Here is a 115,579-nt window from a genome sequence, read left to right on the forward strand (position 1 = left end):
CTGGGTGAAGGACCCTGAGGGTGACAGTGTCCCTGGGTGATGGACCCTGAGAGTGACACAGTTTTCATGGGGGACCCTGAGCTGAGACATTGTCCCTGGGTGATGGACCCTGAGGGTGACAGTGTTCATGGGGGACCCTGAGCTGAGACATTGTCCCCGGGTGATGGACCCTGAGCTGAGACATTGTCCCTGCGTGATGGACCCTGAGGGTGACACAGTTTTCATGGGGGATGGACCCTGAGGGTGACAGTGTCCCTCGGAGCCCCGAGGTGACGCATTATCCCTGGCTTGGCTCTGAAATAACAGTGTCCCTGGGTGCGCCTTGAGGGTGACAGTGTCCCTGGGTGCGTCCTGAGGGTGACACAGTGTCCTTGGGTGCGCCTTGAGGGTGACAGTGTCCCTGGGTGCGCCTTGAGGGTGACAGTGTCCCTGGGTGCGTCCTGAAGTGACACACTGTCCCTGGGTGCACCTTGAGGATGACACAGTGTCCCTGGGTGCGCCTTGAGGGTGACACACTGTCCCTGGGTGCGTCCTGAAGTGACACAGTGTCCCTGGGTGCGTCCTGAAGTGACACAGTGTCCCTGGGTGCGTCCTGAGGGTGACACAGTGTCCCTGGGTGCGTCCTGAGGGTGACACAGTGTCCCTGGGTGCGTCCTGAGGGTGACACAGTGTCCCTGGGTTGGCCCTGAAGTGACACACTGTCCCTGGGTGCGCCTTGAGAGTGACACAGTGTCCCTGGGTGTGCCCTGAGGGTGACACAGTGTCCCTGGATTGGCCCAGAGGTGGCACTGTTCCTGGGGTGGCCCTGAGGGTGACAAAGTGTCCCTGGGTACGACATGAGGGTGACACACTGTCCCTAGGTGCGACCTGAGGGTGGCACAGTGTTCCCGAGACCCAGAGGGGACACAATACCCCTGGGTTGGCTCTGAGGTGGCACACCGACTTTGGGGTATAGCTGTACGGTTTGCCACCTTTTCCACAAACCAAACACAGCCCGGTTTTTTTTTCTTTCTTTCAAAACAGTGCAAGTATCTTGCAATGAAGGTCAACACGGTTACGCCAATCCCCAGGCTGTCCGGACCAAACCCCGGGCAGGTCAAACAGGTCAAACCCGGGAAGGTCAAACAGGTCAAAACCCGGACAGGTGGCAGCCCTAGTTGGCCCTGAGATGGCATCGGGTCCCAAGGGGCCCTATGATGTGGCACATTGTCCCTCTGGGATGGCAGAGTGTTTGTGGTGGTGGGGGGGGGAAAAACTTCACAAGGGCCCCCTCCCCCCCCCAAGCTACCCCCACCCCCCGTGTAACTTTAGCTTCCTTTTTCATAGTTTGTTGATTTTTGACGTCGAAGCTGATTTTGAACAACGGTACTGTGTATAAATAACAATAATAACCAAGGTGTTTCCTCACGTTTTGAGTGACGTTCAAATAAAACTGTTGGTTGTTACGAGCGCTGCTGTTTTGTGGTGTTCATTACGGTCCGACGGAGCCATTGGCACCTCCGATCAGCACGGTTGGCTACGTACGGTGCTAATAAAGTCTTATATACAGTACAGCCCTGCTCTGCCAGTAGTGGAATATCCACGTCCCTATGGCCGGGGAGAGTCCATCCATAGGGCAACCACTTTTGACTTCTACACAAAATGCGTATAATTGACACTGGTAAATATGTCATCACCCTTATGTCGGGCGGGATTATTTAACCATAGAAATTCACTGGTGAATGCGGATTGAAAAAGTGAGGGAACATAGAAGCACAGAACAACAATGGTTGTTACAGTACTGCCCCTGCCTCTGCTGCTCACCACGTGATGTGAAGTGGACCAGTTAATAATTTAATCTTTAACATCTTTACCCGTGATTCCTCTGCAGACGTGAAAAATCACGACAATATCCCATATTCACTTTCACACATACTTGATGAGATTTGCGAGTAAAGCAATGGTGGCTTTACGTCGAGGTTATGTAATTGATATATAAAGTGAGTATCGGACTTCAAACCAATTCTCTACGGTGAGTTAAAAATAAAAAAGAATACAATAAACATCCTTCCAATATCTGTCACCTCCACATGAATTGTTTTTTTTAAATATTTATTTACCCATCCCGCCCTTCACGTGGCTTTCTGGGGGAACATACTTTCAGCAAGATTGGGATTCAACACAAGCAATCTCTGGACAGGTTTCAACCATCCACTGTCTCATCAGCATAGTCAGTCTTGCTTGAACCATTGGCTCAACACAAGCAAACTGGACAGGTTTCGACATTTAGTGTCTCATCAGCAGAGTCATGCGTATCTGTGTCTTAGGTTTAACACAAGCAAACTCTAGACCAGTTTCAACCATTCAGCGTCTCATCAGCAGCGTCAGGCTTGCTTGAGTCATTGGTTCAACACAAGCAAACTCTGAACAGGTTTCGACGTTCAGTGTCTCATCAGCAGCGTCAGGCTTGCTTGGATTAGTTAGTCGTTGCGTGCAGTGGTGAATTTTAAATCCCGGGTCACGTCCGCGTCCACCATGAAACGACGCCTTGGTTTGCAAGGCCGGGCTGAATCATTGGGGGAACAGGAGGCTGGTATACTAGGGGACCCTAGTATACTAGGGGACACTAGTATACCAGTCAACCCCTTATCAGTGGCCCCTGTACCATATTACAGACCAATTCAGACCCTATTGGTCACCCCCGTTCCCCTTACAAATCTCAACGTTCATCTTACGTCAGTTTCAGTTTTCAGTTTCTTTATTTTGGTATAGCCCTGTGAGCCATTCGGCTCTTGAATCGGGTGCAACCGCAACTTATCAAAAAAACAAAAACACGAACAAGAAAAACATCTTAAAGTGACTATGTGTTGACTGTGCATAGTCACTTTGCATAGTCACAAAGAGAGCTCGAGAAGGGTAAAAGGAGAGAGCACGAGGGGAGGTGACGAGCTTCAAGAGCCAAGAACGAAGCCCGGACCAACCCGGTGCTGTGGTTGTCTTGATACAAGAGGCCCCCCTCGTAGACAGCCGTCCATACAGGGCGCTTAAAAACACATTCTCCTGCGGAGGGAGCTGGTAGGAACGTTGGGTTGCTCGGTCAATGGCCAGGGTCAACGGCGGCACCACGTGGTGTATTCCGCACAATATGCCCGACTGTGAGGGCGGGCACAAGCCGGCGTGAGAAGGTTAAACGTTGAGTTTTATAAGGGCACCACGGGGTGACCAGCCCCTCCCCACCCAGCCCCACCCCTCCCACCCCACACCCAGCCCCTCCCCACCCTCCCCACCCAGCCCCCACCCAGCCCCCATCCAGCCCCACCCTCCCCACCCAGCCCCTCTCCACCCAGCCCCTCCCTACCCTCCCCTCTCCACCCAGCCCCACCCCTCCCACGTGGACAGACATCCACAGACATACACAATTCATCCCCTGCCTCCTGTTAATTAATCCCGGTTGGGCTTCCAGTCCACTACGTTTCCTACCAGTAAAATGTTAACACTTAAATGGGAGAAAGGGGCCGTCCATAAATGACGTCATGCACCTAGAGGTGGGGGGGGGGGGGTCAGACATTTGTGACGTTGTGTGACGAGGTTTGAGAAATGTGACGTCACCTCAAAATGCGCAACTTGAAATAAATATAGGCAACACGTTCTACTTGATTAAATAGACTTTTTGATAAATGTTTTCTCCTACAACATCAGAGTGCAGCGCCACTTTAAATACGCACTACAATGACAATAGTTTAAAGCGATTTGAAGCATGTTTTATATTTTTTTGGGGGGGGGGGCAGAGCTTTGTGACGTCATATTTGAGGGGGGGGTCTGACTTTTTGTGACGCCATGTGACGAATGGTGGGGGGGGGGGGGTAAAAAATCGTCCAAAATCGCGTGACGTCATTTATGGACGGCCCCAAACACAAACAAATAGACAATTTATTTGTTGCACGCATTGAAACGGCTGTACGCCGTACGGAGCACCGGGTATAAAGCGCACGGGTTGACCCGGTGTACCTAAGAGAGAGAGAGAGACCCCCTCACTGGAGACCCCTCAGCAAGACCCCCTCGGCGTGGCCGTAGCCATGGCAACAGTGAGCGCGTGGAGCCTGGTGGGGGAGGGGCGGGGCTGGGAGGGGGGGTGGTGCCCTCCCGCGCGGTGACGTAACCGTCACAGTAGCCCCGCCCCCTCAAACTGTTATCCCTCCGCGGTGGTGGAGCCCCGGAGGCCGAGTTACCGCCCCGCAGCGAACGCCGCCTCCGCCGCTCACTGTTGTGCGCCTGCTCGCCCTTCTTGTTCGCCCCCCCCTCGGTCCGCGGCTGCTGCGAGAAGGTCGGTGGACGAGGTGGACGAGGTTGTGGTGGTTGGTGGACGACGACGACGACGTCGACGACGACGACGAGGAGGAGGAGAAGCACGGTCGGGGCGCGGGTGAGTGGAGTTGCGAGGATAGCGGAGGAGCCGAGGCGAGCCTCTGCGCCCTTTTCACGAGTCGTCGTCGTCCCTCACTGCCACACACTTTTTTTGTAACCCGAGGGACCTCGGTCGCTCACTCAGCCACTCGTAACATTCTCCCAGCTACCGCCAAGACAATAAATAATACGGCTAACTCATCGCGCCTCCTCAACGCCACCAATCGCCGAACGCATCGCGCTATCAATGCTGCTCACCGCTACGATGCGACTTTAGCCGCTCAACGATTTGAGGGGAATAATTTAATTGCGATTTTTTTTGTTGGCAGATGCGACTTGATTTGCGATTAAATGTTTTTATTAGTCACGCTTCAGTTCGATATTCACTGTGTAATAACATTTTAAACATGCGATGGAGCAGTAACATCGTCAAAATATGAACTGCTCTATATATTCTAATGCAAGGATGAGAACTTAAAATATATGAATTGCTTCCAACATGCATTTATAAAAATGTTTTAATTGCAATAGAACATTCAAGCATAGAACAAGTGTTAAGTAAAATAAATCGAGTTGCAATAATGAAATAAAAAAAACAATTCCGACAAGAAAGTAACAGGACTTTTCAAATCGCGAAGAAATCTCAGCCTTTGCGATTTGCTAATCGCATTGTTTAGAATTGCGATTAATCGATTTGAAATCGATTAATCGTTCAGCCCCACTCGCCACCACGCCACTCGTTTGCACCGCAACAACAGTGGCCGTCTGGAACGCTCTTTCCTTCCGATATTATGAAGCCGCTGGCGGCTACGACGCACTTTTTAAATAATCATCATCATTCTAGATCGACAAACAACGGTTCTTGAGAACTGTTGTTTTGTGTTTTAGTTTCGATGGTCCTCGAACGCGCACCACCGATTAGCGCGGTTGGTTACTACGTACGGTGCGGAAGAAGTTCAACGCGCACGCGGTTCGCTCGAATACTCAACATCACAACACCGCTCTCCATTCGAATACTCAACATCACAACACCGCTCTCCACTCGAATACTCAACATCACAACACCGCTCTCCACTCCGCACGCATTCGTGAGCTCGCTAATTGCACTCCCATTAACACCGTCTGTTACGACGACACACTGGCAACCCCATGCGACTCGCGAAATCACGAGCACGTACCGACGCTTAACTCTTGGCACGCGCTCCCCTGTATCTACAGTATGTTGAACTTCTTTCGCACCGTACCTGGCCAACCGTGCACACTCACCGGTGCTCATCATTGGTAGGGCTCACCACGCCGGCTACTTAGCGGTAACCCTCAACGCTACGCACGCCCCAGTCTACCACAGCACTTGCTCTTACGACTAGAACACGGCTAGCTCATACCGTGTCAACCCACACGGTTTACCCCGTATTCTTGTACAGGGAAATTGAGTGTTCAGGTCCATACGGCGTACAGCCGTTTCAATACGGGCAACAACAAATTGTTTTGACTATTTGTTCGTGTTTCTGCCTTGTGATGGGGTCTATGTAGGATGAACGTTGAGATTTATAAGGGGCACGGGGTGACCAATAAGGTCTGAATTTGTCTGCAATAAGTTAGGCGCTGATAAGGAGTTGACAGATATGCAAGTTTTGTCACGCGCATTGTTACGCTTACCATTCATTCTACAAGTGTCAAGTTCGCTTTGTTTAACCAGGAAGGTACAGGAAGTCAAGAAACCAGGATCGGGTCTCATTTACAACAGTGGCAGCTACTAACACGACTGTATTAGGCTCCCTGGCACACTGACTATACCACGCACACACGCCACTCGCTAGCACACTGCGACACTTGCTACGAGTAACATTCACTGACTGCACGACTTGTCACCCATACTTACACGGCACTCCCACCATCGTTACACCACGTACTCCCATGGCTACACTTTCACACTACAATTCACACTCGGCATCCTCATCAGCAATCCGCTCCCTACGTCACAGCAGTCCAGTTTAATCATCATCAGTAGCTTTACAACCACCACTGCTATCATCATCATCGGCAGCAGCTTCACAACCACCACTATCAGCAGCATCTTGACAACAACCACTGCCCTTATCATCAGCGACAGCAGCAGCTTCAGAACCACCACTGTCATCAGCAGCATCTTGCCAACAACCACTGTCCTCATCAGCAGCAGCAGCAGCTTCACAACCACCACTACCATCATCAGCAGCGTCACAACCACCACTACCATCATCAGCAGCGTCACAACCACCACTGCTATCATCAACAGTAGCTTTAGAACCATCACGACTATCATCATCAGCAGCATCGCAACCACCACTGCTATCATCATCAACAGTAGCTTTAGAACCATCACGACTATCATCATCAGCAGCGTCACAACCGCCACTGCTATCATCAACAGTAGCTTTAGAACCATCACGACTATCATCATCAGCAGCGTCACAACCACCACTGCTATCATCATCAACAGTAGCTTCAGAACCATCACTACTATCATCATCAGCAGCGTCACAACCACCACTGCTATCATCATCATCAACAGTAGCTTTAGAACCATCACTACTATCATCATCAGCAGCGTCACGACCACCACTGCTATCATCATCAACAGTAGCTTCAGAACCATCACTACTATGATCATCAGCAGCGTCACAACCACCACTGCTATCATCATCAACAGTAGCTTTAGAACCATCACTACTATCATCAGCAGCGTCACAACCACCACTGCTATCATCAAAAGTAGCTTTACAACCATCACTGCTATCATCAGCAGCATCACAACCACCACTGCTATCATCATCAACAGTAGCTTTAGAACCATCACTGCTATCAATCATCGGCAGCAGCGTCATGACCACCGCTGCTTTCATCCTCATCAAGCGGGAATGATGAAGATGATGTGCTGCTCTATTTCAACGAGACCACAGATGTTCAGTCGTGATCTTACATCAACACCCGGTCCCCAGAAGAACGTGGAGTAATCTTCAATCATCTTCACCTCATCATCAACACCCATCATCATCACCATCGCCTCACCCACACCTCACATCCCCCCCCTCTCCGCCAATCTCTTCACTCTCACCGTAATCCATCATGTCCTCACCCACTCCTCCCTTTGACCTCATCCCTTCATCTACATGCCATCTTCTCCCCTCATCCCTTCCCCATCTCCTCCGTCTCCCCTCCTCCCCTCGCGCGACCCCCGCTGGGCCCTGGCTGGGCCCTGGTTGCCGAGAGATCGTGACTACTGCTGCTTGAAGATTTCGAGGCCCTGGCGCCGGAGGGAGGAGGGTGCCCAGAGAGAAACCCCCCCCACCCCCCAGCCAGACATCACCACTGGAAAGACCCCACGATGAGCCATGTGGGGTAGGATGCCAAGCAGCAGGGGCTCACTGGGATACCAGGCTTGCTTGGTTAATGTGTAACCTGGTAATTGGTTTAGCAGCGCGTGTAAAAGCTCCCAGGTTGAGTTGTATTCACGACAGGTCTTATCTTTTATGGCAATAACAGTAATAATAGTATTATTACTGCTACGCTTGTTTACTCACAAATGCCTCACTGAGCCTCAAGACTTCTCTCAGGAGGTTTCTGGTAACTTTCTGTTGTTGGGGGCGACGATTTCTACGTGGTTCGAGAGTCATCCCGAACGTAACTTGCGAGTCCTTTTAAAAGTTTGGCAAAATGACAGTGTGACAACCAGCATGGTGAGGCAGTATTTTATGGTTAATGCACCCGCATGAGCTGTTTCTGAGGTTGCGTCAATTGCACGCGAGGTCTTTATCTAACAGGGTTTTTGTTTTGCATTCTTGTTCGTTTTCTGCAGCCGCTGGGCTGACATTGCCGTCGTCTGAAACCTTCCACGGCGTCGCGCCGCCGGAGAGATAAACTGCCCACCCCCCGCGAAAGCCAGCGCCACGCACAACCGCTTCCTGTCACGACGACGAGCGGCGGGTGTGCGATCGCGTTCCCGCTGACGGGAGGCCCGAGCGCGGCGGTTGACGCACCGCTCTCACCGCAATGGTCTCGGCCGCCACCACCTCTGCCGCCGCCGTGTGCCACAACCCCCCGGGGCCGTGACGCACCGTGGGGAAAAAGCCGCCCTCTGCAGCCAGCGCCACCGTCGTCCCCACTCGCGCCCCCCGACTCCGCCACCTGGCTCTGATTTCCTGGAATGTAAACTTCGAGTTCAGGAGGAAGTTACTGGCTGGCTGACTTTCAGCACGATAGACATCCCGGTGCTGGGCACGTGTTACGGGTGGGTTCTGGTGGTGGTGGTGGGGGGTGGGGGGGAGAGGTGGTGGCGGTGCGGATAATCACGGGAGGTGACCGCGGCGCGTTTGTCGTAGCCGCGCCGCAGCCGGCCGAAACTTCCAACGCTGAAACCTAGGTCGCCGCCACCGCGTTCGCTTGGAGCGGCCATGCCGATCCGAAGGTCGTTCGCTCCGGGCGCTGCCCAGCCGAACAAGCGGCACTCGCGCTTGGACCTCACCCCGGACATGATCAGCGGGCCCATGGGTGACTTCCGGCACACGATGCACGTGGGCCGCGGCGGGGACGCGTTCGGCGACACGTCCTTCCTCAAATCCGACTCGAAGGCACCGGACGCGGCCCCCGCACCCCCGCCCGACGCCGTTCCTCCGCTCCCTCCGGGGGGCACGCGTACCTGGGCGGCGGTGCCCGAGGGGGACGAGCGCGAGCAGCAACCGGCACTGCCGCCTCAGCCACCGCCACCCAAGAAGGAGAGCTTCCTGGCGCGGACGCTGCGGGCGAGCAAGCGGTCGCTGTCGGCCAGCCGGCGGAGCAGCCGCGCGTGCTCGCCGGCGCCGTCGCGCCCCCTCTCCCAGAGCGGATCGCTCCCCCAGCTGCAGCAGCAGGACACGGGCGAGGGGGGCGGCGGCGGCGGCGGCGGCGGCGGCGGCGTCGAAGACCGCGGCGCCGGAGGCCCGGGCGTCCGCGCGAGCCTCACGCGCAGCGAGTCGGCCGAGGGGCCCCCGTCCCAGCCCATGTTCCCCGTGAAGCAGAGGCCACCCCTCGTGGGCCAGCGGCTGCGCCCGTCGCACACCGACGGCGGAGGCGGCGCGGGCGGTTCGGGCCCCGTCAGGGCCGACCACCGCATCTTCGGCGAGGGCGGCGGCGGCAGGGCGAACGGCGTTGCACGGGGCGGCTCGGTTCCCGACAGCCCCCCGCCGGTGCTGAAGCACGCCGAGTCGGTGCTGTCCTTCCACGTGGACCTGGGCCCCTCCATGCTGGGGGACGTCCTCGGCGTCATGGAGAACGAGAAGTTCTTCCACGGCGGCGGCGGTAGCTGCTGCGATGACGACGAGCCGCCTCTTCAAATCGACGAGAACCTGGAGTTTCTCGGCACGGAAGACGACGCGGTCGTGGGGCTCGTGTCCGAGCCTTTGGCCCCACGCTGGGAGGGCAGGTTCGGGGGCGGCGGCCACGCGATCTCGGGGGCGGAAGCCGGCGCAGGGCCCAAAGAGGACGATGAGGAGGACGATGACGACAGCTCCTCAGGGGCCTCCGTCGACTCGGTGCTTCTGTCGCCCACCACTGTCCGCACCCAGGTGTTCGGCGACACGGATGATGAAATCCCCGTGTAGGAAGGCATAAGCGGCCTCCCGCGTTCCAGCTGTAAAGGTTTACTCGGCCGAGGAAGAGGGAGAGGGAGGGAGAGCACACACTACTTGACTGTTTTCTACCAAATGCGCATATTGTCGAGGAGAGAGAGGACCGTTGATTTTTAACGAGAGGGCTTTTTTTTTTTACACACTCCCTTTAATATTTGTTTTTATTCTCCACTGATTCTTTGTGATGCTGTGCACCAAGGGATCCGAGTCGTTGGTGTAAAAAAAAAAAAACCCAACAAAGCGACTGAAAGGGGCAGCGCCATTGCTGCACAGGACGTTGGGTGGCGGTTAGCGGCGAGCATTGTTCTAAACTTGACGTTATAAGGTTTTTGATTCGGGCCGTTAAACCAAATGAAACGAGGCGCCGGTGGCAGCCAATCGGTCACCAGCGCGCCCCGCCCCCAGCACTCCACCCCATCCCGTCCGTCTTTCTCGTGTGCGCGCCGTCCCCAGCGCTGCACGCTGTCCGATCTCGTCACGCCGGGAGAGACGGGGCGGAAGACATCGCACTGATGGCGTGTGTGTGGAGCGTCGTCGTCCTAGCAGTGGAAGCGCGCCCCGCGATTTTCCGTGACGCGCCGCTCCATAAATCACGCAGAGCGGAGCGGTCGGAGGCGCCCGAGCGCGTCATGACGGTGCGGGCAGGGGGGGGCGATTTACTGCAGGTGCGCGTGAGATTCAAAAACCGCAGTTTGTCACTTTGCTTTTATCGGTAAGTCAACGGACGACATGTGGCAGATAAATTGCTTTCACTCACTTAGCGGGGGACGTTTGATTTAAATGTTTCTCTTTTATTCTTTTTGTCCCCTCAAGGGGCGTGAGCTGTCCCGTTGGGCACGATGACGGCCCGCCCTCGCCCCTTGCCTCGTGTCAATTGGCGACCCGGTGGGGGGGATACTTTTCAGGCATTCCTGCGAAATCAAAACGTAAACCGTGTGACCAGGGTACAGCTTCTCTAACGAAGTTGCGTTCCACTTAGGGCTAATTCTTTTTTTTTTAAATACTCAGCGTGAGGAAGCTCGCTCCTTGGTAGCTGCCCGACTGGGGGTTAGGCGGGGGGGGGTTAAGCGTTTTGTTATAAGTGCCCCCTTAAAGTGGCGCCGCGTGAATGAGCGGTGCTGGAACGGTCCACTCTAGACGGCACAGTGCACGTCGTCCACTCTAGACGGCACAGTGCACGCCGTCCACTCTAGACGGCAAAGTGCGCGCCGTGTTTATGTGCCAACCGTGGGAACGCGATTCTGGCTTGGCGGCAGCTGGCGCTGCTCGACGGCAATAACAACCTGGTGGTGTTTTGTGAGTTTTATTTTATTTTATTCTTCCCGTGTTGTGTTCATATTAGGGTGCAATCCGCTCGTGCAATCGCCACGACAAGCCCGAGTCGGGAGATGTTCATCCTGGACCTAAGACGGAACTTTAGGTGCGGTGGCTGATGCTCCAGTAGCACAGCCACGCAGAGACGGCTGTGCGTTGGTACATGCGGTTCAGCGAGCGCGCCTGTACGTGCAGTGCTTCCTCGGTAGCCTAGAACAGAGGTCGGGATCGACAAGCCTGTCGACCAGTACTATGTCCCGGTGAGCGATCAAGTAGGCGTTGGTTAGTGTAGCGCTGCGCATTGTGAACTCTTAACTACCTAGTGTTTAAAGTGCTGACCCGTGTGTGCAAGAGATCGGAGAGAGGGTGGAGGGGGACACCAGGGTATGGCTGGTGTTAAACTTTGCGTGAATATCTTGTGAAGAATTGTGATGTGGTTATGATGTTCTTAAGAAGTGTTGAAGCTGCTCACTCGAGTTGTTTGGCGGACCAGAACGGGACCCCCCTCCCCGCCACACCCTGCCCCTGCCGCATCTCCCCTTTTGCACTCGAATATTTTCAACGTATATGTGCAGCGCGTTGTGAAAATCCTGGATCGTTCCAAAACTCTGCATTTCCACGAACACTGGAGAGGGAGGCTCACCTGGGTGCGTGAACTGTACTCTCAGGCTCGGCCTGAATTCCCACAGTGGCACCCCCCCCCCCCCCCTAATAGGCCGAACCGACCCCCACTTGGCCTAAGGCTAGGGCTGGTTTGGCCTTCTAAGGCCGCTGTGGAAACTCGAGCCGAGCCTAACGGGTCCCAGGAGTGGAAAGCTACCGGCCTGGAACCAGCACATCGCGGGCTCGCCACGCAGGCTCACAAGCGAGCGGAACCCCTCCGACCGAGAGCCGCACGCACTCACCGACGTCACCGCGGTAAATGCAGAAGCGGGGAGGGGAGGGGCGGATAACTGGCGTCCCCCTCTCGCTCAGTTCGGCCTCAGGGCAGCTTATCGATGTCATTGAAACACACGGTGAAAATTACAGGACGAATAGGTACTCGCTTTGGAGAGCCTAACATCCCGAGCCCTCTTTTAAATATTAAAAACTTTTATGAAGTCACGTCGGTGCTGTGGGGGGTGGGGGGGTGGGGTGAGCGTGAAGGGTTGTCCCCATGAAACCTCGTTACCCGTCGTTTCTGGGGACACGGATCGCCTTCGTGCCGTCGATGCCGCAATGCTCAACGAGCCATTCCTTGGCGTGGCCAAGTGGAGTGGTCATGGAAATGCAGCTCTGCGTATTCACGCGAGTCTCTTTGAGATTTGCCAAATGGCCGTCGTGGGCAGCCAAATCCCATCGCCGCGATGCTGCCAGGGTCACAGCAGCAGCGTTGCTCGTCGGAAATTTTCTCGACCACCCAGTCGTCGTGCCCCCCCCCGCCCCGCCCCCACCTCTGTGCCTTTTGCGTGTCTTACCAAGCGCGCTTCAGTCGCAGTTTAAGCGGGATTGGTAAGCAGGAAAACACCTTGTACAGTACTGGCGGTGGCGAGGACTGGAGCTTGAGAAGTCTTCATCTCCCTGCGAACTTGGCTCCACACCACGGTGGCACGGCGCCAGCCTGATGATCGTCGCCCCTCGGTGATCGTTGCGATTGGCTGCTGGTTGCTAAGGCCTCTGTGGCCACTACGGCGGTGTGGTGGGATGCGTGAGCGAGTGGGTTTGGACGCGTTGTGTACGAGTCGCGTTTACACGCATGGCATGACAAGTCCCCGTGGAGGTTGGCGGGAGGCAGCTGTGCCTGCACTTGTTGGGCACCGACCGGTTTTGTGAAATCACTACACGGGGAACTTCCTCATGCGGTGGGGGGGGGGGGCGCATTTTGTAATTGTGCGGGCGTTGGGAGCGATGATAATTCTGCCCCCGAGTGACCAACGAAACAGAACCTGGCTGGGAAAGAAATGGTGAAAAGCGGTCAGCCGGGATTTAATAACCATCACGCAGACAAACTCGTGCGGGAATTGAACTGCGTGCAACGTTTGGGTGTGATCTAACTGGACATGTTTTTAAAGTCTCGTTCCATAACAATAAACCCAACAACACCCCCCCCCTCCCCAAACAACTCGTACATTCCCACGAAGCGTTCAATCCCCTTGCGGGGCCGCGTTCTGTGGAGTCGTGTTTCTGTCACCGCGGCTCGGGCTCTTCCCAGGGTTACCGTGGCCACTTGGGCGAACGGACCTCGTGTTTGTGTGGCTGGCCATGAGCCACCCACCCCACTGTGCCTGCTTTGAACGCCTTCGTGTATGACGATTCCCTCTTTTGAAGTGCTGTACGTTTTAAAAGTACATTCCGCAAGATTAGTCTCGAGTTGTTTTTCGGTGGGGTTTTTTTTTGTTTTGTTTTAAAGAGTAACCTAGTATTTGACCATTGCAAAAAAAGCTGAACAGGTACGACCACCGGATGCTGTTATCGCGAGAACGAGACGGTGAGATAGGATGGCGCTGCTTGTGATTCAATGATGTTGACAGGCGAGGGAGGTGGGGGGGGCCTGTGAGGTCGAGCCGACGTCTCAACATTTCGAGTGCTGACGCGTAGACGGTCAGGCTTTGTTTGGAAGACGTGCGCGATCTCACACTGGTTGGTGATGCAGCACGCCTGTATTGTGACAGCCCGTCGACTTTAGGCCAGCATTCGGAAAGGCGCGTCGTGCCGAACGCTTGGCCGGGTAAATTGTCGCGTGATAGCACGTGCGTGCATATCGACGATCCGAAGTTAAACGTCCCACTTTCCTCGTCCTGGTGATAGGTTAACATTGGCGGCAGCAGCAGCAGTAGAGAGGGCAATTTCGGCAAATGACAATTGTTGCACTGTACCTGATATGCTGCCACTTTCTACGCCTCCCCCGCCCGCCTTCGCCAACTCGCACTGCGTGGCGAAGTCGAATGACTCTCGCGAAACCACCCCGAGTGAGGAGGAGGAGGCCTTCATCCAGCAGTGGATTGGCAATGGGTTCTTTACATGTGCGTAGATTAAAGCACGGGGGGTGGGTAGACGTGCACATGCGCCACTGTTTCTCGACTTCAGTCCTCGCCACCACGCCACAGCTGCGCGTGTGTGTGCTTTTCCAAGCAGAAAGCATACGCAGCGCTCCACGGCGCCATGTGTGTGTGTGAATAAAAGCGATCGGAGGGGTTGGTCGGTGTGGGGGGAGAGGTTGGTGGGGTCGTGATGGATGGACTGGAGTTGAGAAGCCGCTGCACTCAAGAGTTTGAAGAGGTGGAGGAGGGGGGGGGGGCTTTTTAGAGCGTGTTAATACAACAACAAAAATAATAATAAAAACCGGCCACTCAAGAAGATGTTTCGCTCAGCCGGCGAGAGGTGGTCTCAGGACTCTCCTTCGACTGCCTTGCGACGCGGGGGAGCAGTGGCGGTGGGTGCGAGAGCTCCCCGCGTGTGCCTCTGTGTTTTCACCAGAGTTGCTGTTTTAAATTTGCCCTATGCGGGACGAGCTCGCGGGAGACGCGCACAGCGGAGAGGCTGTTCTTCAATGCAAGCGATACCGTTTTAACTACAATTATAGTGTGGGAGTTGGGGTGGGGGGCTGTTTATTAATTAATTGTAAAGTTGGGGGACCCCCCCCCCCTATTCCTCCACCCCCCCAACCCCCCTGGGCTGTTGCTGTCACTGAAGCGAAGGCACGTGGTACGACTCTTGTGAATACCCGTGTCGCGATGTCACGTAATAAAGTGTTAGATACTAAAACCGGCTTCCTTCCCGTGTGTGCCGCGCGAGTGTTTCTGTTGCGCGCACGCCGTCTCGTGGCCGCAAGCTCGAGGCGGCCTGTGCGGCGGCGGCTCCTCGAGCGGCGATCTTTGCGATCTCCCGACTACGAATTGACGCCGCCGGCCTCTGCAGCCAAGAAGCGTCAGCGCCACGAGTGTCCCAGCCGCTCGTCCGTTGTTGAGCGGCGTGCGTGATGCGCGTCGCCAGAAGTTTCTTCCCCGGGTGTGGTGGTTGTAACGCCACTGCCACGTTTCTTTCAGAACTTGCTTATTTTTTGTTATTATCCATGGAGGTGTTTTGGGTTACATCGCGTAAATGTAAACGCGTTGTTAAACCCGCCACCACTCGACACAGCCAATTAGTCTGGTATGGCACGTAAACAAAACATGCCAATGTGTAACTAGTACAGCACACTGGTGTGTTGCAGAGTAAACCCACAACATTTAAAACCTTTCTATTTGGCTGTTATGGCCATACATACAGTAGCAACATTTTTTTACAGCCGTTTGTGCCGATCCACTACTGGTTGAAGGCCCTCCCTTTGCCGTCGTGGTAATGAAGATCGCTTTAACCATAATTCGTCACGCCGGGTGAGTTTGTGCGGGTTGGTGATGGTTGGGTGGGGTCAAGGACTTGGTTCAGATATCCCTGAACTAGCTGTGACGAGTAATTGAACTCGGGTCACGGGGTGTATAGTGCAGTGCCCTAACCACTTTGACACCACTACTGCTTCCTGCCCCATTACAAACTGCAGTCCCTTAAATCGTTTTTTTTATGTTAAATTCACTGCTTCGTCGAACCTTTACGATGAATAATAGGCTTGAGAATAGGTTTTCCCCTTTTTTCCGGCTACAAACAGGTGTTAAGATGTTTAAAACACCAAAGTGAAACCTTTTACACGGAATCACGGTCTGCATTAACCACAATATTTGTGGTCAGAATGCAAACAAAAACATACTCCGAGAGTATGTTGCGTTGTCTTTGAAACTGATTGGTCCACACCAGAGACAGCTTTAAATAAAATAATAAGCTTCCTATAAACAATTAAGGAGCATTTTGTTTTTAAATTGTCACCGAGGTGAAAATAAGCACTTGACCTTTCGGCCAACTGGCCTCCAGGACAAGAGAAGGAGGCAGCTCACTGGTTGGTCAGTGGTAGTTGTGTAAACTACCTCGAGTGAGGAATTCAGTGTATGTCACTTGGAAGCGGCACGGTTTACGGGCAGCAGTACTCGACGTGTGATTTCTCCGCGCAACGCGCCACAGATCTCGCACCTTCCTGCTGGATTCAAAGAATGAAAGTGACCGTGCTGGCAGTCGTGAAACAAATCCAGTGTATAAAAAAATATATACGAAAATACACCAAATTAATCGTAAACAATCACGTACGTCACAGCTTTACGTGTGGGCAATGTGCCGCATTCAGGGTGTCGAGAGAGATGTCTTTAAAGTTACACTTTACTCTGTGGGGCCCTGAGAAAAATGTTGAGTCGGGTTATTTCCGTGGTCACACGGATGATGATCCCGTTTAGCCAGCTTCCCGGCTATTTTACACGGGAGATCCGTGGTGCTGTGTGAGCACAGCAGCGCCAGCAGCAACAGCGAAGACAACAACGTCGATATTGCCACGAACGGGCCCAGTCAAGAGAGATTGCGCAACTAGAGCAAGCGAGGTATGTGACGGTCGTGAACGTTTTGGGCGATGGCCCTTGATCAGGCGGTGGCGAGATGTTGACTACCTCGCCTGGTATACAGGAGGTCGTGGGTTCGACCCGACCCTGACGCCTGTATGTTTGGAGTTTGCGTGTCTCTCTCATCATCACGGTGGCTAGGAGATGTTCACTACCTCGCCTGGTATGCAGGAGGTCGTGGGTTCGATCCTGATCCTAACGCCTGCTGTATATTTGTAGTTTGCGTGTCTCTCTGTCTCTCATCATCATCACGGTGGCTAGGGGATGGTAATTACCTCGCCTGGTGTACAGGAGGTCGCGGGTTCGATCCCGACCCTGACGCCTGTCTATTTGGAGTTTGCGTGTCTCTCTGTCTCTCATCATCATCACGGTGGCTAGGGGATGTTAACTACCTCGCCTGGTGTATAGGAGGTCGTGGGTCCGAACCTGATCCTGACGCTTGCTGTATATTTGGAGTTTGCAAGTTCTTACCCTTGGCTGTGTGTAGATTTTTCTCCGGGTCCTCCGATTTTTCCCTCCACATTTAGAATCGACATCACGCGTTTGTAGAGTAGTTGGCTGCTATCAATTTCCATACGATGATAAGCCAACTTCGTTGAGCTGTCATTTGTGATAGCCAAGTCGCTTCTGACAGCTATAACAGCCTTGCCTAGTAAAATAATTAAATATTCGTTTATCAGTGCGCTGTGTCTGGGGGGATGGCAAATTGACGAATGAAGTTTCGTATTAGAATCTGAACCAAAAATCTAAACTCTTCCATTGGTGGACATTGACCCCCCCCCCCCCCCACTTGCCAGTCCGTTGCCATGGTAGCTGCGGTCCCCGAGTTGCCCATCATCCACAAGTGCCGGGTGTGTCTCGGGATCCTTTTTTTCTCTTTGTGTTTTTTTCAGTGGGGGGCCCCCCAACCCACCTCCCACCCCACCTCCCATCCCATCCCTCGACCCTCCACCCCATCCCTCCACCCCACCCCCGACACCCCACACCCCTTCGTCCCTTGGGTGCCAATCCCCGGCTGCCTTATTCATTCGCAGCTTTTGTTCCTTGGCAGCCCCGCACCGCGCCCCCTCACACAATGCGGGCGGGGGAAGGGGGCGCCCCCCAGGGTGATCCCGGCCGTTGAGAAGGAGGAGAGGGAGGGAGGGAGTGGGGAGCGGGGGCCCAACAGATTGTGTGTGTGGGTTTGAATAGGCGGGGAGTCCCCTATACACTCGGGCTGAACGATTTGGGGAAAATATCTAATTGCGATTTTTCTGACATTGCGATTTGATTTTCGATTAAAAAATTTAAAGGCAAGCTTCAGTTCAATATTCACTGTGGAATAGATTTAAAACACGTGATGGAGCATTACCACATGATACCATCAAAATATGAACTGCTCTATATATTCTAATGCAAGGATGAGAATTTAAAAGATATTAATTGCTTCCAACATGTATTTATTGAACTGTTTTACTTGAAATATAACAATCACACATAGAACAATTGTTAAGTTGAATACATAAAGTTACAATAATAAATGATAAAACAATTCCAGATGATAATAGGGTTTTCCCCTTTCTGGCAATAAAACAGATGTTAAAACGCCAAACTGAAACTTTTGCAAGGAATCATGTCTGCATTCACCACACAGACTTGTGGTGGATATGCAAACAAAAAAAAACATGCTCTGACAGTATGTGCATTGTATTTGAAACTGATTGGTCCACACCAGCGACAGCTTTCTTTAACAATTCCAATAAGAAAGTAACGGAACTTTTCAAATCGCAAAAAAATCGCAGCCTTTGCGATTTACTAATCGCATTGTTTCAAATTGCGATTTCGATTTAAAATCGATCAATCGTTCAGCCCTACTATACACCCCGTGACCGCGTTGAATCGGTGCGAGCGAGGGGGTGTAGGGATTTCACGCCCAGCTTGTATATCACGTGACCAATAAATAAGCAGACGGCAGGGGAAGCTCATTCACAGGTCTCTTGGCCCTGTATATTCAACTCGCCCTAATCGTCCTTGGGGGAGTGCGTAATTCCAGCATAATTTGAGTGAACGATCCTGGCGATGCGTGTTTGTATATTTGGAGTCCACGTGTTTTTCTCTCTCTCTCTCTCACTCTCTTCCTCGTGGTGGTCGAGTGGATTATTCTCCGGATTGCTCCTCCGGGCTTGCCCTCCAACTACCCGCAACGTTTTATAATTATCGAACGCGCGCTTAGGTACATGTTGGCTGCAACTATAAATTCGCACGGTGTGGTGATGATATCAGCCGCTTCGATGAGCTATCACGCGTGGCCAGGTCGCCTTTGGACAACGAGCTAATCGCTCAGTTTGGCTTTATCTGGTAAATAAGAATTCGTTTTGTTTAGCAGCGTCAGGATTCTTCGAGCCGTTCGTGACAGAACACGTGGGCTCTCACCGCTATCTTATCCCCCTCCCTCGTGGGTAGATAACGATTCATTACACGCACGATAGGTGCAACCGAGCCAAGGTTGTTAAACGAATGTCGATATGTCAGACTTGACGGTCTATTCCGAAAGCCGTGGGATTGCTCTTCGCATCTGGCGCGGGATTAATGACGATGCGCCGATTGGCACGCGCGAACGTCCGAAATGGATCCGTCATCGGCAGCCATGCCCAAGAAAGCAGCGCGCTACGATGAAGGGCATTGCCCGAAACGTTGCCTGCAATGCATTTTTGGTTTCCTTTAAAGACCCAGGCTGTTATTGATCCATGTGCTGAGATTTTTCGAAGACGTTTCATTTGCATCGTCTGTCTCGTGTGTTTCCCGTCTCGTAGGCCCTTTGTTCCGTCTCGTTTGCAGTGTCTGCGTTCCGTGTTGCGTCTCGTGTGTCCGTACCGTGTGTCCGTATCGTGTACCCTGCGTTGAACTTCGTTCGCGCCGTACGGAGCAAACCGCGGGTGTTATCCGTCTCCAGCGCCGCGTCTCGTTTGCATCGTCCGTGTTCGTTTCGTGTTCTGAAACGCAACATTTGCTTGGGATTTGCTAATAATTTCCCTGAATTTAAAACGATCTATTCTTACGCACACAATTCCCGGCGAGGCATCAATGAATCAAGGAATCGATCAGCTGCTGTTGAACCCCGAGGAGTAACTTGGCTGTGGATGCTGTTTGTAATGGTTAGCAGCACTCGATGTTTAGATTATTTAGATAATTTTGCTGCTATTTCCACATGATAGGCCACTTCGTAGAGTTATCACTTGTTTAACACGCAGGCTTTCGCGACCAATATTATTCATGATAAAGCTTTTTGTGTTAGATCGCGGAAGTATAAATGCGTCGTAACCCTCCGCTACCCGACACACAATCAGTAATGGATTTGTTACGTAAACAAAACGCCAATTGGTTACTACTTCAGCCCACCGGTGTGTTGGAGAGTAAATCCACAAAATTAACATTTGTAATAGCCAGGTCTTTGAAAAAGAAGCTAATAGCTCAGTGGGCTCCATCATCTGGGAAGATTATTCTAATATTTCGTTTTATTTGTATATGTTTGCGAGTGATTTGTTTACCTTTCATGTTGTGTATTTTTGTACTGTTTGTTGTTATAACGTTTGGACCCGTCCCGACTGTGGGCATCTGCGAAAAAGAGCTTTATAGCTCATCGGATTCATCCAGAAAAAAATATTATGATTCTGACATTTGCGAACCGGTCGTGGTAAGTTCGTCCTCCCGGAGCGGCAGTTGAACCAACGGGTAGGTTTCCTTAAAACCCTCAGCAGTACGAGAGTGTACACGTGTGTGTACATACATCCACAATTTATCGATCAGCAGAGGTCACGTGCGGTGGGCTAAAGCGTGTGTAACTCCCACCGCTATATTATTACGTGTTTGCCAGCATGGAAGATTAGTCCAAGGGACTTTTTTTTTTAAATCCCCCCAGAAAAGAGGCGTCACTGCAGTGCTGTAATGGGACACGTGGACTGTAACTCTGAAGCATTATCTCGAGGATAATTCGAGCTCAAGGCGGTGTCGAGAGCCAGGAGGCACGCAGAGCCTCGCCGTTCGTGTTGGTCGACGCTAACCACGAGGGGAGATGGAATCCGCGATGATCTTAGACCCTGGGGGATATAGGAGGGTCATATAGATCATAGGGGTCATCCATGAGGATCCATCGATCCTCGTTGATTCCAGGAGCTAGATGGATCGCTAACATCGCCCGACCATGAGAGAGACTGTAACCGCATGGGGAGAGGCCTTCATCCAGCAGTGGATAGATGATGCCTGTTGATGGTAATTAGTATACTGTAATGTTGACAGTGGAGCATGGTGGGGGAGCGGGGGGGTGAGCCCGGGGGCTGGTGATGTCAGGGTGGTGTCGTATTGTAGGATCGGTGTCGCTGTGTTGATTGTTTAAAATACAACACCATTCGTATCATTTCGTAAGGCCTTTGAAAACAGCAGCAGCAGGGTACAACTGTAGAGAATTGTGAATGTTGTAGGACATTCCACGGCAGCGGCTCGGGTCAGTAGCCAAGTGGAGTCGCCCGCTTGTTCCACCGGAATACAGCCGTGGTTGTGTTGGGGTAGCTGAGTGGAGTGGTTGTGTTGGGGTAGCTGAGTGGAGTGGTTGTGTCGGGGTAGCTGAGTGGAGTGGTTGTGTCGGGGTAGTTGAGTGGAGTGGTTGTGTTGGGGTAGCTGAGTGGAGTGGTTGTGTCGGGGTAGCTGAGTGGAGTGGTTGTGTCGGGGTAGTTGAGTGGAGTGGTTGTGTTGGGGTAGCTGAGTGGAGTGTTGTGTTGAGGTAGCTGAGTGGAGTGGTTGTGTTGGGGCTGCTGAGTGGAGTGGTTGTGTTGGGGTTGCTGAGTGGAGTGGTTGTGTTGGGGTAGCTGAGTGGAGTAGTCCGCTTGTTCCATAGGAATACAACCGTGGTTTGTTCTAAAGGGGCACCCATCGGTGATACGCGCCAGATGGATTGTACCTCGCCGCAATTCGCAGTTCGGTAGTGGAGTACCTCGCCTGGTCGTTCCATTCACGGAATAATATCGGCACATTCCGTTCTCCCCCCCCCACCCTGCTGGGAGGGTGGCAGAGAGAAACGAGAGGTGTCCCTTCGTCGGGTATTCAATTCAATGCTGTGCACTGTCCTGTCACCCAATACCCCCCCCCCCCGCAACTCATTTGTCTGTAGGCAGATTGCTCGGAATGCGCATGCCAGATCTCGTCTGGGCTGGCGCAGAGAGAGAGGAGCCAGGGAAGTGCTTGAACTTGGACGGGGCTGAGACGAAATGTGAAGGCGAGCACGATTCAGAACGCCACCCATGGGGTGGCTACCCCCTCCCCTACCTACCTACGCTTCTGCTGCTGCGGATTCGCAGTTGAGCAGCAGAGGGCAGTGCAGAATAAAAAATATATTGTACCGTACTGTACTTCTATGCCCCCCACGTCTACCCTACTCGCCCCCGAGGTCCCAATAATTGGTACATCTATTTATAAAGTTTTTTGCTGATCGCTTTTTCCCGAGCTCTGTGGTCCTATAATTGGGATGATGTTTGGCCAAGTCTGTGAATTAATATTGACTGAAAGCGTGAATGAGTATAAGAATAGGTTTTAACCTTTCTGGCAATTAAACAGTTGTGTTAAGATGTTCAAACACCAAACACAAACCGTTTGCAAGCAATCACGTCTGCGTTAAACCACACACATACTTGTGGTGAACAATGCGAATAAAAACATGCCCTGGTAATGTGTGCGTTGTGTTTGAAACTGATTGGTCTACACCAGACACAGCCTTCAAAGACAATGCATACATTTCGATTTAAAGCTTTCGTGACTGCAATGATTCATCTTCTTTGGTCCTTTCGGTAAAGTCACGTAGAATGAGAATAAAATTATAAATTATTATTAGATTATTATTTTATTCTCATTCTACGTGACTTTACCGAAAGAACCAAAGAAGATGAATGCATACATTACCAGAGCGTGTTGATGTTTGCATGTCACCACAAGTATGTGTGGTTAATGCCGATACGATTCCTTCAGTTTGGCGTTTGAGCATCTTAACACCTATTCTATGGTTCTTTCGGTAAAGTCACGTAGATAGTAGAATAGTAATAAAATAAAGTGATTAAAATATGACGTTTCGATATCAACGTCGTGATATTTCTAATACTTTTATTGTTATTATTATTCTATCTACGTAACTTTACCCAAAATAACCATAGAATATGAATTCCTGCAGTCACAAAAGTTTTAAGTCAAAATCCATCTTAACACCTGTCTCATGGCCAGAAAGGGTTAAACCTATTCTTATCATTTGATACCGGGAAGAAAAGTCTCATGTTGTAGCTGTCAACCCCGAGCTATAAATTCCCTGATAGTGCATTGTCCTTGTGCTGTCCGCCTCTGGTCTAACACTGGTTGAGACTTGGCCCTAATGAAGGCTGTCCCTGGTGTAGACCAATAAGTTTCAAAGACATTACCATATACTACCAGACCATGGTTTTGTTGGCATGTTCACTAAGTACCGTGTGTGGTTAATGCAGACGTGATTCCTGGCAAGCGGTTTCTGTTTGGTGTTTGAACATCTTAACACAACTGTGTTATTGCCAGAGAGGGTAAAGCTTATTCTTATACTTTCAATACTGGCAAGAAATGTCCCATGTCCGTGAATTAGTGTTTATGTTTGCGGGAAGAAATCGGAGTGCTCGGATAAACCAACCCTTTTCCTCCTGGACATGTGAAAAAAAGCTTCGGGGCCGTCCATAAATGACATCACGCACCTATGGGTGGGGGGGGGGTCAGATATTTGTGACGATGTGTGACGATGGGGGGGGGAGTTTGAGAAAGGTGACCTCACATCATAAATGCGCAACTTTAAATAAATATAGACAACACGTTCTACTTATTTAAATATACTTTTTGAGAAATGTTTTCTCCTACAACATCAGAGTGCAGCACCACATTAAATACGCACTACAATGACAATAGTTTAAAGCGATTTAAAGCATGTTTTCTTTTCAAAATGGAAATATTTTTTTTGGGGGGGGGGCAGAGCTTTGTGACGTCATATTTGAGGGGGGTCTGACTTTTTGTGACGCCGTGTGACGAGGAGGAGGGGTCAAAATCGTCCAAAATCGCGTGACGTCATTTATGGACGGTCCCTTCGTACTTAATCGAATCTATCCAGGGTAATAAAGATCCTGACATTGAATGGAAACGGTTGCGAGATTAAATCAACTTTCTGTTCTGCCACCTCCTGGCGAGCCAGGGGTTTGCCTTCGCGACGCCCACGGGAACGGAGTTGGAACAGATGGAAATTAGTCCACACCTTGATGTTACTGCCTTGAACCTGCCAAGCCATATACGGCTCCTCGACGCCCATGGGGAAGGGAACTTCACGGCATCTGCGTGTGATCCACCAACCCCTTGCTGCTGCCTCCACAGGTACTCGAGGATTACAGGCCACGTGGCTTCTATGGCGTCATCACGCCACACGGCCGTTCAGATGACGGCATAACGCAGTGCGTCATTGACCGCGGCACGTGAGCAAGACTACTTTGTGACGTAACGTGTGCGTAATGACGACATTATACGCCTTGACGCCTTGCGACGCTGCGATTTGATTACGTGGTGACGTTGCGTCCGCGCGGTGACGCAGCTCCCCTGCTAGTATGTCACGACGCGCGGTTACGTCACTGATGTCACGTCGCACGAGTCGCGATGATGTGGTAAACGCGCTGACGTCACGACCGCGCGGTGACGCCCCCACTCTCACCTTGACGTCACGACGCCCGAAGCGCGGTGACGTCTGTGGTCAACGCGCCTGCGTCACGACCGCGCGGTGACGTCGGTGCCAGCGTGGCCGACAGGCGGAAGGCGGAAGCGTTGCCGAGTAAACACGCGACATGGACGAGGCCTCGCCACGCCAGGTGAGAGGGGCAGCGGCGAGGGCAACGCGGGGGCAGCGGCGATCGAAGCGGCGAGGGCAAAGCGGGGGCAGCGCGGGGTAACGAGGGCGGCACGCACGGGGGTAGGAGTAGGAGGGCAACACCGGGAGTAGGAAGGGCAGCACGGGGTAGGAGGAGGGCAAGCCGGGGGGAATAGGAAGGGCAGCACGGGTATAGCAGTCGGAGGGCAGCACGGGGGCAGGAAGGCAGCGCGGGGATAGGAGGGCAGCACAGGGGTAGGAGGGCAGCACAGGGGTAGGAGGGCAGCACAGGGGCAGGAAGGCAGCACAGGGGCAGGAAGGCAGCACAGAGGCAGGAGTACGAATGCAGCACGGGTGAAGGCGGAGGGCAACCCTGGGCTTTGCACCGAGGTGGGAGCGCATCACGGCGGTGCCAGGCAATTAGCAGGGCAGGGATGAGAGCAAAGTGGAGGGCAGCAGAGGGGCAGGGAAGGCATGAGGGAGGGCAGCTCGGAGGCTGGAGGCGGGCAGGAGGGAAGGCCATTTGTGGGGGGGGGGGAGGTGGCAGCATGCGTAGCGACGTGGCAAGGAGGGAGAGCATCCAAGAGGGCAGGGAGGCGAGGTCTGGCTGGAGAGGTAGGCCGGAGAGGGCGTCGGCGGGGAGGTTCGAGGGCAGCAAGGTGAGCAGCGACGAGGGGTGGCCGCGAACGGGTCCGAGGTGACGGCGCGGAGGGCGGCAGACGGGAACGGAGTTCGGCGGCAGGGCTGGGAGGCCGAGTGGGCGGAGGGAGGCCGGGGGAGAGATGAGGCCGCGAGTCCACGGGTTCGACGCCCGCGTGCCGACCGAGGGTACCCGCGAGGCCCGTCCCATGTACCCCCCCCCCCCCCGACTCCAGGGGTTGACGGAGCGGACACGAGACCCCAGCTTTGCCTGCGCCATCCGGGCCCGGGTTGGGCTTTTATTTATTTGTTTCTACCGAGTCCGCGGTGCGTGGCCCCGAAGTCACCTTGGCTGAATGGATGAACCCCCCCCCCCCCCCCACACACACATTTCCCCATTCTGCCCCAGTGGGTAACAACTTTGGGCAGAGTGCGCGGGCAGTGGAGGAGGAGGAGGGGGGGGGGGTACCCCGTGGCTCTCAGAAGGACCCCCGTGGGGAGCCACGCGCACGGACCCGGGCTGCCCTCGTTACGAGCCAGGCAGGCTGCGCTCTGTGACCCCCCCCTTCCCCCAGGGCTGCAGGGATGGCCAAGAGATGGCAGTGCAGTGTTATAGATTGTTGAATCAATCTGTGCGGAGCTTTGAACGTTACTTAAAAGCCCCCACACGCCCAGCGATGCGTGGGTGAGTTTTTGTCGCTTTCTTCCCACGCTAAGCCAAGAGTCTGGTTAATGGAGTTGGTTCTTTAATCCCAGCGTGGCATCAACCTCCTGTAAATGAGTCTTGAGCAGCGGATTTAAACCCGTGGGTTGCCCCCACCACCACCACCACCCTTCCCGACAGTGGGACGCCGGCTGTGGCATGGCTACCGTGCAGGATGCATTTCACATGTGCACGGAGAACATCAGCGCCACGATGGGGCGACACGCACCACACAACCACACACCACACCACACCACACACCACCACACACCACCACACACAACACACACACCACACGCACTACAACACACACCATACACCCCACACACACCACACCACACACACCACACACACACCACGCACACCCACTACACCCACACACACCACACACTTAGCATAGAACATGAAACCTGCCTTGCTTGCTAACACGCCGTCAATTCGAGGCGTTGACACGCGATCTCTCTCTCTCTGTGTACATGTGTGTGTACGTGTGTGTGCAATGTGACCTCGGTAACTTGGATAAATATGATGACGTTTATTAATTATTTTATACAATGACCCAATTTCGCCTCGCTCACAAGATCAGTGCGCGGCTTTATTCGAGTGAGACAATGCTCACTCGACTGGAAATATATCCGGCTCGGCTCCACGTGTGAGGAGAGGAGTGAATCGCCATCAGCCCCCATCCATCCATCCACGGAACAGAGATGAATCACGCGGGCCAGCTGCAGCAGAACGGTTCCCACGATTTTCGGGCGTACGTCAGGATCTTATCGCGGGGACGGCGTTTTTGCTGGAGCGTGCTTTGTTGTTAAGCCAATTAGGACTGTAATTCAGAGACAGAAATACAATCTGGGCCACTTGTCGGGATAAGGGGGGGGTGGGGGGGAAAATCGCTCGTAAAATTCCACTGTGGTGTCACGAATGTCCTCCGATTAGCTGAATTTATTCACCCGCCCCGGGGATGGCGATGGCACATTCGGTTTCATTTTCCGTATATGTCAAACCATCTATAATAAGTGAGTGATATTTTTTAAAAAAAATTGCAGATACTGGAATTTTCAAATTGATGCCCCCCATGGTATGAGCAGACAAAACATTGTCACTGACACTGCGACGTTCAAAGGAAAAATATATAATAGGTGACGTTTCGGGCAATGACCCTTCATGGCACATAAATGGTATGAGGATGATGCAGACATTTTGACCGCAGCTCACATGGGGCTATGTACTGTGCAAAAGAAGTTCAACATACATACAAGTACTCAATTGGGATTATATACACAAAGCAATCATTGCCCCATACTGGCAGACTGAATCAGAATCAGATTCTTTATTTAAACTGGAGGCATTCTATGAGCTATGATGCTCTTTTTCACAGATGTCCAGTAAGGGCGGGTCAGCAAGTTACAACAATTCCCCCAGGTCACTCTTGCAAACGGAACTCATCCTGGTCTCTTGAGTTCTCACGCAGTACCATTCGCCATCGTGGCAACAAGACAATCGATCTTCGCGTCTCCAGGGAATGCCGCGTCACGTCACTTCCACTGCAGTCGTCACGCTTTTTCTTACGTGGCTGCGTGAGATAGCCCCAGGTGAAAATCTCGCTTGGCTTCTCTCCCAAACCAGCGTGGTTTGTGGGATACGTTCCCTCTGGCCCCTGCGCCTGCCCTGTGCCCAGCCCCACAGCGATCCGGTTAATCCCCGTGCAACCGACGATCACGGGAGCCTCGATGGAGGAGGGAGGGGCATTCAGTAGGTGGCGAGATGTTAACAATCTCGCCTGGTATACAGGAGGTCGTCATGGGTTCGATCCCCTACCCTGACGACTGTATATTTGGAGTTTGCGCGTGCATTTTTCTCCGGGTCCTCCGTTTTTTTTCCTCCATTTAGATTCGACATGGCTGGAATAAATTTCCGCGTGATGATAAGCCACTTCGTTGGGCTATCATTTGTGGCGAGGTCGCTTCTGAGAAAAAATTAAATGGCTCAGCGGACGTTTCCTGGGAATATACAAAAACAAGTGTTCATAGTTTTATCAGTCACGTCGACTTCCTGCTCCAAGTCAAGACCTTCTCTTCCCCCCTCCCCTGTCACTGAATGTGACTGGGAAAAGAGGAAGAGGGAGGAAACGAATCGGCCGGTGGGGATAGTGTGAGCATTTTGACGGGGAGATGGGCAAGGTTCTGTCACGTACATCAGTTTTCGCTCGTGAGGATCATGCCAGATGGATACGACCGGCTGCCTCTCTTGATACAATAAATGCATTCATTCGCTTTTTCATTTTCTTTTTTTTTTCATTTTTTTTTCATTCACTTCGTGTTTTACATTTTACTCCAGGCTGGGTTCAGGACCCCCCCCCCCTCCCCTCCTACAGCTGCTGCTGCACTCCTCCAGACCCGGGAGCTCAGTTGTTGCATCCCCCGGCACGTTCAGCGTGTTCGCCAAACCTCGCTTTATCCACATTTATTTTGACGTAAGAACACAATTTGGATTTACAGGGCAGTCCAAATGCGACAGCATCTCCAGGTGCTTTACAAAAAACTGTTAGATACAAAGACAAAGGTCCCCCCGTATAGCCTAAGCTGTTAGTGAGCACATAAGTAGGCCAGAACAGCACGCGAGGGGGTAGGTGGCCAGCACCACGCCTGACCGCCATTATATCCCGGGTGGCGATGTTAACACACCGCACCAGGTACTCATTTGAGGCTGAGTCGACCAAGGGGAGGCCCAGGACCGATGTTGGCCGTGAGCGGGAATAGAACTCGGGTCGTCGGTTTTCGTAGCGCGGGGTTGAGAAACCTGGCAATACGACAGAAAGAGGCCGGCAGTCGCATGCAGGTGTCGAGGCTGAACTTGGAACAAGGGAGCAGAGTTGACGGCGTGGATTGCCTGGGGAAGCGAGTGGAGGTGCTCGACGGGAGTAAACGTCCTCCCACTCGGCGAAAGTTGCACGGGAGCTTTGATAGAAATCATGGAGTGGAGAGTGCATGGAAGCGTAGTCGAGTGAGATGATGGGAGGGGAGAGGTCGGAGAGTACGTGGGGGGCAGTAGAGTGAGATGAGAGGGGAGAGGCAGGCAAGGGCGGGTCCAGGAGAGCTTGAAGACGGTGATTGAGATCGTCAAAGCGATCAGGGATTTTATTTGGGAGTCTTGGAAGCTTAGCATAGTTGAGCCTGGTTCTTGGATGGATGACCACCACCAGAACTTGCTCTGTGTTGTAGGCATGGTGAGGCCATGTTGTGTCACCACCTCCTATGGACACTTTGTGTTGAGTTGTGTGTAGTTTTGTTAAGCCACGTGTAGTTGCGGTGAGTCACGTGTCGAGCTGTATGTAGTTGCGTGTGGTTGCGCTGAGTGGCGTTCTGCTGCGAACCGGCCCCCCCCCCCCCCGTGTGTGCCCCGCAGGCTTCTGTGGACCCGGCGCTCGCAGCGATGGGCCGCAGCCTCAACGAGGCGATCCGCGTGCTCGGGGACAGGCAAGGGTGTGCACCACGCACGCCACCCACACTACACGCACGCACGCTGTGCACACACACACACTGTGCACGCAAGTATGCACGCACGTGTTTACGCACGCACGCACGCCACCCGCTCTGCATGCTGCAACAACAACAACAACCGCCATTCACCACTAAGTGGCGGTGACGTCACCACGGCGCTTGTGCCAGGCTATGTGCACACGCACGCTTAGACACGCTTATCTGCGCAAGCGCGCACACGCTCGCTTCACCGCGGTCACCTGCGAGGAGGTGTACGTTAACAGCCGCACGTGTCCCCGTGTGCCAGGTCGGGAGATGAGACTGACGGAGTCAATCGGAGGTACATCCCCGGGCCGCTGCAGAGCAGGTACCGAGCCCTCTCAGCACCGTTGACCTTTTCCTCTCTGACCCCCTCCTGAGTCCCTTTGCCCTCTGACCACCGCCCCCCCCACCAACCCTAGTTCTGTTTGCCCTCTGACCTCGCCCCCGCCCCCCGACGCTGTCCTGCGTGGCTCCAGCGGGCAGACGGTGAGCGGCATCCTGGAGCTGGTGCAGACGCTCATCCATGGGGACGACGCGGAGGATGGGGAGGAGGGCGACTCCTCTCCGGCAGGGTGAGCCGGCGCGCCGGAACGACGTCACCGGTCGAGGGCGGGGTGACCACCTGTGAAGTGGTGACGGGGGGGGCGTGCTTGGAAAGCAGTCGAAAAGTAACGATTAATCGAATTAAGATTAAAAAAAAATTATAATAATTACGTTCATGATATGTGCATATCGTCACGCGTGCAAGGATCTATTATTTGTGTATGATTAAAATAATCGGCGCATTGTAAGGTACATTTTTCGCGAGAACGAGCGAGAATCGTTACAGACGAAGCGGGCGCACGTCGTGGCGATTCATCGTGCCGCGCGGGAAGGTGGTGGAGGGGGGGGGACGTGCCCGCGAATTGTCGCGTCTCTGGTCGGCAGTAATCACAGCAAAATACTACAAGTGTTGTGGTGGGTGCGGTTAATGCCGTTGCTGCGCCCTCGGTATTTAAACAAGCTACGTGTAGCCTCGAGCAATGTCCGGGGTCGAGTTGGTTTGGGGTTTCTTTTTTTAAAGAGCCTCCTAATTTCCCGCGTCTGTTCCGGTTAAACCTGATCGCCCCGCCGCCGCCGCTCGGAGAGGTTGGGTCTCTTCGGCTTGGAGCGTAGTGGGTGGGTGGGGGGGGTGGATGGATTGTGGGGGGGGGGGGGGGGGGGGGCAGCCCAGTCACGTGACCTTTCGGAAAGCGTGAGTGGGGAGGGGGGGGTGGCCGGGGAGGAACAGCGCCGGCAGCGGCTGCGCCAATTAGCGCAATTAGCGGATGGAGGCTTACAGAGGGGACGTGCTGTGCGCGCGGTCCTGTCCGGCAGAATGCTGAACGGTCGCGTTTCGTTTGCATTCGTCGTCCGCTCACTTGTCACCGTTGTGCGAGCGGCACTTGAACGTTGGCAGCCTCGGCGGGGGGTGGGGGGGGTGCTGTTGTGGCTGCGACGACTTCTGGCCACCGCCGTGCGTTGGAGCAATCGAGATGACGCGGACAAACGGTCGGCGACGACGTGAAGGAGGAGAGGCCTTAAACTCGAAATGGAGAAGAGGCCTCAAGATCAGACTGAATGGACGGAGTCTCGGCGAGAGGCTCTGCGTGTTTTGTCTGTGTCTCCGTGTCGCGTCTCTCTCCGTGCTGTGTTGGTCTCCGTGTCGTGCCTGTCTCCGTGTCCTGTCGATCTCTGTGTCGCGTCTGCACCTCCGAGTCGCGTCTGTGTCTCGCGAGCCGCGTGCGCGCGCGAGTGCTGGCGCCGCGTCCCCGTGCCGCGTTGCGACCGTCAACCTGCCGCCGTGGCGCAGGCTGGTGAGCGGCGGGGGAGACGGCGCCCACGTGGCCCTGCTGGGCCACAGCCTCGCCGCCTACATGTCGGTGCTGCCCCGTGAGCGCCTGCGCCGCCTCACCACTCGCATCCTCTCCGACACCATGCTGTGGTTCTGCCGCCTCTTCCGGTGAGACTCCCCTCCCTCCCTTTCAGGCAAATCCTCATGCACCGCAACAACAACAGCAGACGGGTTGGCCGGCAAGAGTGATCGGTTGTTCTGTTGTTGCTACTATCCGAGGGACTTTGTTTGTCTCTTGAATCTGCCCCGACTAACCCCGCCCCCTACCCCGACTAACCCTGACCCCGCCCCCTACCCCGACTGACCCCGCCCCCTACCCTGACTGACCCCACCCCCCACGACACAAATCAGCCCAAGCCCGTACGTCCAGTTTGAATGATGATTAATTTATTTAACAACTCCCAGGATCATCCAGCCTTTCTGGACCACCTTGGGGGTGCACGCATGAAGGAAAGGAGGCAGACTTCAAAAATAACTCGAGATCCGTTCTTAGACAAACCCCCGCACTTGCCCAGGGTCCAGTGCCCCCTGGGAAGCCCACCTTGTCAATCGATTGGGATCCCCCTCAACCAACATGCTCAGCTCTCCTCTCTCCTCTCATATGTTAAGAGGTATATGATGTGGAAAATGTACAGCAGCCAAATGCTCTTAGACGCATGATGTTGATTCTAAATGTGGAGGGAAGGACCGGAGGACCCGGAGAATGAATTCCACGCGACCACGGGGAGCGAGAACTTGCAAACTCCAGGCATGCAGGTGTCAGGGTCGGGATCGAAACCACGATCTCCTGCATACTAGGCGAGGTAGTGAACATCTCGCCCCCGTGGCAGTGATTTTGCAAAAAACCGGAGGAATGTCTAGAGTTTTTTAAAACACGACGTGTCGTTGTTTAACAAGAGCTCGGCTCTCGTGTGCCATAGCTCTAACAAAACAAAACAAAAAAATAATAATGACAAGACGCTGATGCGTTACGGGGAGGACGCGGAGCCGAGCTGAACTTCTTTCGCACCGAACGCGAGCCAACTGCGCTAATGAAAGGCGCGGATTCGCGCTCGCTCACTCGCTCGCTCGCTCGGTTCGCGTGCGTGCGCGTGCGTGCGCAGCTTCGAGAACGGCTCGGCCTACTACCACGGCGACGAGCACGACGGGCTGCTGCGAGTGTGCCGCCTGGTGCTGCACTCGCGTTACGACGACTACGCCGCGGACGGCTTCCAGGCGCTCACGCGCCAGCCGCCCGTCGTCTACGTTAGCGCCGCCGCCAGCCCGGGCACCGCCCAGCACCTGTGCCGTCAGGTGAGTCTGAGCGCTCGCGGTGGGCGGTGGGGCGGTGGGGGGGGGGGGGGTCTTTCATGGTGGGGGAGGGTGGCAAGACCCCCGCCATGAAACCGATCTCGAGAGGCCATGACCCCTGAGGAAGCCGTGACCCCTGGGGATGTAGCGATGCGTCGATTGGTGATGTGTGCGAATATACATGCGTGCGTGTGTGTGTGGCGCGTTTGCGTGTGCAGCTGGGACTGCCACTGTCCTGCCTGTGCACCGTGCCGTGCAACACCGTCTTCGGCTCCCAGCACCAGATGGTGCGTACGGCACCAGCAGGGCCGCCCTGCCCTGCCCGCACACCGTGGCCACACCACACAACCTACCCGCACCACACAACCTACCCGCACCACACAACCTACCCGCACCACACAACCTACCCGCACCACACACCGTGACCGCACCACACAACCTACCCGCACCACACACCCTGCCCGTACCACGCGCCCTGTCCGCACCGCGCACCCGCCCACACCACACACCCAATTCATGCAGCGCACCTAATTTTGCGTGTGTGGGTGCAGCGTTTCCTTGCGCGACTGTGTCTCGTGTTAAAGTGCGTGTGTGTGTTCATGCTTGGCGGTGTGTGTGTGTGCACGTGCGTTAACGTACGTACGTGCGCGTGTTCGCACGCGAGCAGGACGTGGCCTCGCTGGAGCGTCTGGTGAAGGACGACATCTCCTCGGGGAAGCTGCCCCTGCTGCTCGTGGCCAACGCAGGTGCCGCCCCCCCCACTCTCCCCCCCCCCCCGTCCCCCCTCGCTCCCTTCTTGCTTCCCCCCCATCCGCCTTCAGCATTTGAGCTCGCTTCTAGAATTGCCCGCATGAGTCGGGGGAATCTAACCGGGCGGCTCCGAGCGACGGAGCCCCGGTGGCGGAGTGCTCGGCGGGCTCGACGTAGTGAATGGGGGCGCGAACGTTGAACCCTCCCCCACCCCACCACCTTTCTCTCCCCGCCCCTGCCCCCCCCCCCCCCCCCGTGTCGCAGGCACGCCGGTGGCGGGGCACACGGACAAGCTGGGGCGTCTCCGTGAGCTGTGCGACCAGCACGGCCTGTGGCTGCACGCACAGGGGTAGCGGCCGCACCGCCGCGCTACCGCACAACACCGTAGCCCCGCAGTCGCAGCGTGGGCTGTCTGGCGAGGGTGCGTGGCTCTCGCTCACTGTGCGTGCGTGTGTTTCGCAGGGTGAATCTCGCCACGCTGGTGCTGGGGTACGTCTCGTCATCCGTGCTGGTGAGTGCCCCCCTCCCCAGCCCCCCCCCCCCTCCACCTAAACCCTCAGCGACCCCCTCTGTGTGTGTGCTCATGAGCATGTGTGTGCGCGTGGGTGTGTGTGGGGAGCGGTAGTGTAGCGGTTAGCACGCTGCGCTATGAACCCGGCGACCTCAGTTTGATTCCCGCTCACGGTCAACACTGGTGATGATTATTTGAACCGGTCCTGGGCCTCCCCTAGGTCTCCTCAATTGAGTGCCTGGTGATGTGTGTATGCATCCCCGCTGGGGAGACAAAGGCGGCCAGGCGTGGTACTGGCCACCCACCCCCTTGTGTGCCGTGCCGACCTTCATAGGTGCTCGCTAACAGCACTTGCCCTAAGAGTCTGTTATAAAGGCTATACAGGGGGTCTTTGTGTTCACGTGCGTGCGTGTGTGCGCGAACGACCAGGCCGCTGTCAAGTGTGACAGCCTCACGCTGACCCCGGGGCCCTGGCTGGGCCTTCCGGCGTGCCCAGCCGTCACGCTGTATCGCCATGACGACCCCGCGCTGGTGAGTGCCTCACCTGCATACCTCACCATGCCCGGCACACTCATCCCAGCTCTCCCATGCCTCTGCACAATACATCAGCACTCTGTATGTGTGTCTTCATGTGCCACGTGTCCGTGTGCCATGCGCGCCTTGTGTATTTGTGTGTGTGTCCGTGTGCATTTTTCCCCGTGCGTGATGTATGTTCCGCTTGTGCGTGTCCCAATTGTGTGTGACATATGTCCTGCATGTGTGTGTCTGTACCGTGTGTTTGTGTGTCCATGTGTGTGTCACGTGTGTGTGACATATCATCCGTTTGTAAGCCGTGTGTGTTGTGTGACATATGTTCCACCTATGTGCCGTGTGTGTGTGTGTGCATGTCAGTCGCTGGCGGCGGGTCTCGCGTCATGCCAGCCGGTGGAGAAGCTGCGGGCGCTGCCACTGTGGCTGTCTCTGCAGCGGCTGGGCCACGACGGCGTGGTGCAGCGCGTGCGGCACGCCTCCTCGCTCGTACGGCCCACACCCCACCACCGATACACACACCACCACAGCGCACCGCACCACTGTACTGCACCACCGTGTCACCGCACCTTTCCACTGCACCCTGCCACTACACCACAATATACCAGACATCACACCGCGCACCGTACCACACCACCGCAGCACACTACCACACCACGACAATATACCACCCCACCGCAATATACCACACAACACCGCCACACCGACACACTTGCGCAACACCACACAACCCAGCGGCACAGATTTCAGAGTCTCTTTTCTCGATGCACGGAAATCCACGCAAATCCCGTAGTGGTGGGCGGGGATTGCCCGCGGCCCACCAGCCCTCGATTTTGGCGAACGCTGGCGCGAGGAATCGCCAACTGTAGCGAGCGCAACTCGGCGCCCCATGTCCCTGAGCGAACGCCGTCGATCGACCGTTGCGAGAAGCCAAGCGGCGGTGTGGCAGAGCCGCGGGTTTCGTGTTGACGCGGTTTCTGTGCTGCCGCCGCCGCCGCTGCTGCTGCTGCTGCTGCTGCGTGCGTCAGAGTCAGCGGCTCATCGAGAAGCTGAAGCTCGTCCCCGGGGTGCGCACGCTGGTGGAGGACGAGCTGAGCTCTCCCGTCGTCCTCTTCAAGTACGCGGGCGACTCGTGGCAGCCAGGTGACGAGCGCGGTCGCCCCGCGGGGCCCCGCCAGTGGACCGCTGGCAGGGCCCCGCCCGCATGCACTTCACTGCGAGATTTTTTCCTAATTAATTGAATATCGTGACGTGATGCCTCTAGCACGACGGGGATATAATTGTGCGAGCTATGTGATGTCGGTCGGAAAGCCGTCTCGTGTCGCTAACTCCTGCCCGCGGCACCCCTGTGCCATCCCGTGCCACCCCGTGTCACCCCGTGCCACCCCGTGCCACCCCGTGCCACCCCGTGCCACCCCGTGCCACCGTGCGCAGCATCGGAGCGGGACCCGGCTGAGGACGTGAACCAGGACGTGATGGACGCCTTCAATCGATGGGTGAGCAGCAGCAGCGACACCTATCGGGAAGGGGTCAGGGGTAGGGGATGGGGTGCTACAAGGATGAGGGATCCAGGATAACCTCAGCTGCTCGGAAATCCATGGTGCAGCGTCTTAACGTCGTGACGTACACGCGCGTGTGTGTTTGTGCGTCGCCTCCTGACCCCGGGCCAGCTGGGCGAGGAGCTGGCGCGGGCGGTGCCAGTGTGCGCCGTGGACGCGGTGGAGCTGGGAGACGTCGGAGTCTGCCTGCGCTTCAGCCCCCTCTCCTGCGCTGCCGGCAAGCACGGCAATAACCACCGCCACTACCACACGCTAAACAATTACAACAACCACAGCCACGCAGCTGCAACCGCCACGCAACAACCACGACCGCACGGCAACAACCACAATGCAGCAGTCAACACCACGCGGCAATCGCAACCACCACCACGTAGCAACAACAATCGCCACCACGTGGCAACAACCACCACCACGGCTACATGGCAACCATCTCCACATGTAGCTCCTGCTGTGTCGCCAACAGCTCTTGCCCCTGCCATCGATCAGGCCGACGGGGATTGTTGGTCACTTCCTGTGCCCGAATATGATTTTGTGTACGTCTGTGTACTCTTGTGGCGGTGGTGGCGGTGGCGAGCAGGCCTCGGCACGGCGGTGGAGCACGTGGACGCGCTGATAGAGGCTCTCGGGGGTGCCGTGCCCGTCATGGCCGCCACACTGCGGCTGCGGCACTTCTTCCGCAGGGAGGCCCTCGCGCAGCCCGACCTCTCCTACCTGGAGGAGCCGGGCTGGGCCGGCCTGGGCGCCGTGCGGTGAGCAACGGCACGCGGGCATCTGCACGCGTCGGGGGTCGCACACGCACAGTGATGTGTGCCGTGTGTCAATGTGCGTGTGCGTGTGTGTGCTAGAGGGGAACCCACGTGAGCGGTGTGCCGTGCGCGTGTATGTAGGAAAGCGATGTGATCAGTGTATTGTGCGTGCGTGCGTATGTAGGGAAGCGATGTGAGTGGCGTGCGTGGTCCGCGGGTGTGCCACAGGTTCGAGCTGACGATGAGCGACGTGGACCCGGCGCGCAGGGGCGCCGACACGGAGCGCGTTAATGCCGAGGCGCTGCGCAAGCTCGTGGAGCTGGGCTCCGACGTCCCGTTCCGTGGCGGTGAGTCGCCACGGTGGCGAGACGTTAACTCCTTCGCCCGATATGCAGGAGGTCGTCGGTTCCATCCTCACCGTGAAGCCTGTGCATGGTCGCGTGGGTTTATCTCTGGATCCTCCCGTTTTTCTCTCCACAATCGACGTGCGTTCAGGGTATTTGGCTGCTATAAATTTCCACCCGACGATAAGCCACTTAAATTTTGATTTAAAGCTTTCGTGACTGCAGTAATTCATATTCTTAGTTTTTTCGGTAAAGTCACATAATAAAATATATATTTTATTATTTTGTTGTTTCCCTTCAACGTGACTTTACCGAAAGAACTAAGAATATGGATAAGCCACTTCATGGAGCTATCATTTGTGTTGGCCAGGTCGCTTTTGCAAAAGAGCTATACAGCTCAGTGGGCCTTACCTGGTAAAATAAAAATAGTTTTGCTCATAATAACATGAAACCCGTTGCCTTATCGTCGTCGTCATCGTTGTCTTCGCCGCCGTGCTCGCAGGGGGCCAGGCGGGCGTGTACGTGGGCATGGTGGCGGATGACGTGGACGTGCGTGCGCTGGTGGAGACGATCGCCGACACGGCCCGCGAGGTCGAGGAGAGCACCAAGGTCAGGAAATCTCGCGAGGCCCACGTAACAACAGCCGCCCGCGGCAAACGCCGGCCACCCGCGAGCCTTCACGTGACGTTTGCCTCTGCGTTAAACGGCGCGCGTCGAATGCGTCATTGTAATCCCCCGCGCCCCCCCTCCGTGTTCAGCTTCAACGGGTGTTTGTAGCGCCCTCCAAGCATGGTTGAAAACCTTTTTAGGCATTAGCTTTGTGCGTCCGTTCCCGCGTGCCTGCTAAGGGTTTGTTTGTTGTTGCAACTTTGTGACACGCCCCCGCTCGACGTCTTTGAAAAAAGAGCATGGCAGCTCATAGGATTTCTCCAAGATAAAATAAAATAATTCCGTGATCCTCTTTGGGAAAACGCTCACGAAGGTTCGAGGAGTGTGATTCTGTCCCGCCGAAAGTCGTCGGCGTCCCGGCCCGTGCGTTCAGCGTCCCGTCGTGTCGCCCCCGCAGCTGCTGGAGAACATGGCGGACATGGTGCAGAAGGGAATCCACGAGGCGGAGGAGCAGCTGCGCAAGGCGAGCCAGGATAAGCTCATGCAGGAGGTGCGCTTGTAGGGAGCCCCGCAGGTGCCGTCGCTGTCGCCCAGCCCGCCCGCCCGATCCCACCGTAGGGGCGGCGGGCCTTGAGCCACCGGGGCCCCGTTGCAGGGCAGCGTGTTAGGCACTCGCGCCCACCGCTGATTGTTACCGCGCGTGGCCACGTGTGACTGTGGGGGACAGTGTGGGACCGTGTGTGACCGTATGTTCCCATGTGTGACCGTATGTTCCCGCGTGTGACCATGCGTGTAACCGTGCGTCTGACAGTGCGTGTTCCCGTGTGTGACCATGCTTGTTCCCGTGTGTGACCATGCTTGTTCCCGTGTTTGACCATGCTTGTTCCCGTGTGTGACTGTGCGTTGCCGCCTGTTCCCGCGTGTGACTGCGCGTGTTCCCGCGTGTGACTGTGCATTGCCGCCTGTTCCCGTGTGTGTTCCCGTGTGTGACCGCGCAGGGCGTGCTGAGGCAGCTGCCCGTCGTGGGCTCCATGCTGAACTGGCTTTCGCCCTTGCACGCCTCCATGCGTGGCCAGGCCTTCAACCTGATGGCCGGTATGAACGAGAACACACGCACGATCATGTGTACACGCGAATGATCATGTACACGCGAACGATCATGTGTCCGCACGCATGGGTGTGTCCGCACGCCCGCTGTCCCCGCAAGGGCCCATACATTCACTGTGTGCTCCCATCCAGCGGCACTCCAGTCCACCTTTTGAACTCCCCTCGATAACTTCACTCGTCTTCTGCGCTGGAGTACTGCTGCTGCTACTGCTGCTGCTGCCTGCGGTACTTGTGCTGCTGCTATCACGGGTTTGGCCGACGGTGCCGCTGAGGCTGCCGCTGGCGTTGGTCGTGTTGGTGCTGGCCGCGGTGCCGGTGGTGCTGACTCTGCTGGTGCTCTCACTGGGGTAGGGGCTCTGGAGTCGACGGAGAGCACGTACAGTTCCAAGATGCAGACTCAGCACGCAACCCCCCCGGTGACCCCCACATCAGAAAGACACTCCCACCTCTCCGGTGAGACCGCCAACCCCTGGACACCCCTCACCCCGCACCCCCCACACCCCCTGATGACGCTGCAGCGATTTCGCCACGACGCTTGTCTGAGCCGCTGTGTTTCGTGCCATTGTGGGTAGCGGCGATCGGAGGGACCGGTAAAATGATTTAACCCTTGCCCCGCCCGCAGCTCAGAAACTCTTCAGGCACTCGTCGCACACGTCGGAGGCCGGGCAGCAGAACGAGAGCAACTCCGGTGTGGTGGAGGAGGCCCCGTCCCAAACGGTACAACGAGCACGCACGCGTCCTCGCGACACCGCCGCGATGTCACGCTGACCGCACCACGAACCGTAACCACGATGCTCGGGCACTGCACCACTGCGTCCACCTGGTGGTTGGTAATAAGCGGAAAGCGAGACTCGGTGAGACTAGTTCCCGCAGCAGCCTGCTCCCGGCTGAGTTTAGCCCGGAGCTGCCAGGCTGCCACTTCCCCCCCCCCCTCCACCGGTCTGACGTGTTTCTAGCTGGGGGCCGCCCCCCCCCCCCCACCCTGGAACCCGCCACGACGTCGTGGGGTCAATGTGCAATCGAACCGCGCTCCGTGACGTCAACACCGCGGTTCACGGCCGCGTGTAAGACGTTAAATATACACGCGTGCACTTCTGTAGCTTTCCGTAAGTCATTATGGACTGCCCAACGTGACACGGTTTTCAGGCCAGCGTTTACCCAACTCCACTCCTCGCGACGCTCCCCCCCTCGCCCCCCCACGGTGCATTTTTTCCGTGATGAGCAACCATCAGGTGCGTGCGGTGCGCGTTGCTTAATTTGCATGTGGGTATGGCTGAGTTCAGTGTCGTTGCTGTAAACTGATGCTTGACTGCGTTAAGCTTGGTAATAAATAACCTGTTGAGATCACTTCCCCTGGCTGCGAACGCGGAGGGTAGGGGAGTGATGGGGGGGAGGTGGGAGCAGCCCTAGAGATCCTCGTGGTTCATGGTGCAATGTCGACTGACGGCACACCCTGATGCTGAACTGTGCCAGCGCAGAGAGTTTGGCTCTGCTCGCAGGAACAAGGCATCGTAATGAATCGGTGTGTGTAACGATCCATCCGCTCGCCGGTTATAAATGACGCAGTTGACGTGCAAGTGTTACATGCGAATGCTACACGGACGCCAAGGGGGGCAATCCAGTGTGCAAGTGGGCAGAGACAGAAGTCGAAGAATAATTGGTTCCTTGCATCCAAATGGCGAGCCCACCACGACACGGCAACGCTCCCACCGGTGAGTAGCGACGCGCGGGAGCCGCCGCCCGCTGCCTGTAGCCACGTGACGCCGAATCCCCACTCCTCCCGCCGCGCTCCCCTCACTCCAGGAACGCCCTCCCGGCTCGCCCGGCTCGCCCGCCGAGGCCGGCGCCGTCACCCAGCGCGACGAAGGAGGGGACGACGCCGAGGACCCGGGCGGCTCGCCCGTCACGGGGAGCCCCGCCGGGACGACGCCCTCCGAGCTGAGCGGCACGGGTGGCAGCGGCACGGGTGGCAGCGGCACGGGGGGCAGCGTCGGGGCCACGAGCAGCGGCGGGGCCACGAGCAGCGGGGCGAGCGGGCCGAGCGCGGGCAGCGAGTCGAGCAGCGTGGTGGGGGTGACGGAGTCCGAGTCGGGCCCGTCGCGCTCGCTCTCTCAGGACCCCGCGACCGGGCTGTCCTCGGAGCTGGAATCTGAAGGGGAAAAGGGGCAGTAAAAAGAAATTAAAAGTTGCACAAGTAATACAAATTATATACATTTATATAAATAGTTGGATTAACATTTATAAGGAGTAAATTTTTACATGAAAGGTGTAAATTTCAATATGCCGCCACCCACCGGGCCACGGGGTAAGTCACGTGGGTTTTTAATGTGAAGCATTTCTTTGACGGAGAAGAGATGGGAGGGGTGGGGGTGGCTTGGTAGGTAGGCTCCCGGTGTCGCCGCTGTCACGTGCCCTTGGATGTAGCCCACTCACCCTTGCTGCCTGCGAGCACTCAAACCTTGGTTGTACTCGGAGCGTAGGTGCAGGTTTCCCTCGCTCTGTGCGGGTTCGGTTCGTGCGATTTTGCGCACTGTATACGCGGCTAACCTATTTCTAAAAATTCGCTGGATTCGTGCGGTGTGGATTCGCTCGGCATGCGGCTATGAGGTCGAACGTGGGACAGCACTGCTTTTGTGCAGCGTGTGTACTGTACGGTGCGAAAGAAGTTCAACACACGTACGTAGCCGTCTCCCAGTGCGGTTTCGTTTCGTGTGCTCCCTTTTCTCGGAACGCATCTGCGAGAGCGAAGGGAACTTGTCTGTGTGTGTGTGTGTGGGCAGCGGGTATGGAGGCAGTAATAACGAGACGACTTCGCAGCTGAAGAAGGCAGAAACATTCAGGAGGCAAGGGAGGTTTGAGGAGCCAATGCCTCTTGGTCAAGCCCCCCCCCCCCCTCCGTCGACGCGCCCTGTGGGTGTCCACCCAAGGTTTTGGGAGCTCGCGAACGAAGGGGGCGAGCGGGCTGCAGCAACAAACGCGTCACATGGACGCGTTTGATCGGTGAGTTTGGGTGCGTTTGCCCGGTGTATCGTTCACTCCACGGCGCCCGCTTCCGCGTCCTTTTCCAATCGCGCGGCGAGAGAGAGAGAGAGACGGGCGTGCATCGGTCACACGTGCGGTTGTGGCGAAGAGGTTTGGGGGTTATCTTTGGAAGCAAGGATGTACATATAATGTGTAATTGCAGGATTCTTTTCTTGGCAAACTGAGGCTGTTCGGAATATTACAGGGACACTTTAAAGTAATTTAAAACTTGGATCAAAATACCATATGAAGTTGTTTGGATTTTCGGCCCGGCCAGATCCTGCTGGGTTTGACAGCCCCCCCCATACCCCTCCCCTGCCCCCCCTGCTCGGATGATGGGTTCATCATACCCGTGTAGCGGTATTCGTCGACGTGTGTGGGTTTTTCCTGGGGATTTTACGAAAGGCTCATCAAAAACAAACTTGAGCTATGTTATTATTTCGTGTCACGGAATTGTTTTTGCACTTAATAGGATGTGTGTCAGCGGTGTGTGATCACTGGGGACCCATTCCTTGTGATGCTGCAAGGCTCTTTCCTACACGTGGGTCTAATACTCGGTTTTGGGTGTCTGGGCTGATTCCGTCCTCATTGTTGATGCTGGGGATTTTTGGAAAATAAAGAATCGTTGAACAATTACTTGACGCGGGTTGTGCGGAGACTTTTGTGAAATTGCCAACACACGTTTCAATGCTGGACGCGTCGTATTTTAACGACGTTAATAGAGTGTGGTTCACGACTGCGAGAGGGGAAAGCGGCAGCGCGGTTAGCCGAGTTCGATTCCCGGCCACGGAGTGGACGATGGGCGGGCGGGCGATAACTGAACCATCCCTGGTGCCGTCCGCGCTAACCAGCGTGGTGAAGTGCGGAGAAAACAAAACCATCCACGTCGTGGGGGAGGACTTCATCCAGCAGTGGTGAATTAACTGATGGTGGGGCGCACATGTGGCTCAAAGAAACGTGACTCGCGTGTGACGGTGGCCACGTGGTTACGACTGCCGGCGTTGTGCACGCATCATTTGCTGACAGTGCAGCCACACGGAAAGTTTTTTTTGTCAACCGTTTTAATGTAATGTCCGTATATGCGGTGCTTAATTTCAGCCAGAACAGGCGTTCAATTCGTGAATTATTCTGGCATTCCACCGCCATCACGCCCTATTTTGTTCCGTCTAAAAATGTTTTATGCCTGTTCATAGGAATATAAAAAAAGCAATCATTTCGACTCGTGACGTGCCCGCTGTAAAGTATTCGCTCACTCGACTCTTCGAGGGATGAGGAGGAACCATGGACGGTGAGCCGGTGCCAACCGTTGCCCAAGATCTGTCGTCCTCTATGAAGGCATTAGGAGTCTATTTAATGAATGGCGATACTTGCGGGAGGAAACCGGAGCACATGGAGAAAGCCCACGCAAGTGAGGGGAGCCCGATGGAGTCCACCGCCTTCTGGCAAGCCAGGGTTTTGTTTGCGCCTCTGATTCACCAACCCTCGCTGCCTCCACAGTGATGGATTAAGAGGCCACGTGCGTCACCACCACCAACCGCCCAGCTTACAGTGAGGGAAAAAAGTATTTGATCCCCTGCTGATTTTGTACGTTTGCCCACTGACAGAAATGATCAGTCTATAATTTTAATGGTAGGTATATTTGAACAGTGAGAGACAGAATAACAACAAAAAATCCAGACAAACGCATGTCAAAAATGTTATAAATTGATTTGCATTTTAATGAGGGAAATAAGTATTTGACCCCTCTCAATCAGAAAGATTTCTGGCTCCCAGGTGTCTTTTATACAGGTAACGAGCTGAGATTAGGAGCACACTCTTAAAGGGAGTGCTCCTAATCTCAGTTTGTTACCTGTATAAAAGACACCTGTCCACAGAAGCAATCAGATTCCAAACTCTCCACCATGGCCAAGACCAAAGAGCTCTCCAAGGATGTCAGGGACAAGATTGTCGACCTACACAAGGCTGGAATAGGCTACAAGACCATTGCCAAGCAGCTTGGTGAGAAGATGACAACAGTTGGTGCGATTATTTGCAAATGGAATAAACACAAAATAACTGTCAATCTCCCTCGGCCTGGGGCTCCATGCAAGATCTCACCTCGTGGAGTTGCAATGATCATGAGAACGCTGAGGAATCAGCCCAGAACTACACGGGAGGATATTGTCAATGATCTCAAGGCAGCTGGGACCATAGTCACCAAGAAAACAATTGGTAATACACTACACCGTGAAGGACTGAAATCCTGCAGCGCCCGCAAGGTCCCCCTGCTCAAGAAAGCACATATACATGCCCGTCTGAAGTTTGCCAATGAACATCTGAATGATTCAGAGGACAACTGGGTGAAAGTGTTGTGGTCAGATGAGACCACAATGGAGCTCTTTGGCATCAACTCAACTCGCCGTGTTTGGAGGAGGAGGAATGCTGCCTATGACCCCAAGAACACCATTCCCACCGTCAAACATGGAGGTGGAAACATTATGCTTTGGGGGTGTTTTTTTGCTAAGGGGACAGGACAACTTCACCGCATCAAAGGGACGATGGACGGGGCCATGTACCGTCAAATCTTGGGTGAGAACCTCCTTCCCTCAGCCAGGGCATTGAAAATGGGTCGTGGATGGGTATTCCAGCATGACAATGACCCAAAACACACGGCCAAGGCAACAAAGGAGTGGCTCAAGAAGAAGCACATTAAGGTCCTGGAGTGGCCTAGCCAGTCTCCAGACCTTAATCCCATAGAAAATCTGTGGAGGGAGCTGAAGGTTCGAGTTGCCAAACGTCAGCCTCGAAACCTTAATGACTTGGAGAAGATCTGCAAAGAGGAGTGGGACAAAATCTCTCCTGAGATGTGTGCAAACTTGGTGGCCAACTACAAGAAACGTCTGACCTCCGTGATTGCCAATTTGGGTTTTGCCACCAAGTACTAAGTCATGTTTTGCAGAGGGGTCAAATACTTATTTCCCTCATTAAAATGCAAATCAATTTATAACATTTTTGACATGCGTTTTTATGGATTTTTTTTGTTATTCTCTCTCACTGTTCAAATAAACCTACCATTAAAATGATAGACTGATCATTTCTTATGTCAGTGGGCAAACGTACAAAATCAGCAGGGGATCATTTTTTTTTTTCCATCGCTATAAGTATATCCGTGCAATAATAATATCGGATCATTGTGGATGGGTTTTAGGGTCCATTTGTGAATATTAATCTCGTCCAATCCAGCACAGAGAAGTGTGTTTGGTGTGCACTTTTTGAATGACACCTCGACCAATTCCGCCGCACAGGGAGGCTTGTTTTGGGTGCACTTTGTGAACACGCACCTTATCCAATTCCGCACAGAGAGACGTGTTTGGGGTGCACTTTGTTAATAGACACCTAATGCAATCCTGCAGAGGAAGGCGTATTTGGGGTGCACTTTGAGAATAGACGCCTCGACCAATCCCGTCGCACCCAGAGACGTATTTGGGGTGCACTTTGTGAATGACACCTCGACCAATCCCGCCGCACAGGGAGGCTTGTTTTGGGTGCACTTTGTGAACACGCACCTTATCCAATTCCGCACAGAGAGACGTGTTTGGGGTGCACTTTGTTAATAGACACCTAATGCAATCCTGCAGAGGAAGGCGTATTTGGGGTGCACTTTGAGAATAGACGCCTCAACCGATCCCGTCGCATCCAGAGACGTATTTGGGGTGCACTTTGCGAATAGGGGCCGTCCATAAATGACGTCATGCACCTGGGTGGGGGAGGGGGTCAGACTTGTGACGATGTGTGACGAGGGGGGGGGGGGTTGAAAATGTGACGTCACATCAAAATGTGCAACTTTAAATAAATATGCAATTGTTATAACAACACTAATTGTTATAACAACACTCCTACAACAGAGTGCAGCGCCATATTAAATACGCACTACAATGACAATAGTTTCAAAATGGAAAAATGGTTTTGGGGGGGCGGGTAGGCAGAGCTTCGTGACGTCATATTTGAGCGGCGGGGGGTGGTGGGCAAAAATCGTCCAAAATCGCGTGACGTCATTTATGGACGGCCCCATAGACGCCTCGACCGATCCCGCCGCGTGGGTGGGTGGGTGGGGGCGTGGCTTTTGGGCTGCACTTTGAGAAAGTGCCCCCTAGTGGTCGACGTCACCGCCAGGGCCGCCGTGCATTGTGGGTTGAGCCGCCCAGGTTTGTCCACGGGGCTCCCGGGGTGGCAGCACGCACGGAGCTCGGTCCCCCCGATCCTTGGGGTAACCCCCCCCCCACCCCCTCGCTGGGTCCGCGTTGGGGTCCCCGTGTCGAGGACCCCCCCCCCCCCCCTTGCGTCCCCCTCTGCTCATCCCCTCGCACGGCCCCGCGATGCGGTGAGTTGGCGCTGGTTGATGGCGATGATGGCCGGCGCCTCCGTAATCATTAAAAATCACCAACTCCCATCAACACCATCGGTATTGTCTGCAGCAGCAGCAGCAACATCATCATCGCCGGCAATCATTATCGGCATCATCGTCGTTGAGTAGCGTAAACGCGTCGCCACGGACACATCGTTTTAGGTGTGCACAGCGTACACTTTTCTCTTCGCGCGCACGCGATGATTTGCCAGTGCCGTCGTTGTTATTGTGTTGTCACGTACAGTGCGAGTGTGCGCACAATGAAAATAATTGGGAATGCATCGTCGCTGTAGAGGCGTCATCTGACAGATGCTTTGTGATCACGTAAAGAGGAACGTTTTGTGTAGCTGTACGCATCGGCGTAATTATGAATAACACGAGACGATGATGGGTGACCATCTGAGGGATGCATCATCACCACCACCACCAATCGCCAAGCACAAAAGCCGACATTGTGCGTATTCCACGTGCACTGTTTATGTATCATCCTCACCGCCAGCACCGTCATCACGTACACCCACCTCATCATCGCATCGTCAATCGGGCGATGCACAACCATCGTCTTTGACGGCACACAGCACCGTGAGCGTGTTTCACATTCGCCGTGCGGTATCCACCACCACCCCCCCCAGCTCCGTGACTGCACCATCATGAGTGTAGTGTGTGTACGTCGGGATTGTGTTGATTGCAGGGCAACAACAACACCACGCATTTAGTAACAAAGACACACAAAGATAAAGATTGCTGTTTGCGAGCACCTATGAAGGCCGGCACGGCACGCTAAGGGGTGGGGGGGGGAGGTCGTGGCCAATACCCGCGCCCGGCCGCCTTTGTCTCCCCTCGCGGCGATGTTTACACCCTGCAGCGAGGTTGTCATTTGAGGCCGAGTTGACCTAGGGGAAGGCCGTGGGCGGGAATCGAACTTCGCGGCGCAGCGCGCTAACCGCTGCGCCACCGCTCACCCGCACAGACACACGCGGAGGGTGGAGACGTTCACACCCGGACTACGCGCGTGTCTCTCTTATGGTTCGTGTTAAGCCCGCTGTTGTCTTGTGTGTGTGTTGTTGTTGTTGTGCGCAATCATCGTTATGAATAACCTTAATTCCCTCACAATCATGATTACGTATTCATCATTATCATCATTACGAATAAAGGCATCAGTGTTGTGTTATGGTTGCCGGTGAACGGCCCTTCCCCGGTAACCGTAACCTCCTCGCCTTAGGTTGTGTCCGCTGTTGTGTGTTCTTTATGAAGGGCGTCTTTCATTGTGGAACTCGTTACACCGAACAGAATCGTGTCATCACCATCACCTTGTGGTTGTGGTGTTGTGTTGAGCGGTGTCGTGCCGTAATCTCTTGATGGTGGTGGTGGTGGATCTATGTCCGAGTTGTTACGTCTCTCTGCCGTCTGGTGTCCGTCGTGTTGCGTCTGTGTCTCTGCCCTGTGGTGTAGGTGGCATTGTGTGCGCTTCTGTGCTGTGTCTCTGGAAATGTCTGGGTCCCCCTTTATGTATCCGGGCATTGTGCGCGTTTCGTGTTGTTGTTTGGTGTTGTGTCGGCGGCGTTGGTTACGTTCCGCGTTTGTGTGTGTGTGTAGTGTTATGTATGTGGGGGAGCGTGTTGTGTCCACGACATTGTTTGTGTCTGGCGCTGTCTGTTCCGTGTTGCCTCGTGCGGTGTGTGCGTGTCATTGTTTGTGTTATTTAGTGGCGTGACTAGTATTGTGTCTGTGCTGTGTATTTTGTGCTTGTGCGGTTCGCTGGTGGTGTTCCGCTGTTGTGTCTGCGGTGTTGTTGTGTCTGTGACGTGTGTCTGATGTCTGTTGTGTTGTCTTTGTGTGTTCTGTTGTGCATGTGTTGCGCCTGGGCTGTTTTCTGTCACGTTTGTGACATTGTATATACTGTGTGGTCTTGTGTCCGTGGTGGTGTTATTTAGAGTCCAATGATTTAAGTAGATCACCAATAAGCGGATCGTTTAATTAACTAATCCCACATACCCATTGTGTGCCGCTGGACGGGAGGTGAAGGGCGGGGACCGATGGCGTCATTTGCATAATCAGCTGCTTCACATTGGGCGTGACCTGTAGGGGCTTTCCCACCTTCGGTAGGGAAGCTGCCATGGTGTCCACCAGCTTGAATCGACTAATCGCCCCAGCTCGAGCGTTATGTCATTGCTGTATCTGTGATCTCTTGTAACCATTGTGTTGTGTTGTCTGTGGTGTCGAGATGTATGTCTGTAATGTGTCTGAGGTTTTGGTGGTTTTGTGTCGGTGTGTTACACCGGCGCTATTGAACGTCGTGTTATCCACGGTGTTTATTTTATGTCTGTGTTGTGGTGATGTTGCCTGCGGTCTTGTGTGTTATGTTGTTATTCCTGCATCATTGCATACCTTTAAAATATTCCTTAAAGTGAGCCGTTGTTGATTAAACTATAGAAATGTACCTTTAAAATGAGGCCCAATATGTATTACTCGATTATATTTAAAAAAACTCAACACATTTGTCAACACTGATGAGACCTTAAAAGGAAAAAAATATATAATATATTCGACGTTTTGCTCAATGGACCTTCTTCATAGCACCTAAATGCTAACTCTAACTCCATGTGCGCCATGTCCTTTCTCAAAGACATTGGAAATCCTTGCCTTTTCTTCCACGTAGCTCTCGCCATGATATTGGCTCAAGAACTCTCCATCGGATACTCTCAGTTGCATCCAGTTGTTCAATTTGCTCACGCAACGTCATTCTCATTCTTCCCCGACTTCTTGCTGTCCCTCTACAATGTACCCAGTCACAAACCCACATTTATATTCTCTTGTTTTTGCATTGCAAGACATTTATAACTTTGCCTTTATATTCTTGGTTCTTTCGGTAAAGTCACGTAGAAGGGAAACAATAAAATAATAAAAATATAAAACAATTGTTGTTTCCCTTCTACGTGACTTTACCGAAAGAACCAAGAATATGAATCCCAGCAGTCACGAAAGCTTTAAATCAAAATGTAACTTGTGCCTTTGTCGCATTATGCTTGTAAAAGTTATTGATTGTGCACCTTGCTGCTGTCCGCCAACAGAATGATGTTACTCGTTTAGTCTCTGTCCGTTGAATTTTTAGCATCCTTCTGGAAAAAAATAACGTGTTTTTTGTTGCTTCCAGTTTGCTCTGCAAGTGTCTTTGTAATTGTCCAGGATCATTTAAAAGGACAACTGTGAGGTCGCCTCCTCCTCTGTGGAACTGCCCGAGCGTGACCTGTTCACCTGCAGGCTGCGCTAAGTGGTTGTGTCACGCGCGGCTGCCCTACGCGCCCTGTCTGGCCAAACGCGTCAATCATTCCCATCGCCAAGGAGTCTCGTTCATTATTAATTAACGCCACTGTGCCCATCGCCATAGGCAGCCGGCACTGTCCCATTTGTTAATTGGATGTTTGTCTCCTCGAACAATTTGACGATGAACACACAGAGGCGGCAACTGCTGCCAACAACCGCTAGCCGTGCCAGAGGCTGACGAGGTAAGGGTCAACCTTGTGACCTTGTGTCTCATGTTCCCACGTGTGTTGTTATTGTTGTTACTACTTGTTTCCCCGTGTGTTGTGGTTGCCACTCCCCCCCCCCCCCGTGTGTTGTGGTTGCCAATTGTTCCCCCTGTGTGTTGATTGGACCATATCCCCTCGTATGTTGTGATTGCCACATATCCCTACCCCCTCCCCCCCCCCGCCCTGTTCTGGTTGCCACAGTTCTCACATGTGCCACGGTGGCCCCAGGGTGGCACACTGAGGCGTGGCGGGGGAGATGGCCGCGCGGCTGGAGCCCTGGTGGGTGACGTGGCTCCACGGGTTTCCCCACCTCGACTTCAGTCTCCGGCCCGTGGACTCCACTTTCGCCCCCGACGACCCCGCCTACCAGCAGGTAGCCGCCTGCCCTTCCACGAGCATTCGACGAGCCACCCTAACTGCAGATGCTCGTCCTTGCTTTGCAGGTGCCGACGTCCCTATTGCGAGCCAAAGAAATGTAACAAGAGTGATTTCTTGCTCAGATGACCATTGGGGCTGTGCTCATCACCTGTTTGCAGCTCATACATATAGCCAGTGGAGGCAAATTCCACATTGGTATGGCGGGGGTGATGCTGTTCATAGAACAGCCACTTTTAACTCCCCCACAAAACGATACTTATTTTATTAACCCCTGGAAGGATAATGGGCCGAGTCGACCCCAACAACCAAAATGTTAACTCTCTACCTTCCGATTGCCAGCCACTATGCTCTCCCGCTGAGCCACCTGGCCAGGATCACCAGTGTTTTGACGCAGCGTGACAGGCGGGCGTGACGGCCCGCCTGTCGTCCAGGGCATTGGAGACGAGGGTTGGTGAATCGCGCAGACATTCGTGAAGCCCCTAAACGCGCGCCGGGCTGTGTGGGTTCGCGGACCCATGTACTTGTGCGCGCACGCGCGGAGCTTTTGGGCGTCATCCGCTCGTGTAACCTGATGGGTATTCTCCGCGTTCTCCTGTTTGCCCCAAAACGCGAAGGGATCGGTCGCACATCCCAATGTTGATATTCCAGGTAGTATTATTGTTACCTCCCGTCCAGTCAATGAAAAACAGTCTTTGTCCCAGCTTAGCCACCTGCCTGTTTTCTGTCGCAAGCTCGCGTATTGGTGAGCGTTAGCTGCCAACCCGCACGCCAGCCCTCTGTGCCTACCAGATCATGCCAGCCCACAGGTGGGAGTTGCGTGGGATAACAACAATAATCACTTATTATTGTTTCTTTAAAAACACAAGACATTAAGCTTCTTTACCCAGCAAAGCCTCACCGAGTCTCAATAATTTTTCAGAGGGTGTCCTGCCAAGTTTTTCGCAGTCGGTGGTGGAGTACAGTGTTGTTGCTGCTGCTGTGTTTACCCAATTGAGTAATTTGGAGGTAAAAATGCCAGTCCTGCAATGCCAGTTGCATTGTAGGTTATGGGGGTGTGTATTTTGTTTTGCTGTGGGAGGAAGCCGGAAAACCCAGAGGAAACCCATGCATAATAGCGGGAGAACTTACAAACCTGATAGACTATCACTCCCAAGCCCGAGATCCGCCTTATAGCCTTAACGGACTTTGGGTGCAAGTGCTGTTAGCAAGTACTTATGAAGGCCAGCAGGAGATGCGAGAGGGTGGGTGGCCCGCACAATACCCGGCCACCTTTGTCACCCAAGTGGCAATGTTTACACATTGCACCAGGTACTAATTAGAGTCTGAGTCGACTTAAAGGAGGCCCAGAACCAGTTCAGATAATCGTCACTGGTGTTGGTGGCCGTGAGCGGGAATCAAACTTGGGTCGCTGGGTGCATAGCAAAGTGCGCTAACCACTGCGCCACTGCTCTCCATACCGTCATTCGCTCGCACACTAACACTCACACTTGCAGAACAGAGGGAGAATGTGCAAACTCCACACAGAAAGGTTCCCGGAGTTAGGAGTTGAACCCAGGCCCCTTCTTGCTGTTAGGACACAAGCGTTACTTCCATGCCACCCTGCCTCTCAAAAGCAAAAACGACAGTGGTATCTTAAAAAAAAAAGCTATTTGAAAAGTTGCTTTCATGTCGCAGATAAAATATTGATAACAATGACTTCGCTCGATCTCCAGTCGTTGCACTGACTGTGCGTTTACTATCCCGAGGGAAGGTGTGCAGCAGTCTTGTCTCCTTTTTTTTCTTTAAGCCGCTTTGTCGTTTAAAAAAAATATCCTGCTCAAGAATAAAATTGCCCGTCAGTCAGCATTCCGATGACAGTGCTTTATGTCCGCGAGTTAAGAATGTAAATTTGTAATCGGTAGGAGACACAATGGGTGTCAAATTCGAGCCGATTGGGTCCCAGCGACATGACGGGCTGCTGTCCTAATTTGTGCCAAGAGTCGTACGCGTCCTTGTACAGATGGAAGCCTGTGGTCTATTACACCGAGCGCAGCGGAGGGATGTGGGAATGATGGTGGGCAATCGGCGGCGGTTTGGCCAAACCACAGCCGCGAATTTCTACTTCCTCCCGGATCGCTCGGCCGAAATGGGGGCACGGCGTGTTTTGTGGGTATTTTTTTTCTTTGAGCCCAACTGAATCGCATCGTCGGGCTCTGAGCCAGGAGCCCGCCGGCGTTCGCACAAGAGAATCGTCAAGGCGGTGTCCATTAAGAAAGCGCTCCATCGCGCTTAATTTGGCCGCGGACGAGCTCACGGCAGTCACAGTTTTGTGTCCGCCGTTTCCACGGAGCTTCTGCAAAGAGATTATTTCCCCCCCACCCCCTCTCTCCTTCTCTCTGCGGAGAAGGCATCCGTCCACGCATTGATTAAAAAAAAAACGCAGCCACCCGTGTGGGAATTGCTGGCGTTCCTGTTCGGCCTGCGAAAAACACTCTCCGTTGGAGTGAGTGCAGCCGTCTTGAGAGCGTCACCACCGCCGCCACCAATCGTAAATTCTCCGCAAAGATTACAGGCCCCTGCGCCATGGTCGGTCGATGCGTGATTATCCGACCTGCGAGCTCAAGAGTTTACGCGGTTTAAGTGCCCCGGGGGGGAGGAGGAGAAGGAGAAGATGGAGGAGCCGCCACCCCCCCATACCACAGAGGCTGCCGTGGCGGCACGCACGCCTGTGGACGCTCGTTACAGAGTCGAGGTCGTTTCTGGGGGGTGAACCACTGTCGGCTCACATCCACCATCGCCCCCGGGGAGGCTGAAGTCCTGGTGCTCAGTTCCACAATTGAAGCGATCTTTCTAATGCATAATGAGGTGCGGGGAGGGGTCACTGTGAAGGTATTTATTGTCTCTGAACACACGCGGCTTAGTTTGACTCATCCACCCGTCACCGTCCAAGTGCTGACGAAAAACGTCGGTTGGTCCGAGTACATCGGACGCAACGGCATTTGTAAATGATTTCTGTACGAATTACCATCGTGGAGGGGTTAGCATACACGGGCAAAAACAAGTCACTTCATATTCATACCAATATTTTGCGTGCACTCTGGGGACGGCCGGGCGCTTGGCAGCGGGGGAGGTCTCCGTGCTGCTCTGCCGCCCACACTCCCACGGAACGTTCGTCACTGTCGTGCCCTAAAGCTGTTTAGCGGCGGTGGCGGCGGCGATTGCGCCGGTTTTACTCTCGCCAAATTACCTCGTTCACTGCCTCTCGCTACCGGCAAGTCATTGTGCGTGCGGGCCGCGTGCGTGTTTCCACGTGAACCCGCGCGCGCACCGTCATTCCCGCTTGTCCATTGCAATTACGTAATTGCTCCAAAAAAATGTTTGCCGAAAGCATTGCGGCCTCATCGGAGAATAATGAGATTGGCTACAATGCGTCCCGTTGTACAGTTTTTTTTCTTTTAACTTTAAAAAAAAATGTTAATCCCCGAGTACCACCGTCGCTGCTGTCGTCTCCTCTGACCACTGGTCCTGCAGCCGTGGCTTTCCCCGCTCGTCTAATGGGGGTCGATTGATTTCAAGTATGGATCCGCTCGCCGCCACACGGGGAAGAGGAAGGAAGCCTTTCCTTTTAGAGAGACTTTCGTTTTAGGGAACAACGGTGGCGTTCGGTTGCACCTGTGGGAGCCACGTCCAAAACTCACGAACAGCCCGATCGCCCTCGGCTCTCGCGGCGGTGGCTCTGCGTGTGCGATATTTTTTTCCACGCCCCCACCACCAACCCCAAACCCCCCTCCCCCCCCCGTTTGACTTGTTTAAATTTGTTGCCAGAGTCGTAATTTTCGTTGAACGTGCGACGTCCTCCCCGCGCCTTCGCGTTGACGTGCTCTCGTTAAATAATTACCTTGCAGTGAATCAATAGCGTAGTCACTAGAATCGTGGGTATTAACGAGGGTGGCAAGCGGGTGCGCGCGGGGCTGGTTAATCGACCGTGAAATCGGCGGCCCGTGTCCTCGCCAAATTGCACCGGTGGGGGGAGGGCGAGGTGGGAGATGAGCTCGTGCTCTTTGCTGACTCGAGGGCCCCTGAGTGGGTGGCTAGGAGATGTTAACTACCTCGCCTTGTATGCAGGAGGTCGTGCGTTCCATCGCGACCCTGTCGCCCGCTGCATATTTGGAGTTTGTGTGTCTCGCTGTCTCTCTCTCCCCGTGCTCGCGTGGATTTGTTTTTATCTCCGGGGCCTTTGGTTTTTCCCGCCACATTTTGAATCGACGTGCGTGAAGAGTGTTTGGCTGCTGTGCGTTTCCACATGATAAGCCGTTTTGTTGAGCTGTAATTAGTGGCCAGGTCGCTTCTGAAAAATAACTGATAGCTCGGTAGGCTTTACCTGATAAAATAAAAATGGTAAAATTAAAGTCTCTATTTTGTGATTTTCTTACTTTCCCTATAATTTGCACTCCTATCGTTTTTGTTGTATTGTTTGTTGTAACTTTATGACTCGCCCCTACTGGGCTTCAGTGAAAAACAGCTTAAAAGCTCATCGGATTTCTCCAGGGTGAATAAAGATTCTAATTCTGGGCTGAAATATCAAGCGACCTTCGCCGATTCACATTTTTCCCGCCGATCGCCGTGGCACGTCGCATCAGCCGCCGCCTCTCGAGCTTCTTCATTGCTCCGAGCGTGCACGGTGAACCCACCGCTGCCTCCACCCTGCCTGCCTGTGCCCCCGCCTGCCCCCACCCCACCCCCTCCTCCCATAGTCCTTGGCATTCCTGGCTGGAATCGTGGGCGCCTGCCTGACCTTTAACCTCCTGGTGGTGGCCATCTACTTCCTGTGCCGCTGCTGCCGACGGTCGCTGCACCGCGATGGCGCGGAGCTCAAGCGCGGGCGCTCGCGCTGCGCCGTGTGGGTCGTCGTGTGCGCGGCGCTCATGTGCAGGTGCGGTGGGGAGGGGGAGAGGGGGGCGACGAGGTTGAAGCTAACGAGGTGGGGGGGGGGGGAACAAGGTGGGGGACAGCGACAAGGGGGAGGATAACGAGGTGGGGGACAGTGACGAAGGGGAGGATAACGAGGTGGGGGACAGCGACGAAGGGGAGGATAAACGAGGTGGGGGCGGAGTGGTCCCCGCTGCTGGCGTGACTCCTCGCCGTGGCTTGTTGCAGCGCGGCGATCGGCGTTGGTTTCTACGGCAACAGCGAGACGGACGACGGCGTGGAGCGTTGCCTCGAGGGCCTGCAGAGCACGCGCGAAACCATCGACACCGCCACCACGCTGGTGCACCGCCAGCACCAACACCACTCCGCCGGCACCACCACCACCACTCCGCCGGCACCACCGCTCCACCGGCACCACCATAAACACCACCGCCTAGCTCACCACGAGCACATGTCTCTGATGATGCCATCGGCCCGCCATCACCACCATCAGCGCCATTGTCCCATCATCATCACATCATCATCACCACCATCGGCATGATCAGCACCATCACCCAATCCGGCCACCCAAACTGAAAGGACACAGCTCCACTCATCCTATTCCGGAACCTCTCCTGTGTCCCCAACTGTAAGGGTTCACGGGATTCCCCCGCTAGCCCCAGCAACTCGTGCACCTTGACCCTTATCCCCCTTTGCACCCTGACCACCACCCGCCCCCCTCGTTCCCTAGGTGGGCAACACCCTCACCTCCCTGCGAGACGAGGTCACCCCTGACCTGCTGTCCCTGGAGAAGGCGTACGCCAAGCGTGCAGAGTTCCTGCGCCTCGTCAGACAGGCGCGCGTCCACCTGGGCACCCTGACGAGCCGGCTGGACGCCCTGCTGCCCCTGTGGAGGGACCCCTCGGGCCAGGGGGGCAGCACCTTGCAATGGCTGCAGGAGCAGCTGACCATCGTCGAGTTCTACCGGTCAGTGGCCGCGGCGCCCCGGGTAAACCCAGAACACGCGGCTCTTTCCTGGGCCGTGCGTCCCCTGAGGGCTCTTTGACCGTTCGCAAGAGAGAGAGAGAGAGAATAAATAAATGAAATATTCTAAAGTTTGCACCCTTAAGGTCGCTGCATCAGTGACATCCACGTTGACCTTCCTGCATCAGGATCGGTGCAGGAAGCGGATGTAGCGCCTGACTTTCGCTTTAAATTTTTGTCGTTTTGTTTTTTTCTTCACCTCACCAAGGAACGCTAAAGCTCGCGTCAGATAGCCTCGGCGCACACGGCCGGCGCGCGCAGCCGCAAGATGATGGCGACTTTTAATCGAGACCTCGAAGACGAGGTGGTCGCCGGTGACGTGGTGCACAGCGGCACCGCGTTGGCCGCTCGTAGCCGAGGCTCGCGGTTCCAATCCGGAGGCCGCCCTGGTTATTGCTGCACGCATAAAATAACCGTAATAATAACACTACCCACGCCCCATCTGTGTCGCTCGCAATGGACGTTTAGAGATCCTCCCGACGTCTATCGCAAGGGTAGGCGATCGCGTCGGGTTCCCAATTTTATAATTTCCCCCGGCAAATGACTCAGTTTGGGATTACACACCCAGAGCAAACACCATCGCCCCCCTCCTGGCGGACTCGTGCCCCAGGTCACTCGAAAGGTTCGGCGCAATTAACTTGAAACTTGAGAAGCCGCACGAGTCCTGACTCGGCCATCGCTCTCGCTGCAGGTGGCTGGCCTACGTGCTGCTGCTGTCGGTCGACCTCTTCACCTGCCTCCTGGTTCTGCTGGGGCTGGCCAAGCAGTCGCGCTGCCTCATCAACCTGTGAGTGTGCCGTTTGTTGGTTGCCGCTCGCTTTGGACTCCTGAACGGTTCTTCAAATCAACAAACCACAGTGGCGGCGGTGGCAACACAACACCTTTGCTAATGCCGCTCGGGTGAGCCGTGCTAAGCCTCGCCGTATTTTTCCAACGCAACTTTGTTAAGTCCCTCGTGATCCTATTACGCACCCGGCGTTTAGGAGCCGCAGATGTGCCCGGGGGGTAATAGCGGTGCGCAAAGCGGCTAGTGCCTCGAGGTCAGACGGTGTCACGACTCCTGGCGGCGGGGTTCGCGATGCCGGCGGTGGCACTGATGCCGGCCGTTTGTTGCCGTTTGTTGCCGCCGCAGGGCCGTGCTCATGGGACTGCTCATGCTCCTCGCCCACTGGTCCACGCTCGCCCTGCAGCTCGCCGGATCCGTCGTAAGTCTCGCACCCGTGGCGAGCCGCCACTTTCAACCCCCCCCCCCCCCCCCCACCTCGCCCTGCGAGGGCTCGGCAGTCATCGTCACCGCGTGGATCTCCACCGCGGCAGTGGGTTCGCTCGCCCGCATCATTGTCGTTTGCAGCCTTCGTGGCTCCGGGCAGGAAATCGTGCGGCTTATTGAGCCGGTTTACCTGGCCACATCACCGGCCCAGTGGATGGGTACTCACAACTGGCGAGGTCAAAGGTTACCACCACCACCACCACCATCATCGTCAATTCCCTGAACTAAGAAACAGGGATGTGGAAGGTGGTTCCAGTGACACAGCAAAAGAAAAAGCTTACTCGGAAACCCACACTTATTGGCCGGTGGGCAGGGGTTGGGTGGGGGGTAAGTCAGGACGCGGTGAAGCACACCGATGTGACGAGTCTGGGATCCGCTCTGCCTTGGAGATGCGTCACGCCGCACGGGGCCGATTGTTGCCGTGGCGGCTCTGCTGGAGCCGAGCCCAGGCTCCTGGTTGCCCGGGTTTTACGCGTGAGCGCTGCGCGGGGGCGGGTAATTGCCACACGACCAGGACGAGCCATTCCTGCGTGAGGCTGACGCCGCCGCCGCCGCCGCCTTCTTATCACCGTGGCGACGTCGAGAGCTCCCTGGCGAAGGCGGGGATTATAAAGCGAGGACAGCGATGGTGCCGCCGGGGGTTCTATAACGGTCCACACACAACGTTGACTCGGCTTAGTGATGCACGAGAGGGCCGTGCCACGGAGAGCTGCCCGCACTCCGCTGCCTCCGCTGTCACCGCTACGCCAACTGCACTCCTACTGCCCAGCGTCCGGGCACGATGACCGGGTCTTAAGTCCTCACGCCGATTTCATTTCCGCGTTTCTGCCCACGACGAGCGGCGGCGCCCTGTGTCTCCGCTCACGGAGCCTTCGCGTCCCGAACTCCCCGTCCCAGACTCAAACCCGTGGAGGTGCCGGCCCCCGCGGTCGCGTGCAGCGCTCCAGCAACCGCTGCGGGGCGGCAGATTTTACAAATCGCCGCGAGGAGTCGCTCGTCACAGCCGGCAGGGCGGGGCGACGCGCTAGCCCGCGACGCCGCCCGGCAGATGCCCGGCGGCACCGACGCGGTCGCCGAGCGGAAGGGCTTCTCCACGCCAGCTCAAGTTAATTACAAAAGGGGGGTGGGGGCGGGAGTCCCGTCAGCTGCCGTCTCCTCATCCTCGTTGCTGGGCCCGGAGGCAGGGGGGCGGGGGTGAATTCGCCTGCCGTTCAACGCCTCCTCGCACAGCGGCCGTGCGAGGAAGCTGGCGAGGGGAGAGAGGGAGGTGCACGAGGGAGGAGCAGCAGCAGGAGAAGGATGAGGAGGAGGGGTTAATCCGAGCGAGCCACCGCCACAGCTCGCGGCTTGCGCGGACGCTGCCACAATGTCGTGACGGATTAGGTCAGGCGGCGGGGGCAGGCGGTCGGGTGCACGATCTTAGCCTTTCTGCAAAAGGCAAACTCCCCTTGCCCCTCTCCCCCACCACTCACCACTCGCTTCTTCCCACTCCCCAACTCCCCCACCCCCGCGACCACGCTCACCACTCTTAGTTCCTAGCTCCCCACTGGTTTCTGGCTCCTCAAGCAAACCACACCAATCCCCACTCACTCACCACTCACTCTCCACTCACTACACCCCACTTACCACTCTCTACTCAACACTGCCTTGTCCTCACTCACTCATTCACCACTCCCCATTCACTCCCCAGTCCCTGCTCGTGAGCGTTTTGCCGTGCGTTGTTGATGACATCTTTGTGATCGTCGTTGTCGTTGTTGCAGTGGCCGCCGGTGCTCACACGCATGCCCCCCCGTGTCACCGCCCCCCCCCCCCCACCACCCCCAGGGCGCGAGCGACTTCTGCTTCGCACCGCGACAGTTCCTCGCCAACGTGACGCAGGCGCTCGGCACGGTGGAGCGAGGTGCGGCGACCGGGAGCCGCTCGCTCCGCACCGACGCGCAGTGACACGATCGCACAACACGGCCTGGGCGCCAGCGTGGCAGCGCTGCGGCAACACCTGTGGCCTCGCAGCAAGAAGGGCCCGGGTTCAATCCCCTAGTCGGGCGCCTTTCTTTCTTTCTTTGTATGTTATATATCACGCCTGCTGTTCTGCAGTGTGCGAGGTGAGCGAGTCTTGAGAGTGAGTTTGAGTGGCGGTTGTGGGAGTGTGCGAGTGGGGTTGGTATGTTCCGGACGTCGCTGGGTCGCTACCCCCGCCACGTTCGCCGCGTTCACCTCGCCGCGTGACCACGGTTTTTGACGCCGCTCGTTGCCGCGTCCGTTGCAGACACGCTGAGCTACTACCTCGAGTGCCACCCGTCCTCCGTCAGCCCGTTCCAGACGGTGAGTCTCACTGGGGGTGGGGGGGTGGGCGGTGGGCCGCACGGGCAGGGTGGACCACGGTTCAGAATAAGAATCTGTATTTATGCTGAAGAAATCCGATGAGCCGTGAAGCTCTTTTTCACGTGGAGGCAGTGTTCGTATCCCGTTAACAGCCCTCGGCCAGTATATTCCACATGCCTATGGTGGTGGCGAGTCTGTCCATATCAAGGCCCACCCGTGCAGCCTGAATCTTTGGGAGTTGAGCGTGGACTCGGAACTTGGAACAGGGGAGGGTGGGGAGCCGACAGCACGGACGACCGAAGGCGGCAGCAGAGGGCGGCGGGGGGGGGTTGATTTACGAGCGGTGTGGCCGTGGCGTGCAGGGCCTGACGGGCAGCGTGCGCGCCGTCTCCGATCTCCAGTCGCTCGCGCTGGAGCTGCTGCTCTTCGGGGCGGTGGAGGTGCCAAGGACGCGGGTACGTGCGCATGTGTGTGTGCCCGCGTGTGTGTGTGCCCGCATGTGTGTGTGCCCGCACGTGTGTGTGCCCGCACGTGTGTGTGCGCGCGTGTCCCTACGTGCGCAGGTGTGCACCTTTGCGTGTGTGTGCGCGTGTACGTGCCAGTACATGCCTGTGTTTGCGTGTATATGCCTGTGCGTGTCTGTACACGTGTGTGTCTGCACATGCCTGTGTGTGACTGTACGTTCCTGTGCGCGCCTATTTTTGTCTTTACATTGTCTGTGCGCGTCTTTTTGTCTGTGTCCGTTGTCTGTGCATGTCTGTGCGTACGTGCAGAAGGAGCTGGGCAAGGTGCAGGCGGAACTGAACGTGACGGAGACGGCCGTGCACCAGCTCACGGCGCTGCTCGACTGCCGGGCCCTCAACAAGGTCCGTCCCGAGCAGCTGCCTGGCGCGCCGGTCATCCTGTGATCTGTTTGACTTCTCAACTGCTTAAACAAAACAAACTTGAAAGTTATTTCTCGTCAAATGAAGAAAAAATACCACCAAACATTTTTGTTAACGCCAGGGTGTCTCTGACCTTGTCCTTCCGCCGCACCTCCGATTGGCACGGTTGGCTGCGTACGTTATGAAAGACGTTCGACATACACACGAAACGACAAAGTGCCAGATGACGTGACGGCGGTGGTCTAAATGTCAATTGGTGGTAGGTTGATGATGGTACGACGATCGTACGATGGTGATGGATGTGGCTGCCCCGACCCCCCATGCCCCCTGCCCCCGCCCCCCCCCGTGCCCCCCCCCACCGCCGTGCAGGATGTGCTGGCCGGGCTGACTGGCATGTGTTGGGACGGCCTCAAGGGGCAGCTCCTGCTGTCGCTGTTCTCGCTCACGGGGGCCATCGCCATGAGCTGCATCGTCTGCGCCATCCCCACTGCCTGCGCGCGCTTCCGCAAGAGGTGCCGCCCCCTCACGGGCACCAACTCCCAGTCCCGCACGCCTACGGGAGCGCGGATCGTGCGTGCGTGCGGATCGTGCGTGCGTGCGGATCGTGCGTGCGTGCGTGTGCATTTAAAGTGCTCCTGGCCTGGCACAGACGCCGGGGTGATGTCACCGTCACTCGGTGGCGAATGGCGGGTATTGGTGTGTGCATGTGGGTGTTCGCGTGTGTGGAGCGGCAGTGTAATGTGTGGAGCGGTGGGTGCAGCGGTTAGCGCACTGAGTTACGAACCCGGCAACCAGATTTCGATTGCCGCCCACGGCCAACGTACGTGATGGTTATCGAAACAATTCCTGGGCGTCTCCCCTAGGTTTACTCGGCGTAAGACGAGCACCCGGTGCGGTGTGTAAACATCGAGCAGCGAGTGACGTCCCCCGGTTGTGACCTCCGGTTGTCCCGCGCGCGTCCACCGCAGGGAGCGTTGCCGCGAGGACAACGAGGACCCGTTTGGGCCGCGCGCCAGCGGCGCCGCGTACCGCCACGCGGGCCGGATGGCCTTCTCCAGCCTCTACAGCTACGGCAGCAGCTTCGGCAGCGAGGGCAGCCTCCCCGCTCTGGCGCACTGCCCGCCCTCGCACGGACTCGGGGCCACCGTGCCCTCCACCTCGGCCTCCTCCAACGCCGCCGCCGCCGCCAACCTCGCCAACGCGGGGGGGGGCGGTAGTTACACGTGAGCGCGCCCGGGGCGAAGTGCCACGGGGGGGGGGGGGGCGGCCGGTTGCTCATTCCCTGATTTTTATTCATAAAGTCAGACGCAAGTCGGATCACAAGCGGTTTCTTTCTTTTAACAACCCTCTCCTCAATACGTTTTGAACAAAAGAAGAATTTGGGGCGCCGCGGTGGCGAGATGTTAACTACCTCACCCGCTACACAGGAAGTCGTGGGTGTGATCTCGACCCTGACGCCTGTGTTTTTGGAGTTTACATGTGCGTTTAGTATTTCTGTCTGCTATAAATTTCCACGTGATAAGCCACTTCGTTGAGCTATCATTTGTGGCCAGGTCCCTTCTGAAAAAGAGCTATACAGCTCTGTGGGCATTATCTGGTAAAATAAAAAAAAAATGTTTCAGTTGAGTTTATTATTATAACAATGATAATCATTTAGAGATCTGCGTTAGTCCACTGCTGTGCAGACCTCCCGAGTGCCATCTTCAATATCGTCCGGGTCGCTTTTAGACTGGCGTAGGCAATGTATACTGGATGCGGTGTGCCGAGCAAGGAAATTAAAACCCGCATATATATACAACCCTCTCTGCCCGTTTCAGTGAAGAGGTGGGTCCCTTCAACAACAACCCCATCTACGAGGAGGCCACCTTCTCGCGACGCCAGTCCCCGCCGCCCTCCGTGAGTAACCGCGGCGGCCAGCAGTTGCAGGGGTCACGCGGGGGGGTCGTGCGTTGCCATGGCTCGGGATCTGTTTGGGGGGGATGGGGGGAGGTGCGGCCTGACCGCGCACGGTGCCGCGGCCGCCCCGTCGCGTCCCAGGGAGCGGTGAGGCCCGTGTGAGCCGGTGCTCGCCGAGGGCGCCAGCCGCAGGCGACCCCTGGTTGCACCCGATCGGGGGACCTTCCGCTCAGGGCGGCCGACGCGGAAGCGTAATTCTGGCGCGGGGCCCTGCCGCGTGGGTCTCGCCCGGCCCTCGACGCCGCAGTCAAAGCGCTTCACGGCCAATGCGACGTTTTCTCCATAACGCTTTCATATTCATCTGAATAGTCACGTCCATCCATATCCGACTCATTCTCTCTCTCCTGCTCTCCTCCTCCCCCCCCCCCTCTGCGTGACTAACACTGCGCACCCCTTGTCTCTCTCTCTGTCTCTCTCTGTCTCCTGCCCACCTCTCGCTGTCTCTGTCTCTCCGTACCGCCCGCCCGCCCGCCCGTGGTGGTGCTAGCTGTTTTTGGCTGCTAGCAACGGGGCCAATGGCCTCCTGTGGCAACCAAACACGCGGGACGGCACAAGGTAAAGGGACAGGCCCACCCCACCACTTCCCCCCCCCCCCCACTCCTCCCACTTGTCCCCCTCGCCCGTTTGACCTGAACCCGTGACCCTCGAATCCTGGCCCGTCTCAGCGGCCGCGGTGGTGGAAGTGAGAGTGAGACGGAGGCGCAGTACCGGTGTAAACGGATATTTGTTCCACCCCCCCCCCCCCCCCCCACTGACTATTGTTCCCACCTGCGAACATTTATTTCTCCTCGACTAATTAGGCTATGGTCGTGTATTTTGGGTAAGGCGCTACGTATAAACTTTTTTTTTAATGAATACATTTGGAAAAGTGCTCTTTAAGATTAGGGGGTATGTTGAAAATGCATGAATATAGATGTACAAGCATAGAACGATTTCTCCGTGACATAAAATCAGGGGATATAAGAATTTGGAAGGAGAGCCAATCATCTCGAATATTGGTTCCAAAGGGGAATAAATATATTTTTATAAGTTGTACGTACAGGAAGTTATACCTGGGATGGAGTCATGTGTGTTTTCTGGCGCTGGGAATGAAGGCGTGGGGGGGGCGCATTGGCAAAAGCCTCGGCCTAAACCCTGCCGCAGGTCGTGTGTCCCCTCTCACTCTCAGCCAGCCGTGGCAGCAGCCTCGGGGACAGGGCCTGCTGTCCTCGTGCTGCCCCCTGCTGTCGCTGCTCCCTCCTCACCGCCGCGTGGCGTATTTCCAGGACTCGTCAAAAATTTCGCGTGGAAAATGCACTCCCAATTTACAGCTGTGCCCCAGAGCGTCATTGCCAAGCCGCTGCCGATTCCCAATGTCGTCCACTACGTGGTCCTATCGGCAGTTGCAAAAGCGACTGATTGGATACGCATCCTGGATGTTGCTTCTTCAGGTGGATTGCTAAAGAGGGAGGTGGTTGTGGGCAGCTCATTCCCGTCCAACATGACGGCGACACGAGGTCGTGCAGTCTGCTCCCTCGATCGTTTGCACCGACCACAGGAAACCACCCTCCACTTTGAGGCCACGATGATCGCCGGCAGGCCGCGGCTAAGAATCATGGCCCGTTCGTGACCACTGTGACCACACCACCACCACCCCCTGCCCGCCAAACAACTCTTTGTGACCTCTGTCATTAAAGTTGTTCACCCCAGTCCTCAGGGGCCTGAGCGTACAAGCGCTCAGACGTGCAGCAGCGTGCACAGGGCAGCTCCCTGTCTGTAAATATTCACGCCGGTGGTAACGACCCCGCTTACCCTGACCACCCCCCTCCTCCTCACCTTCTCCCACGGGTCCTTCCCTTGAACCTTGTCCCGCGGAGGAGCCTCGGTAACCTTTTACCTGTCGCCCTTCCACGGCGACGGGCGACGCAGTCAGACTCCAGGTGACCACCCTTAGCACTCGGCCGTCGGGACGCGGTGGCTCTCGATGTTTTGGGATCGGACGGAAACCGGAGACGAGGAATATCTTAACGATTAGCGTCTCCGAGGCGCAGTTCAAAGGGCGGTGTCCCGAGTCGCCCCTCGCCGTGAGCACCTCCATGCCTCTTTTGCTTATTCCATAAACTCTGCCCCGTGTCCCTCGCAATGGTCCTGCCCAGGTTTTCCGGGATCCACGTCAGGTGTAAAATCTTGGCGGCAGGTTTGCTGCGATCCACTTTTACAAAGTTTTTGTTGCAATAATATGCGTGGGTTTTCTGGAAAACCTGAACCGCATCGCCCCTGATAGTGTGGAATGTCATCTGTGCTGATCCCCCCCCCCTGCTCCAGCCTCCTTCTCCACCACCTCCTCCTCCTCGCTGTGTTCCTCTCCTAACGTCACGTTGACTCCCCCCACGTGTGAGTGGAACGAGCCAGGCGGGCGAGCCCAAGCGGATCGTGGGGGGCATGTCGGCATTGCGTGTGGGGAGACGCTGCACACTGGAGGCGTGCCGACTGCACCGCGTGTGTGCGTGTGCACTCATGTGCATCTGTGCGTATGAGTGGGGAGCATTGTTGCAGTGGTTAGCGTGCTGCACTACGAATCCAGTGACCCGAGTTTGATTTGCGCTGACGGCCAACACCAGTGACGATTGTCTGAACCGGTCCTGGGCCTCTCCTGGGTCGACTCAGCCTCAAATGAGTACTTGATGTGGTGTTTAAACATCGCCACTGGGGAGACGAGGGCAAGCGGGCGTGGTGCTGGCCACCCACCCCCTCGTGTGCCATTCCGGCCTTCATAGGTGCTCACTAACAGCACTTTCCCCAAGAGTTTGTTAAGGCTACACGGGGGATCTCTGTGTTTTAGTGTCTCTGTTGGTGTGTGTGTGTGTGTGACTGGACCTGTGCGAGGGGCCGTTGATCTCCTCCACCTTAAATTACTCGGTAAAGAACCAGAGTGTGAGAGGCCCTGCCGCCACTGCAAACCCCAAGGGGGGACGGGCATCTAGTGTTGAAAAATCGGCATGAATGTATGTACTCATGCAATTTGCACTTAGATAATTCATTCATTTTTATTGATTTATTTTTCGGTGACTTGCACACCTACTACAGTGGATTTTTGTAGTTGTTTGTCCATGTAAATCGCCGACCCCGTGCCCCAACTGGACATCTGTGAGAAAGAGCTTCATAGCTCATCGCTTTCCTCCTGCAGTCTAAATAAAGAATTCTGATTCTGAAGTATTCTGACACCCCCTGCAGCAGCCAAAGCCCGTCTGGTGGAGCCAGGCAACCAATTCTCCACTCCCCTCCCAGGGAGCTTTCACAAATGACCACCGCTATGGTGACTGCGCTTGTTCATAAAGGAAAGTCTTGCCGTGTCTCAAGACTCATTTTCAAGAGGGTCCTGCCAAGTTTTTTGTAGTATAGAAAAATAAAATAGCAATAAGTAACTTTTATTTTGAACAAAAATATATAATTACAAATGCATTTAAACAAAAGACTTTTTTTAAATAATGAAAACGCTGTTACTGCATCTGGCCACGTGGAATGTTTGAGTGCTCGCTGGGCATGAGTCTGTGCCGCTTCCTGTGTCGGGCAGCTGGATTGGTACCAGCTGGGTTTCCGTGAACTACGGGAGGTCCTGGGGACCGATTTTGGCTCCTGTCACCGTGAGCGGTGGACAGCAGGCTTGTCCACAATATCGCGATACCTCGACATGTGCATCGAACAATATGAGATCCACGATAATTGTATCGTCCGTCGTGCAAAATATCGTCGCATCGTTATGATTTGTTGCTCATTTAATTTTGTCAGGAGTTTGCGTATTCTTAAATAATCTGGAGATTGTTATATTTATTTTGGCAGGCGAGAATGCGTTGGCTGGGTCTTGTAGCAACGCCCACGTGCCCAGCCACCACTTATCCAAACAGCTGTTTGTGAGGCCGGATAGAGGGTGGGTAAACGGGCATTGCACGGGCTAGAGAGAAGGTCTGCACTGGTGCAGGAGGATCTGGAGATGGGAGGGCTCGCCGATGGCTGGTAAAAGAAATTTCAAGATCGGCCTCAGTGGTTGAGGCTCGTAAAGGACGCTACTCGGCAGTTGGAGGCAGTCACCCGCCAACAACCATAGGGTGGAGGACTGCCGCTCGCAACGATGAGCGGTGCGCAGGGCGGCTAAGATACAGCGAGGTGGCACGGTGGGGGGAACACAGGTGATGCGTCTGCCAGTCACCTTAGTTAATCCATAACACCTGAGCCTTCCCTGTGACCTGCCAGCGAGTTTGTGACCCTCCACATGGCGTCAAGGTGCACGTAGCCTCGCGAAAGCGCCGTGTTGGCGTCACCGCCACCTAGTGGCGGTTGTTGTTGTTTGCTGTTGTGTCCGTTTTGTGTTCGTGTCATGCCCGTCGCGAGCTCGTTCCTATGCTCGGGCTCCTGCGTGGTCGTGTGCCGTGCGGGGAAACCTGACCACAGTGTGTCTCCCCCCCCCACCCAACACCCCCCCCCCTCCCCCCCCAACTCTCCCTCCGTCCCCTCCATCCCCACCTCCCCCCACTCCCCCCCTCCTCCCTCCCACTCCCCGTCCGTCCCCTCCGCAGTACGCGACGGCTATGAGGCACCATGGCACACGCGAGCCACGAGGAAGCCCCGCCCGGTTGGCATGACAACCGGCCTCCTGGTACCACGCAGATGCTAGCAGTGTCTGACGCCAGCTCCTGTCCCCCCCCCCCCCCCCCACCACTTCATCCCCTCCCCCTCTTACCCGCTCCCTCCCTAACTACCCCCTCTAATTCACTCCAGTTCCTCTCATCCATCCTCCTACTTGTCTATCTCCACCGTCCCCTTGCCATGTCCTCTCAATGCTCTTCCGCGTATAACAGCGTTGCTATAGGCAGCTGCGGGACTGTGCGGTGGGCAGCAGAGGGCAGCGCAGAAAAATCCACCGTTGTACTGTATTTCTGTGTACTGTATTTCTGTGCCCCCGCTTCTATGTCCCCACTTTTAACAAAAAAAAACCTCTACCGACCAATGTGGTCAATTATGGCCAAGTGAGATAACCGCCCCCGCCGCCCCACGGCGCACAGAGGACGGGGGAGGCCGTCATCCGGCGGTGGCTTGACAAAAACGGGGGGGCACGTGCACACGCTCGTACGCCCCGGAGTCTCTGCCTCTCACCCTGCCTCCTGTGTCTCGCCTCTACCTCTGACCGTCCATGCTCCCTCCTCCTCCTTGACCGCTTCGTTTGCGCATGACACTTTCTGTTTTAACATCGGCAACGGCGAGAAGGGGACCTCTCATGCGTTTCCCGCGCCTGCGCGCGGCGCCATGGGGATGGGAAATGAAACCGAGTCGGTTGCCACCGCCACGCCACACGTGGTGCACTTGAGTTCAACGGCACCGGGCGCTCCGTCCGCGGAGTCCATGGGCCCGGGGCGGAGATAGCCACCGCTCCGAGGGTGGCACGCACTTCTCTAGCCGTTCCGATCTCAACAGCGTCGGCTTGCGTAGTAACGCTCCGACCGCGACACGCAGCGTTCGCAACTGATACGGTTCAATACGAGGGGGACTACTTGATCACCCCGCTCGCTTCAAACGGCTTTCGCCGATGGTACGTTTGATTCGAATTGACGGCGTCCATTCCGTCCCGATGGCGGAATCGGTCGCGTTTTAAGTGAACTCACGGAAAGCCGCGCGGCTGGCATGGCCCCCGCCAAGGAGGCTACTGGCGTCTCCCACCCATTGTTGGCATTTAGCTCCTGAACGTGTCGCTGCCATGAGAAAAGAATGGAGTAGAATCAAGCGGTTGTCGCATAATGCGCTGCTGTTGGCCACGCACTGGGACGTAGGAACCGCCCAAAGTGCTGCTCACCCCAGCGAAACATCTGGTCTGGGCCCATGGACTCATGGGGTCACGTGTCGATTCGACCGAGCGTCTCACTCCCCCTAGCGTCGCGCGCACGGCAATGGAATGCCGCCCGGCGATAAACTCCGGAGCAGTGGCTCCCGACGTCTCTGCAACCCCCCCCCCCCACCTACTCTGGGACGATTGAGTCACGGAGCCCACTGAACTATATATCTCTCTTTTTCAGAAGCGACCTGGCCACAAGCGATAGCACAACAAAGTGGCGTATCCGCGTGGAAATTTACAGCAGCTAAATAATCTAAACACGTGATGTTGATTCGAAATGTGGGGGGGAGGGGGGTGGGAAATCAACGTGCCCACGGGGGAGAGAGACACGGCAAACTCCACATACACAACGGGCGTCAGGGTTTGGATGGAACCCACGACCTCCTGCATACCAGGCGAGGGAGATGACGTCTCGGCGGCACCGCTCTTCGCAGGGACCACCAGCTGCGCCAAACGAGAGCGTCCGTAGACAGTTTCCGCGGGCAACTGCCCACACGCGGCCCGCAGGTTAGGGAACCACTACGCTCTTAAAGGGTGAAATTCTGTCTCGTTGTAAGCAGGGCTTGTGATTTTCGGTTGATAAATGTGATTTTTTTGGCGTTGATCGCCACGTTTTCTTTCAGCTATTTTTAAGTTCTTTTGTAGATATTCGAGGTTCCTCGATGCTTTTGCGTATTGATTCGTTTTATACACCGTGATGAGTTGCTCAACGTTAGGTTCTGCAGTGTTGCCTACTCTTTAAAATGCAGGCCAAGCTCGTATTTAATAATAATCATAACAATGATTAAACAAACAATGTTTGAGGAAATAAACGTAACAGTTTTCTCACCGCTAGTGGCAACCTGGCGCTTTCGTACTCGGACAGTCGTCTAAATAAATTTAACTGATTTAGTTTTTTTTTAATCACGTAAGTAGGGTTTTTTTGTACAAATTGCATACATTTTTGTAACATGAATGGAGCGACCATTTAATATGGGAGGGTGGGGGGGGTGTGGTGTTTATTTGACAAACACTGATTTAAGTTTGTATTAGCGGTGCAATGATCAGGGTTACAACCAAAACTCACAAGCCCTAGTTAACACATTATGGTGCGGTCGCTATCGTACGTCCATGGAGGGGGGGGGGAGGGGGTGGGTTGGGGCGGAGAATCCGCAACAACGGGGATTACAATTTAATACCGCGATGAAGCACAAAGGCATTGCACACCTGTGGTGGGGTCACGTCGGGGTCACGATGGGGTCACGTGCGGTGCCCCAGGCATTCTGTGCACAATGTGATCAATCGGGGAGGAGAGGGAAGTCTCGGGGAGACGGTAAGTGGCCACTCCGGGGACGCTGCTGGCCACCAATAGCCCCCCGGGGGGGGGGCCTACGGCAATGGATGCGTTACACAGAGGCCTTGATCCAGCAGTGGACGGGTCATGGCTGACGATGTGCGAGCAAGGGAACGGATTAGGAAGTGTGGCAGTGAGGGACGAGACTAGGGGAGTGGTCGAGGTTAGCGTAAGCTGTGAGGTTAGGGGTAGGGATCGGGATGAGGTTAGGGGTAGGGATCGGGATAGGGATGAGGTTAGGGGTAGGGATCGGGATAGGGATGAGATTAAGGGTAGGGATCGGGATAGGGATGAGGTTAGGGGTAGGGATGAGGTTAGGGGTAGGGATGAGGTTAGGGGTAGGGATGAGGTTAGGGGTAGGGATCGAGATAGGGATGAGGTTAGGGGTAGGGATCGAGATTAGGGGTAGGGATGAGGTTAGGGGTTGGGATCGGGATAGGGATGAGGTTAGGGGTAGGGATGAGGTTAGGGGTAGGGATGAGATCGCGGTAGGCTGTGAGGCTCAGCCTACGGTGTTTGACGCTAGGTTTGCTATGGGGTTGAGGCTAGGGTTGGCTATGGGGTTGAGGCTAGGGTTACCTATGGGGTTGAGGCTAGGGTTAGCTATGGGGTTGAGGCTAGGGTTGGCTATGGGGTTGAGGCTAGGGTTGGCTATGGGGTTGACGCTAGAGTTAGCTATGGGGTTGAGGCTAGGGTTGGCTATGGGGTTGTGGCTAGGGTTGACTTTGTGGTTGAGGCTAGGGTTAGCTATGGGGTTGAGGCTAGGGTTGGCTATCTGGTTGAGGCTAGGGTTAGCTATGGGGTTGAGGCTAGGGTTAGCTATGGGGTTGAGACTAGGGTTGGCTATGGGGTTGAGACTAGGGTTGGCTATGGGGTTGAGGATAGGGTTGGCTATGGGGTTGAGGCTAGGGTTACCTATGGGGTTGACGCTAGAGTTAGCTACGGGGTTGAGGCTAGGGTTGGCTATGGGGTTGAGGCTAGGGTTAGCTATGGGGTTGACACTAGGGTTGGCTATGGGGTTGAGGCTAGGGTTAGCTATGGGGTTGACACTAGGGTTGGCTATGGGGTTGACGCTAGGGTTAGCTATGGGGTTGACGCTAGGGTTAGCTATGGGGTTGAGGCTAGGGTTGGCTATGGTGTTGAGGCTAGGGTTGGCTGTGGGGTTGAGGCTAGGGTTGGCTATGGGGTTGAGGCTAGGTTTAGCTATGGGGTTGAGGCTAGGGTTAGCTATGGGGTTGAGGCTAGGGTTGGAGCTATGGGGTTGAGGCTAGGGTTAGCTATGGGTTTTGGGCTATGCGGTTGAGGCTACGGTTGGCGATGGGGTTGGAGCTATGGGGTTTGTTTCCTGCTAGAGTTCGCCTGCAGCACCGTCTTTCAGAGAGCCAGAGCGCTTCCCGCTCTCGCGCCCGCGAGCACAAAGTCCCCGGCAGCTTCGCCGACGTTTTCGTGCAAAGCTCTTGACACTTTTTTTTTCCCTTAAATTAAAAGCGATCGTCGCTGCAATGCGTGCAAAGCGGCGATTGATGCAACTCAGGCGCTCGCCTGCTATGGCAAAATATACATTTATATCCGTGGGTAGAAACGCCACCGCCTGTGGTGAACTGGCACCGTCCACAATGTCGGCGGCCAAGGTGAGTCTTCCATGCTTCGTCCGACTTTGTGCCACTGTTAAGGCCCCGGGGGTGGTCATGTGGGGTGGGTAGCGGGGTGGGTGGTTGGCGGTCGGGGTGCAGGAGGGAACGGAGGGTGACTATCTCCCGCTCGCCCCCTGCCTCTATCCGGTGGTGGGAGGTGGGGGGGTCAAACAAACGGCAGCTAAAATTTGTGGAGACTCAGCTCCGAGCTGTGAAAGGCTCCCGAGCCGATATTTGCACGACACGCGCCCCCGCTCCGGAGTTCAGCTCAAATTTCCAGGCACCCTTCCTGGGCCGAAAGCTTCCGCCGTCGCCCGCCACGGTGGTGGGGCTACGAATCGCCCCGAGCCCATGGGGCTGGCCACTTCGCCCCGTGCCCCATGGCCTGTCGGGGTGTGGCCCCCTGACCGCTCCAATTTGCCGCCACTCCCTGCTCTGGTGTGCTCCTGGCCGCCCAGATGCGCTTGCGCTGCGCTCCCACCTGCGAACGCGTGTTTCTGGGTAGTCACGCCGGATTCGTTGTCGGTCAGCGGTGCGGCTGAACCTGGCGGGCACCTGAATGGCTGAGTGTGCGACCAGTCGGTGAGGTGCGCGACTAGTCAGGTGTGCATGCCATGACGGCTCAGGGGCGGGCTGGCTGACTGCGTGGGGGTGTTGTGTACCTTGACTCGTCCGGTGTGCTCCCCACCAGTCTTGCCAGTGAGGCTGTGAGCCGGCTCCGATAAAAAAAAAAAACAGAAAACTGCCTCCCGTGGAACACTGCAGGTTGTCCTCATCCGCACCTTCGATTAGCACGGTTGGCCACGTACGTTGCGAAAGAAGTTCAACGTACAGTGTAGTTCCTCCACAGGCATCCCTCTCCCGTGCCGCATGCGCAGGTTGCGGTAGAGAGTGGCGCAGCACGGTCCCCACTGACGCGCACGACGCACGCACACGCGAGTTTCCCTGTGGACTGCCCCTGTTGGTGCTAAAATTCATGCCGCCGGTCGCCCCGCGGGTGACGAGCCAGCACTGAAAAAATATAAGCACAGTCGCGACCGTAGGCAGAGAACAGAAGCAACACCCCCCCCCCCCCCCCCGGGAGATCTGGGGAAACCTGGTTTAATGGTGCTGAAAGACTGGACCTGGGGTTTGGTGCTAGAATTACCCGGGTTTAAGGGTGCTTGGAGAGACCTGGGATTGTAGTGGGGAGGAGATCCGGAGAGAGGATCTGGGATCTCCTGTCCATCGCCCCCGGCTGCTCTTCTCACAGACGCGCCGCCGCTCCCTCCCCCGCGTCGCGTCATGAGGCACCGGCGGTGGACGTGGCGAGCGCGGGGGTTTGGTCGCGAGTCGGAACGTCGCTCTCCGGTGTGCTGGGGGGGGGGGGGGGAGGTGCGCGCTGCTAATCCGCACGGCATCGCTCTTGCATGCAACCGAGCCCCCATAGTCGCCCCGTAGTCGTCGCACTTTAGTCGCCCTTGTAGTCACCGCGTAGCCGCCCCTCTCTGGATGTTCATATCTTTTGCCGTTTCGGTGACCGTACTAATCGCGAGGCCTGTGACGATTTCACCGATGAGGGTCGGTTCCTAACCGCTCGCGAAAGGGTTCGCCCGAATCGCCACGCGCGCGCGCGGTCCCAAGTGGCGGACGACGTTTGGACATGTGCGTGCGACGATGCGCGCGTGCACCTTCCGGATAATGGAACTGCCGGCGAAACGAAACCTAATGTACGGGACGGTCAATTGCATGGAGACCGATCCCATGAGATTAACAGCACGGACGCGTTGTCCTTGCACCGCACCTCCGATTAGCACGGTTGGCTACGTACAGCGCGAAAGAAGTTCAACGTACATACGAGACGTACGCGGCATGACGTGTGAAACGAAACGCCCGAAGTTCAAGACGATGCAAATGAGACGGGACACGCGAGAGAGATTACATGACATTGGCAGTGCAAACAAGACCGACACGGCATACGAGACGAAAAGTCTTAACAGCAAGACAACGCAAATGAGACGGGACATACGCACAGCTGTCAACCCACATGGAAATCTCACCGAGTCTCATCACTCCTTTTTCAAGAGGGTCCTGCAAAGGCTTAGCAGGAGGAGTTTCCGTAAACTTCCGTGCACAGGGAAACCTTGCGCCAACGCGGATTTACGGAACGCGTGTTTCGCCAATACCATACCGTGTCAAACCTTACGATTTATACCCCGTATTCTTGTACAGGGAAATAGAGTGTTTCATGTCCATACCGCGTACAGCCGTTTCAATAGGGCAATTTTTGGTTTAACACGTAGGCTTTCGCGACCAATATCATCTAACCCAAAAAAACCTCTTGTGGATGGGCAATTGTTGTGTGTCTGTGTTTCTCCATTGTAATGGGACTTTGTAGGATGAACGTTGAGGTTTATAAGGACACGGGGTAACCAATAAGGTCTGAATTGGTCTGTAATAATATTTACGAATATGCAAACGAGATGGACAGGACAAGACGGTAGAGGACACAGGGACACATCAACGACAGCACGAACAAACTACACGGTACAGACGAGTCCGCAAAGATAAATCGCGAAACGAGTGATCTGGTGTTGCGGCTGCTGCTGCTTTCTCAGTGGTGTTCAAGCACAAGTGGGCGAACAACACTCAACACGTTTGTCAACACTGGCCGTCAACGTTTCGAGCAATGGCCCTTCATAGCGCGTCATTTGAAGGGCCATTTATCCCAAAACATCACCTATTTTATACATATATCTTTTTTTTCCATTTTAAGGCCAAACGCTGTTCTTGACGAACGTGTTGATGACACTTTTGGGTTGTTTTTTTTTGTTCTTAAAAACAAAACATTCGGAGGAACGATGTTGATGGTTTTGTGGAATCGAATCGTGACGCCGGAATCGTGGGACGTTGTTGGGAATCGTTGCGGGCCTCGCCAATTGAAGCCGACCGCGTGCCGTGCATTGGGGCAGCAGCAGTAGCTGCTGCTGCTGTTGGGGCCCCGCTCGTCGTGTGAGTTTGCACAATGATAGCGGCACATACGAGGCCGCAGCCACCGTTAAATATCGGATGCGTAGCCTCGCCCGTTTGAGCATTGGGACGTGTACATTGATTTTTAATTGTCATGGTATTCTCGTTTCTAATGTTTCTCCCCCCCCCTCCAACTGTCATTGACGAATTAAAAAACAGTATTCGACGTCGTCTCCCTTTGCTCACCACGCGTGCTGCTGCTGCTGCAGCCTCGACACAGACACGACCCTTCATGCACAGCCCACCAACCCCTGGGCATCCTCCAGGGCAGGTCTCATTCTATAGGCGGGGGGGCATGAGGGGGACTCACGCCCGCCTTGTCAGTTGTCATTCTATAGGCGGTGGGGGGGGGGGGCATGAGGGGGACTCACGCCCGCCTTGTCAGTTGTCATCCTATAGGCGGTGGGGGGGGGGGGGCATGAGGGGGACTCACGCCCGCCTTGTCAGTTGTCATTCTATAGGAGGGGGGGGGCATGAGGGGGACTCACGCCCGCCTTGTCAGTTGTCATTCTATAGGAGGGGGGGGCATGAGGGGGACTCACGCCCGCCTTGTCAGTTGTCATTCTATAGGAGGGGGGGCATGAGGGGGACTCACGCCCGCCTTGTCAGTTGTCATTCTATAGGAGGGGGGGCATGAGGGGGACTCAAGTTCCATTTGGCAGTTGTCATTCTATATGAGGAGGACCCCCACCCTCCTTGGCAGTTGTCATTCTATAGGAAGGGGGGGAGGTGGCATTCTTTGGGGGGGGGGGGGGGGGCCGGACAGTTTTAATGGCGCGTGTGGCAATGGGTGCCCCCACCACACAGTATTAGGTGAAGCCGCCCCTCGAAGCCCCCCTGTTTTTCTGTCGGAATCGCCCCTGTTGATGTTCCTTCGTGGCTGTCTCTCCAATCTTCACACGGCCCAGTCGTTTAAGCGAGTCTGCCCGCTTGTTGCATTGGGGTGCACGTTTCGAACGGAGGAGCCGCCCTGGTTAATACTGTGGGTGTGGTTACCATTAAAAAAAATACGACCCGTTTGTTTCTCCGTGGTCGTTAAAGATCTCGTGGCGTCATTCGCAAGAGCAACGCCATTGTTGGAAATTACAAAAAAAAAGTACACCGCCAATTACCCAATTGGATTCTACACCACATCAATCATCGCCCACGTACTGCAAAAACTTGACAGGAAACCTGAGGAAAAAAAGAGGCCTTCCCCTGGCTCAACAAGCGGAAACGAGCTCGTCCGATTCGCGAGTGGCGGTGCGGCCTCGACCCGTGGCGCCAGATGGCAGCACCACCCCGTGGCTCGCGCGGCCGCCGATATTGGCGACCTCTTTTCCACACACACAAACACGCGCGTCGTCTGGGTTGGTTGGTTGGTAGGCAGCGGCTTGAGCGAGATTCCTCGAGCAAGAGAAGTTCTAAGAATATGGTTCGCTGGGTTGGGATCATTTGTTTTCCCCGCCGGTGTGAAACGGGTGCTGACAGGTGGCGCTACGGGAACGCTGATCCATTGCCATCCATTGCCACGCCGTCTGTGGACCCTGCTGGACAGGTTTTGGACACAGGGCGAGGTCTCAATGTGTGCGGCCAAACTCCACCGTTTGTGGTCAACGTGACAACTCAGAAGAGTGCAGCTGTGGCACCGTAACAAACGGCGTCGCATACTCGTTTTGTCGCCTCTCCACTGCATGCGGGCCACCGAGGGCGCTACCGCACGGCTCAGCGATGACGCCCTCGTTGAAATGAATCGCCACATGCAGCGGACAGAAACCTGCATCACCCTTCTCGCCATGAACCCGGCCCGGTACTGGTTTTCGTGACACTTTAAAAGGCAACTGAACGCCATCATCTTGGCGCAATGCACGTCCTTAATTCGAACGCATATTTGATCTAAACAATGCTATTTGAGACCCAAACATTCCCACCACTTTGGCGAGATGTTAACTACCACGCCTGATATACAGGAGGTCGTGGGTTCGATCCCGACCCTGATGCCTGCTGCGTGTCTCCCGGTGGTAGCGTGGATTTTTCTCCGGGTTCTCCGGGTTTTCCCTCCACATTTAGTATTTCCCTGCTTTAAATGTCCGTAAATAAGCCACTTCGTTGAGCTATCATTTGTGACCAGGTCGCTTCTGAAAAAGAGCTATTGTAGCCCATTTGTTTAATTGTTAAGTAAAACAAGAAAATGTTATTACAAGCCTCACTGCTGCGAATGCGGCCATGCAACCCAAATTATGGACCGTATAGTAAACCACTGTAGCCTGCGCTCCTTCAGTGGAGGAGGAGGAGGAAGAGACAAAGGACACGAGCCATCTCTCACTGCTGAAGCCCTCTCTCGTCGTGGCCAGCAGCAGACATCACCATCAGCATTCAGCTCCTAAACATATCGCTGCCATCACACGCGGAGAACGGAGCGTTCTTCGTCTGACGTCTCCTGGAGGAGCGGTGTCTCCGTGTGAAGGATCTCGCCGGCGCCACAGAGCGGGCCCATATCACCGTGAGCCTTTGGTCTATCCACTGCTGGCCAAATCATCACGTGCCCGATACACACGAATAGCTTGTTGGTGGCAGCACACGAGAAGCAAGCGAATATAAGCGCCTTCCAACCACTCTGTGTAAGTATACCGAGTGGTTTTCCGCATCTCCAGTGAGCACGTTTGGCTACGTACGTTGCGAAAGAAGTTTAACGTACAGACGTGTATATGCGTGTATGTGTGTGGGACAGGGTGAGCCTACTAGGTGTGTTGTGTGTGGAAAACTGGCGCAGAAATTAGCGCGCTGCACTTCGAACCTGGCGACCCAAGAGATCGATTCCCGCTCACGACCAACTTCAAGTGACGATTATCTGAACCGATCCTGGGCCTACCGTTGGTCGACTCGGCCTCAAATGAGTACCAAGTACGATGTGTAAACATCGCCACTGGGAAGGCAAAGGCGGCCGGGCGTGGCGCTGTCCCCACACCCATTCTCGTGTACCGTGCCGGCCTTCATAGGTGCTCGCTGACAGCACTTGCCCCAACAGTCTGTTAAGGCTACACGAGGGGATCTACTGCCTTTTGTCTTGTGTGTGTGTGTGTGCCGGTGTGAGTGCATGTGTGCGCGCTGTGCGTGTGTGCGTGAATCTGTGTGCCGGTGAGTGTGTGTGTGCGCGCTGTGCGTGTGTGTATGCGTGAATCTGTGTGCCGGTGAGTGTGTGTGTGCGTGCTGTGCGTGTGTGTGTGCGTGAATCTGTGTGCCGGTGAGTGTGTGTGTGCGCGCTGTGCATGTGGGTGCGTGAATCTGTGTGCCGTAGTGCGCGCGCGCGCGCGCTGTGTGTGCCGTTGTGACTGTTTGCAGATCCCAGGCTCGGAGCTCGTGTCCGGAATGTGCGAAGCTCCAAGCTAGAGGAATGCCCCGTGCCCCCATTCTGCCCCCATTCTGCCCCCATGCCCTCCCCCCCCCCCGTGCCCCGCGTCTCTGTTTGACGGATTAAACCCTTTCTTGGAACTCTTGTTCGTGTCGGGGGTCCGTGTCTCACCCCCTAGGTGGGGGTACGTCCCTCTCTCCGTTCGTTCTGATTCGACAACAGAGGCCCATATGGTGGCTCGCACACCCGTTCGCTCGCACAGAGGAACCCACGGACTCGCGTAAGGGACTAGCACAGAAGGGCCCATGATCTCTGAGACGCGTCCTGTTCCGTTCCGTTATTGCCAGTTCATCCCGACGATGGCATTGCTCTTGAGCTGCCCATTTGAGTGCGGAGTCGGTATCGAAGTGTGGGGGGGGGGGGGGGGGGTTGGGGGCACTGGAAAATAACTCACCAGCAGCTCTGTGACATCTGCTTCCACGGGCCGTTCCGTCCTTAACACGGGGTGATGCCAGTGCCGGATTAAGCTAGTGCGGGACCTGTAGCATGTTTTCAAGGGGCCCTAAATAAAAAAAAAACACAGATCAATATTAAACAACACATTTTTTTAATATTATTTGGGTCTTTTGGTAAAGTCACGTAGATAGGTTCAAAGAAAATAACAAAAAAACTACAACGTTTCGATCGCAACACAAACGGTCGTCTTCCTCATGACGAACGCTTGTGTTTAGCGATCGAAACGTCGTAGTTTTTTTGTTATTTTTTTGTTCTTTTCTTTGAACCTATCTACGTGACTTTACCGAAAGACCCAAAGAAGATAAATTCCTGCAGTCACGAAAGCTTTTTAGTCAACACATTTTTAACTTGCACAGTAAAGTAATTGTACTTTTTTTATTTGCTGTACAGCCAGATAATACGACAAATCGCTAACCTTAAACACCCGGTCGTTCGTAAAAGTTTAAGGCGGTATAGTACTATAGTAATAGAGCAAGTGCAGAATCACTGAACCGGAATTGATAGCTTGAAAGCATTTAGCGCGGGGCCCTCGAAAGTGCGGGGCCCGTAACTACTACTACATGTGTAGTAGTACATGTGTAGTAGTAGCTACTACACATGTAGTAGTAGCTACTACATACTGTATGTTGTATGTAGCTACTACACATGCAGTAGTTACTACATGTGTAGTAGCTACTACATGTGTAGTAGCAGCTACTACACGTGTAGTAGCTACTACATACTGTATGCAGCTACTACACGTGTAGTAGCTACTACATACTGTATGCAGCTACTACACATGTAGTAGCTGCTACACGTGTAGCAGCTACTACATACTGCATGCAGCTACGACATACGACATATGTAGCTACTTTTGCTACGAGGATGATCCGGCACTGGGTGAAGCCACTGCTCACTACGGGACTCCGGCGTCTCGTGCCGCGACCCAGATGCCACCGTCCCGGAAAGGAAACAAAATGAACCAAACGAAACACTGGAGAAATGTCTGTTCGAGAAGACCACGTGCGCGACCGCCCGTCCCACACATCATCACCGTGGCCACCACAACCGCCAGCGCCGCTGTCACCATCAACTCAGGCAGCAGCGATCAGCGATCAGATGGGGGACGCTGGGGAGACACCCGGAATCCCGGTAGCAGCTATCGGTCACGACTGACGTTAGCCGTGGCCGGGGAATCGAGCCGTACGCTAATCACTGCGTCACCGCTCCCCTGTCGTCCCTCGTGGGTCGTTGGCGGTGAAAATGACACCCCTCGGTTGTTGCGAGTGGGGCCGTGAAATCCCCCGTGTGCTCACGTGTACCCCCGTATACTCTCACGTGTGATCACGTGTACCCACATGTACTCCTGTGTACTCCTGTATGCGTATCCTCGTGTGTACCCCCGCGTACCCACGTGCACCAACGTGTACCCCCGTGTACTCACGTGTACTCTCGTATGCTCTCAGCGTACTCACGCGTACCCCGTGTACTCAAGGAGCGGGGTTGGCGGTTGTTGTGTTTAAGAAAGACTCGGTTGTTGGGGAGGTAAATGGAGGGCAGGGAGAGGGGGGGCTAGGGGTTTGGGGGATGAGGGGGATAATGGCTGCGCTGCTCCAACTTTAATTAATTTGCCACTTGGAGTTGAGCTCCGAGTGCGGCGCTCATCAAGAGCGCAGCCCCCCCCCCTGCCCCCCCTCTCCCCTTTCATCCCCCCCCGCCCCCCGCGCTACGGATTAAGCGCCCCTCGATGCTTGAGAGCGCGTGTTCGTGTATTGGTTAATTAATTTACTAATTCACTTTAAACCACCCCAACACGACCAGCGAACCACCCGCCCCAAACCCTCACTCCCAATGAAACCCAGGCGAGGCGTGAGGCCCCAGGTGTGAGTTCCACTCCCCTTGTCACGTGATGCGACGTGGCCCCAGGTGTGAGTTCCACTCCCCTTGTCACGTGATGCGACGTGGGCCCCAGGTGTGAGTTCGACTCCCCTTGTCACGTGATGCGACGTGGCCCCAGGTGTGAGTTCGACTCCCCTCGTCACGTGATGTGACGTGGCCCCAGGTGTGAGTTCGACTCCCCTCGTCACGTGATGCGACGTGGCCCCAGGTGTGAGTTCGACTCCCCTTGTCACGTGATGCGACGTGGGCCCCAGGTGTGAGTTCGACTCCCCTCGTCACGTGATGCCACGTGGCCCCAGGTGTGAGTTCGACTCCCCTCGTCACGTGATGCGACGCGGCCCCAGGTGTGAGTTCGACTCCCGGTTTGGGGGGGGGCGGGTGAGAGTGGCGGTGGGATTGACTCAGCCCCATCATCGCTGCAGGGGTCGATAAAAGAGGTTACTACTTTGTGTGTGTCCTGTGAATAGACTCGCTCCCCGCCATAGGAACGTGGAATTTCCGCCGCCGGCTCTGCAGGGCTTGTAAACGGAGCAAGAGTATCGCAATGCTCATTTTCGCGGCAAACCACTTTGGACTTTAAAGGCGAATGTTGTGTTCTCTCTACATACACTGCTATATGCTGTGTATGTATTTCGCAACTGTGCGCGTGAGAGGCCAGGGTTGGTGGATCACGCCGGGATCCATGACGACTCGAAGCCGCGAGGTGGCCAGAAGATGGCGGCGCGGCAAGTCGGATTCCTGAATCCATCTGTGCGGATCCCCGAAGCGCAGTTATTCCCTCGAATGTAATGCGTCGGTGTGGGGTTTTCTCTCGGGTTGTCTGGTTTCCCGCCACGTGAAGCAAAAAAAAAGGATTAAAATCGACATTGGCCAAACATTCCTCTTGAAAAGTAGTCTTGAGACTCCGCAAGGCTTTTTGTAGATAGTTAATTAAATTGCTTAATTAAGGGGGTGGACGAGTGGGGGGGGAGGCAGGGGGGGTCCCCACCGTTCTAGGCAACCCCCACCTCTGCCTCTCTCATCCCCTTTACTTCATCCCCTTGAAGGGATTTAAAACCCTGTGAGGTCCCTTACACACACACACACTTGTACACACACACACACTTGTACACACACACATTTGTGCACACAAACTTGTACATACACACACACACTTGCACACACACACACACTTCTACACACACTTGTACACAACAACAACAACCGCCATTCGCCACTAAGTGGCGGTGACGTCACCACGACGCTTGTGCCAGGCTATGTGCACCCTGAGGCCACGTGAAGTGTCGAACGCCCGCTGGCAGGAGGTCACGGGGCAGACCCAGGTGCCACGGGTCGACTGACTGAGATGACTGGCTGATGCACCACCTGTGCCCCCTACTGTGCCAACCTGCTGTGCTTTAGCCACCCGGCGCTCCGCTCGCTGTTGTGAGCGTCGCTCCTCCGCCCTCCGTTGTTGTTGGAGGGCGACTGCCTCCAACTGCCCAGTAGCATCCTTCACGAGCCTCCTCCACAGAGGCCGATCTTGACACCGCTGGTACCAGTCATCGGCAAGTCCACTCAGCTCCACGTCCTCCTGTACCACATCACTCCATCTCTTCTCTAGCCCGTGCCGCGCCCGCTTAGCCCCCTCAATCCGGCCAAACAAAAGCTGTTTCGGCATGCGGTGGCTGGGCATGCGGGCTACATGACCCAGCCATCGCAGCCTTGCCTGCCGGAGGAGCTCACCGATGGGACCCTGCCCAGATCTTTCAAGGATTTGTGAGCTCCTCACACAATCCAGTCTGGTTAAACCCAGGATGGATCGTAGGCAGGCCAGCCTAAATGTTTCTAACTGGCGAAGATGTTCCATTAGGGGGGTCCACGTTTCGCAAGCGTAGAGAAGGGAAGGAATGACCGTGGCCGAGAAGACCTGAAGCTTAGTGCGGAGCGACAGACCAGGTAGCTTCCACACAGCGTTACGCAACCGATGAAAAGATATTGCCGCTCGACTGATTCGGAGTGAGACCTCTGCTGTTAAACTGGAGCCAGTCATAAGCACACTGCCCAGGTATGGGAAACTCTCCACTCTCTCCACAACTGCCCCATCACCGATTGGGAGTTGTGGGGGTGGAGTGTCCGATAGTACAAAATACCCAGGCAGGTGCTTAGTTTTGGTGGGGCTGATGGTAAGGCCCCACCTCTTAATGGCACGCTCCAGTCTCAGCAGCAGCGTCTCCAACTCCTCCTCTGACTGAGCAGCTATTACCAAATCATCAGCATACATAACGTGGTTGAGCAATAGGGAGCCATCCCTTGACCGCACCCGGGCATCGATTAGCCTCCCATTATATCTGTACCATATGGAGATTCCCCCGGTACAGCTATTGAAGGCTTCACGAACTACGTGGTCAAAATAGATGTTAAATAATGTGGGAGCCAGAGGACATCCCTGTCGCACCCCAAGGTGTACAGGGAATGGCTCTGTCTCCCGGCCACGTAGTTTTACCCGGGCCCGCTCACCATCATGAAGGTCCTTAATGATCGTGAGCAGAGGGTCAGGTACTCCAAAAGCACGAAGAACGACCCAGAGCCCAGGCCTACTTATGGTATCATAGGCCTTGACCAGGTCAATAAAGCAGAGATGTAGGTCTTGTTGGAATTCCCTACACCTCTGCTGTAGCAGACGGACAGAAAATATGGCATCTGTGCAGGACCGACCTTTCCTGAAACCGCATTGAGAGAATTGTACACACACACTTGTACACACACACACTTGTACACACACACACTTCTACACACACACACTTGTACACACACACTTGGGGTAGAGGAGGGGGTTGAGTGAGAGTGTGGCTGCTTTGTTTATGTCTGTGCGTGTGTGCGTGTGCACAAGTGCGCGTAGAGGGAGCAGTGGCGCAGCGGTGAGCACCCTGCATTCCGAACCCCGGCGACCCGAGTTCGATTCCCGCTCACGGCCATCAAACACCGGTGACGATTATCCGAACCGGTCATGGGGTCTTCCCCTAGGTCGACAATGGGGAAATATCAAAATACCCCTGGGTGTGACGTCACTGGGCTCGTGACCCTCACTTTGGTTGTGACTCCACTGTGGATGTGAATGTGGTTGTGACTCCACCGTTGTTGTGACTCCACTGTGGATGTGAATGTGGTTGTCACTCCACCGTGGTTGTGACTCCACTGTGGATGTGAATGTGGTTGTCACTCCACCGTGGTTGTGACTCCACTGTGGATGTGAATGTGGTTGTGACTCCATCGTTGTTGTGACTCCACTGTGGATGTGAATGTGGTTGTCACTCCACCGTGGTTGTGACTCCACTGTGGATGTGAATGTGGTTGTCACTCCGCCGTGGTTGTGACTCCACTGTGGATGTGAATGTGGTTGTCACTCCGCCGTGGTTGTGACTCCACTGTGGATGTGACTGTGGTTGTGACTCCACCGTTGTTGTGACTCCACTGTGGATGTGGTTGTGACTCCACCGTTGTTGTGACTCCACTGTGGATGTGAATGTGGTTGTGACTCCACCGTTGTTGTGACTCCACTGTGGATGTGACTGTGGTTGTGACTCCACCGTTGTTGTGACTCCACTGTGGATGTGAATGTGGTTGTGACGCCACCCTGGTTGCTATTCCATGGTTGTGACTCCACTGTGGATGTGACTGTGGTTGTGACTCCACCGTTGTTGTGACTCCACTGTGGATGTGACTGTGGTTGTCACTCCACCCTGGTTGCTATTCCATGGTTGTGACTCCACCGTGGATGTGACTTCACCGTGGATGTGACCGTGGATGTGACTATCATGGTTGTGACTCCACTGTGGATGTGAATGTGGTTGGCACTCCACCGTGGTTGCTATTCCATGGTTGTGACTCCACTGTCGATGTGACCGTGGTTGTGACTTCAGCCTGGTTGTGACTCCACCGTGGCTGCTACTCTTTAGTTGTGACTCCACTGTGCATGTCACTGTGGATATGACTCCACCATGGTTGTTATTCTGTGGCTGTGACTCCACGGTTGTGACTTCACCGTGGATGTGACTTCACCGTGGATGTGACTTCACCGTGGATGTGACTGTGGTTGTGAGTCCAGCCTGGTTGTGACTCCACTGTTTGTGACTGTGGTGGGGGAGCACAGTTCAGAATGCGTACTCCCAGGCAGGAAGGAACCCATCTTTATTCAGGCAAGGCGTTAGTAGTGTCGGCGTTAATTCCCGCTTCGTCGCGGCGCGCTAACAGTTCCTACGCAAACTTCGCAATATCTTAAAAGTTATTAAATAACTCGTTTTGTTTATCCCCCCCCCCCCCTCCACTACCATCACCACCCCCCAAACACTCCTTCCATTGAATTACACACGTGTATATATATATATATTTTTTTAGTACCAGTATTTAGAGAGAATAAAAAAACTGTGTGCGTATTTGCACCGTGAATCGTGAACGTTTAACCCCCCCACCCCCCACCGAACTTCCGAAAGACGCCGCTGACACCCCTCTGCGTTGATCATCGACGCCACCGGCCTCGCCCCTTCACCCTCCCCCCTTCACCCCCCTCCATTTCCCCGGGTAGCTTCGCTCGGAACGCCGATCCACGCGGAGCGTTCCCTCCGCTTCGCAACCCTCGGCTTCTGCTTCCATTAAAACACACGCGAGAAACGCCTAACGCGCAACTTCTCTTCAAAGGATTTATGCCAAACGAAAACTAAGCCTCTCTTAAAAATAGACAATGTACAAAATGATCTCGACCGATGCGGTAATGATGATGATGATGTTGACGACGACGTCGACAATGTTGATCGGAGGTCCCTGGAGAGATGCGGAACGAGAACTGCGGGACATCGGATCACCCTCCCCCTCACCCCCTCTCACCCCCCCCCCGGATGACCCCGTGACCCAGGGATACCTACGCATCACCTGCAATGATTCACAGCATCTGATTGAAACTCACCGCTGTTTGCCGTTCAATGTTGTCGCTTCCGAAAAAAAAAACGAACGGAACGGGAGGAGGCTGGGGGGGGGGGGGTCTCGTTCAGGGGGCAGCGGAGATCCTAGCTCAATTACCGGCCACAGCTAACATCAGTGGCAAGACGATGTCAGAACCGATCCTAGCCCCCTCTCCACTCAACCCCATCCCCCACTCCCCCCGGGCGCTGAGCTTCAACAACCCACACTGACCAGCGTGGTGAAGTATGGTCAAACAATTCCCATGAACGACATGGCGTGGCGAGGCCTTCCATTCAGGCAGTGGCTTGACCAAATAAATTTGACATTTCGGGTCGTCACGCTGTAACCTCACGGTAACGTACCAATGTGTCGCCAAGCGGCGGTGGGGGGCAGGGGGGGCAGAGGGGGGGGGGGCGCCCTGCCGCTAGTACTCCTTGCGGCACTTGCCCTTCTTCTCGCGGCGCTGCAGCTTTCTGAGCCGGCGCGCCCACACGTCCTGCCACGGCGCCGCCAGGCTGTCCTTGTCGGCCACGAGGCCGCCCGTCGCGGAGGGGGCGGCGTGCTCGGCGGGCCCCCCACCCAGCAGCAGGTACTTCTTGCCGGCGCGGAAACGCGGGGGGCAGTGGCAGGCGAGGTCGCGGGAGCGCGCCCACAGGGCCTGGCGCAGCTGGGCCCGGCGAGGTGCCATGCCGCCGGTGCCGCCGGTGCCGCCGGTGCCTCCTCCGCTCACGCCGCCGCGCTTGAAGACGGAGATGATGTTGACCGTGTAGCGCGTCCACTCGCCCGCCGCCGACTCGTCCAGCACGTGCAGCTGCAGGGCTGCACGGGCGGGAGAGAGGGAGGGAGGGAGGGCGAGGCGGGTGGGGAGTTCGCTTGAGTTGAGTCTCGAGTCATCCACCGCGTGCGACGTTCACAAAGGGGGCGACGCGGTTTTGGTTCAGTCCGGCCCGGCCGAAGGTCGCGAGTTCAAATCGCGGTCTGAGTGGGGTGGAGGGAGTGGGGTTGACTCAACCCCGTCAACCCCCTTGGGATCGACAAATTGAGTCGCGTTCGCTGCGTCCCGTCTCGGGGTGTAGAGGTGAGACGTACAGAAGCGCAAATCGTTCGCGTTCGCCACAAAAAAAATCAAGACGGATAGAATGCTATTGTTTTTTCGTCGTTTGTTTGCATGTGGCCCAACTGCAATGCGCGCTTGTGAAACCTGCACGGTCGACGCGGCAGACAGGAGGAACTCCGAGCAAGATGAATGTTCCACCGTGAGCCACGCTGATGGAGGTGGCCGCTCCACGGCGTTAAAGTCCCGGGGGTGGCCGGGCGGCTCAGAGCTATCGGAGCCATCGCCACTCAACATCCTGGGTTCGAATCCGGGCTTTTGGCCACCCCGTTTTTAAACTGGAGTCTCGCGAGTAGTGGCGTGTTGATGGGCTGGGTGGTGAGTCTAGAGGCAGGTTGGTGAGGCCAGGTGGTGAATCTAGAGGCAGCGTGGTGAGGCTGGATGGTCAGTCTAGAGGCAGGGTGGTGAGGCTGAATGGCCAGTCTAGAGGCAGGGTGGTGAGACTGGGTGGTCAATCTAGAGGCTGGGTGGTCAGTCTAGAGGCTGGGTGGTGAGGCTGGGTGGTGAGTCTAGAGGCTGGGTGGTGAGGCTGGGTGGTGAGTCTAGAGGCAGGGTGGTGAGGCTGGGTGGTGAGTCTAGAGGCTGCGTGGTGAGGCTGGGTGGTGAGTCTAGAAGCAGCGTGGTGAGGCTGAGTGGTGAGTCTAGAGGCTCGGTGGTGAGGCTGGGTGGTGAGTCTAGAGGCTGGGTGGTGAGTCTGGGTGGTGAGTCTAGAGGCTGGGTGGTGAGGCTGGGTGGTGAGTCTAGAGGCTGGGTGGTGAGGCTGGGTGGTGAGTCTTGAGGCTGGGTGGTGAGGCTGGGTGGTGAGTCTAGAGGCTGCGTGGTGAGGCTGGGTGGTCAATCTAGAGGTTGGGTGGTCAGTTTAGAGGCTGGGTGGTGAGGTTGGATGGTGAGTCTAGAGGCTGGGTGGTGAGTCTAGAGGCTGGGTGGTGAGTCTAGAGGCTGGGTGGTGAGTCTAGAGGCAGGGTGGTGAAGCCGGGTGGTGAGTCTAGAGGCTGGGTGGTGAGTCTAGAGGCTGGGTGGTGAGTCTAGAGGCAGGGTGGTGAGGCCGGGTGGTGAGTCTAGAGGCAGGGTGGTGAGACTGGGTGGTGAGTCTAGAGGCTGGGTGGTGAGGCCGGGTGGTGAGTCTCGAGGCTGGGTGGTGTGGCTGGGTGGTGTGGCTGGGTGGTGAGTCTAGAGACTGTGGTGAGTCTAGAGGCCGGGTGGTGAGGCCGGGTGGTGAGTCTAGAGGCAGGGTGGTGAGACTGGGTGGTGAGTCTAGAGGCAGGGTGGTGAGGCTGGGTGGTGAGTCTAGAGGCTGGGAGGTGAGTCTAGAGGCAGGGTGGTGAGGCCGGGTGGTCAGTCTCGAAGCTGGGTAGTGTGGCCGGGTGGTGAGTCTAGAGGCTGGGAGGTGAGGCTGGGTGGTGAGGCTGGGTGGTGAGTCTCGAGGATGGGTGGTGAGGCTGGATGGTGAGGCCGAGTGATGAGGCTGTTTTATGAGGCTAGTTGGTGATGGTTGGTGGTGCGGCCGTGGTGGTGAGCCGGAGTGGTGAGCCCGGGTGGTGAGGTTGATTGGTGAGGCCGAGGCGGTGAGGCTGGGTGGTGAGGCCGTCTAGGGGAGATCCAAATAAAGGAAGGCAAACTTTGTTCTCGTCGGTATTGCTCTTTCAGCTGCCGCGGCACCAGAGCCCAGTCAACAAAGAGGCCTGAAATCTCCTCCCTGCTCTCCCCTATCTCCCCACCCTCTCTCCACCGTCTCTGCCCCTCTCTCCACCCTCTTTCCCCACGCTCCCCTCTCTCCCCGCTCGCACCTCTCTCCCCACTTTCATCTTTAGCCCCTCTCCCACATACCCACCCTCCCCCCAACTCTCTCTCTCCTCTGCGTCTCCTCCCAAATTTGCGAAATTCTAAAAGCTGCCCCTCAAGTTGCTCGAATGGGATCGTGCTCAGCAGAAGAAGCAGCAGCAACAGCAGAGGCAATCATCGCCCCCCGTGCCGGCAGCTGACTGATGTCCCTTTGCAGGCCCGCTGCTGAGTCACCTTGCGCTGCACAGGGACAGCTGATACCGGGGGTGCCACTCTCAAACGCGTTGAGATGAGATGCGACGTGAACGATGCGACCACACGCGGCAGCGTTAGGGAGGAGGAGGGCACTAACACCAACCACAGCTCGTTATGTTTACCTTTCCTATGCTTAGCGCTCCTGTCGTGTTTCTGTACTGGTTGGTGTTGATGTTGTAAAGTTTTTAGCCGCCCCTATTGGACATCTGCGAAAAAAAGAGCTTCAAAGCTCATCGGATTCCTCCAGTGTAAATATATAGTCTTATTCCCATCCTGCCGCTCCTGACATTATCTCTGTCCCCTCTCTCGCCCGAATCTCTCTCCGCACTCCCGAATTTATTTACCTCTCCCTGCCGGATCTCATCTTGACCGAGCTGGGGGGGAGGGGAGAAAAGAGGGGGGGGGGGGGAGTTGGTAGCGACCCCCCCTCCCATCCCTCCCTCCCCCCCCGTGCGTGGCTCAGCAACGGTCGCCGGAGAGACGCAGCGCAATGCGGGCGGCACAAAGCGCCGTGTTTAAAATACGGAGGCCCTTCGCTGCTCTCCTTTCTTTAATTCTCATGGTGTTGGAGGGGGTGGTGGGGGTGGGTGGCGGTGGCTGTGTGAGCCACGGCCGCTCTATTTCTCGGTGGCGGGGCTTTGGGACTCGAGAGACAACAATGACTGATGAAAATTCTGTGCAAAGGCCAGCCTCGCGTGCAGCCATAGTGACCGTTACTGACAGAACAACTTGTTTTGTTTGTGTCTTCTTCCTCCTCCTCCTAAGGTTCTGAGGAATTAAATTAAATCTCAGCACCCCCCCCCGCCCCCGCCCTCCCCCCACACTGCCCCCCACTCTCGGCACCCCCCCACCCCAGCAGGAGGAGGGATCGGACACGCGGTGCCGTGAGGCGTCGCGCTCCCCTTTTGTTTCCCCTAAAAAGGCACAAATTATTTGGCCTCCCAAATTACTCTCCCGCCGCCCGTGGCCCTCCGTCGCACCCCCCCCCCCCCCCCGAACAAACAGGCGGTCGTGGGAAAATCTAACAGCGTGGGGGCCCCCTTCGCGAAGCTCTCGGGACAACCTCTCCAGACCGGGCCCCGCTCACTCGCCCGCTCGCTGTGAGCGGCGCCGATTCACCACCGCCTCCGTGCGGCACATGGACACGAGTCTGTCCGCCGTTGCCACACCAGGGGCGGTGTGTGTGTGGTTCCAGACAGCGTGTGTGATTCTGGGCGGTGTGTGTGGTGGTTCCAGACAGCGTGTGTGGTTCTGGGCGGCGTGTGTGGTTCTGGGCGGTGTGTGTGGTGGTTCCAGACGGCGTGTGTGGTTCTGGGCGGTGTGTGTGGTTCTGGGCGGTGTGTGAGGTGGTTCCAGACGGCGTGTGTCGTTCTGGGCGGCGTGCGCGTGTGTGCGTAGCTTACCGTAGTCCTTCTTGCAGTACTTCCGTATGTTGAGCTTGAGTTTCCCCTTGGAGGGTTTGCAGTGGGAGTCACAGTCAGCTGCACAAAGACAAAGATCCCCCGTACAGCCTTCACAGACTTTTGGGCGGCACGGCACACGAGGGGGTGGGTGGCCAGCACCACGTCCGGCCGCCTTTGTCTTCCCAGTGGTTATGTTTACACACCGCACCAGGACTAATGTGCAAAGCCACATCAGTCATTGGCACGCTGCAACGGTTGGCACGCTGCACTATAAATTCGCCAACCCGAGTTTGATTCACGGCCAAGGCTAACATGAGCAGGGAGCAATATCTAAACCAGTCCTGGGCCTCTTATCTTCACCAACCCGCATTGACCAGCGTGGTGAAGTATGGCTAAATAATTCACCACGACTTACACGGTGCGAGGTCTTCATCCAGTAGTGAATTGACAAAGGGTTGTGTATTATTTATCCGTATTATTGTAGTCAATCTGTCCAGACCCAGGATGCATTTCAGGAGGGGATCCTGCGTTGGGAAGTTCGGCCAATTATTTTTTTAACGAGGCCAGGATGCCCCAAGGGGAACCCACCTCACATGTGGCGAGATGCCACGCGGAGGTCTGCGCAGCCGTGGACTGACAAAGCTCTAAAATTATAAAATTATTAAAATATTAATAAACTCAACTGAATCTATATTTTTTTTATTTTACCAGGTAATTGCCCACCGAGCTGTATAGCTCTTTTTACGGAAGCGACTTGGCCACAAAGGATAGCTCAACGAAGTTGGCTTATCATCATGTGGACATTTATAGCAGCCAAATAATCTAAACGCGTGATGTTGATTCTAAATGTGGAGGGGGAAACCGGAGGACCCAGAAAAAAACTACGCGACCACGGGGAGAGAGACACGCAAACTCCAAATATACAGCAGGCGTCACGGTCAGAATCGAACCCACGACCTTCTGTAGACCGGACGAGAGAGACAATATCTCCTAGCCACCGTGATGATGATGATGAGAGATAGACGCAAACTCCAAATATACAGCAGGCGTTATGGTCGGGATCGAACCCACGACCTCCTGCATACCAGGCGAGGTAGTTAACATCTCCTAGCCACCGTGATGATGATGAGAGAGAGACACACAAACTCCAAATATACAGCAGGCGTCACGGTCAGAATCGAACCCACGACCTTCTGTAGACCGGACGAGAGAGATAATATCTCCTAGCCACCGTGATGATGATGAGAGACACGCAAACTCCAAATATACAGCAGGCGTCATGGTCGGGATCGAACCCACGACCTCCTGCATACCAGGCGAGGTAGTTAACATCTCCTAGCCACCGTGGCACCCCAAATAAAAATGCATAGACTCGATTCCTGACTTGGGCCGCCTTTCTGCGTGGAGTTTGCACGTTCTCTCTCTCCCCCCCGCTGCTCTGCATGGCTTTCCTCCTAGGCTCTACGGTTTTACGTCCCAATCAGCGCAGCTTCTATCTTTAAAACAGCCATCGGACTCAGCGTTGCGTTTATTCGTTAAGGCAAACAATCAGAATCAGAAGATGTATTTATACTGGAGGAATCCGATGAGCTATATACGCTCTTTTTCCACAGATGTCCAGTTGGTGCGGGTAAGAACGTTAAGACGACAGTCAATACAAAAACACGAGTGCAAAGTACAATGTAAGGCAAACAAAATCGTCCGAAACGCATTCAAATACAGCTAAACCATCCGTTCCTACCCGGCAAAGCCCGCCGAGGAATTAACTTATTTTGTACTTTTCAGAAAGCCACCTGGCCACCACAAATGATAGCCCAAAACAAAGCGGCGTGTCATCACGTGGGGACATTCAGAGCGGCAAAATAATCTCAATGCACGTCTCCATGTGTGCATCGAGAATTAATAAAAAACACCGGGGAGGGCCCGGATAAATAAATAAATAATGCGCGACCGCTAACGGTGGCAGCGACGCGCGAGCGTGGTGGGGGGGGCGGGGCGGAGGGGGCGGCGGGGGGTGGGGTTGGGGGGGCCACGGGTGGAGGGGGGTGGGGTTGGGGGGGCACGGGTGGAGGGGGGTGGGGTTGGGGGGGCACGGGTGGAGGGGGGTGGGGTTGGGGGGGGCACGGGTGGAGGGGGGTGGGGTTGGGGGGGGGGCACGGGTGGAGGGGGCGGCTCCCCTAATCGCGGTCAAATGGAGCGCGAAATTCAATTGAGCTGCTTTTGTGGGCACCTCCCTCTGGGGCACGCGTGTCAACACGCCCCCCCCCCTCCCACTACCCCCATCGCTCTCCATCTCTCTCTCCATCCCTCTCTCTCTCTCTCTTCCTCCATAAACTGATCAGTGTAATATCTTCTCCAATGTCTCTCCATCTCTCTCTATCTCTCTCCCCATCTCTCTCTCTCTCTCCATCTCTCTCTTTCCATCTCTCTCTCTCTCCATCTCTCGTGTTCACCGTCTGTTGTGGAGTGACTCATGCAGCCAGCTATGGGCTCTAGATTTTGGTGTTATAATTTATTTATGTAGTTTATTGTTAAAAATTCGGTCACAGTGATTTCGAAAAGTTTTTTTTTGTTTTGGCCATGTTTTTGTTTATTGTAGTACGGAGTTAGACTGATGGCCTTAATCTTAGTTGTCTTGTGGTTGTTGTTGTTATTTGACTTCCATCCCACTGGGATTTTTGCACACAGCGTTGGTGTACGGTGCTATTTCAGGAATATTTTGATATTTTTTTACCTGTATTTTCTGTTTGCACAGTCACATAATCACTTTAAGATGTTTTCTTGTTCATGTTTTTTGTTTGTTGCGGTTGCACCCGATTCAAGAGCCGAATGGCTCACAGGGCTATACCAAATAAATGAACTATGAACTAACTAACTATGAACTATGAAGCGCTCGCTCGTCAACGTGGCGTGCACGATGACCACCACCACGTGACTTTTCTTTCGTGGTGTGCGCGGTGCTTTTAGCGCCACAGCGCGTTGATTTGTAGCGTTTATTTTCATTTGTTTTCTGGTGACTTTGTGTATTTCATATCGAAATCGCCTCCAGTGATGTTACTGGTGGCGGCAATAAAAGTTGTTTCAAAGTCTAAAGTCTCCATCGATCTATCTCCATCCCCCTCTCTCTCCATCCATCTCCATCCATCTCCAGTCTCTCCATCTCTCTCTCCATCTCTCTCTCTATCTCTCTCTCCATCTCTCTCCATCTATCTCTCTCCATCTATCTCTCTCCATCTATCTCTCTCTATCTCTCTCTATCTATCTCTCTCTCCATCTATCTCTCTCCATCTCTCTCCATCTATCTCTCTCCATCTATCTCTCTCCATCTATCTCTCTCTATCTCTCTATCTATCTCTCTCTCCATCTATCTCTCTCCATCTCTCTCCATCTATCTCTCTATCTCCCTCTCCATCTCTCTCTCCATCTATCTATCCCCATCTATCTCTCTCCATCTATCTCTCCATCTTTCTCTCCATCTATCTCTCCATCTCTCTCTCCATCTATCTCTCTCCATCTCTCTCTCTCCATCTCTCTCTCTCCATCAATCTCTTTCCATCTATCTCTCTCCATCTATCTCTCCATCTATCTCTCCATCTATCTCTCTCCATCTCTCTCTCCATCTATCTCTTTCCATCTCTCTCTCCATCTCTATCCCCATCTATCTCTCTCCATCTCTCTCTCCATCTCTCTCCATCTATCTCTCCATCTCTCTCTCCATCTATCTCCATCTATCTCTCTCTATCTCTCCCTCCATCTCTCTCTCCATCTCTCTCTCCATCTCTCTCTCCATCTCTCTCTTTCCATCTCTCCCTCCATCTCTCCCTCCATCTATTTATCCCCATCTATCTCTCTCCATCTCTCCCTCCATCTCTCTCCATCTATCTCTCTCCATCTCTCCCTCCATCTCTCTCTCCATCTCCCTCTCCATCTCCCTCTCCATCTATCTCTCTCCATCTCTCTCCATCTATCTCCATCTATCTCTATCTCTCCATCTCTCCATCTATCTCTATCTCTTTCCATCTATCTCTCTCCATCTCTCCATCTATCTCTCTCTATCTCTCTCCATCTCTCTCTCCATCTCTCTCTCCCCATCTATCTCCCTCCATCTCTCCCTCCATCTCTCCCTCCATCTCTCTCTCCATCTCCCTCTCCATCTCTCTCTCCATCTATCTCGCCATCTCTCTCTCCATCTCTCTCTCCATCTCTCTCTCCATCTCTCTCTCCATCTCTCTCTCCATCTCTCTCTCCATCTCTCTCTCCATCTCTCTCTCCATCTCTCTCTCCATCTATCCCTCCATCTCTCTCTCCATCTCTCCCTCCATCTATCTCTCCATCTATCTCTCTCCATATCTCCCTCCATCTCTCTCTCCATCTCCCTCTCCATCTATCTATCTCCATCTCTCTCTCCATCTATCTCTCTCCATCTCTCTCCTTCCCCCTCTCTCTATCGCTCGTCCATCAGCCCCGCGGTGGTGGCGGTGGCTTTGGTCGTGAACGTGGAGGAGGTGCCGGGAGATGGCGGCGCCAGCGAGCGGGTTCGTGAACCCATCTGTGCGGAACTCTCAAGGGGGAAGGTTCCCCCCCCCCCCTCCTCCTCGGGGTACTCGGAACAAAAAAACTTGCCAATGCAGGATCCATGCAGAGTCTCGTGAGGTAACGTGAGGTAACGTGTGTGAGGTAACGTGAGGTAACGTGTGTGAGGTAACGTGAAGTAACGCGTGTGAGGTAACGTGTGTGAGGTAACGTGTGTGAGGTAACGTGTGTGAGGTAACGTGAGGTAACGTGAGGTAACGTGTGTGAGGTAACGTGACGTAACGTGTGTGAGGTAACGTGAGGTAACGTGTGTGAGGTAACGCGAGGTAACGTGAGGTAACGTGTGTGAGGTAACGTGTGTGAGGTAACGTGAGGTAACGTGAGGTAACGTGAGGTAACGTGTGTGAGGTAACGTGTGTGAGGTAACGTGTGTGAGGTAACGTGAGGTAACGTGTGTGAGGTAACGTGTGTGAGGTAACGTGTGAGGTAACGTGTGTGAGGTAAGGTGTGTGAGGTAACGTGTGTGAGGTAACGTGAGGTAACGTGTGTGAGGTAACGTGTGTGAGGTAACGTGAGGTAACGTGTGTGAGGTAACGTGTGTGAGGTAACGTGAGGTAACGTGAGGTAACGTGTGTGAGGTAACGTGAGGTAACGTGTGTGAGGTAACATGTGAGGTAACGTGTGTGAGGTAACGTGTGTGAGGTAACGTGAGGTAACGTGTGTGAGGTAACGTGTGTGAGGTAACGTGTGTGAGGTAACGTGAGGTAACGTGGCGATGTGAGATTGAACTCGAGACGCCACCTGAGGGCTTCTCTGGGTTCCCGACGCCATTGTCTGTGTGGACGGAGGTCACGACCGGGATCCCTGGAAGAGGAGACACAGAGACACAGAGACAGAGACACATAGACACGGAGACACAGAGACACAGACTCTCACACAGAGACAGGGAGACACGGAGACACAGAGACACATAGACACGGAGACACATAGACACATAGACACATAGACACAGAGACACATAGACATGGAGACACATAGACACATAGACACGGAGACAGAGAGACACGGAGACACATAGGCACGGAGACACGGAGACACAGAGACAGAGACACATAGACACGGAGACAGAGAGACTCCCACACAGAGACAAGGAGACACAGAGACAGAGACACATAGACTCTCACACAGAGACAGAGAGACACGGAGACACAGAGACTCCCACACAGAGACAGGGAGACACAGAGACACGGAGACAAAGAGACACATAGACACGGAGTCACATAGACACAGAGATACGGAGACACAGATACACAGAGACACATAGACACGGAGACACATAGACATGGAGACACAGACACATAGACACGGAGACACGGAGACACAGAGACTCCCACACAGAAACACGGAGACACAGAGACACATAGACACGGAGACACAGACACATAGATACGGAGACAGAGAGACACGGAGATACATAGACACGGAGACACGGAGACACATAGTCACGGAGACAGAGAGACACGGAGACACATAGGCACGGAGACACGGAGACACAGAGACAGAGACACATATACACATAGACACGGAGACAGAGAGACTCACACACACAGACAGGGAGACACAGAGACAGAGACACATAGACTCTCACACAGAGACAGAGAAACACGGAGACACAGAGACTCCCACACAGAGACAGGGAGACACAGAGACACAGAGACACGGAGACAAAGAGACACATAGACACGGAGTCACATAGACACAGAGATACGGAGACACAGATACACAGAGACACACAGACACGGAGACACATAGACATGGAGACACAGACACATAGACACGGAGACACGGAGACACAGAGACTCCCACACAGAAACACGGAAACACAGAGACACATAGACACGGAGACACAGACACATAGATACGGAGACAGAGAGACACGGAGATACATAGACACGGAGACACGGAGACACATAGTCACGGAGACAGAGAGACACGGAGACACATAGGCACGGAGACACGGAGACACAGAGACAGAGACACATATACACATAGACACGGAGACAGAGAGACTCACACACACAGACAGGGAGACACAGAGACAGAGACACATAGACTCTCACACAGAGACAGAGAAACACGGAGACACAGAGACTCCCACACAGAGACAGGGAGACACAGAGACACGGAGACACACAGACATAGAGACACATAGACACAGAGACACAGAGACACGGAGACACAGATACACAGAGACACATAGACACGGAGACACATAGACACATAGACACGGAGACACATAGACATGGAGACACAGAGACACATAGACATGGAGACACAGATACACATAGACACAGAGACACGGAGACACGGAGACACAGAGACAGAGACACATATACACATAGACACGGAGACAGAGAGACTCACACACACAGACAGGGAGACACAGAGACAGAGACACATAGACTCTCACACAGAGACAGAGTAACACGGAGACACAGAGACTCCCACACAGAGACAGGGAGACACAGAGACACAGAGACACGGAGACAAAGAGACACATAGACACGGAGTCACATAGACACAGAGATACGGAGACACAGATACACAGAGACACACAGACACGGAGACACATAGACATGGAGACACAGACACATAGACACGGAGACACGGAGACACAGAGACTCCCACACAGAAACACGGAAACACAGAGACACATAGACACGGAGACACAGACACATAGATACGGAGACAGAGAGACACGGAGATACATAGACACGGAGACACGGAGACACATAGTCACGGAGACAGAGAGACACGGAGACACATAGGCACGGAGACACGGAGACACAGAGACAGAGACACATATACACATAGACACGGAGACAGAGAGACTCACACACACAGACAGGGAGACACAGAGACAGAGACACATAGACTCTCACACAGAGACAGAGAAACACGGAGACACAGAGACTCCCACACAGAGACAGGGAGACACAGAGACACGGAGACACACAGACATAGAGACACATAGACACAGAGACACAGAGACACGGAGACACAGATACACAGAGACACATAGACACGGAGACACATAGACACATAGACACGGAGACACATAGACATGGAGACACAGAGACACATAGACATGGTGACACAGATACACATAGACACAGAGACACGGAGACACGGAGACACAGAGACTCCCACACAGAGACACGGAGACACAGAGACACATAGACACGGAGACACATAGACACAGAGAGAAGGAGACACATAGACACGGAGACACAGAGACACATAGACACAGAGACAGAGAGACACGGAGACACATAGACACGGAGACACGGAGACACATAGACACATAAACACGGAGACAGAGAGACACGGAGACACATAGGCACGGAGACACGGAGACACAGAGACACATAGACACGGAGACAGAGAGACTCCCACACAGAGACAGGGAGACACAGAGACAGAGACACATAGACTCTCACACAGAGACAGAGAGACACGGAGACACAGAGACTCCCACACAGAGACAGGGAGACACAGAGACACAGAGACACGGAGACACAGAGACACAGAGACACATAGATACGGAGACACAGAGACACATAGACACGGAGACACATAGACACGGAGACACATAGACACAGAGACACGGAGACACAGATACACAGAGACACATAGACACGGAGACACATAGACACATAGACACGGAGACACATAGACATGGAGACACAGACACATAGACATGGAGACACAGAGACACCCACACAGAGACACGGAGACACAGAGACACAGAGACACATAGACACGGAGACACATAGACACAGAGACAAGGAGATACATAGACACGGAGACACATAGACACGGAGACACAGAGACACGGAGACACAGAGACACATAGACACGGAGACAGAGAGACACGGAGACACATAGGCATGGAGACACGAAGACACAGAGACAGAGACACATAGACACATAGACACGGAGACAGAGAGACTCCCACACAGAGACAGGGAGACACAGAGACAGAGACACATAGACTCTCACACAGAGACAGAGAGACACGGAGACACAGAGACTCCCACACAGAGACAAGGAGAGACAGAGACACGGAGACACAGAGACACATAGACACGGAGACACAGAGACACAGAGACACGGAGACACGGTGACACAGAGACACAGAGACATGGAGACACAGAAACACAGAGACACGGAGACACATAGGCACGGAGACACATAGACACGGAGACACATAGACACGGAGACACGGAGACACATAGACACGGAGACACGGAGACACATAGACACATAGACACGGAGACACATAGACACAGAGACACAGAGAAACATAGACACGGCGACACATAGACACGGAGACACATAAACACGGAGACACGGAGACATAGAGACACAGAGACACATAGACACATAGACACATAGACACGGAGACACATAGATACGGAGACAGAGAGACAAGGAGACACATAGACACAGATACACGGAGACACGGAGACACGGAGACACAGATAAAACATAGACACGGAGACACAGAGACACAAAGACACGGAGACACATAGACACGGAGACACAGACACGGAGACAGAGAGATAAGGAGACACATAGACACGGAGACACATAGACACCTACTCTCTCTCTACAGGGCAACAGTGCGGTGAACACGCGGTGTGTGGTGTGTGCCTGTGTTCTGGTGTGTGGTGTGTGTCTGGTGTGTGCCTGTGTCTGGTGTGTGTGGTGTGTGCCTGTGTCTGGTGTGTGTGTGTCTGGTGTGTGTATGTGGTGTGTGTCTGATGTGTGTCTGGTGTGTGTTTGTGGTGTGTGCCTGTGTCTGGTGTGTGGTGTGTGCGGTGTGTGCCTGTGTCTAGTGTGTGTCTGGTGTGTGCCTGTGTCTGGTGTTCGTGTGTGTGTGGTGTGTGTCTGGTGTGTGCCTGTGTGTGGTGTGTGTGTGGTGTGTAACTGTGTCTGGTGTGTGTGGTGTGTGCCTGTGTCTAGTGTGTGGCTGGTGTGTGTCTGGTGTGTGCCTGTGTCTGGTGTGTGTGTCTGGTGTGTGCCTGTGTCTAGTGTGTGTCTGGTGTGTGTCTGGTGTGTGCGTGTGGTGCGTGTGGTGTGCATGCAGTGTGCACATGGGAAAGTGCATGTGGTGTGCGTGGGGCGCACGTGGCCCCGTGAGTTCGTGTGTGCGGTGTGCGCGTGTGTGGCGCGCGCGTGTGCATGGCACGTGTGTGCAATGTGTGGTGTGTGTGTGTACGTGCGTGGCGTGCGTGCGCGTGGCGCGCGCGTCTGTACGTATGCAGGGCGCGACGGGCGAGCGGCTCTGCTGGAAGCCCTTGGCACAGCGGTTGCAGGTGACCCCGGTGACCCCGTCCTTGCAGGGACACTGCCCCGTCGTCTGGTTGCACGTCTTGCCCGCGGCCCCCACCGGGTGACAGTCGCACGCTGGGGCCCCCCCAACGCGGGCAGGGCAGACACAAGAGGGTCGAGCGTCACGCTCCCGAGTCGCGGGCAACTCCCGGCGGTCAATTTGTGGTTTACTGCGATGGAGGGGTTAGCTTCCGAAGAAAGCGGTACTCATTTCGCGAACCCTGGGTTCGAACTCGCGACGCTCTTATTGCGGGCCCCTACCGGTTCTGCCGCTGGCCGTTTAGGGAAGCAAAGTGGCCTTGTTAGGCCAATGAATAAAACGTTGACTAGGCACTGCACGGTTATTTATCAAGATTGAATAGAACAAAATCCATACCTGTCAACCCATATGGTTTCCCCTTATTCTTGTACAGAGAAACTGAGTTTTCGGGTCCGTGCTGCATTACAGCCGTTTCACAATACGGGCAAAACAATTAATTGTGTCTGTGTGTCTCCCTTGTGATGGGACTTTGTAGGATGAACGTTGAGGTTCATTAGGGCACGGGGTGACCAATAAAGCCTGAATTGGTCTATAATAAGTTAGGCACTGATAAGGGGTTGACCAGTATGAAAATCTGAGCATTATTTAGATTAAATTGTAATTTAGCTGATCAAATGTAATTTAGCTGGGGGTTTTAAAACTCACCTCAAAACAATGATATTGGGATAACAATTCAGCCCCTGTTGGAATTCGTTTTACCGTGGCGGCGACAACGCGTCTGCATCCACAGCCAATCGGAGCGCAAGTTGCTTGGTGCAACAAAACAAATTAAAAATGAGGTCGCACAAACTTTGCAGAGCCACGTTCAACTTCATTGCGACTCCGTGCTGCGGTCCGCGTTGAGACGGAGCGAGGCGTAATGTAATAAACGCGCAACTCTTACAACCTAGGTGACCACGAGGCAAGTTCACTAGACAATAGACATCCTCAGACACCCTTGCAAACTAAAAACTATTTTTATTTTATCAGGTAAGGCCCACTGAGCTATATAGCTCTTTTTTCAGAAGCGACCTGGCTATCATAAATTATAAGTTCAGTTTGCATGTCTCTCTCTCCCCGTGGTTGCGTGGATTCTTCTCCGGGTCCTCCTCTGAGTTTTTACCCTCCACATTTAGAACTAACAACGCGCTTAGTGTATTTGGCTGCTATAAATGTCCACGTGATGATGACGAAGGCACTTCGTTGAGCAATAATTTGTGATGGCCAGGTCGCTTAAAAAATAAAATAAAGAGAGCCGCATAGCTCAGTGGAGCTTTACCTCGTAAACAAAAAAAACTGTTTACAGTTTTCTATTTTAAAATCGCCCCTTAGAGCAGGGGTGGGGAACCTTTTTCTGCCATACAAAATTATCAACTTAAAAATTTGCCTGTTATATTTGGTCAAACATTTAATTAACTCACCGCTAATGCGATGGCTGGAACTGCTTCTCTTTGGCGAGGCGTGTGATGATGTTAGCTGGTATTGACGATGTTGCTACTCGCAAACTGCTTTTCCCAGGTTTGCTCCTAGATTTATTGAATTTCGAGTCCCGCATGCGGTTGCCTTGGCAGGGCCAGACTAAATTATTTCGCGGGCCTTATATGGCCCGCGGGCCGGACGTTCCCCACCCCTGCCTTCGAGGGTCGAGGACCCCCTCTGAGGGCTCAGTTCCCGCAGGGAGGGGGGGGGCCTTTGGGGGTAGCGCGGGGGCACACGCGGTGCGTGATTTACGCTTGCAGGCCTTGCGGTGCGCGATGGGCTTGCCGAGGTCACGGTAGTAGCCCTCCTTGCAGTAGTGGCAGTGCCGCCCGGCGGTGTTGTGCCTGCAGTTGAGGCAGACGCCGCCGCTCTTGCGCCCCGACAGCTTGAAGAGCTCCATGTTGAAGCGGCACTTGCGGGCGTGCAGGTTGCAGTTGCAGGCTCGGGGTCGCGGGGGGAGAGGCGAGAGTTTGGCGTTACGCAGGCGCGCGAGTGAGCGAGCGAGTGAGCGGAGGAGCGAGAGCGCGCAGAGTACCACTGCGATCTGCGCGCATAAAATTCTCACGCCCGCTGACACATTGGCACACGCATGCCAAGGCAAGAGAGGTGAAGGTCCCCCGTGTAGCCTGTAACAGACTGTCGGGGCAAATGCCTATGGCGAGTGGCACCCACGAAGGTCGGCACAGCACACGAAGGGGTAGGTGGCCAGCACCACGCCCGGCCGCCTTTGTCTCCCGAGTGGCGATGTTTACGACACACCGCACCAAAGGTATTCATTTTAGGTTAAGTCGACCTAGGGGAGGCCCAGGACCTGGTTCATACATTCGCCACCGGTGTTGACGTCGGTGGTCGTGTCGAGCGGGAATCGAGCTCGGCTCGCCGCCGTGTTCGTAGCGCGGCGTGCTAACTGCCGTGCCGCCAATCCCCACAACACTAACACACACACACACACCACACACAGGTGACACACGGGGGTGACACACGCGGTGGTGACACACACGGGTGACACACACGGGTGGCACACACACTCAGTGGTGACACACGCGGTGGTGACACACACTCAGTAGTGACACGTTGTGATGACACACACGTTATGACGACACACTCAGTGGTGACACGTTGTGACGATACACACGTTGTGACGACACACACGTTGTGACGACACACTCAGTGGTGACACGTTGTGACGACACACAAGTGACGACACACACGTTGTAACGACACATACAGTGGTGACACGTTGTGACGACACACACGTTGTGACGACACACACGTTGTGACGACACACACGTTGTGACGATACACACGTTGTGATGACACCCACGTTGTGACGACACACTCAGTGGTGACACATTGTGACGACACACACGTTGTGACGACACACACACGCGGTGGCGACGCACTCACCCACGCACTCGTTGGCCTCGCGGGCCGTGCTGCGCTGCCAGGGACGGTCGTAGTGGAAGGGTCGGCAGCGCTCGCACTCGGCGCCCGCCGTGTTGTGCCGGCAGTCGCACACGAGGCCCCCGTCGCGGTCGCGCACGCAGCGCGAAGCGTGGCCATTGCACTTGCAGCGCCCGCCCACCTGCGATGGTGGGGAGGGAGGGAGTGGAGGGAGGGAGGTGTAAAGTGGAGGGAGGGAGGTTACTCGTCGTTACGAAATAATCGTTCGCCGGGGATTGAGACACGTCGCTTATCGTCGCCAAGTCCACCGATGCGTGCTCAAGGTCGGCCTTGAGCAGGCCACGCACTGCCCGAGGGGAAGAGCGTGGCCAGGACGACGTCCAGGGAGGCTGAGCGGGAGAAGAGGAAGAACAAAAAAACACGTGCAAGGATCGTTACTTCGCAGCGTGTTGGTTGCTTTGGAGAGGCCTTCATCCAGCAGTGGATTGAGTCGTGGCTCGCTCAGGAGTCAAGAGAGACGAAAGGAGGAGGGGTAGCAGAGTGTGTGGAGGAGAGTGGAGTGAGATGAGAGGGGAGAGGTAGGAGAGTGTGTGGAGGAGAGTGGAGTGAGATGAGAGGTAGGAGAGTGCGTGGAGGGGAGTAGAGTGAGATGAGAGGGGAGAGGTAGGAGAGTGCGTGGAGGGCAGTAGAGTGAAATGAGAGGGGAGAGGTAGGAGAGTGTGTGGAGGGGAGGGGAGTGAGATGATAGCGGTGCGGTAGGAGAGTGCGTGGAGGGGAGTAGAGTGAGATGAGAGGGGAGAGGTAGGCAAGGGATCAGGAAGATTGCGAGCATGATCTTGACGTTTATCCGGGACTGGATTGGGATACCGGTAGAGGGAATGAATCATTGGGGTGGTGGTCTCGTTGCGTGTGGCCAGCGGCGAGGATGTGGTGGAGGCCGCAGAGAGAGGAGGGAGTTGCAATCGTAGAGCCGGGATGCGGCCGAAGGCATGGATGAGGTTCCCAGCTGCGGCTGCTGCCAGCGAATGGTTGAGGAGGAGGGAAGAGGAGGGAGGCGAAGGTGCGCAGATTGTAAATGAAGACGCTGACACGAACAGACCCGCCGTGGTGTTGGAAACGAGTCCCGGTCAAACTCTGTCGGGTGCTCGACTCCGGTCATTGTGACCGACAGCTGTGCTCCCTTTCCGTGTTTTCCCAATCTTTTCTAATTCAAAAGCCACATTGGCGTGCATAACGTGGTTATTTTGGATCGCTGGCCAGGTTTACATCGTACAGAGTGCCGGTTGTTTATTTGACCATGTGTATAAATATCCCTGCTTTTGTTCTATGCAGCCCCTTGAGTATAAACCATCCCTAACCCATGGAACATGCCCGGCTACATGTGTATCAGCCGTGCTTTGCAGTCCCTGTAAACGCTCCCTTCCCGCGGGGTCAAGTTATCGAGGTCATCATGACCAATGACCTTCAGGGCCACCACCACCGCCACTGCACAGCGTCATCGCCTCCTCCCTCTCGCCGGATCTCGTCTTTGCTTTCACAAAGTCTCAGCTCACTCGTCGAGTTGCGCCATTGAGGTTGTAGATTCTGGTGAAATGTGGGTGACCCCCAAATGAGTTGGTGCCCCCCCCCCCGCTTCAGTCTCCCATTTGTTGACCCTTAGAATCAACAATGCGTGTTGCCCGTAGCTCCCGGGCCATTCATTCGCCTGCAGTACAATCACCCTACACGCGTCCGATCTCCCGGGATACGTCGCAAGCTAAGCAGGGGGATTAAGCCTGGCAAGTCCTCGGTTATAGTGGCCGCGGTGGTCAGGACACAGCGGTGCAGCAATGGATTACTAAATGCATCTCTGCCGAGCTTTGAGCGTCTCCCCCACGTATTACGGAGTGGTGGGGGTTTTTTTTCCGGGTTCTCCCACACGAAGCCGCAACTCTCATTTACTGAATTGCATAATAATCTCAGTGTCGTAGCAGGACCCTCCTGGGCGCCACGGTGGCTTGGAGATATTGACTACCTCGCCTTGTGTACAGGAGGTCGTGGGTTCGATCCAGACCCTGACGCCTGCTGCTGTATATTTGGAGTTTGTGTGTCTCTCTCCCCGTGGTCGCGTGGATTTTTCTCTGGGTCCTCCGGTTTTCCCCTCCACATTTAGAGTCAACGTGCGTTTAGAGTATTTGGCTTCTTTAAATTCCCCCATGATAAGCCAACTTGGCTGAGCTATCATTTGTGATGGCCAGGTCGCTTCTCAAAGAGAACGATGAAGCTCAGTGGGCCTTTACCCGGTAAATTAAAAGCCATCGTTTCCGTTGATAGTTTAAGTAAACATAGCCTTGAGACTCAGCGAGGCTTCCCTGGGTAAATAAATAAATAAAGGGCATCGTTGTTATTCTTTCGCGGTCTCGCCTCTCCCACCCGATCTGCCGATGTGCACCATCATTTAATTATTCACAGTTACGTGCGATGCCTTTGACTGCGTGCGATATTCGTTGCATCGAATGCATAGGTAATGCATAGGCCATGTATAGGTTACATATTTTTAATATTCGCGTCGCTTACCCTCCCCTCCCCCCCGGTCCCTTGCGACACCGTTGCAAACGAGACGGAACTATGCAGGTGGAAAACATCCATCTCAACACTGTACACACAATATAAAATACAGTCAAAGAACGCAACAAAAACAAACAAACAAACGCCCATCCCGCCACGTACCTGGAAATCCGACACGGCGTAGTACTGCGAGAGGGCATCGACCACCGCCGAGTCGGCGCCGCTCGAGTTCGACTCCTGCCCGGTCACGTCCGCGGCGGGTCCCGCTGCCGAGTGCAGGCGGCTGAACACAACTCGCACGTCGGTGGCGGTCACCCAGTCCTGCAGCACGGGGCTGTTCTCGAAGTCGTGAGCCGACGGGCGGCTGTCCAGGGTGCTGAAAGCCACCAGGCCTCCCGGGCCCGAGCCATCGCCACCGCCGCCGCCGGCCGCCAGGTGAGCGTCCGTGCAGAGGGCCTCCTGCTCGTTCTGCTTCGTGACGGCGGCGCGGCTCGGCTTGCCGTACACGCGGCGGCACTGCGTCGAGTAGAACTGGAAGGGGGTCCACGTGCGGCCATAGTCGGACGACTTGAAGATGGCCATGGACTCGGGCCGCGGCGAGCAGAACTGGAGGCTCACGTAGGTGACCTCGAACTTCTTGCCGAGGGACAGCGTGAGCGAGACGTTGCGCGGGTACTGCACGCCGCTCGCCGACTGCCAGCACGTGAGGTTGTGCGGGTTGTTGAGGTCGGTGAGGAAGGCGGGCGGGTGAGAGCGCCGCGGGTCGCCGGCGTCGCAAACGAAGCACGGCCCCGTGACGGCCACCGCCGCCGCTCCTCCAGGCGAGCCCTGCTGCTGAGAGGAACCCTGGAAGCCCGACGCCACGGGCTCGGGACCCTGTGCGGCGGCAGCGGTGGCTGGAGCGGGCAGGCAGTAGCGCGACGCCGGCTTCCCGCAGGTGCTGGAGGCGAGCACCTCCCTGCCGAACGCCGCGTTCACGAAGTCGGGGATGCAGCGGCGCGGGTTGCGGTGCTCGTCGTAGCACGGGTCCGGGGGGTTCTGCTGCGACGCGAACATGAGCCCCGTGCGCGGGGGGGCCGCGGCGACGACCCCCGCGGCGGCCCCCGTGGAGTGGGCCCCGACTCGTGGGGTCCGCGGCCCCCCCACGGCCAGCAGAGTCAGGCACAGCAACAGCGCGGCCATGGGGCTCGCTCGCACGCACGCACGCACGCGCAGCTCGGCTCGGCCTCGACTCTGCGCGACGGGGGGTTTGTGGGAGCGTGGGGAGACACGGCGGGGGGTGGTGGCGAGGTTGTGGTGGTGGGGGCAAGACAAGAGCGACGAGAAGAGAGGAGGGGATACGGTATCAGTGGAGGGTCCACAGGGAGACGCGCGCGAGGGGACACGGAGATGAGCGATAGGTAGCTTCCACGGTGGGGGGTGGGGGGAGACACGGAGATGAGGGGAGGGATCAGTGGAGTCTGCGGATCCGCGCGTCGCGAGACCACCGGGGAGGGGGGGGGGGACTGAACAAAAGGGGACCGCGTGGCCCGGGGCGGCTCTGTTTGTAAACGGGGCCGGGGGCGGTGACCGTGGCCGGGGCCCGCGCTGAGAGGCCGGGCGGGCGAGGGGGGCCCAACCCAAGCCCAGCCCAAATAACTCCAACCCCAACATGGGTACAGCTCTAACCCCAACATGGGTACAGCTCTAAGCCCAACATCGGTAAAGTTCAACCCCTAAGCCCAACACGGGTATAATTCAACCCCTAACCCCAACATAGATATTGTTCAACTTTTAACCCCAACATAGATATAGTTCAACGCCTAACCCCAACATAGATATAGTTCAACCCCTAACCCCAACACGAGTATAGTTCAACCCCTAACCCCAACATATATATAGTTCAACCCCTAACCCCAACATAGATATAGTTCAACCCCTAACCCCAACATAGATATAGTTCAACCCCTAACCCCAACATAGATATAGTTCAACCCCTAACCCCAACATAGATATAGTTCAACCCCTAATCCCAACATAGATATAGTTCAACCCCTAACCCCAACACGAGTATAGTTCAACCCCTAACCCCAACATAGATATAGTTCAACCCCTAACCCCAACATAGATATATTCAACCCCTAACCCCAACATAGATATAGTTCAACCCCTAACCCCAACATAGATATAGTTCAACCCCTAACTCCAACATAGATATAGTTCAACCCCTAACCCCAACATAGATATAGTTCAACCCCTAACCCCAACACGAGTATAGTTCAACCCCTAACCCCAACATAGATATAGTTCAACCCCTAACCCCAACATAGATATAGTTCAATCCCTAACACCAACACGAGTATAGTTCAACCCCTAACCCCAACATAGATATAGTTCAACCCCAACATAGATATAGTTCAACCCCTAACCCCAACATAGATATAGTTCAACCCCTAACCCCAACACCAGTATAGTTCAACCCCTAACCCCAACATAGATATAGTTCAACCCCTAACCCCAACATAGATATAGTTCAATTCCTAACCCCAGCGTGGGTATAGTTTTACACATAACCCTAACACGCGTACCGCTCTACCCATAACCCAAACATGGGTAGAGATTTAACCCTAACATCTGAATGGCTCTACCCCTAACCCCAATGCTGGTACCGCTCTACCCCTCACCACAACATAGGTACAGCGTTACCATTAACTCTAACGTGGGTACAGCTCTACCCTTAACTTGTGAATAGCTATAACCCCAATGCGGGTACCGCTTTAACCCCTAACCACAACGACATACAACCGAGGAGTCGAACTTCACCTTCAGTCGCTGCTACCGCTGCGAGGCGCGCGGTGCCCAGCGGCAGTGGTGACCGGAGCCGCGCGTGGAAAATTCAGCTCCGATGCGCCTAGCCGACCGCGTGCGGCGGCTGTCGCGTGACCACCAATGTCTGAGCTGCCAACGACCAATCAGCCCGGGTGCTCGACGAGGGCCGATAAAGTGACGCCGCTGTGCTGGAGTGTAACTGAGTGGGACTAAGAGTCCCGCGACCCCCCCCCCCCAACCTTTTTCATTCCACCCCCCACCCTGCCCCCCTCCCACCCCGCCTCCCCCCTCTCTGACCCCCCCCCCCCACCACCGTGTCCCCGTCCTATTCTGTTGACGAGGCAACCGGTGATCATTTCTGTGACTTGAGTTTCAAGGAATTTACTCATTGCTATATCTATGGCTGCATTTGGTTGTGAGAATTGTTCTTCAAATTATTGGTGAACTGGTACCATAATACATTCATAGAAAATACGATGTGAATAATATGCGAGGTTTCGGGTAACGGCCCTTCTTCATGGCACATACAAATAATTATGCTTCTACACCACTGCCAACGCATCACCCAAGAATGTGTATACTAAATGAGAGCGTTAAACGCGTGTAGCACGTGGCAAGTTAAACGCGTGCAGCACGTGGAAGTTTAAACGCGTGCAGCACGTGGTAATTTAAACGCGTGTAGCACGTGGCAATTTAAACGCGTGCAGCACGTGGCAAATTAAACGCGTGTACCACGTGGCAATTTAAACGCGTGTAGCACGTGCCAATTTAAACGCGTGTGCCACGTGGCAATTTATTTGGCGGTTTGTCGGGTGGTGGAGGATTCTTAAAGTCACACATGTGTTCAGATCATGACGTGGCCTCATCCAAATTTTAAATTATTCATCGGAAATCTACCAACGAATTTAATCGACCAAGAGAAATCAAAGATAAGCAAATCAAATAAATCATTAATCGAATAATTCTGTCAACAAATTGAGATATTTCAAGTCACAGTACAGTTCATACCTTTTATTAGCGAATTCAGATCCTTCAAACAGATCATGCACAAACAGGTGATCAGTCAATTCTAAAGTCAGTGATATCCACGCATCAGAGATCAGTCGAATATACTTCATATATATCAGATGTTGCATTTCAACCAAACTCAACTGGAATCAAATACAGTACTGTGCTTCAGTCAGAAACGCACCGGGCTTGTGTGTGCGTGTAGCAGTTAGCACCCTGCGCTATGAACCCGGCTTCCCGAGTTCAATTCCCGCTCATGGCTAACACCAGTGACGATTATCTGAGCCAGTCCTGGGCCTCCTCTAGGTCGACTCAGCCTCAAATGAGTTTCTAAACATCGCCACTAGTGGTGCTGGCCGCTCGCCCACTTCCTCGTGTGCCGTGCCGGCCTTCATAGTTGCTCGCAAACAGCACTTGCCCCAGCAGTCTGTTAAGCCTACACGGGGGATCTTTGTCTTTGTGTGTTATTGTTCGTAGGGGTCACCGTGTCCCTTGAGTGCGTGTGGTTGGCACGAGCGCAAGTCGGAATGCACAGGAGAATTATTCCCGATTGTCGCAATTTACACCTCGGAATTTCTGGCCGTGGTACAAATGCAACATTTATTTCGGACGACTCCGAATATATGACGTCACGGGGGGGAACAATGACATCACTTGGATTAAATGACCGAAGAATCCGCGTCGTTGTGGAGTCTATAAATGACAAAATTAATTAAGCAATGCGTCTCCCTCACGTATCCGTCTATCCACATTGATAAGTTAAATTCAGATTTAATTTTGAATGTTTCCGGATATTGCGTCGACCACTTCCGATTTATATATTTTTGGTCACTCACATCACGTGTCACGTGGTGTCCAATGACGTCACTTTTGTTCGCACAAAGTCGCGCAAAGTGACCGCACGTGGATAGTGATGTGCTAAGTGAGTGAGTGGGGTGTACAGTGATGGTTGCGGTGAGTTGTGAGTGCCTGAGTATTATGGTGAATGAGTGGTATGGTGAGTGGTGAGTGTGGTGAGTGAGTGATGATTGAGTGAGTGGTGTGTATGGTGATTTAGTGGTATGGTGAGTGTGGTGAGTGAGTGGTGTGTATGGTGAGTAGTGTGTGTTGGAGGGAGTCGCCCTCCAGCAAAAACGGAGGGTAGAGGAGCGACGCTCACAACAACGAGGGGAGCGCCGGGCGGATAAAACACAGCAAATTGACACAGGAGGGTGCACAAGTGGTGAATCTGCCGGTCATCTCAGTCAGTCAACCCATGGCACCTGGGTCTGCCCCCACACCTACTGATACTCCCGATATTGATAACAGAGAGAGACATATATCACATATCACGTGTACTCAGATCACAGAAGACACATGTTACAGCCAGTGATATCAGCGACAGCAATACGACAGATGACGTTGACACTTGTCACAGAATAAACTGGAGACACGGGGAGAGTCGGAGCTGTGTCGCCCTCTCCTGGCGAGTCGGAGAAGCTGCGCCTCACGAAAGGCTCCACGCTCCGTCGCGGACACAAAGCGACCCATACATCATAATCGAGGGTTTTTTGGGGGGGGGTTACATCGCGTAAATGTGTCGTTGAACCCGCCACCACCCGACACAGCCAATTAGTAAGGTCTGTCACGTAAACAGAACGTGACAATTCGTCACTAGTACAGCACACCGGGGTGTTCGATATTTACAATCTGAGTACGACGTTTCGTCAGTAATTACAACTAGCTTCATCAGCGACCAGCCAGATTTGTGGAAACAGTTTGTGGAGAAATCATATTTAGGAACAGAAGGATTTTTCCACAAATCTGGCTGTCGCCTGAAGAAGCTAGTTGTAATTACTGGCGAAACGTCGTACTCAGATTGTAAATGTTGTGGATTTGCTCTCCAACACACCGGTGTTGCTGTACTAGTGACGAATTGGCCACGTTCTGTTGATGTGACAAACCTTACTGGTAGTTGGCTGTGTCGGGTGGTGGCGGGTTTAACGACACATTTAGATATTTACGCGATCTAACCCCCAAAAAACCTTGTATTTCGATTTAAAGCTTTCGTGACTGCAGGCATTCATCTTCTTGGTGCTTTCGCTAAAGTCACGTAGAATGGAAATAAAATTATAAAACATAATAAAATTCTCACGACGTTTCAGCTTAAAAGACGCTGCGAAGCTTAGCAGTGTTCATTGAAGCGCTGTCGTCCCGACAGTTCTGTTCCTTCACCTGAAGAAGGCTACTTGTGTTGTGGCCGAAACGTCGTGAGAATTTTATTTTATTACGTTTTATTTTTATTTTATTTCCATTCTACGTGGTGACTTTACCGAAAGAACCAAGAAGATGAAAGCCTTGTATTGTGGATGACATTGGTCGTGAAAGCCTCCTGCGTGTTAAACAAAGCGATCCGAAATGTTTCTTGCCGTTGGTTTTTCACACCTGATGATGACCGTTTGTGTTATGGTCGAAACGTCGTGAGAATTTTTTTTATTGTTTTATATCTACTCTTTGGTTCTATTCGGTAAAGTCACGTGACTTTACCGAATAGAACCAAAAATAATGAATCCTTGCAGTCACGAAAGCTTCAAATCTAGAATTGTTTTATATATATTTTATTGTTGCCCTTCAACGTGACTTTACCGAAAGAGCTAAGAATTACAAAGCGATCCGGTTGCATGGAACTGACAAGCTTAACTCATCCCCCAGGCGTGAAGCCAGCCGAACGTCACTGCCGCCAACAGGTGAGACTTCCTTCAGGTGAACACCTCCACCTCCACCATCATCATCATCGTGACACCAGCACAACAGCACACACACACACGACCATGCGAATGCCATGTTTTCGGCAGCATTTGTTTGACACGTAGCCAATTCTTTGGGCCGGCTTTGACATTCGGTGTACTCATCAGCAGAGCCAGGTTTGCTTAACCCCAAGGCTGGTGAACTGCCAGATGGCTGTACAACAGACAAGGCAAAACCTACACGGTGTAAGGGGTCGTCCATAAATGACGTCACGCACCTGGGGGGCTGGGGGGGGGTCAGACATTTGTGACGAGGGGGGGGGTTGAGAAATGTGACGTCACATCAAAATGCGCAACTTTAAATAAATATATAACAACACGTTCTACTTAATTAAATAGACCTTTTAATAAATGTTTTCTCCTACAACAGCAGAGTGCAGTGGCACATTAAATACGCACTACAATGACAATAGTTTAAAGCGATTTGAAGCATGTTTTATTGTTTTTTGGGGGGGGGGCAGAGCTTTGTGACGTCATATTTGAGGGGGGGGTCTGACTTTTTGTGACGCCGTGTGACGAGAGGGGGGGGGGATCAAAAATCGTCCAAAATCGCGTGACGTCATTTATGGACGGCCCCCAACTAAATAAATAAGCGGACAATAAAGTATCTCCTTCGCATGATTATGGGAGTGCATAATTTCAGCAGCATCGGTTCGAACCAAGCAACCGTTTGATGACATTATTCACTGCCAGGACGCCGTGTGGTTGACGGGAAGTGTAATAATACACGTGTGGAGGGACAGACATACGAATGGTAGATAAATTGTCTGCCCTTTCATTGCGTTGCTTTGACCGTATTCTTTACTCACAAATACAGTCTATACCGCCATCAAGTCTTGTATACTGTTGCTGATGTTAACTCTCTCGCCTGGTATACAGGAGGTCGTGGGTTTGATCCCGATCCTGACGCCTGCTGCTGCTGTATATTTGTAGTTTGCGTGTCTCTCTCTGTGTGTGGTCGGGTGGATTTTATTTCTCTCCGGGATCTTTCGGATTTCTACCCCCCCACCCCCTCCACATTTAGAATCAACATCACTGCGCTTTTAGAGTCTTTGTCTGCAGCTGTAAATTCCCACGTGACAATAAGCCACTTGGGTTGAGCGATCATTTGTGATAGTTTAAATAGTTTAAGAGTCTACAACAAGTGGGTGCAGGTGTGGTGCTGGGTGGATGTGCGCCATGCCTTGTAGCAACGTAAACTACAGCACTCACCACTCAGATTGTCACTGACACTAATCGTATAACCAGGGGCGGAGCCACAGGGGGGGCTGGGGGGGGCTCAGCCCCCTCCTGAACTTTTGGGAAAGTTGGTAATCGGGGTAACCGGATATCCGGCTGCTGCAAAATGCTGCAGGCAGCCACCTTGTGCTGCCCTGCAGGCTGCCACCTTGTGTGCTGCCCTGCAGGCTGCCCCCTTGTGCTGCCCTGCAGGCTGCCACCTCGTGCTGCCCTGCAGGCTGCCACCTCGTGCTGCCCTGCTGGCTGCCATCTTGTGCTGCCCTGCAGGCTGCCACCTTGTGTGCTGTCCTGCAGGCTGCCACCTTGTGCTGCCCTGCAGGCTGCTTGAGCGGCAGCCTTTCGAACTTATCGAACTTATTAGCCACATCAGCGGCTCCGACCTATTAATAAACTCCGCGTTCAAATCCAATAAAATTTGTTTTATACATTTGTGGCGCCCATTGGAAAACATAAACACTGGAAATCTCAGAACATTGAAGTCAGCCCCCCCAAAGTCAAAATCCTGGCTCCGCCCCTGCGTATAACTACAGTGCAACGTAATTATGAGGAGCAGGAAACCGTGGAAGTTGTGCGGTAAAAGGGTGGCGAATATGTACGTTCCATCGTCACTTGCACCTCACCAATGTCGCGTGACGTCATACCACCCCCCTCTCCTCGCCACTCGCGCGTCTCTTGACGTCATCACTCCCTGTCGTCCACCTCACCCATGTGTCGCGTGACGTACGTCGACCACTCTCCTCACCGCCCCCTGGGCCTGCGGCGCGTCACCCCCTCTCCTCACCAAAAAGGAACCTCGATCTGGCGTGACGTCATCACCTCCCTAACTCACCAGTGTCGCGTGACGTAATCGCCTCTCGAGCTTCTTGTCCCGTGACGTCATTCCCTCCCTATCACCGACAATATTGCGTGACGTCAGTGCTCCTCTCCCCAACAGCCCGGTCTCTCTGAGGTCATCACCCCCCCCCAGTCCCTCCCCTCCACCCCCTCCCTCCCCACTCCCCACCCGGTCAAAGTTGTCACGAATTCCTCTCTTCCTGTGTGTCCCCGGTACGTTACAGACAAACAATCACATTTTCTTTGGTTCTTTCGGTAAAGTCACGTAGAATGAGAATAAAATAATAAATTGATAAAATAAAATAACGCAATAATATTATTTTATTCTCATTCTACGTGCCTTTACCGAAAGAACCAAAGAAGATGAATACTTGCAGTCACGAAAGCTTTAAATCGAAAAATAAATATTCACATTATTATTACAAAGATTATTATTAAACAGACGAGGATATAAAACCTGTTCATGCCCTACTCACAATCCTCCTGTACTCGGAAAGCTCAAAGAGAGCATTCTGCCTTTTTTAGGTATTCATAGCATGTCGAGATAATATGTAGTGGGTTTTTTTTTAATATTCTTTCATATTTACTGAATATTCTGGAGAAAGACTTACATTAAAAGGAGCACACATTGACGAGCGCGGTTTTAAATGAACCGTATTCGTTACTCCCACCTCTTGGGTGTCGCTATCTCTGATTATTATCACGAAAATGTCATGGAAAAAATGTCACGGAAAGTCCCGTGTAGCCAGTTACCCAGCTAGCTTCGGTGGCAACGGCCCGCAGGAGCCACAAACAACGGAGTTATTTCATATTCTTTGGGTCTTTCGGTAAAGTCGCGTAGATAGAAAAAATAATAACAATTTTTTTTAATATAAATTAATGAAAAATAAAAAAATATCACGACATACTCTTTGGTTCTTTCGGTAAAGTCACGTAGGTGACTCACCCCTGAAGACGGTTGTTTGTGTGGCGATCGAAACGTCGTGATCTATTATTTTTTTTCTACCCACGTGACTTTACCGAAATAACCAAAGGGATAGGAATTCCTGCAGTCACGAAAGCTTCAAATCAAAATTTCACGACGTTTCGATCGCTGTTTGCTGAGCCCAGCCAACAGTCAGCCGAGGGAACTCGAGACGTCGATGATTTTTAAAGAGCAGTATGGGGCCATACCTTGGGGTGGCAAGACCACAATCGCACAACTGCGGCTTTGCCTTCACCGTTCACGAAGGTGGTTACTCATCGGCCTGCTCGCTGTCGAATGTTCTGATTCGCTTGATGGTCACTCCAGTGTCTTGGTGGGGAGGATGAATGTCAAAGCTTGGATGTTGGTGCGATGATGTTTGGATCTCGAACGATGAAGTGTTCCGCTCTGTTCGCCAGCAGCGTTCTTCCGAACCCGGGTGAGGATGATGCACACCGTGTCAACCAATATTGTTTACCCCGTGTCCTTGTACAGAGACATTGAGTTTTCAGGTCCACACGGCGTACGGCCGTTTCGATACGGGCAGCAACACATTGTTTTGACTATTTGTTCGTGTTTCTCCCCCGAGATGGGACTTTGTAGGATGAACGTTGAGATTTATAAGGGCACGGGGTGACCAATTAGGTCTGAATTGGTCTGGAATAAGCTAGGCAGTGATAAGGTGTTGACTGGTATGTTAATTAGTATTTTGAACTGTGTACAAAATAATAGCGTGAATGTGGGAGGTTACACGTCCGTTTTATTGGGGCGAGGGGGTGAGGTGTTCTGTAGCAATCAAGGGGAACACGTGCCCGGACCCTGACCTGCTGTATATGACGGAATGAATCCCGCGGCAGAATAAATGATAAATTGTGTTAATTTGTCAGGCCCAAATATGGACCGATAGGTCGTGGCTTTGCCCAAATATGGTGGGGTTTTTTTCAAAGGGAGGCGTTCCGAGTTGAA

At 54.5% G+C, this 115,579-nt stretch overlaps 4 protein-coding genes and 1 long non-coding RNA gene across 13 annotated transcripts; 3 read left to right on the plus strand and 2 right to left on the minus strand.

Annotated features, from left to right (window-relative positions):
• The first annotated feature begins 4,143 nt into the window (after nucleotides 1-4,143).
• LOC116951580 (cdc42 effector protein 4-like) lies at nucleotides 4,144-15,086 on the plus strand. Of its 2 annotated transcripts, none has more exons than XM_032970317.2 (2): nucleotides 4,144-4,402; nucleotides 8,222-15,086. In XM_032970317.2, exon 2 carries the CDS (start codon nucleotides 8,817-8,819, stop codon nucleotides 9,999-10,001), a length of 1,185 nt encoding a protein of 394 aa, XP_032826208.2. In that variant the 5' UTR covers nucleotides 4,144-4,402; nucleotides 8,222-8,816; the 3' UTR covers nucleotides 10,002-15,086. The 2 variants fall into 2 exon arrangements, with proteins under 2 accessions (XP_032826208.2, XP_075929804.1); XM_076073689.1 differs by lacking the exon at nucleotides 4,144-4,402 and adding an exon at nucleotides 4,425-7,764.
• A 9,448-nt stretch (nucleotides 15,087-24,534) lies between these two features.
• On the plus strand, nucleotides 24,535-42,520 carry PDXDC1 (pyridoxal dependent decarboxylase domain containing 1). 4 transcript variants are annotated; one of them, XM_032970298.2, is made up of 23 exons: nucleotides 24,535-24,681; nucleotides 29,431-29,507; nucleotides 29,812-29,871; nucleotides 30,023-30,118; nucleotides 31,378-31,527; nucleotides 32,523-32,712; nucleotides 32,928-32,996; nucleotides 33,377-33,455; nucleotides 33,724-33,808; nucleotides 33,922-33,970; nucleotides 34,400-34,501; nucleotides 34,862-34,987; nucleotides 35,527-35,641; nucleotides 35,933-35,994; nucleotides 36,169-36,274; nucleotides 36,635-36,806; nucleotides 37,032-37,150; nucleotides 37,650-37,756; nucleotides 38,214-38,306; nucleotides 38,755-38,851; nucleotides 39,215-39,316; nucleotides 39,486-39,580; nucleotides 40,667-42,520. In XM_032970298.2, exons 1-23 carry the CDS (start codon nucleotides 24,658-24,660, stop codon nucleotides 41,033-41,035), a joined length of 2,544 nt encoding a protein of 847 aa, XP_032826189.1. In that variant the 5' UTR covers nucleotides 24,535-24,657; the 3' UTR covers nucleotides 41,036-42,520. The 4 variants fall into 4 exon arrangements, with proteins under 4 accessions (XP_032826189.1, XP_032826190.1, XP_032826187.1 ...); XM_032970299.2 differs by having other exon boundaries at nucleotides 29,431-29,501; XM_032970296.2 differs by lacking the exon at nucleotides 24,535-24,681 and adding an exon at nucleotides 25,214-25,339.
• Nucleotides 42,521-46,007: 3,487 nt separating this feature from the next.
• Nucleotides 46,008-69,305, plus strand: LOC116951572 (protein tweety homolog 1-like). 4 transcript variants are annotated; one of them, XM_076073690.1, is made up of 16 exons: nucleotides 46,008-46,068; nucleotides 50,000-50,171; nucleotides 54,910-55,088; nucleotides 55,313-55,424; nucleotides 55,815-56,050; nucleotides 56,799-56,894; nucleotides 57,240-57,312; nucleotides 59,202-59,277; nucleotides 59,644-59,699; nucleotides 60,062-60,154; nucleotides 60,473-60,565; nucleotides 60,953-61,095; nucleotides 61,552-61,806; nucleotides 62,401-62,479; nucleotides 63,027-63,094; nucleotides 67,093-69,305. In XM_076073690.1, exons 2-16 carry the CDS (start codon nucleotides 50,055-50,057, stop codon nucleotides 67,106-67,108), a joined length of 1,692 nt encoding a protein of 563 aa, XP_075929805.1. In that variant the 5' UTR covers nucleotides 46,008-46,068; nucleotides 50,000-50,054; the 3' UTR covers nucleotides 67,109-69,305. The 4 variants fall into 4 exon arrangements, with proteins under 4 accessions (XP_075929805.1, XP_032826196.1, XP_032826198.1 ...); XM_032970305.2 differs by lacking the exon at nucleotides 46,008-46,068 and adding an exon at nucleotides 46,075-46,244; XM_032970306.2 differs by lacking the exon at nucleotides 46,008-46,068 and adding an exon at nucleotides 46,261-46,430.
• Nucleotides 69,306-75,125: 5,820 nt separating this feature from the next.
• Nucleotides 75,126-79,884, minus strand: LOC142930784 (uncharacterized). 2 transcript variants are annotated; one of them, XR_012946731.1, is made up of 3 exons: nucleotides 79,649-79,884; nucleotides 78,164-78,271; nucleotides 75,126-75,904 (listed from the first exon to the last, which is right to left on the minus strand). It is a non-coding gene; the product is annotated as an uncharacterized LOC142930784 (long non-coding RNA). The 2 variants fall into 2 exon arrangements; XR_012946730.1 differs by having other exon boundaries at nucleotides 75,126-75,907.
• Nucleotides 79,885-84,256: 4,372 nt separating this feature from the next.
• On the minus strand, nucleotides 84,257-108,002 carry LOC116951570 (netrin-1-like). The gene is made up of 8 exons (XM_032970300.2): nucleotides 107,777-108,002; nucleotides 105,137-106,207; nucleotides 102,431-102,608; nucleotides 101,276-101,464; nucleotides 99,451-99,600; nucleotides 94,930-94,992; nucleotides 89,596-89,673; nucleotides 84,257-85,860 (listed from the first exon to the last, which is right to left on the minus strand). Exons 2-8 carry the CDS (start codon nucleotides 106,154-106,156, stop codon nucleotides 85,466-85,468), a joined length of 2,073 nt encoding a protein of 690 aa, XP_032826191.1. The 5' UTR covers nucleotides 106,157-106,207; nucleotides 107,777-108,002; the 3' UTR covers nucleotides 84,257-85,465.
• Between the last annotated feature and the right edge of the window lie 7,577 nt (nucleotides 108,003-115,579).

The sequence above is a fragment of the Petromyzon marinus genome, chromosome 43 (assembly GCF_048934315.1).
Source record: "Petromyzon marinus isolate PM22_M1 ecotype Great Lakes invasive population chromosome 43, UKy_Petmar_22M1.pri1.0, whole genome shotgun sequence".
Lineage (NCBI taxonomy): Eukaryota > Metazoa > Chordata > Hyperoartia > Petromyzontiformes > Petromyzontidae > Petromyzon > Petromyzon marinus.

Excerpts from the sequence above, each read along its gene's own strand:
- LOC116951570 (XM_032970300.2), bottom strand. The coding sequence starts at position 106,156 with ATGGCCGCGCTGTTGCTGTGCCTGACTCTGCTGGCCGTGGGGGGGCCG. Across the intron at positions 102,609-105,136 it reads ACGCCGTGTCGGATTTCCAG|GTGGGCGGGCGCTGCAAGTG; the intron begins GTACGTGGCGGG and ends CCACCATCGCAG. Across the intron at positions 85,861-89,595 it reads GTACTGCAAGAAGGACTACG|CCCTGCAGCTGCACGTGCTG; the intron begins GTAAGCTACGCA and ends CCGCCCGTGCAG.
- LOC116951572 (XM_076073690.1), top strand. The coding sequence starts at position 50,055 with ATGGCCGCGCGGCTGGAGCCCTGGTGGGTGACGTGGCTCCACGGGTTT. Across the intron at positions 56,895-57,239 it reads TCGCGCTGCCTCATCAACCT|GGCCGTGCTCATGGGACTGC; the intron begins GTGAGTGTGCCG and ends TTGCCGCCGCAG. Across the intron at positions 61,096-61,551 it reads TGCGCGCGCTTCCGCAAGAG|GGAGCGTTGCCGCGAGGACA; the intron begins GTGCCGCCCCCT and ends CGTCCACCGCAG.
- LOC116951580 (XM_032970317.2), top strand. The coding sequence starts at position 8,817 with ATGCCGATCCGAAGGTCGTTCGCTCCGGGCGCTGCCCAGCCGAACAAG.
- PDXDC1 (XM_032970296.2), top strand. The coding sequence starts at position 25,229 with ATGCGTAGCGACGTGGCAAGGAGGGAGAGCATCCAAGAGGGCAGGGAG. Across the intron at positions 33,456-33,723 it reads GCTGCTCGTGGCCAACGCAG|GCACGCCGGTGGCGGGGCAC; the intron begins GTGCCGCCCCCC and ends CCCGTGTCGCAG. Across the intron at positions 35,642-35,932 it reads GGGCGACTCGTGGCAGCCAG|CATCGGAGCGGGACCCGGCT; the intron begins GTGACGAGCGCG and ends CACCGTGCGCAG.